The sequence below is a fragment of the Sarcophilus harrisii genome, chromosome 1, assembly GCF_902635505.1.
Source record: "Sarcophilus harrisii chromosome 1, mSarHar1.11, whole genome shotgun sequence".
In the NCBI taxonomy this organism is placed as follows: domain Eukaryota; kingdom Metazoa; phylum Chordata; class Mammalia; order Dasyuromorphia; family Dasyuridae; genus Sarcophilus; species Sarcophilus harrisii.
Window position 1 is genome coordinate 70,068,719 of NC_045426.1, and position 144,179 is coordinate 70,212,897.

Consider the following 144,179-nt stretch of genomic DNA (forward strand, 5'->3'; position numbering starts at 1 on the left):
TGGTTTTAACTAGTGCCATCAAAGAAAAAATTTTCCAGCTTTTTTCATGTGTTATGGTGGCAGGGGGTGGGAAGAGGCATGGCAGGCCATTTCCCTTTCTCAAAGTACTTTTGTTCAGGGATGATTAAGAAAGAAACAGAGCACAGCAGTATAGGAAAATCTATGGCTTGTTTTCCAAGCAATAATCACCTTCTCAAGCAACAGAAACTTCAGCTCAAGGAGGAAGGCAGTACAGATCTACTAGAAAAGAAAATAAGAAAACTCTTGACAATATGATGGTTAAAGGGTCAGCGTTTTCTGTGGATTGCTTTCCTGAATAGAAAGGAGACAATTTCTTAAATGGAAAAAAAAATCTATTCTGAAAGCAGGCAAAGAGAAGATAATAGTATGAACTATGGCATGCTATAGCACAGTATGCACTTCATATTAGAATTTTCTTCAGAATAATTATTTTTAAACTTTTATTGATGTGATTTTTTTATTGAAAATTTTTACAGATTATCCTGACTTCATAACAAGTTTTTAAAACATTAAACAAAATTGATAACATAATGATCTCATCTGAAAGTATATATGACTTTCTATATCTGTATATCACTCCTCACTATTTTTATTTTTTTAATTGAGATATAAATTATTTGTAATAAATATGCATAATCAAGAAGAATAAATTTCTTCATTGGATATAAACAAGAATGTGTGTTTCATTTTGCATCCTAAATCTATCACCAAACCTGAGGTCATTAGTATTTTTCATCATCAGTCTTCTGGAATCATGACTATTTATTGTATTAATCATAATTCTTATAGTTTTCAAAGTTGATGTGTATATGATATTATTATTCTGCTACTTTCATTTGTAATAAGTTTATCAAAGGTATCAAAATTATTCATTTTATAAAATAATTATAAGATTAACAAACCCCCACACTTAGTAATGAGACATTTATAAAGAGGTTTAAAATTTGAAAACAAAATTTTATGCATTTACATTGATAATCAATGTGTGATTGTTCACATGTTGTGAACATATTGTTCACATATTGATAAATTCTGTCAGATTCTTACAATAATCTTGAAAACTAGGTACTCTAAATATGACAATGTTGATTTTGCAAATGAAAACAAACCGGGTCAGAGAAAAAATGACTTGTCCTAGGTCATTTAAATAATGTCAGTCATAGAATTTAAACTCAGTTCTATCCTGATTTGAGATAAAACATTTTCCAATATACCAAACTTCCTGTATTTATACAATTAATATTATTCTCCACTATGGGACAAAGCAGGTTCTGATCAAAATTATTTCACCTAGCTGAATAGTCATTTCCCACCATGTAAGCATGGAGATTCCACATGTGAGATCTTCTACAAGAAACTCATCCTTATTTACAGCTAAATTTATTCATGTACATGAAGCGAAATAAAGTTACTTGCTCATTCTAGAGTATAGAATGACATTGGCTTAATCATCATGTTGTTTAGGTAAAATTTTAGTTGTAGCCTTTTTTATAAGATCAAAATCATTTTAGCCCCCAATTTGCTAAATGATCCCTTTCATTTCATTTTCTGATGAAAATGTGAATTTTCTCCTTGCCAAGAAAGACATTTGGTAATTTTGGTAAGTTTGGAGATGACAGTTTCAGTTGAATGATCAGGTCAGACATCAGACTGCAGAAGATTTAGAAAACAGTTATGACAGTAGAAGCAGTAAGTATAGATGACTTTTTATGGTGCTTAATTAAAAGTAGAAATTGAAGATAATAGCTAATAGGTTTTGTGGTTCAGATGCTAGCCTTTGTAGGCAGCAGAGAAAAAAAGGGAACTGGTAGACATGAAAAAATTGAAGATAAAAGAGTTGGAATATTCATGTTGAGGGAAGAGGAATCTTCTATAGAAGATAAATGGGGATGGGGTTGAGTGTACATATGGAGGGTCATCTCCAAACTTACCAAAGTTCTCCTAAAAACACATGGGATTTTTTTCAGTTCCCCTCAATTGTCATGCAGCACTTGAAACCATTGATCACACAATTCTCTATACTGTCTCCTCTCTAATTTTTTATAATATTTTCTCTTAATTAAATCTCATATCTTTTTAACTTGCTCTCAGTCCCTTTTGCTGGCTCTTCACCAAAGATATTATTACTAATTGTAGACATCCCACAGTGTCATAACAATGCATTTGGTTATAATATCTAGGTAGATGGTTTCTGTATCTTTATATTAAGCCTCTTCTCTTTTCCATTTATCTGTCCCACCACATTGGGGCTCAGGATCTACTGTTGTTGGCTGAAGTGGGGTTTACTGCTAGTTTGCTAGGGTATTTCTTGTACTGGACTGCACTCCCCTTTTGCTCTAATGAGACAGGCTTTCCTTGCAATCTTATAAGTTTCTTAGACTCAAAGACTGTTTTCACTCATTCTTCTTGCTAGTACTGCTATTTGATAATTTGTTTTGGAGCACTATTTTTAATTGCTTGGAGGTGAATAAAGAAGGTTATGACAATTTACTGATAACTACACCATCTTGGCTCCTAGAAGCAGTCTCCTCCAGCCACTCATTCTTACCTCAAGGATAAAATACTATCTTTTTTTTGTTAAACAAAAGAGTTTCTTTTGACACTTTAAAGCTTTTTATAATCTGACCTTCTCACATTTCCAGTCTTCTTACTTTTTGCTCACTCTATTCACCCTGTGATCTAAATACAGTGGACTTCTTTCAGTTCATCAAGTATGGCACTCTACATCCTGTCTGTAATATTCTCCCTTTTCACTTCTGCTTCATAGCTTCTGTACTTACCTTCAAAATTCAGTAAAAATTCGATCTTCTGCAGACTTTTCATATTCCCTACAACTGCTTCATACTTAACTCTTAGATTAACTTTTATCTACTACAATTATATTGGATCTGTATCTCATTATTTACATATTGATTTCTCCAGTATAATGTAAATTCATTGAGGCAGGGACCAAATTTGTATGTTATAATTTGTTTGTTTGCTTGTTTGTTTTATCTCCAGCAATCAGCAAAAAGCTAGACACACAGTGAATGTTTAATAAATGGTTATTGATTTGAGTTGTCTTGAAGGTGTATGTGGGCTCAACTGGTTAAATTTCAAATACACTGATTTTTCTTCAAGGAAAAGGAAAAATATTTATGAAATTATTATAAATAAAAGAGCATGGAAGGTACAATTGATTTTACATATGGCTTTTTAGAAACATTTCATATGTATATGGCAGTATGTACTAAAATGTTTGTAATATGGGAAATGAAATTCCTTACTGAAAACTTTGTGACAAACCATCATAATCTCTAATTCTTTCCTTTGACTAAGGGAATAAACTGATTTAAAGAATATTCAGGGTTTTGGGAGTTTATTTGTTTTTTTTTTTTTTTTTTGGTCTCTCAGTTTGAGAATGTGATCTAATCTCATTTTGGTAATACTTCCTTCCTCCTCTACTCTTGAGTCTATAAGATTTGTTGTATTTTTAATTCTTTGTCATACACACACATATACATTTACATATGTGAAGATCGTGTATTTTAAAATCAGCAGGAGTCAGGAATTCAGGTTAGGGGAAAATCGTCAGTCTTTATTCTCAGTGAAGAAGGATCAGAGGTGGAAGATAATCGGCGATAGCAATGTGTTCAGCTGAGTCAAGAAGCTAGCTAGATCAGCAACCACACAACCAGCAGCTAGGAGAATGGAACCAAGGTCAATCTCTCCCAGCTTCCCTTCCTGTCTCTCTGTCTCCACCCACCAAAATCATCATTTCCTATACAACACATCAGGACTTGCAAAGAGAGTGGGCAGGGACCATTCTTTATCCAATCATGTATATTAATAGAGTATAGTCCAATTACTATTTAGCCTCATGTACTTGGGACCTCAGTGCATCAACTCAAACCTCAGCCCATTACATACATATATTGTTGTATTATATCAATACAAAAATACATAATTGATGTATTGATACATATACATATACATATACAATTTGTATTATGTATTGATACATATACAATACATAATACAAAATACAATTTTGTATTATATCAATACAATACAATAGTATTGTTACTACATATTCATGCTACCTCAAACACCTCCACCAATACCACATACACACATACAAACATGTACACACACACACACACATTTCAGAAAAACCAACCAATAAAATAACTACATCAGACAGTACCTGATGCATTCCTTACTTATCCTTAGTGCCCACTTTTCAAGTAAGAGTAAGAATGGATCTTTCCTTAATCTGTTTTCCAGGATCAAGATATATGCATTACCATTCTTCAGTTTCATTGTTTTTGTTTCTTTTATAAAACAAAATGAGGCACTGATGAAATTTTTTGTGTGTTTTCTGAAAAAAAAAAAACTATGACAAAAATGTCTGTGAATAAGCTAGCTAAGAAAATGGAACAGGAAAAAACTTGTTTATTTTGAGTTTGGTCATCTAAACAATTGCTTTTCTGTAGGTAGCTGCACCCAATATATATCCCTATTCCTCAGTTGGGTTTTTGTTCCTAAGATAGCACTTACTAGATGGCCTAACTGAAGATGATAATTTCCTCTTTTTACATACTTTGAGTCCAGATCCTTTTGTGCCCTATGGGCAAGAAATGTCACATTCTAAAGGCTGTGTTTTGTATTTAGGAGATTATATTTGAATACTGATTTTTTATCTGAGCTGAGAGCTAACAATACATATAAAAATAGCACATTGGACTTGTTCTGAATTTAGAAAAAGTACATAATTGTGCTTCCATTTTCTGCTAGTATTATTCAAATTCATCGCTTTGAAGAGACAAAAGCAACACATTTTCAGTTGAAGTTTTCCAGGGCAGAAAATCCAAAGAATCAGTCTTAAAGAATGAGAATCTGTGATATATTCAGAATTTTTAAAATATGACCATCAGGGTAAGGCATAAAGTATTCTTCCAAAGAGTATTTTGGAAAGTCTTCATTGTTGCCTTCCATATGGTTTATTCACAATTCTAGACTAAAGCCTTATACTTTCATGGTATTATCCCTGTGTGCTCTATTATCCTTAAAATTATCCCCACATATATAAAAATGCATCTCAGTCCTGTGGGATTGTCCACTTTAAATTTGTTGTGTCCATCAATGTGCTTATGAAAGAATGCTATTGCTAAACCATGCCCTAATACTGTTGGCTACTCCAACCTTTTAGACACTCTCTCCCTGAGTTTCCACTCTACATTTTCCATGGGATTCTTAATTCCTTTGACTGGCTAGGCTCAGTATTTTAACTTGATCATTATCCTTGTGTGGATATGCTCCAAGGCTTTCTCTTAACCCTTTTCTCTTTTCTGTCTTAATTATCTCATCCAGTGAGAACCCTGCCAAGTGTTTCTTAACTGAAGTGTATAAAGTATAGAGAGTTATTCCAGAGGATTTCTTTGAAGAAATCTTGATGAGTTGACTAAAATATTAGTCCTTTTCCCAGGACTTTTAGAATCATTTATATGGTTAAAAATATTCCAACCGTTGCCTTCTTAGGAGGACAGTAAATCAATTATTATATACTCAATAACTACAAGTTAAACACCAAGCACTTTGCAAAGTACACAAAGGCATCCCTCATTTGAGTTTCTGTAACTGGTTTGGAGCTACTACTTGGCATTTCTGGGTGGATGGCTTTCACTTATGGGATGCTTACAACATGAACTAATTGGCTCAGATTCCTGAGGGACAATGAATTCTGATGAGAAGACCAATCCTTTTTTTGTTGGTTCATAAAAGGTAGCTGACAGCATATTTTAGCTCTTCCCCTTTTCCCTTCTGCATAGATTTCAGAAACACTACAGAGTCCAGTAGGTCATGAATTTGGAACTATCAATATTGTTAATTGCTACCTTGGGTTATTACCAAACAAGTGGTTACCTATTTTATTCTAAGGAAGAAACCCCTAAAAATATCATTACTGAATTCAAGTGCCATAGTTAAATGAAGGCAGATTTCCTGCTTAATGCTATTGTTTCATAGAAAGGCATTCCAAAAGTTCAGAGGATCTTTACTTTTAGGCAATAAAGGGAGATTTCCTGCGGAAATAGAAAGGTTTGACCTTCTAACATGGAAAAGGACATTTTCTTGGCAATGACAGTATTTAAAAATTATCTCACAGATCCCCAAATTCTGGTTTTCTATCAAGAGAATGGAAATAAAATAACCAGTGTCATGATTCTTACAAAGGGAAAATCACATATATTGTCCTGACGGTGCAGCAAGAAGAAATTCAATCTCCAATAAAAACGGATCAAAGGACTTCTTCTTTACACTAACTATTAAGTAAGTTAGGCATTTAACAAATATTTATCACTTGACTGATTGATTAATTGGATTGTAGTGTGGGAAAGGAGAATGGCACCTCTCAGTCAGTCAAAATTATTATTAAATTATGCACTTGGCACTATGCTAAACACATGGGAGGCAAAGGAAAAAATGAAATTGTCTCTGCCCTTCTAGAAACTTCTATTTTAAGGGGAAAGACAACATGAAGACATATAATAAAAATATAAAAACACATACTATAAACATATATATATATATGTATATTTACATGTGTATATATTGTATGTATATAACAAAATGGTTAAGGGAGAAAAAAACACTAACAGCCTAGGGAAACAAGAAAGGTTTCACCAAGGCACTGAGCTGAGTCTTGAGGAAAACAAGGGATTCTAAGAAGTGATGGTCAAGAGGCGTCGTATTCTGATGGGGACACAGTTGTCCGCACTACAAAATGTGTACAAAGTGTACACACTACAAAGTACACACACTTCTGCACAGAGGAGAGAGATGAGATATTGCTTATGTTAAAAACCAATTAGGAACATGAGACTGTATCAGAGAAAGCAAGGAGGAGATAGAATGTAATAGGAGTGGGAAGTTGGGAAAGAGCCAAATTGTGGAAAGCAGGTTTAAATGTCAAAATGGTAGCAAAGGGTGAGTTGAAGCCTTCAGAGAGTCTTTATGGTCAGAGGAATATAAAGCAGAGAGAGAGAGAGAAAGAGAGAGAGAGAGAGAGAGAGAGAGAGAGAGAGAGAGAGGTAGTATGTGTGTATTTCTCTCTGGATAATATATCAGGGTATATTGTCTAACAGCCCTAAAGTGTATTTGCCTTCTGGAAGTAGTTAAACCACAGGAGGACACAATATTACTGTGTGGAAAACTGTAAGACTTGTGGAAAACAGATAATCATCAGATGTCAAGGGCCTAGTTTATTGGCAAATCAGAGTTCAATTCCTTTCCTAGTGGGATACAAGATTTGAGGTGGCTCTGGGTATAAAAGAATTTAAAGTTATGTGGGAAAATGAGATACATTTGCTTTGTAATTTGTAATTTTTTAAAATGTTTAATTAGGTTGAGGAAAAAATAAATGCTTTTTAATTCTAAAATTAAAAGTCAAACAAAAAGGAGAAATAGGAGGAGAAAAATGTACTGACTTTATATGGTAGTATGAAGTTTTATTGTATTTTCTCTTTTGTTTATGATATTTTGTAAGTTCCTTTTAATTATTTCTCCATTGTGTGAAATAAAGTTTAATCTGTATCTATTGGTACCTTGAATGCCTCTATAGGATTAGATAACTTAATTACTTACATCTGTAAAAATGAGGTGTGAATACTTTTAGAAAGTTCTCAGAGTTGACTTTAGATAGGAATAATGAGTTAAAGATATATTGGTACCCTCTAGGCTGCATTGAAGATTGAACATGTCTATGTTAACCCAGAGCTTAAGACCCCCCCCCAGCAATTGGTTATATGTGTATAGTATAAGTGTCCCTTGAGAATTTCCATGGGATTTCTATTGATGAATAACTTAACCTATCACAAAGAAAAGAATCAATCAATAATTAATTAAATGTGCCTGTTGTTGGCATAATTTTTATGTATTAGAAGTAGGTTAGTAAAGATAAACTGTAGAAATAGCAGCCCATGCTTTTCACCAACCTAAAGATGAATCAGGGAATCACTTTATTATTAATCCTTAAAGAGATGTAATATATAATAGCATCACACAGAGAGCACCAAATGAGTGCTAAACTAAGCCATCAGACTCTTGGTCTTGTGAGGAAGCTAGTGATTCAGGGGTAGAGTTCTGAACCTAGAATTAGGAAAAATGACTGATTGAGTCCAAATCTAGCCTCAGACACTTAACTGGCTGACACTTAACTAACTAGACAAATCAATTAATTCCTCTGTGCTTCAGTTTCCTGAGCTACAAAATGGCCATGTTATTGCACTAACCTCAGGATTATTGTGAGGATCAAATGAGTTAATATTTGGAAATCAGTTTAATACAATTATTGCATATATAGTACATGTTATGTAAATGCTGGGGACAGCTAGGTGGTACAGTGGATAGAGCACTAGACCTAGATCAAGAAAATCTGAATTCAAATACAGCCTCACACACTTGATAGCTATGTGATTCTGGACAAAACACTTAACTTCTATTTGCCTCATTCCTTTAACTGTGAAAAGGGAACACATTAAAAATGAAATGGAAAATATGCCAGTATCTTTGCCAGGAAAAACACATGGACAAAGTCCATGGGGTCATGTGGATTGAACAAAACTGGAATAAACAATAATAATAACATAAAAACAGCATTATAAGAAATGATGAGTGGGATGAGTCTGGAAGAATATGCAAAGACTTCCATGAGGTTATACAAAGTGTACTGTGTAGAAAATAACAGCAATATTGGAAGATGATCAGCTATGAATGAGATAACTATTCTCAGCAATATAATGATCCAAGAAAACTTTAAGGGATTTATGATGAAAAATCTTATCCATACTCAGAGAAATAACTGATGCTATCTGAATATAGATTGAAGAATACTTTTAAAAAAATTCTTGAAGATTTGTAAAATCTGTTTTCATTAATAACAAACATTAATGGAAATGTTTTATATATATAACATATATATATATATAAAATCTCCAATGTTGAATTGCTTGTATTCTCAATGGTGGATAGGTATGGGGAGGAAAGAAGGAAATGAATCTGAAACTTAGTTTTTAAAACTAATGTTAAAATTTATTTTTATAAATAACTGAGAAAAATACAATGCTAAATTATAGAAAAATATCAAGTGCATTATTTAAATAGGACAAAATATTTGGGAAGTTTCCCATCTCATTCTTAAATATTTATATTTATATTCAAAAACAATAAAATTTCTGTGGTGAACTAATTTATTTATCTATGATTTTTTGACTGCTAGGCCTATCTAAATGCTACAAAATATTGTCTCTAAAGTACATTCATTTCCTTCTTCTAATTCCTATGATATTAACTATATGAATGTGTACAGGTTACTTTATCTCTCCTTATCTGAGGCAACTCCCTAAAATTATAAGTAATAGACAAGTTCTCTACCTAAGACAATGAAAGGAAGTAACTTGCTTATATTGATATAGTCAGTAAGTATAAGAGAACTTAGACACATCTGTGACAAATTATGGCAAAGAATGAATTGAAAGTGAAACTCAATCAATGTGAACATAAATTAACTGGTCACATCACATTGATTGAAAGTTTAATATAATTGATACACAGATGTACACACACAAACATGGTTAGTGTTATGCTCCCTAATTTTTCTAGCTGACTTCCTTAACTCAAAAGAAGTCAGAAAATGGCAATTACTACCTATGTGCCCAGTATGATGGAAAGAACCCATTTGTAGTTCTTTCAAATACTTTTACAGGCTTGAAGATTATTTTCTGATTTATAGTCATTTGAAGAGTTTAATAAGCTATCCCTGCTTAATAGGACATTAACTTAGCTAAGATTTCTGTTCAAAGACTACATCTCCATTTTCTTTTACTTTTGGTACCATCCAAGCTAACTTAACCATTCCTCTAGTTTTCTAATGGCTTTCAGCTAAACCATCTACTATAATCAGTAGTCTTCAATATATTTCTTCTTCTTTTCATACATGAAAGTATTTCACTTCATCTGCTCAATATATGATTTAAAAATGATGATCTTTTGTTCAAATATATGAAAAATAGTCATGATAATATTCAGGCACAGTGGCATATTGAACAAAATATACACATGATTAATTGTGCATAATGTTACCATACTGGTCATATCTCCATCAGTAAACAATACATGGATTCTTAGAAAATTGCAGATAAACAAATTTTGTATAAATGTAATAATTATTATAAATAGTGTGCTATTTAAAGAAATGTATTTATGAAGCCTAAAACTAACAATACAAATTTACATAATGCTTTAAGTTTACATGTACAACAGAATTTTTTACAAAATTATATCATACTAAAATACATCTGTTTCTTTAAAAAATTATATATTTTATTCTCTAACAGAGAAAAAAACTGTCAGACTATCTGAAACTAGGGTATACTTTTTGTAAGAGTATTCAGAAATGAAAATGTCAGAAGATAACTTCATGGAACATTCAAAAGTGAGGTTAATAGTAAGTATGCAAAATACAGCAAATAGAAGAACTTAAAGAAGCAGTGTCATATCATTCCAATGGGACTCCTATAAGCTGTCTGTAGTACCTTCTTACACAAGACTACTCTTATTTGTGAGACAATGGAAAGTAATGTGGCACTCAATACTTTTCTATCACTAATCTATTTATGGTTTCCATAAATGTATATTGAATATACAATATGTATATTATATGTATATGCCCTAAAAGCAGACCTTAACTTTTCTTTAAAAGTGAGTAAAAAAGTAAAGAGAACTCTGACAATATACAGGTTTTATGGTGAAAGCAAAGAACAGATATCAAACACTGAGAAGACTAAAGGTAGATTGCCTCTAGATGAAGCCCCAAAAAGTGGTATAATCTGGTCCCCATCACATAAGGCTATTCTAGAAGAATTTTAAAAGGATCGTAAAAAGAGCTAGAAGAAAAATGGGGAAAGGAAATGAAAACTTTTCAAAAGGATTTGGAAAAGTCATCTAACTCATTAAAAATAGATTTGATAAAATGGAAAAAGAAGACAGCTCCCAGAAAAACAGAATCTGTGAAACAGAAAAAGAAAACAACTCCTTAAAAAACCGAATTTGTGAAATGGAAAAAGTAAATAACTCCCTTAAAAAACAGAATTTTTGAAATGGAAAAACATTCTATGGAACAAAACAAATCATTTAAAAACTCAATTGGACAAATACAAAAAGAAGTAAAAAAGTAAATGAAGAAAATAATTTTCTAAAATTCAGAGCTGAACAAATAGAAATGAATGTCTCAATGAGACAACAAGAATCAATCAAGCAAAACCAAAAAAATGAAAAAAAATAGAAAAAAATGTGAAATACCCAATTGGAAAAACAACCAACCTGGAAGATAGATCTAGGAGAGAGAATCTAAGGATTATTTGGACTTCCTGAAATACATGATGATATAAAGAGCCTAGAGACTTCAGGAAATCATCAAAGAGAGATCCCCAGATATCATAGAATCAGAAAGTAAAATGACCATTGAAAAGATTCACTGAACACCTTCTGGAAGAGACCCCAAAATTAACATCCCAAGGAATATCCTGGCTAAATTTCAGAATTATCAGACCAAGATAAAAATACTAAAAGCAGCTAGAAAAAAATTCAAATACTGAGGAGCCACAATAAGGATCACTCAGTTTCTAGCAGCTTCCACTTTAAAGGATCAAAGGGCCTGGAATCTGATATTCCAAAAGGCAAAGGAACTTGGAATTCAGACAAGAATAAGTTATCCTGCTAAACAGAGCATTTTTTTCAGGAAATAAGATGAACATTCAATGAAATTTTGATGAAAAGACCAGAGGTAAGGGGTGGAGCCAAGATGGCAGAGAGGACACAGACTCCTTTTTAACCTCCCCTGTTACCCTCAAACCAAGTACGAAATTCAGCCTCTGAATTAGTGCTAGATTGACAGAATCCATGTATATTGGCAGTGCAGCAAATTAATAGCAGAAGATAATTCTGAAGATCACCAGGAAAGGTCAGTTTTGATGGGGTGTAGGCACAGGAGGAGGTGGCTAGGTGCAGGCAGAGAGGGGCAGAGCATGGAGGCCAGCACACACTGAGTAGACCAGGGATGGGGGCAGTCTCCATGAGGCAGAGAATCTATGGGAAAGACTCTACCACAATGTTGGCTACTCTGGCCTGGTTGCAAGCAGAGAAGTTGTAAAACATCCAACACAAAAACTAAAGGTAAAGAGTGTTCCCCAAAGTGCCAGAGTCCCACAGGACCTGGCCATTCCCACTCAACACCAGTAGTGACTCAGCACAATCTCAGCACAACCATTACAACTTCCAGGAGTCTGTAGAGGAAGCTAGGAACCTGCTTGCCCAAAAAGCAGATGCCAACTTTTTTTAAATGAGTAAAAAGGCAAAGTGAGCTCTAACTATAAATAGCTTCTATACTGAAAGAAAACAGATTTCAGACCCTGAGAAAATGAAAATCAGATTGTCTCCAGATGAAGTCCCAAAGAGGAATGTAACCTGGTCCCCACTACACAAGGCTCTCCTAGATGAAATTTAAAAAGATCTTAAAAGAGAGCTACAAGAAGAATTTGGAAAAGGAAAGGAAAACTCTGCAAGAGAGTTTGGAAATGATATATAACCATTAAAAGAAAGATTTGATAAAGTGGAAAAAGAAAACAACTCCCTGAAATGTAGAATTCCCAGGAAAACAGAATTCATGAATTGGATAAAGAAAATAACTCCTTAAAAATTGTGAAAATTCAATAGCAAGAGATATAAAGAGAAATTCCATTTAAAATAACTATCAATAATATAAAATATTTGGGAATCTATCTGCCAAGGGAAAGTCAGGAATTATATGAACAAAACTCCAAAACACTTTCCACACAAATAAAGACAGATCTAAACAATTGGAAAAATATTAAGTGCTCTTGGGTAGGTCAAGAGAATATAATAAATATGACAATACTACCTAAACTAATCTACTTATTTAGTGTTATACCAGTCAGACTCCCGAGAAACTATTTTAATGACCTAGAAAAATAACAACAAAATTCATGTGGAATAACAAAAGGAATTAATGAAGAGAAAATCAAATGAAGGTGGCCTAGCTATACCATATCTAAAACTATATTATAAAGCAGCAGTCATCAAAACCATTTGATACTAGCTAAGAAATAGAGAAGTTGATCAGTAGAATGGGTTAGGTTTACTGAACAAAATAGTTAATGACTATAGCAATCTAGTATTTGACAAACTCCTTGACCCTAACTTTTGGGATAAGAATTTACTATTTAAAAAAATCTGTTGGGAAAATTGGAAATTAGTAAGGCAGAAAGTAGGCATAGACCCACACTTAACACTGTATACCAGGATAAGAGACAACTCTGAGATACACATCTGTCAGATTGGTCAAAATGTCAGGCAAAGATAACAACAAATGTTGGAGGACATGTGAGAAAACTGGGACACTGATACATTGTTGGTGGAACTGTTCCAACCATTCTGGAGAGCAGTTTGGAACTATATTCAAAAAGTTATCAAACTGTGCATACCCTTTGATACAGCAATGTTTCTATTGGAATTATACCAAAAGAGATCTTAAAGTTGGAAAAGGGATCCACATGTGCAAAAATGTTTGTGGCAGCCCTTTTTGTAATGGCAAGAAACTGGAAACTGAGTGGATGTCCATCAATTGGAGAATGGCTGAATAAATTACAGTATATGAATGTTATGAAATACTATTATTCTGTAAGAAACGACCAGCAGGATGATTTCAGAGAGACCTGGAGAGATTTATGTGAACTGATGCTAAGTGAAATGAGCAAAACCAGGAGATCATTGTATCTCAGAGTTGTCTCAGTTTCTCTGATTAATTTCTCTGATCAAAAGTGATTTGGAGTACCTTTTAATGTGACTACAAATAGTTTCAATTTCTTCATCTGTAAATTGTCTGTTCATATCCTTTGTCCATTTATCAATTTTGGAATGGCTTGAACTATTATAAATTTGAGTCAATTCTCTATGTATTTTATAAATTAGGTCTTTATCAGTTTCTTAGGGTGTAAAAATGTTTTCCTAGTTTTTTGCTTCCCTTCTAATCTTGTCTGCATTAGTTTTATTTGTACAAAAACTTTTTAACTTAACATAATCAAAATTATTTTATCAACAATAAGAATCTCTAGTTCTTGTTTGTTCACAAATTTCTTCTTCCTGCACAAATCTGAAAGGTAAACGATCCTATGTTCTTCTAATTTCTTTTATAATATATCATTCTTTATGTCTAGATCATGAACCCATTTAGCCTTATCCTAGTATACAGTGTTAGGTATGGGTCTTTGTCTACTTTCTGCATTACTAATTTCCAATTGTCCCAGCAGTTTTTGTTAAGACCATATGAGGATCAATTCTGATGGACATGGCTCTCTTCAACAATGAGATGATTCAAACCAGTTCTACTTGTTCAGTGATAAAGAGACCCATCTAAACCCAGAGAGAGAATTGTAGGAACAGAGTGTGAAACACCATATAGAATTCTCATTCTCTCTCTTATTTGCTTACAACTTGTTTTCTTCCTCAGTTTTTCTTTTTCTTTCTTTTTGATCTGATTTTTCTTGTGCAGCAAGACAATAACTATATAAATATGTATACATATATTGGATTTAACTTGTATTTCAACATATTTATCATGTGTTGGACCACCTGCCAGCTAGGGGAGGGAATGGGAGGAAGGAGGGGAAAATTTGGAACAAAAGGTTTTGCAAGGGTCAATATTGGAAAAATTACCCATGCATACACTTTGTTAATAAAAAATAAATAAATAAATTTCTTTTTTAAAGAAGACCCATATTTTTAATATATTCTATCATTCTAGTACAACTTACTATTATGACTTTTTATGTGACTATTACTAGTGATGCTACCAATGCTGTTGCTACTACTACTACTAATAATAATAATAATAATATATTTATATAACACTATGTCCCTTGAATTGTACTAATAATTGTATAATTTTTATTTCAACGGAAAATCACAACAATTCTGGGAAGTTGATGCCATTATAATCCCCATTTTACAAATGAAGAAACTGAGGCAAGTGGAGGTGAAATGACTTACCAGAGTAACACAGTTATTAAGTGTCTGAGACTAGAATAAGACTCAGTTTTTCCTAACTCCAAGCTCAACACATTGTCTACTTTACCATTCAGCAACCCTGCCAGGTATGTTTTATATTATATAACTAGCTGTAAATCATGGGACATTCTTATTTCCAAAACATTAACATCGAATGTCCTTTACAGGGCCATCATGAGGCACATGTGACTTTGAGTAGGTTCTACCACAGAATACAAAAAGATCTGTGATGGAAAACTAAACTAAAGGATAACACCAGTAAATGTATTATTGAAAAAGATGTATTTCTTGTGTCGCAAGAAAGAAAGACAGCCAGGACGTGACATGAATTTTTCTTAATTTATAGTAGAAAACAGCAATAAATTCCCAGACTGGGAAGACATGGATAAACAATATTCTATATTATTGGTAGTAAGATCCCTATTAAAAAGATCACAAATCTATCTGAATTGCCTAATCAATTCTAACATATTTCCCTTAAAGAACTTTTCCTTTTAAGCAAAGAAGAGACATAATTAAGCAAAACACACCAACTGACCATCTCATATATCATATACCTTGTTTTCTGTAAATAGTTCACCACCTAGCTGCCAAGCAACATTTCTCTACATGTTTAATTGTATAACAATTTAATGAATGTCCAGTGGCATGCTTTTCTTTTAAGCTTTCTATCCTTTTTTTTCTTACAGAAAATAAGTAGTGGCTTTCTCTGCAATACACTTAGTAAAATAATTAAATTGAGCAAAGGCACTGCAAACATAGATAATAAATTATTTCACTTATTTGCAAGAATCATGGCTTCAACTCCTACTTTATATATTTATTATCTATCTAATTATAAGCTAGACACCTGAATGTTTATATATAAAATGAGAAAAGTAATGATAATACTACCCACCTTGAAGAACTGCAGGAGTAACATGCTTTGCAAATATTAAAGTACTTTATCATTGCAAAATTTGATTGATTGATGTAGATCGCCTTACTATCTCTTTATACCATCAATATTCTGTTCTCTTTCATTGTCTTTTTTAATTTGCCTATTTGATCTTCCCCAATAGAATAGGTGACTTTAGTGTGATATTTTCAATTTTTGCTTGAGTCCTCAGGCTAGGGAAGATAATCAAAGGAAAAGTGCTGAAAATGTGTTTCAAATTCCTGGAAAAAAATATGATATCTATTGTTACTTCTTTATGTCAAATGCAAAAAATCTAAAAACACGAACATCTAAGTAAAAACACAGTTATAATTCAAGATTTCTTACTAGGATTTATGACCTTTAAAATATTTTAATCACTATAACTCAACATAATTTATTTCCTTATTAATTAATTGTTAGTGATAATATTCTGTATATTTAAAAATATTATTCTGAAAAATGGTCCATAGACTTCATAAAAAAATCAAATGTTCAAGACACAGAAAATAATTTCTACTATGCACGGATGTGGTTGTTATTGTTGTTGTCATTTGTTTAGTCTTGAAAAGTACCATGACATCAGGGAGGATATCATGACATGCAAATGAGTTGAATTTAAGTGATGATAGACTGGACTCCTATATAGGACAGGTGAAAGTTCACCTGACTCAATTTCCCCTCCAGAGCCATATGGGTCTAGTGATCAGATATAAATTAGGATGACTGGAGATAACTCTGAATGCAATGGGGGACTTTAGCATTTTAACAAGTGTCAGTTTGACTGAGTTAATGCCCATTCAGTATTTATGGCTATGTAGCAACTAAGGCAAAAAATAGTCTGTTTCACCTAGTCAAAAAAATGAATATATAAATCTGGGAGAAGACAATTCTCAGGGTTTCTGACTAAAACAGAAGTGAGTGCTATTTACATTCACTCTGAGTCAATTTGAACCCAAACAATGACCAACTGGATCTTGGTCTGGATCTCTTAATAATTTACCAATAAATCACTCTGACTGTTGTTGAATATATACATGGAAGGTAATATAATATGATAGAATCATAGAAAAATCATGTGTTTTAATGGGAAAATGTATTATGTAATCCTGTATAATCTTTTTGAAATATATTTGAAATTCAAATGTGTAAAATGCCTACCACGAAGATGTGAAAGAGGCTGTTTCACAATATATAGAGAAAGCTAGAAAAAAAACAAGAAAATATGTTTGTCTTACTTTTGACATATAGTAGCTTCTTTTTAAGAGGCAGCAATATGTAGAATACATAGAGCCAGCTTTGAGGTAATGAAACCCAGAATTCAGATATTATCTCCAACATAAACTGGTCATCTGACTAGGGGGCAGTTCCCTTAACTTCTCAGTATACCAAATTATTTTTAAGTGTGCAAGTAACAAATAAATGATCTGATCTGCAGCAGTAAAAGCCTCACCTTAAAAATTACCCACATTAATGTTGGGGAAGAGTCCCAATCCCAACAAATAAATCAGACTTTTAACAATTTACCAATATCCTGTGTTGAATACTTATACTCTTATTATTATTTCAAAATTATATAAAATTAATTTCTGGTTGTGTTTTTAAAAAATCCTATGCTCAAAATTCCTTTAATATTGTACTTCAGAGCTATCAAATTCATAGTCTGTAGATTATAAACCATCTGCAAAACTCTGTAGTAATTCCAGAACCAGACTAAAATGTAATTGGGAAATATTTAGCAAAATAAGTAAAAGTACAACATATGTAATGTTCATTTCTGTTTGTCTTTCCATGTGTGTACATGTATATATCACAGGGATCAATTTCCATTTGAGTTTGATACCACTTCTACTTGCATGTTATTTTGCAGTGATCTTGGGACTTGAGAGACCTGAGTTCAATTCCAAATTCTTAAACTAATTAGCTGTGTGACAGTGGACAAGTCACTTAATCATTTTAGACTCAGCTGAGCTTTCTTATCTATAAAATAAAAGTCGGGAACAAATAATCTCCCCATTCACTGTCAGGTGAAACATTCTATGTGTTTGTATACCTGAAATGAAAACACTGATTATGATCTCTTGTTGAGAGTCCTATTGTTCAAGTTGTTAGTTTGATTCATCTTCAGATCATTAAAGGTCATCCCACAATCTACAAGGAGCTTAACAAACAATAAGCCTTTGTGAATGAATATCACATTTAAAGGACATTACACCATTTCCCTTCTCTGGCAAACTGCACATATTTTAGTTCATACCATGTCATTTAGGATGTGTAAGTATTGAATTATATATAGATTCTATCCAGCTATAAATAGTTTAAAATTATCTTCCATCGTAGGATTTCTTATACTATTAAAGTGCTATTTTAGTTTCAAATCAGGTATTCACCCTCCAAATAAGAAACAAAGACTGGATTTAAATGTATTGCTTATGCTGTAACTCATAACATAATGGGACAAAGGAAAATAGAAAACAAATGCTAATTATCAACATACTGAATCAGGTGCTTTAATATTTTTCTTTTGTTTTTTTTTATTCCAAGTTACATCTTTGTTTACTTCCAGAAGAAGAAAGTAAAAAAAATGCATAAGGGGAGAACTTTATTCTTCAATCACATTGGACATTTTTCCTAGAGACTCTTATGTTTTACTCATGATCTCATCCACTCCAATGGGTTCTATTATCATCTCTTTGAAGAAAATCCCCACATTTATATAAAACTATCATTACTCTGAACTTGTCTCAAATCACCAATTACTTTTTGGCAATCTCAAGCTAAACATCTAACAGATATTCTAAAACTAACATATTCAAAAGAGAACTTATTATCTTTCTCCCAAAATCTTGTTCTCCTCTCTATTTTCCTATTTTTTAAGGTACTATCCTTTTTAATCACTCAAGCTATAAATATTAGCATTGTTTTAAAACTAAAACAACAATATACTTATTGTTATCAACTTTTGATGTGTCTCCTTTCACAAAACCTCTTGAAAACGTCCACTTGTGAGGGTGCAGAGAGCCAAGATGGCAGAGAAGACACATGCCTCTTTCTGATCTCTCCCAGAACCCTCAACTAATTAGCAAATTCAGCCTCTGAATTAGGTCTGTACTGCCAGAATCCTTGAATATTGGGAGTGAAGCAAATTAATAGCAGAAGATAATTTCAAAAGATTGCCAGAAAAGGTCTGTTTCAGTCAGATGCAAAGAGAGGTGGCCAGGTGTAAACAGGCAGAGCACAGACACCAGCACATACTGTGCAGACCTGGGCCATGCAGACTTGGAGAGGGAAAGAATCAATGAGAAGGAATCTACACCAATGCTGGTCACTATGCCCTGGTTGTAATCAGTATAGAAGTTATAAAACATCCAACACAAACACAAAAGGAAAATAGTGAACCCTGAAATGTCAGAGTCTCATGGTTTCTGGCCATGCCCACCCAGCAATGCGTGAGTCAGCACTGACCCAGCAGAGCCTTAGCAGCTTTGGCACTTGTAGAGGAAGCTTGAAAAACCTCCCTTGTCCTAAAAACAAATTGTAACTTTAAAAAAAAATGAGTACAAAAGGCAAAGAGAATTCTAACCGTAGATAATTTCTATGGTGAAAGAGAACAGATTTCAAACCTTGAGGACACTAAAAGCAGTTTGTCTCCAGATGAAGCCCCAAAAGATGATATAAACTGATCCCCATCATAGAAGGCTGTCCTAGAAGAAATTAAAAAAGATCTCAAAAGAGAACTAGAAGAAAATGGGAAAGGAAAAGGAAAACTTTGCAAGAGGGTTGGAAAAAGGAATATAACTCATTAAAAGATAGATTTAACAAAATGGAAAAAGAGACAACTCCACGAAAAACAGAATTTGTGAAATGGAAAAAAATTCCGTCAAACAAAACAACTCATTTAAAAACTCAATTGGACAAATACCCAAAAAAGTAAAAAAAAAAAAAAAAAAAAAAAAAAAAGTAAATGAAGAAAAAAATTCACTAAAAATCAAAACTGAACAAATGGAAATCAATGCCTCGATGAGACATCAAAAATCAGTCAAACAAAACAAAAAATGAAATAATAGAAAACCATGTAAAATACCTACTTGGGAAAACAAGTGACCTGGAAAATAGATCTAGGAGAGATAATCTAAGGATTATTGGACTCCCTGAAAACCATGATAAAAAAGAGCTTAGACAGTATTTTTCAGAAAATCATCAAACAGAAGTGTGCTGATGTCACAGAATCAAAAGGTAAAAGAATTCACCGAACACCTCCTGAAACAGGCCCCAAAATTAAAACTCCAAGGAATATCATGACTAAATTTCAGAACTATTGGACCAAGGAAAAATATTACAAGTAGCCAAAAAGAAACAATTCAAATACCAAGGAGCCACAATAAGGCTTACTCAGAACCAAGCAGCTTCCACCTTAAATGATCAAAGGGCCTGGAATCTGATATTCCAAAAGGCAAAGGAACTTGGAATGCTTTTAGGAATAAATTATCCAGCTAAACTAAAAATTTCCTTCCAGGAAAGAAGATGGGCATTCAATGAAAGGGGTAAATTCCATTTATTTCTGATGAAAAGACCAGAGCTAAACAAAAAATTTGACCTCCAAATATAGGGCTCAAGAGAAGAATAAAAAGATAAAAAGAACTCTTGAGAACTGTATTTCTGTTATAGGTATACATAGAGAGATTTACATGAATTGATTCTAAGTGAAATGAACAGAACCAGGAGATCATTATACATGAGAAGAAAAAGATTATACAATGATCAATTCTGATAGATATGGCTCTCTTCAACAATGAGATGATTCAAACCAGATCCTATTGTTCAGTCATGAAAAGAGCCATCTACACCCAGAGAGAGGACTATGGGAACTGAGTATGGACCACAACATAGCATTTTCACTCTTTTTGTTATTGTTTGCTTACATTTTTGTTTTCCTTCTCAGGGTTTTTTTTTTCTTTCTAAATCCTATTTTTCTTGTACAGCAAGACTGTATAAATATGTATACATATATTCGATTTAATATATATTTCAACATATTTAACTTGTATTAATACTGTCCAATAGTGTACAATAGGAAGGAGGGGAAAAATTAGAGCAAAAGGTTTTGCAAGGGTCAATGTTTTGTAAATAAAAAACTATAATAAATAAAAGAAATAAATAAAAAGAAAAAAAGAAAATGTCCATTTGTCTCCTCATAGAACCTTTTCATACAACCTTTACCTAGTACAAGCTCACATCACTTCATCCCCAGGTTGTTTCATAGCTTTTGGTTTTTGATGACTGTGCCTCAGATCTCTCCCTATACCAACCTATCTTTTATTCAGCTGCTGGGATCTGGCCACATCACCCTCATACTTAATAAAATCCACTGACTCTCTATTACCTCAAGGAACACGTGTACAGTCTGGTTTATCTTTTAAACTTTTTTTATCTTTTTTAACTTCATTTTTCTTATCTTTCCATTCTTTTTTTCTCTTTACTCTCCTCCATGTAGTCTAAAATATAGCAACACTGATCTTCAGAAATCAAAATAGACACTGCCTCACTCTGCATCAATTCATACAAATATTTCTAAGTTTCTCTGACTTCTTTATATTCCTGATTTCTTACCTCAAGGAAAAAAAGTTAGAAAACTTTGGAAATATTTCAGGCAGGAAGTAATGAGGTCATGAACTAAGCTTAATAATATGACATAAGAACATCAAAAAAACTAAGACTAGATATATAACGCTGAGAGTTATATGTATTATTTAAATTTGTTTTTATAATTTTATTAAACTGAAAAATATGCAAAAATATGCTATTTTATGAGGTATGTTAGGATAGTCAAGAATAACACAAATGAGAGGGTGATGTTTTTGGTAAACAGGTGGGGCTCTTGTTTGCCAAGTTCCTTTTACTCCTTTTAATCTTTCCTTTTATGCACACCTGGGTTGGGTTAACAATGTGTGTAATAGAGTGCTAGTGTGTGGGTATAATTATTTGTTTGGTTAAGTGTAAATGGTTGTTCCAATCTGTATTTATGATTGTGCAAGGAGAATATATTCAGGTGATGCCTTTAACACTTCCTAGCTGTGTGGCTCTGGAGAAGTCACTTAACCTCAATTGCCTCAGCAAAATAAATAATTTTAAAAAAAACATAACATAAATGGGGGTAGCTAGGCAGCACAATGAATTGAATACCAGCTCTGAAGTCAGGAGGACCTTAGTCCAAATCTGGCCTCAGACACTTAACACTTGCAAGCTATGAAACCTGGTCAAGCCACTTAACCCCAATTGCCTCAGCAAAAAAAAAAGTTTATCATATATATATATATATATTAACACAAATATTTGGTAATGGTAATTTCACATATGCCAACCCTAGAAGAAACAAAGTATTGAATAAAGTCTATCATGCAATTACTGTGGAGAAGACAAAGATGTGGGTTAAACAATGGCATAGTTGAATGGAACTGGAATTGATTGAATAGTAAAACCAAAACAAAAAAAAAAATCCAAAATAGATCGATATGTGAGGAAATATCCTTAGGCTTCATTGGATCTGTCTGTGGTCCTGAATTGCTTTAATTTTTTTTTTCCTAATTAATTGAATAATTTTATAGATGATATGGTAGAAGTAAGATCCTGAAACCTCAACCCAGACAGATGAAAATATCTTTTTCTTCAAAGATTTCTTCAAAGATGTCTTTGAGACTTAATTGGATGCAGGGACCAAGGCTCCAGTCTTTAGAATAGTTTATTATCACCTGAGTTAAAAATCAGTCAAGATCAAAGAATCTTGTGCTCTTTTCTCATGCTTCAAACCACAAATCAATTGTATCACCAACAGCAGCATGGGAATTTTGTGCTAATGGGAAGCAATTCATTCCTGAATGAACAACTTTTTCCCCTTTCTTAAATGCCCTTCATTTGTTATGGCTAGAGTAAACCTCATTTTGTTAACAGTAAGCTGGATTGTGAATGAATGTCTTCTTTTACCCTGAAGTCAAAAAACCAACCAGACTAGTCAAATCTTGATTGTCCTGCTCAGCTCTAGTTTATAATAGATAGCACATGTTTAAAATTTGTAGATGACATAAAACTAGGCAAAATAGCTAAGGCATTGAATTGTGATTAGAATTCAAAATCCATGTCAGCAAGTCTTTTTTTAAAAGCTGGTAGGAGGAAGCACTTTTCCAAACATTAATCATACAAAGGGGTAAAGAAAAAAAATCACTATCCTCAGAAATATTAAATTCTCTTTGATGAAGGGAAAGAAAAAAAGAAAATCTTGACAACTTCAGATATTGCTATTATAGATAATGATGATAGGATTAAAAACAAAACTAACTTCACAAGCATAAGGTATATGGCAAGTTAATTCATATGTTTAAAAACATTTACAAGTTTTAGGGAATTGCAAAATCAATATAAATCAATAATAGAATATTGCAACCAAAAACATTAATGTGGTCATAGGCTACATTAAAAGATAATTAAGGGAAAGTGTAGTTCTACTGCACCTTTAGATCATTAGGCTTTATCTGGAATACGATCTTTTGTTCTAGGCACTATATATCAAGACTGGCATTTATAATAGGGAGAGCATCCAGGGGAAAAAAAATTAAACTGATAAAGGTTTTCAAAAATCATATCTCAATGAATAAAGGAATAAAAAGGTTATACAAAGTTCAGGTGAAGTAACATGAGGCTGAAGAAGATCCCTTATAATGGAAATTGTTTTAACCTACTGTATTTAAACATTTTTCTTTTGGAAAGAGAAACCCAATTTGGTTCTGCCCAGCTCCAGTTGGTAGAAATGGAGATTTGCAAAATAGAGGAGAGTTGCAGAAAAGTAAATTAAGGTACAATGAAACTATAAATTTCTTAATAATTATCATCATAAAAATGAGATGAGCATAAAATGCTCCAGATGGAGCAAGTTAACTCTTTTTGTAGGTATTCAAAAGAAGATTGGAGGATTACTTTCTTGAGATTATTATACTGGTAGATTTATAATGTGCAACTTATTAGCTGACTTCTGAGGTTCTTTTCAACTTCTAGATTCTGTGAGTGCTTGGAATATGTTATTAGAAATTGTGTTCACACTATAAGAAGAAAATCCTCACATACATCAAAATATTTATAGCAGCACTTTCTGTATTAGCAAAGAAGTAGAAACAAGTTAGGTATTCATTGACAGAGGAATGGCTAAATAAGTTGTGATAAAATGACATAATATTGTTTTGCTTTGCTGTAAAAAATGCTAAATGTGATAAATATGAGCAGCATGGAAGATATACATGAATAGATGCAGAGGCAAGTATACAGAACCAAGAGTATGTCTTTGTGTGTGTGTGTGTGTGTGTGTGTGTGTGTGTGTGTGCATTTACACAAAGACTAAATAATGTAAATGGAAAGAACAACCATATATATTTATAAAAAGCCTCCAATCAAACAAAAGTGAATAGAACAAATGTATGAAGATTACAAATGCCTGGAATAAAGATATACAAGCAGACATTATCAATACACTCCTTCATGGAGGTAGAACAAGTATTACACATTGTGTGTATACACACACACACACACTCATAAATATGTATATATATGTGTATATATATATATATATATAGAGAGAGAGAGAATTAATCAGTTGTGCTGATTTATTCATATTTATTTTCTTTTTATGTGCTTAAATATGTCTTTTTGGGGGAAGGCTCTCTGAAAGGATAAAAGGAGAAATTTTGGGGGAAATAAAGTGATATTAAAAAATATATCAACAAAAAGTTATAAAATAAATTGTGCTAATTTTCAAGTCAACCTCTGATCTGTGAATGCACAAATGTATATGCAAAACAATGATGCTTTAAATGTGAAGGGTCCATTGTGCAAAAACCCAATAAATTAACAGTAGCATAGAATTTCAGTTTCAGCTATTGCAGCATAATTTAAAAAAATTTTAATTTGTTTCTCTTCTACTCATTTCCTAATTTGCATTCATGCTTCATAAAACATTTGAAAATAGCAATATTAACATTGACTAATTTTAACTTTAAATATATTTCAAAAGATCATGAATTATATATGTCAGTAGGACCATAGATTAAAACTAGAAGGGACTTAAGAGGTCATCTGGACAATACAATTTAACTTAAAATAATATATAATGTCATACTAACTAGTGTTCCCATGATAAACCAAGTATTATTCATTTCATAAAGAATCACTTCATAAATAATGTTATCATTCACTCTAATATTTTATTCTACTTTACTTCAATTTAGTTGAATTCTACTGTTTTGATAAGAGGAAAGTGTGCTGGTGTTTCTTAAAACTTCAGTATCCTTAAAATATCTTTGCAGAGTCTAAAATTACATTTATTTTTCCAAGGTATTTAAGATCATTTGCATAATGTCAGGTAATATATCCCTCAAGTATTATTAAATCACAAAAAGTTATTCCATTACTTGAAGATACCACTTGTAATAAGAAAACATATGACTGTGAATGTATATATGTAAGTATATAGATGCACATGCATTTTCTTCATAGGTATCAATAAATAGATAACAGATGGTTGATAGATTTCTTCCTCAAAAATTATCATTTTTATTAATTTTTCTGGAAATTATGTAATATAAAGAATTAGCTTGCTTGAACATTTTCTACAATTACCTTTTCTCTCATATAGGTCCTAGTCCATTGACAATAACCTAGTGGATGATTGTTCTTAAACATTATTCTGCCACCTAAAATCCAACATGTGAAAAGCTAAAAAAATTATTCCCCTTACTTTCTATCTTTATCCCAAATGACTTTCAACTTCAATATTCAATGCCACTATTATTTTCCCAGTTGTACAATATAAAAACTTTGGAATAATTTTTGTCATACCTCCCCTTTATCACTGATATGCCCTCACTTAATATTTTTCACATCTATCCCTCACTATGGAGGGTCTTATTTTGGTCTCCATTTGCTCAAGGCCAGATTATTACAAAAGTCTTCTGGTTAGTCTGGTTGATTTCAAACTCTTGTCTCTCCATTCCTATGACTGACTGTTTATCATTTGTTCAACATATTTTTAATCTTGCTATCCTCTGTTAAAAAAGCCTTTTAGGGAGTTCCTGGGAATGATGTAAAAGACAGAGAGTGGTACATGAAAGGCAAAAAGAGTCATGTAATTAACAGGGAGATAGGATAGTTTTAGGATAATAGAAATTAAAGACAAAAAGGAAACATAAATGTTATATTGTACTCCAATGCATAATGGAACAGTAGCCTCCTCTTCAACATATAAAAAATTTTAAAATCTGTAATGAGTTGAAATCTGCTATGTTCTGAGGTAGCCTCTTCAATAGTTTACATTTCTAATTGGGAATTTTTCTCACTTTAAATATACCTCTCTTCAATTCTTATTCTTATTCATCTTGCTTTTTTTTTTAACTAGGATTACATTGAACAACTTTGATCTGCATTACACATAACCATTCATATACTTGAAGACAGCTATCATATCTCCCCTATCTTCTCTTCTTTTGATAAACAGTTAAATGATAGAATAGGTGCAATTGGAAATTGGTCCCTGGGTGTTTGTAAACTAAGCTGTAAGCTAAGATGCAGAGAGAGGAGAGAAAATGAAGTATTAAAATTACACTTAAAGTTGTCAATAGTGGGTGTGTCGGTGTGGGTGGGTGAGTATTTGTGTGTATGTGGGCATATGTGTGCATATATGTATATGCTTTAGAGAGAGATAGAGAGAGAGGAGAGGGAGGAAGGAGAAATGGAGAGAGACATAGACAAAAGAGAGTAAGTTCCTTGCAGTGGCATGTTTATTACATGTTATAAATTCCTTTTGATCCATTGATTGACCTCATCTCCTAATACTAATCTAATATGGAAGAGCTTGTTTCAATATTGCTAGTCCCTATAGTTAAGTCCAGATGCCTGCTCATATAGAAGGCAGTGCTCTTTCCAGATTTTCTGTTTTCATTCTTTTGTTCATATTACAATCATCTGAAATTATTTCTCTTTCTTTACCTGTCAACTTCCTATCTAGTCTTCAAAGTCTAACCTCACCATATTTATTAAGTATCTATTGGAAACTGAGCTATATGGTAAGAGAAGTGTAAAGTTTCTATAATGTCTGGTCTCTGTCCTCAAAGAATGCATTATGTAAAATTGGAGTAAGAAACAGCATAGTTAGCTGCCATAATAAAGTTTGAGGGGTAAAAGTATCATAGAGGACTTTCTGAAGAAGAAAGAATTTGAGTTGTGTTGAAATTCATCAGTAGTTCAAAAGAAGAGAGAGTATTCAAGACAAAATGAACAGCCTGATCAAAGTCATGAATCTGTGCTAGTACAATAGGTATATGAGAAACAGACAGTAGTCCTGGTAGACAAAGGGGGGAAGGCATTTAAAGAAGTAACAGAGGATGAGGCATGGTTGCATAAAAGTTCAGAATGTTTTAATCTATCATGAGGAGCTTGAACTTTACTTGATTAAGGGTAGAAAGTAAGTGGTGGTTTTTAAACAGAGTGGTGATTTTTTTAAACAGATTTTGAACAGAAATCATATAATCAGATCAATATGTAAAAGGAAATACTACACTGAGTCAATCAGAGTGAATGTACACAAAATCAATTAGAGTAGAATTAAGAATATGTTTGGGGAGACTAATGCTCAAGCCAAAGATGGCTGGGAAAGAATACCTTTACTAGGGTGGTATTGGGAGGAAGAAGAAAGAGGGAATAAAATGCAAGAGATGAAATCTAATAATGCTAGCTCTGGCATGAAACTTTACAAAACTGGGCTCTCCCCTCTTTCTTAACTTCTAAAACATGGGGATGATGATTATGATAATGGCGACTATGGTGTTGCTGACCACAATGATGATGATGATGATGATGATGAAGGATGATAACATAACTCAGTCAATGAAGAAATTTTTACTAAACATTTATTATATGCTAGACACTAAACTAAGCATTTGGGGGTATCAAGGCAAAAATATTTCTCAAGGAGTTCACATTCTGATGGGGGAGACAAGATGAAAACAGCAACATATCTTTATGGTGTATATATGGTAAAGAAGATATAACTTCCTAAGAAAGGCACTAACAAATCTCCTTTCTGCAGATGAAATTTAAGGAAAATATTGAGGTTATCCAGGGAAACTCAGAAAAAAAGAGGAAGGAAAGCATTCCAGGTAGGGAGGGGAGTGAAAAGACATCAATTTGGGAGATGGAGTATTATCAGGAACAACATGAAGGCTGACAATTACATAGCATCTTAAGTTTGAAAAATATTTTACATCTATTTTCTCATTTGATCCTCATATGAGTTTTTTGAGGTAGGTGCTATTATCCTCATTTTACAGACAAAGAATCTAAGGCTGAGAAAAAATGAAGTAATTTGCACACACAGTCCAAAAACTAGTATATGTGACAGTATTTGGACCTAGGTTTTCCTGGCCCCAAGCTCAGAACTCAAAACTCAGAACTCAAAAAATTATGGAACTCCTAAGATGTCTCATCTAACTGCCTATTAGCCTATACAATCTAGCAATTCATTATAACAACATATATTTATAATTGATTTCAAGTTTAAGAAAGTTCTGGAAATATGTAACAAACTTTTGGGAAAAACCTTCTCTCTCTCTTGTCAAATAATTAACATATGTGTAGTGAGATTTTAAGGAAACATTTTGGGGAGAGGGGAGTGTGAAGATTTTCTAGGACTAGATGAGTGAGTCACACAACATTGTTATTTTGCTTTTGTTGTTCTTGCTGCTGCTGTTGACATTGTAGGCTGTTAGTGTTTTTCCATCATGGGATAGACTAGATATGCTAGAAGGATTGGATATGCAGTCCATTGTATGGTAGAGAATGCCTAGAACACTAAGAGGTTAAATAATTTGACAAGCAATACATCGATAATGGTTATCACAAGTAGAAATTTAACCATTGTCTTCCTGTTCTCATAATATTATTTTTGGACACGAGCAGTGACTTGAATTGGAAAATAAATTTAATTCATAATTAAATCAAGTGGAATGTGGGATTATGATTATATGTGCCTTTATTACAATCTCTAAATTTTGATCAGGGAAATTGAAAAAATTAAACTTCCTCCAAAACCTAGAAATAGTCATCATGTTTTAGGAATTTGCAATCATAGCTAGAAAAAGTCCCACGTTCTATACACAGATTGCTACTTAAGACTGCTAATTATTTGCTTGACTTAATTTGCCAGACACTGATGAAAAACTAGCACATAATCAATGAAGGTCTGCCTAATTATTCTTCTCTTATTCATTATTATCCTTGTATATGGGGTTATGCAAGGCTACACTTTGATTATTCATTTGATTATACAACAAAACAGAGAACTTGTATGCCATCTTGTCCTAAGCTATAAAAATGTAAATCATGATCCTCATCTATCATATTAATGCCCCAATTAAGAGCATGCAGTATTCTGTGGCTCCCACCTGATTTACCTTCACTGGCAACCCAGTAGACAATATCCCTGATTAGATTCTCCAACTTAATAAGATTGTTCATGCATCTATGATTTAAAATGGCTGTACTACTGTTAATTATGCCAAATAAAATGTTTCTTTGTAGTGAGGCCCTTATTTCATCAAACTATTGTAGCCCTTAGATAGTAACTTGTAACATAATCTTCTTAGCTGATATGAAACTTTTTTTCTCTAATGTTAAATACAATCTATTAAGGTGTAACATTTTCTGAAGTGTCTAGACTTTTCATGTGGTTTTTGATAGTCCTTCTAAGTTAATTGATTAAAAACTCTCATTTGTCTACAGGACTCCCTTTCATTGTAAAATGTTTCACATGATTAGAGAATGGAGTAGTCTTAACTAAGCTGAAGGCTTAATCTGAGTAATGAGCAACATTAATCAAATTCCAATAGGGACAGTCAAGTTTCAGACAATGTAACCATTTTCAAATTTTTTTAATGTGTTTCAAGTGAACAGAAATAATTTTACTGTTAGGTGCAACATCACTATGCATAAGCATTCACCAGAAGCATTAAACTCTAGAAGAAAGGCCATTGTTGCAAGTCTTCCATAATTACTTGTTTAAATGGGAAAAACATCAATGACAATGGTCAGGTATGGGATATATTTGCATAATGTACAATTTTAGTACTCAGTAGTTTTTTAAGGAATGCTTCACTTTTCAAAAATGCAGTAGGATGCCTTGTGTTAATACTAGTGTCTCTAGGAACCTGCAGGGTATATACACTTGAGATGCTGATTTTTTGCATTTCTTCAGATGTTCTACTGAATAAGGAAAAGGAAAAATCTAGAGTTTACCTGAAACTGGAGTCATGGAATTTATAAGATGTCAGAGTCAGATAAAATCTTGGAACTCATATAGGTCAACACACATACTTTATAGATGAGAATATGGAGAGCAAGAAATGGGAAGTGCTGTGTCTACGATCACACAGTATTTTGGTGATAGAATTCACTAGCATCCAGATCTCCCATTTTCCATTCTAAAGCTTAACAATACATGTAATTCGGGACTTACTACAATATCATATAACTACCACTTCTGGCCAGTTGCTGTAACCCCAAAAAGAAACCTCCAAAGACAATGGCTATATAAGAATTTAGCTAGGTTAGAATAGGAAAATAAGGCTGAAAAAAGATGGGAATAATCCAATGATTAGACACAAGGCATAGAGACTTTGTTTTTGACATTTATCATAGTACTAACATGGCACTACAAAAATAGAAATAAAAGCACTCAACACTCAGAAAGAAAAGCAATAATGGATAAGATAATTGTTGCTCCTTTTTCTGTTTAGTCCCTAATCATTCACCCACACTATTTCTATTAGGACCTAGAAGGATCCACCATTAGGGATAAAAAAGGCAAAGAAAGTTTGTTGAATTGCAACTGTTTTGGGGTCGAATTTTGTGTCCTCTACAATTGAAAATTATATAGATATGTGATAGATAAATGGATAGATGGGTAAATAGATAGACAGATAGGTAGATAGATAGATAATTAGATAAGACAGATATCGAGTTATCCTATATTGGTATCAATGAATACCCATATTCTGTGATTATGTTTATGATAAGCTAAATCCTCAACTTGAGGCCCATCAAGGCTAATTCAGGAAACTAATTCTACAGTAAAGAAAGCTACTGACTATAGAAAATGCTTGGGAGTCATCTGAGAAAAGATATTTCCTAAGAATTTCTTAATTTAAAATGAAGGAGATTCTCATATCATGACATCTAGAAGGAAAATAAGAGCATTGTAATTAAAGTCAGAAGTTCTGGGTCTAAGCTCAATTCCACACTTGCTATGTCTTCTTAAACAAAACACTTTTATCTGTTTGTTATATTCAGTTTTATCATGTATTTAATGGTGCTAATACTTGTTCTTGCTATTTCACATATTATTTAAAGCACACATTGTCAACTATGAAGGGTAATAGAGATATGAACTTCTCCTACTATTTCACTAAAGTCCTCTGATACTTCATTGTACCATGAACTTTTACCACAGCTTTCAAATTCCTCCATAGTAAGAAAAGGTTCAAAGATGATGGTTTAAGGAAAGATAAAATGTACATTAGAGGAGAGGAGGACCTATATTGTTGAAATTAATACACTTTGAAACAATACTGATAAATCAATAAATAAAACAAATACTTTGCAGATAATAAATCAATTAATAGAAATAGGAATTATTATTATTTATTATTATTATTATTACCTCAAAATTGTTCTAAAAGCATTTTATTGAAGAATATATCACTGAAAGAACACTAGTTTTATGATTAAAAACCCTGGTTCTAATATTAACTACTTTTGAATTCAGTGTAAGCCTAATAGTACCACAGTTTGTTCCATCAGCAAAATGAGAATCGCAAGAGAATACTACCTAACTCAGAGGATTATTGTTAGAAAGAAAGGTATTCTAAACTTTAAAAAGGCTATAGAAATATTAGTTGTTAATTAGCTTTGTGCAAGATAGCAATTTTAATGAAGTTTCTATGACTAGATTCTTAGTTTTCAAATGAAGTTTGACCAGCATCTCTGACCCATTTCACCACTACATTTCATGTCAAAGTCCTTTCCAAATGAATGATTATATGGTAATTCAGAAAACACATTATTGAAAGGAAAAGGGATGGGAAAATAATACACATATATACACATATTTATGTGTCCAAGTAATATTTATTTCCAGATATTCTCTACAGCTTTTGATGCATTTGAAGACTTGCATATATTAAGGGATTGATGCATCATCCTAGTCTAATGTGGTGGTGATATGGTAGCTCTCAAGAAGGCCAACCCAGCATCTTCTATTTTAAAGGAAAAAAATCCCATTTCTGTTAGATATTGATGCTTTTATTTCTTTTGGTTGGGAAAGGGGATATTAACTTAAACCATTATTCTGAGAATAGATGCATAAATTTCACCAGAATGTCAAAATGGTTCAGGACACATATAAGGTTAAGTACTCCTGGATTAAGGAGTTCTACACAAGTTACATTACTGTCTATAAGAGGGATATATATTTTTCATTTCATCTACAGGATTTCATTGGTATAGGAAAACCATGGTTATCCACTTCTCTACACTGATATACATCATATATTCTACAATTTAGAAGGTTAGAGAATTATTTGGGGATTACGTGACTTGCCCAGGATCATAGTTAGTACATGCCTGATATATAATGAACCCAAGGTGCTGTGGATCCAACTAGAAAATTTCATTTGATCTCAGTTGTGTATGAAGCTATAGTTTGGGTTTACCAAACATTAAATTACTATAGTCATTGACTATTATGTATTGTGAACCAAAGCTATTCCAAAGGCCAACTACTCAATTTCTGAGCCAATACCAAATAGTTTCAATGGCCACTGTTTTATAATATAGTTTTAGGTCAGGTACAACTAGGCCACCTTCATTTGCATTTTTTCATTGATTTCCTTTAAATTCTTGGCCTTTTGTTCTTCCAGATAAACTCTGTTATTTTTTCCTAGCTCTATAAAGTAATTTCTTGGCAGTTTTATTAGCGTGGCACTGAATAAGCAGATTAATTTAGGTAGAGTTTGATTTTTATTATATTAGCTCAGGATACCCATGAGCACTTGATATTCTTCCAATTGTTTAGATCTGACTTTATTTATATGGAAAAGATTTTGTAATTGTGTTCATACAGTTTCTGGTTTTTTCTTGACAGGTAGATTACCAAATGTTTTATATTATCTACACTTATTTTAAGTGGAATTTCACTTTGTATCTTTTGTTGCTGGACTTTGTTAATGACATTATAAAAATGCTGATTATATGTGGATTTATTTTGTATACATCAATTTTGCTGAAGTTGTGAATTGTTTTTAATAGTTTATAAGATGATTCTCTAGGACTATCTAAGAATACCATTATATCATTTGCAAAGTGATAATTTTGTTTCATCATTATCAATTCTAATTTCTTTAATTTCTATTTATTTTCATTGCTAAAGTTAACATTTCTAATACAATATTGAATAGTAATGGTGACAGTGGACAACTTTGTTTCACCTTTGATCATTTTGGGGACTGGTTCTATTACATTGATGCTTGCTGATGATTTTAGATAGATACTACTGATTATTTTAAGGAAAACTCCATTTACTCCTATTCTCTCTAGTGCTTTTAATAGGAATGTGTTTTGTAAAATGATTTTTCTGCATCTATTGACATAATCATATAGTTTTTATTAGTTTGGTTATTTATATAGTCAATTATGCAAATAGTTTTTCTATCAAACTACCCTAACATTTCTGGTATAAATCCTACTTGAGGTCATGGTGTATTATCCTGGGGATAACTTGCTGTATTTTTTCAACTAATGTGTTATTCAATATTTTTGCATCAATATTCATTAGGGAAATTGGTCTAATTTTCTTTCTCTGTTTTAAAAAACTCCGTTCTCTGGTTTAGGTGTCATTAACATATCTATTTGATAAATGAAGAAGGATTCCTTCTTTTCCTATTGTTCCAAATATTTTGCATAGTGTTCTAATTATTTTTTCTTTAAATGTTTGGTAGAATTACCTTGTAACTCCATCTGGCCCTTGATATTTTTTCTTAGGGAGTTGATTAATATTTTGTTCAATTGCTTTTTCTACAATGGGACTATTTAAGTAATTTATTTCCTCCACCGTTAATCTGGAGAATCCATATCTTTAAGTATACATCCATTTCACTTAGATTATCAAACTTATTGGCATAGAGTTGGACAAAATAGCTTCTAATTTTTTATCTAATTTCCTCTTCACTGGTGGAAAGTTCATTTTTCATTTTTGATACTAGCAATCTGATTTTCTTCTTTCCTTTGTTTAAATCAAATTAACTAAAGATTTATCTATTGTGTTGCTTTGTTCATAAAACCAATTCTTAGTTTTGTTCATTAGATCAACAGTTTTCCTTTGTCCTCCAGAATATCATATTCCAGGTCCTACAATCCTTTAAAATAGAAGTTGTTATATCCTGGGTAATTCTGATTATGCCTCTTCAATATTTGAATTGTTTCTTTCTAACTGTTTGCAGTATTTTCTCCTTGATCTAATAATTCTGAAATTTAGCTATGATATTTCTTGGAGTTTTTATTTTGGGGTCTCTTTCAGAAGGGAATTGGTAGACTTTTTCAAGGCTATTTTACCCTCTTGTTCTAGGACATCAGGGCAGTTTTCCTTGAGGATTCCTTCAAGGATGTTGTCTAGGTTTTTTTTTTTCATCGTGATTTTCTGGAAGTCCAATAATTCTTAGATTGTCTCTCCTGGATCTATTTTCCACATTTACTTGTTTTTCCAAGAAGATATTTTACATTTTATTTTCTTTTCTTTTTTTTTTTTTTTTTTTTTTTTTTTTTTTTTTTTTTTTTTTTTTTTTTTGGTTTTATTTGATTGATTCTTGATGTCTCCTTCAGTTATTCATTTCCATTAGTTCAATTCTAATTGTTAGTGTATTGTTTCTTTAGCTTTTTTGTCCCCTTTTACATTTGGTCAATTGAACTTTTAAATAAGTTGCTTTTTCATTGCATTTTTGTTTCCATTTTACCAATTTTTTTTCAAGGAGTCTTTTTTTCCCATTTTGCCAAATCTGTTTTTAAGTAATGGTTTTCTACAGACAATTTCTGTGTTTCCTTTTCCAGAGCTCTCATTTCCTTTCCCCATTTTCCTTCTAATTATCTTTTAATATCCCTTTTGATTTATCCCAAGAAAACCTTTTGACTTGGAGAACAACTCATATTATCTTTTGAAGCTTCATCTGGAAATATTTTGCCTTTAGTGTCTTGAGGGTTTAAGGGGTGTTATTCCTTGTCTCCAAATAGCTATTTATGGTCAGAATTCTTTTTGTTTTTTTACTCACTTTTAAAGGTTAAGGTTTACTCTTTAGCAGAAAGGGAAGATTGTCCAAGCTTTCTCTACAGGTGACAGTGCCTGAATGCTGTTCTGGGCTGGTGATGCTGGCATCCTTCCCATGCTGACTGGGTGTGATCAAGTCCCCACTTGTTATACTGAAGTTCAGGTGTTTACTATGTGCCTTCTGTAGTTGCATAGGAGATTTCAAGCTAGTCTACTGATCCACTTCTCAACCAGGACAGAGTAGTGGATACTGCTGTATTTTGGCTAAGGGCCTCCCACTTGATTGTCCCAATATATGGAAGCCTCTCCACCTCGGACCTTCCTGCACTGAACCTGTGCTCAGGTATATACTCTGCCTGCTTGAGACAGACCTTTCCTGAAATTCTTCCAAAATACATTCTGCTGGAAATTTGTTACACCCCAAATATTTGTGGATTCTGTCATTCAAAATTCATTCAGAGGCTTGATCTGGGGAAAAGCCAGGAAGAGCTCAAAGACCTATATACTATTTGACATCCTGCTCTGCTCCCCTGTTTCTGTATAAGTAATGGAATCTTAGTATCTCCCAAAGAAAGCTATTCTATTGTAATACATCCCTCATTGCTAGAAAGTATTTCCTTGTATTGTCACTGAATCTCTGTGACTTTTATCCATACTTCTTAACTACTGACAGATTGGCCAAAAACTCTGAGGGTCTTCCCCTCCCAAACTGATTCTTTTATGAAGTCAAACAGACAATATTTTGCCTCAATTTTTAACCTGGCCTATAATCACCAAATTCGACTAAATTATATCATACAGTAGAAAAAGCATTGATTCTGGAATCAGAGGATATATATATTCACATTGTACTGTTGATTCTTATCCTTTGTATTTAATCTCTCTGGGCTTCACTTTCCTCATATATAAAAGAGTCCATACTGCTCTATAATTCTATGGAGAAGCAATATTTGAATTGAATACTGAAAATGTCATTTTAATATGGACAAATGAAAGGAACCAATGTGGGGATCCTATCTCCATATGTGGGGAATAGGGTGAGCAACTGAAGATAGAGTGAAGAGCTTTCCAGTGTGTAAAGAATGGAAGATAGCTCATGCTGGATACAAACATAATTTAGATCATATTGTGAACCTTGAAAATTAATCCACACAAGGGGTTAAATTGCGAAAGTGAAAAAAAGAGGAATCCCTTAAAGTTTTCTGAGAAGGGCAGTAACAAATTGGATTTTCCTTCCACATTATATAAAGTTACACCAAAAACTCTGAAGTGAGCATATTTCCTACTCAAAATATGAGACAACTCATATAAATTATGGAGAATCAATTGACATTTGCTTTTCTCCCTATTGTGTTCTGGAACTATTTAGTTTTCCCTTACAAAGGAGTCTTTTCAAAATCAATAGACAAAAAGGAAAAAAGCTAGATTTTTATAATTGACAAAAAAATGCTATTTTTAAAAAGGTACAAAATCATTTTATGAGTCCACAATTTGTAGAATAACATCTCGGAACTTCAGAATGAAAATATCTCTGAAGAAAAAGTAAACTAAAGTAGTTTATTTATACTGTGTTTTTCATCAAAAATTGAAAGATGATTATATAATTACACAATAGAAAAGAAACAATCAATCTGTATAAAGCAGGAGAGAAAAATAATTGCAAAACCAATCACAGATCATAAGAGAGATAACAAAATGCCCAACTTTGGGCCAGAATACATATGCGAACCATTAAAGGCTACAAAATATTTGTTGCCTAACATTCAGGTGCTTATTTGGAAGATATTACTCATGACATATGCACCAAAACACTTATGATTAATGTGTTAATTGCCCAAATAACATGATCCCAGAAAAAAAAGCATTTATAATTTGTCAACTTCAACTTCCATTTTTAAGGCACTACCAGTAGTACTATTCACTTCACAATATTTAACATATCTTAGAAGTTGGGAAACTGGGGAAGAGAGAAGAGAAAGTCTTCTTTACTTAGCATCATAGAATCTGCAAATATTCCCTCTGTCCTTCAAATTCTGAAGTACATTATAATACATTCGATCAACCAATGACATTAGAGTTTTACAATCAGCATAATTGACAGCCTGAACTAGCAAGTCTAAAACAGTAGCAAGGAAATGTTGGCCTTTCCCCTCAAGTTCTTGTCTCTTCTATTAGAAGACATTCAAGATAATTTCTGCTAACCCATCATGAAATCATTTGAAATAATTGAAATTAGATATCAGGATCAAGGTTACTATTGTCCAGCTCTAAATAGCAAGAAAGTATTTCTGAAATTCTGAACAAGGTTTCAGTTATGACTTTGAACAGGGTGTTCAGCACTAACTCAAAATACACAGCTGCTTTTATATTAAACCCTAAAACATGATATGGGGGGTGGTAGTGATAAGAGTGGGAGGATTTAAGTCTCTGACATTTTAGACAATGAAACCTAAAAGATTTGCTTCCCCCCCCCCAAGAACTCATATCCTTCTAAGTTTAACGAAGTTTAGAAGTAAACTAAAATTATAGTTTTAGAGTTAGGAGTGATCTTAGAAATAATTGATCCCAGGTAGAAACTTCCAGGAATCATGACAGAAAAGTCAACAGTCAATTGTTGTAACTGTCCTATATTAATCTTCAGGCAATTATAAAATAGTAACCCAAGAAAGGCACTAAAAAGCATCACCAGCAAGGTGATAAGTGAATCTTATCTTTTAATTTTTTTTTTTACAGTCGTTTAGGTCAGGAAGCTTGTAAGAACTGCAGGAAGGGTCCATCTCCTGTGGGTCCATCTCACTTGGTTGGGGGCCCTCAGTCCAGGTCAATAAGTTTTCCAGTGAGCCAGCAGCAAGCCTGATCTCAGCAAGCCAGCAGAAGAATCTAAACCCTAATGTGGTGGTATTAGTGAATTTCTATCACCAAAATCCTGTTATATGCCTTAGCACAGTCAGAGGAGAGGACAGACTTCAGATCTAGAAACTCACATACGCTTTAGTGTAGCCTTGAACTAGGCATGGCAAAGTCATCCTCCATCAGCCAGATGTTTCAACACAATCCCAGGCAAACAAATAGATAGCAACCCTAAGGGTGCCAAAAAAAGTCAGCCTCCAGTATGAACTTAGTTTGCTTCAGGAAATTCCAAACAGGAAACTTCTAGAGGTCAGACTACCATATGCTTCAGCATGACCCTTGAGAAATGCAGAAACACCCTTTAAGATTTCAGCACATATCAAACACTGGCACAAGGATTCCAGCTCAGTGCCAAATAAGCTGACATAACCTTACAACTTGCAATAATACCAGCCATCCTCAACTCCACACCCACGGCATAGCACCAGAAATGAAATTCATTCATGGACATCTGGGAAGCATCAGTGCAACACCAGGTAAACAGCCAAGTCCTACATTTAATAGTACAAGAAACCTGAAATAGTACTCCTTTCACACTGGACACAGAACTCAAATTTAAAATAAAAGTACTGCCCACCTCCCAAAAAGAAGCAAAAAAAAATAAAAAAAACATCTGATTATAGAAAGTTAATAGACTGACAGGGAAGACCAAGACTCAAATTCAGAAGATGACAACAATGTCAAAAGAGCAAAGACCTATGAGCAAAATACAGTACCCATTATTATTTTAAAAACACTAGAGAGCCTAGGAATAAAGGGAATCTCCCTTAAAATGATAATCAGTAGCTATCTAAAACTATCAGCAAACATCTATAAAGGAGATAAGCAATAAACATTTCCAAGAAGATCAGGGGTGAAGTAAGAATCACCACAATTATTGACATAATATTTTGATACTATTATTTGACATAGTATTATAAATATTATCTATGACAATAAGCAAAGGAAAAGAAATCAAAACAATTAGAATAGGCAATGAGGAAACAAAATTTTCACTATTTGCAGATGATATAATGGTATACCTAGAGTATCAATTAAAAATGATTGAAATAGTTAACATTTAAAATGTTGCATGATACAAGACATAAAATATTAACACTTTATATATGACCAACAAATACCAGCAGCAAGAGATAGAGAAATTCTGTTTAAACTAATTGTAAAAAATATAAAATACTTCATAGTCTATCTGCCAAGACAAACCCAGTAATTATAGGAACATAACTATAAAACACTTTTCATGCAAATAAAGTAATATCTAAACAATAGAAAACTCATTCAATGCTCACAGGCAGGCCAAGCCAATAGAATAATAACAATTTTGCCAAAAATAATTTACTTATTCAGTGCCATACCAATCAAATGACCAAAAAAATTATATAATAGAGTTAGAACAAATAACAAAATTCATTGATAAGAACAAAAGGCAAGAATATCAATACAATTAATGGGAAAAAATACAAAGGAAGGTGGTCTTACAAAACCAGATGTCAAGCTATATTGTAAAGCAGTAATCATCAAAACTATTTAATACTGGCTAAAAGATAGAGTGGTAGATAAGTAGACTAGATTAGGTACAAGACACTGTAATAAATGATCATACTAAATTAACACAATTAAATTAACACAACTGCAGCTTTTGGAATAAAAATTCACTATTTGATAAAACCTATTAGGAAAACTGGAAAAAAGTAGGACACAAAGTAGGTATAGACCTACATCTCACTGTTTACCAAGATAAGTACAGTGGGTACATTATTTATACATAAAAGTTGACAGCATAAACAAACTGGAAGAGTAAGGAAAAGCCCACTTGTCAGATTTACAGGGAATAGATGAATATTTGACCAAATAAGGAATAGAAAAATTACAAAATTCAAACAGATAATTTTGATTATATTAAATTTTTTAAAAAAGTTTTATGCAAACAAAACCAATACAACTAAGGTCGCAAAGAAAACAGAAAGCTGGGAAACATTCTTTACACATGTCTTTGAAAAAGATCTCATTTATCACATATAAAAAAAAGAATCAAATTTATAAGAATACAAACTATTCCCCACTTAATAAATGGTCAAACGATATAAACAGCCAGATTTCAGATGAGGAAATCAAAGTTTTCTATAAGCATATGAATTTCTATAAATCAATTTTGATTAGAGAAATACAAATTAAAACAACTCTGAGATACCCTTTTACAATTAACATATTGACCAATATGACAAATAAATGAAAATGATAAATATTGGAGGACATGTGAGAGAATTGGGACACTAACAAATTGCTGGTGGAGTGGTAAACTGACCCAACCATTCTAAAGAGCAATTTGGAACTATATCCAAAGGGCAACCAAACTGTACCTTCAGAAATACCACTACTAGGTCTATATCCCAAAAGGATTATAAAAAGGGATCAATATCCACAGAAATAGCAGACCTTTTTATGGTACCAAATATTGGAAAGTGAGGGGATGCCCAAAAATTGGAAAGTGACTGAACAAACTGTAATATATGAAAATAATGGAATACTAATATGTAACAAGAAATGGTGAACAGGTAGATTTCAGGGAAAAAAAAACACAAAAGAAGCCTATGAAATAATGCAAAGTAGAATAGGCAGAAGCAGGAAAATATTGTACACAGTATCAGCAACATTGTGTGATGCTCATCTATGAATGATTTGGCTCTTCTTAAAACATAATTATCCAAGACAAGTACAAAGGCCTCATGAAGAAAAATATTATCCACATGCAAAGGAAAAAATGATCAGCTCTGAATGCAAATTGACTACCCTCTTTTCCCTTTCTTCTTTCTCATTTTTTCTTTTGATTAAGTTCTTTTTTCACAACTATGATTAACATAGAAATATGTTTTACATTATACTACATATATAAATTAATCACATTTTCTTCCATCTGAATATGAAAAGGGGAGAAGGGATGAGAAAAAAATTTGGTGCTCAAAAACCTGTAAAAATGAATGCTAAAAATTTTTTTGATCTACTGTAACTGGAAGAAAAATAAAACCCTTAAAAAGTAGTGGAGTTTTTCTTAAGTTTGCTGATTAAGAACATTAAAATCCAGAGAATTTACATGACTTGCCTGGGTCACATAGCAAGTAAACATTGGTGGAAGGAAAGCAGCCTTGCTTTTTCTGACTTTAATCTAGTACTATAAACACTATGATAAAATATCTAGAAATGCTAGTATGGAGACAAGAATGATTATACATTTAAGTGAGATCCTAACTGCCAAAAGAATAATTTCCCAAACATTCTGAACATGATTCTTTAGCATCTGGACAGTCATAGGTGCAAAGTTAAAGAAAAATTGACAAGTAGTGAAGCCACACAAAAAACTTGTCTGACTTCCTGACTCCTCCTGCAACTTGATCCCAGTCGTTATCCTGAACCTACACCCAAGTGGTGATTGTAAACCCCAACTTTGTGACTTTGAGCAAACTACCTTTCTGAACCCCAGTTTTATCTATCAAATGGAGTGAAATTGGATGATTCCTAATGTCCTTTCCCAGTTTATTATCTTATGAGGTAGCCAAAACAATTATTGTTTTGGTAATAGTGCTAAATGCATTTTCAGATTATTTCACTAGCCTAAGCTTTCTCACAATTTAGTTTCTTTTTACTAACTTAAAAAATGCTGGATGGTTTTTGGTTTTATATCACTATGTGTACTATCCCTATCCCTCCTGGAGTTGAACCCCTTTTCAACAGTGATGACAAAAAAATCTTTCTTGCTTTATTTCAGCCCCTTATTCTGTGGTTTTAGTGAAAAAAATAATAATTTTAATAAACCATGGTGATAATCTAAGCTCCTTAGAAGTGAATTAAAGCATTTTTCTTTCCTCTAAAAAAAAAAGAAAAATCGACATATGAGGAATATCACCATAAACGATCCAGTGACATTTAGCTTGTGAAATATTACCACTGGAAGGGATTACATTACATCCTCACAAAGGGATTACATCCTCACAAAGAACGAAGGTATATTTCCTACAGGTGGTTCTAGGAATACTCCCTGAAAACCCAAGGGCATTTTTCTAAAACTATTACCTCAAGCTCCCTGTCCAGTGTGTTTTTTCTCTAAAATTTTCAGATGAAAATTAATTTAGCCAGCATTAAGTAATTTTTATAATGGGATAATTACTAACCTAGTACAATAGGAATAGCTGATTAAAAATATACCCTCATAAAAGTCCATGACACACTCCCTTACAAGTACACAGAGTTCCCTAGAGAAAGTGGGCTTAGGCTTCAGAATGCATGTGGCAAAGGGGAAGATTATGGATTACAGTTGTTGGAAGTCCTTTTGTCTATCTATTGAACATTCTGAAAGTTTTCCCTTAGTATTATTTAGACTTTCCTGAAGCTTCTTATAAAGCCATCAACCCACTCTATCCATTGCTTCATATGTAGACATTATCATATCCTATTCTGGGAGAAAAAAATACTAGGAGATTGATAGAAAAATGGGAAATCCAAAATTCTCTGGACTCTTTGGAACTCATCTTTGATATAAATCCTTAATCCAAAGGTGGAGGTGGAGGGCTTTTTATCCTCCATGTAGTTCATTCTGAAGAACATCAATTAATACTGTAAACTCACTCTAATTTTTGGAAGTCAATTCCTTCTCAAGTCAGTTGCTAATTCATAGAAAATATCTGAGGGAATGGCAGAGCCAATATGGCAGATATGACACATGTTTCTCTCTGACCTTCTCTACAACCCTCACACTAATTACAAAATTCAGTCTCTGAATTAGCTCTGGACTAACAGAACCCACAGATATTGGGAGTGCAACAAATCATCAGCAGAAGATCACCATAAAAGGTCTGTTTCAATTGGAAACAGGAGGAAGGAAGCCAGGGCAAGCAACTTGAGTACAAATGTCAGTGCAAACAGCTGAGTCCTAGGGAGGTGCAGTCTCCGTGTGACAGAGAATCTGGGGAGGGAATATATAGGAATCTCCAGCAATATTGGCCACTCTTCCCTGTTAGCAAGCCAATAGATCAGCAGAGAAGTTATAAAATATCTGACATAAACACAAAAGATCAATAGTGAACCCTCAAACAACAAAATTTCATGGAACCTGGTCATACCAACCCAGCACTGGGAGTGAGTCAACACTGACCCAGTACAGCTGTGGTGCCTTGGAAAACCTCCTCCACCCTAAAGGAAGACCTTAACTTTAAAAAATAAATGACTAAAATAGTAGAGGACTCTGACAATAGAGAGCTTCTATGGTGAAAGAGAAGAACAGATTTCAAACCCTGAGGAGACTAAAGGCAGATTGTCTCCAGGTGATATAACCTGGTCCCCATAACACAAGGCTATCCTAAAACAAATTGAAAAGGATCTTAAAAGAGAGCTAGAAGAAAATTGGGGTAAGGAAATGAAAAATTTGCAAGAGGGTTTGGAAAAGGCAACACAGAAACTATCTGAAGAAAATTCACTTAGTGAAATCAAAAAAGCATGTAACTCATTAAAAGATAAATTTGGTGAAATGAAAAAAGAAAGCAACATAGAAAGACAGAATTTATGAAACAGAAAAAGAAAAGACCTTTAAAGACAGAATTTGTGAAAGGGAAAAAAGTTCTATAGAACAAAACAACAAATTTAAAAATTCAACTGGACAAATACAAAAACAAGTTAAAAAAAAGTAAATCAAGAAAATAATTCACTAAGATTCAGAACTGAACAAATGGAAATGAATGACTCAATGAGATAACAAGAATCAGTTAAGCAAAATGAAAAAAAATGAAAAAATAGAAAAAAATGCAAAATACCTAAATGGGAAAATAACCAACCTGGAAACTAGATCTAGGAGAGACAATCTAAGGATTATGGGAAACCCTGAAATCTATGATGAAAAAAAGGGCCTATATACTATCTTTCAGAATATCATCAAAGAGAATTGCCCAGATATCATAGAACCAGAAGGCAAAATGATCATTGAAAGAATTCACCAACTGCCTCCTGAAAGAGACTCCAAAATTAAAAGCCCAAGGAATATCATGGCTAAATTTGAGAACTATTGAGCCAAGGAAAAAATATTACAAGGAGGCAGAAAGAAACAATTCAAATACTGAGGAGCTCCGATAAGAATTACTCAAGACATGGCAGCTTCCACTTTTAAGTATCAAAGGGCCTGGAATCTGATATTCCAAAAGGCAAAGGAACTTGGAATGCAGCCAAGAATAAATTACCCTGATAAAATGATCACTTTCTTTCAGGGAAGAAGATGGACATTCAATGGAAGTGGTGAATTCCATTTATTTTTAATGAAAAGACCAGAGCTAAACAAAAAAAAAAAATGACCTCCAAATATAGAACTCAAGAAACATAAAAAGGTAAAAAGGAAAAAAAAATCTCTTGAGAACTGTATTTCTGTTATGAGTGTACATTGAGAGTACATGTATAATCTGATTTTACAGTTATAATATAAAAAAGAAACGAGATGGAAAGGGGATTGTAACAGAAAAAGTGGAAAAGTGAAGATAAAATGAGGGAAATTACATCTCAAGAAGAGGCAAAAAACATATTATAAGTGAGGGAAAGAAGAGAGGGGGATGACAAATATTTTTTGAATCTTAATCTCATTAGATTTGGCTCAAAGAAAGAATATTAGCTATATTTGCTTTCCACAAGAAACATCTCTCATCTTATAGAAAAGTAGGAGGGTAAGGGGGAAAAGGGAAGGGGTAGGCTAAATAGAAGGGAAAAGAGAAATAATAGGGGAAAGATATAAGAAAGGGAGTGGGTCCCAAAAGGGGAAGGACTGCTTGAGTCAAGTAGTGTTCATAAATAAAATACTGAGGAGGAGGAGGAAAAGGGGAACAGGAAAGAGAAAACATTTATGGTTCAAACTACTGTATTTCCTGCCATCTTATTAACTCCAAATTATACTTTTCTCTTTCCTTTTCCCCTTTTTCTCCTCCTCCTCTTCCTCCTCCTCCTCCTCCTTTTCCTCCTCCTCTTTTTCCTCCTCCTCCTCCTCCTCCTCAGTATTTTATTTATGAGCACTATTTGCCTTGAGTGTGGAAGACAACATAGCATCCTCACACTCTTTGTTAATATTTGCTTGCATTTTGTTTTCTTTCTTAGTTTTTCTTTTTCTTGCTTTTTGATCTGAAATTTCTTGTGCAACAAGATAACTGTATAAAGATGTATACATATAATGGATCTAACATGTATTTCAACATATTTAACATGTATTAGACTACCTGCCAAGTAGGAGAGGAGGTGGGAGGAAGGAGGGGAAAATTTGGAACAGAAGGTTTTCCAAGGATCAGTGTTGGAAAAATTACACATACATATGCTTTTAAATAAAAAGATTTTATTAAAAATATGTATCTGGAGCGGTACCACATCTCCAATTTTTGTGTTCTTGTGCAATATCTCTCTAGTTAGAAGGCTTTTTAACATTTAGTATAAGTCATATGAGGAACATTCTCAATAGAAGTATATAGATTGAAATAGGATATGTTAGTTTTGGTCCCACCCTCATACCAAAAAACCTTTTTACAAATATTCTTTCTGGATGCAGATGGCTTTCTCCATCACAAGTTTATTGGAATTGGCCTGAATTACCTCATTGTTGAAAACAGTCAAGTCCATCAGAAGTGATCATCACACAATTTTGTTGTTGCAGTGTACAATAATCTCTTGGTTCTATTCACTCCACTTAGCATCATTTCATGTAAGTATCTCCAGGCCTTTCTGAAGTCACCCTTCTCATCATTTTTTTTATAGAATAACAATATTGAATAACATTCATTTACCATAACTCAGTCATCCCCCAACTGATTGGCATCCACTCAGTTAACAGTTCCTTGCCACTACAAAAAGGGTTGTACAAACAATTTGGCATATACGGGGATTTTTTTCTCCTTTATATGATATCTTTTTGATACAGGCCCAATAGAGACAATGCTGGATCAAAGAGTATGCACAGTTTGATAGCCCTTTGTATGTAATTCCAAATTGTTCTTCAAAATGTTGAGATCAGTTCACAACTCCACCAACAATATATTAGTGTTCCACTTTTCCCTCATCCCCTCCAACATTTATGAATATATTTCTGATCATCTTAGCCAATCTGTGGCATCACTAACTCAAAGCTGCCTTTTTGTGTGTATGTGTATATACATATATGCATTGTGTATATATTATTTTTCCTGAATTACATGCTTTAATATATTCCCCAAAAATTGCAAATAAAAACAATTTTAAATATTTTTAAAAGTTTTGAGTTTCAAATTCTATCCTTCCATTTTCCCTCCCTGAGATGTTGAACAATCTGATATAGATTATATATGAAGGTATACATTTCTTAAAAAAAAAAAATCTAACAAAAATCAAACCATGCAATTTAAGATCAAGAAACAAGAACTTAAATTGTATAGCTTGTTTTTTTTTGGAGTGACAAGTATAGTTATTCAGAACTTTTCCCCTGTACTATAAGAAAAAAAAATGATTCTTTTAAAAAGCTCTTACTAAAAAAATACCACTTTACACATTTGTATGAGTCGAAAATATTTTTTCAGATCCCTGTCTTGTTGTTCTGTTTTCTTTTCTTGTATCTCTAGGGCTTATCATAATGACTGACACCTAGCAAGCATTTGTTTGATGCTGAGTGATCAAATAAATATTTTTATTTTTAATACAAATTGCTTTATGAATCATGTTGGGAGAGGAAAATCAGAGGAAAGGGAACATCCATGGGAGAGAGAAAAAAAACCAGGAAAAAAAGAAGTGAGTATAACACATGTTGATTTATATATTCAGTCTTCTTAGCTCTTTTTCTGAAGTCAGATGGCATATTCTTTCCAAAAATCTATTGGAATTGCTTTAAATCACTGAACCACTGAGAAAAATCCAAGTTTTTTTCATAGTAGACCATTAGACATTCTTGTTGTTATTTTCTACAATGTATTCCTGATTCTGTTTGGTTTGCTCAGTAAATCATTCCAGGCCTTTCTGAAATTACCATGTTCATCATTTTTATAGAAAAATAGTATTACATCACCTTCATATACCAGAGTTTATTCAGCCATTCCCCAATTGATGGATGTCTACTCATTTTCTAATTCTTTGTTATCCCAAAAAGATCTGCTACAAATAGTTTTGCACATGTGGGTCCTTTTCCCTGTTTATGATTTCCTTGGGATACAGACCAATAGTAGCACTATTCAGTCAAATGATTTGCACAATATTATAGCTCTTTGGGCATAGTTCCAGATTGCTCTCCAGAATTGTTAGGTCAGTTCATAACTCCATCAACAATGCACTGGTGTCATTTCTAGCCATATGAAAAGATGCTCCAAATCATTATTAATCAGAGAAATGCAAATTAAGACAACTCTGAGCTACTATTACACACCTGTCAGATTGGCTAGGATGACAGGAAAAAATAATGCTGAATGGAAGGGATGTGGGGAAACTGGGACACTGATACATTGTTGGTGGAATTGTGAATGCATCCAACCATTCTGGAGAATGATTTGGAACTATACTCAAAAAGTTATCAAAATGTACTACTGGGCTTATATCATAAAGAGATCTTAAAGAAAGGAAAGGGATCTGTATGTGCAAAAATGTTTGTGACAGCCCTTTTTGTAGTGGCTAGAAACTGGAAATTGAGTGGATGTCCATCAATTGGAGAATGGCTAAAGTTGTGGTATATGAATGTTATGGAATATTATTGTTCTGTAAGAAATGATCATCAGGATGTTTTCAGAAAGGCCTGGAGAGACTTACATGAATTAATGCTGAGTGAAATTAGCAGGACCAAGAGATCATTGTATACTTCAACAACAATACTCTATGATGATCAATTCTGATGGACGTGGCTCTCTTCAACAATGAAATGGACCAAATCAGTTCCATTTGTTCAATAATGAAGTGAACCAGCTACACCCAATGAAAGAACTATGGGAAATGAGTATGAACCACAACATAGCATTTTCACTCCCTCTGTTTTTGTCCACTTGCATTTTTGATTTCCTTCTCAGGTTATTTTTACCTTATTTCTAAGCAGATTTTTCTTGTGCAGCAAAATAATTGTATGTATATATGCGTGTGTGTGTGTATTAGTATTTAACATATCCTTTAATATATTTAACATGTATTGGTCTATCTGCCCTGTAGGGGAGGGGGTGGAGGGAAGGAGGGGAAAAGTTGGAACAGAAGGTTTTGCAAGGGTCAATGCTTAAAAATTACTCATGCATATATCTTGTAAAAAAGTATAATAAAAAAATTTAAAAATAATACATTAGTGTCCCAGTTTTCCCACATCTCCTCCAACATTTATCATTATCTTTTCCTGTCATCTTAGCTGATTTAAGAGGTGTAAGCTGGTAGCTCAAAGTTGTTTTAATTTTCATTTCTCTACTCAATAGTTATTTAGAGCATTTTTCACATAACTATAGATGACTGTAATTTCATCATCTGAAAATTGTCTGGTCATATCTTTTTACCATTTATCAATTGGGAAGTGACTTATATTCTTATAAATTTGAAATGCTTCTTTATAAATTTTAGAAAGGAGATCTTTATCAGAAACATTGATTGTAAAGGTTTTTTCTCAGATCTATACTTCCCTTTTAATGTGTTTCTATTGGTTTTGTTTCTGCAAAAACTTTTTAATTTAATGTAAGCAAAGTTATCCATATTGCTTGCTATAATGTTTTCTAGTTCTTCTTTGTTCATAGTTCCTTCTTCAAAGATTTGATAGATAACATAACTTGTTTGTGGTATCATTATTTACGTCCAAATCATGTACCCATTATGATCTTATTTTTGTATGGAGTGTGAGATGTAGGTTTGTGCCATAGTTCTGATATATGACTTTCTAGTTTTCTCAGTAATTGTTGTCAAATATTGAGTTCTTATTCCAGAAGCTGAAGTTTGGGGATTTATCAAACACTATATTACTAAAGTTCTTAATTATTGTGACATGTGTATCTAATCTACTCCACTGCTCCATTACCCTTGTTTCTTAGTCAGTACCAAATGGTTTTGATGACTTTTGGCTTTACAATATAGCTTTAAGTTTGGACCTTTCTAAAGCAGCACACTTTATATTTTTTTCATTAATTCCCTTGATATTCTTGACCTTTTGTTCTTTCAGATATATTTTGTTATTATTTTTTTCTAGTTCTATTAAGTAATTTTGTGTAGTTTGGTTGATATGGCACTGAAAAAGTAAATGAATTTAAGCAGAATTCTCATTTTTATTGTATTAGCATGCCCTACCCATGAGTAATTGATATTTCTCCAATTATTTAGATTTTACTTTATTTGTGTGAGAAGTGTTTTGCAATTGCATTCATATAGTTCTTGGGTTTGTCTTGACCGGTAGATGTCCAAGTGTTTGATTTTGTCTATAATAATGTTAAATGAAATTTCTCTTTCTATCTCTTGCCAATTGACTTTGTCAGTAACATATAGAAATGCTGGCAGTTTATGTGGATTTATTTTATGTCCTACAACTTTGTAAAGGCTGTGAATTGTTTTTAGGTTTTTGGATGATGTTCTAGGATTCATCATATCATCTGCAAAGAATGATAATTTTATTTACTTATTGCCTATTTTAATTCCTTTAATTTCTTTTTCTTTTCTTATTGCTAGAGCCAATATTTCTAGTACAATGTTGAATAATAGTGATGATAATGAGCATCATTGTATCATGCTTGATCTTATTGGGAATGCATCCAGTTTCTTGGGTCTCTGTAGATTAAATTTTCTATTTAGTTCTGTTTTTTTTTTCAATAGAAATGATTAAAAGTTTCTTATTTCCTTGAAGCTCCATCATCTTCACTAAAATTGATGCTGAAATTTACTGGGGAGTTAATTCTTGGTTGTAACCCTAGTTTCTTTGACGTCTGGAATATGGTATTCCATATCCTCCAGTCCTTTACTGTAGAAGGCACCAGATCCTGGGTTATCATGACTGATGCTCCTTGATTTTGAATTGTTTTTCTCTGACAGCTTGCAGAATTTTTCCTTGAGATTGTAGTTCTAGAGTTTTGAAACTATGTTCCTTGGGGTTTTCCTTGTGGGATCTTTTTCTGAAGGTTTTTGATGGATTCTTTCAATGAGTATTTTCCCCTCTATTTCTAGAATATTGGGTCAGTTTATATTAATTATCTCTTGAAGAATGTCATGGCCTTCAGGGTACATTGATAATTTTTTAAATATCTCTTCTGGATCCATTTTCCACATCAGCTGTTTTTCCAATGAGGTATTTCACATTTTCTTCCATTTTTTTTCAATTTTTTTAGTTAGTTGGACTCATTCTTTCTGCCTCAAACCATCATTAGCTTCCATTTGCCCTCTTCAGTTTTCAATGTGTGATTTTCTTCAGTTAGCTTTTGTATCTCTTTTTCCATTTGGTTAATTCTACTTTTTAAAGAGTTGTTTTCTTCAGACAATTATTTTTCTTCCTTTTCCAAGCTGCTGAGATTCTCATGCATACCTCTCATTTGCTTTATCATTTTTCTTCTACCTCTCTTATTTTGTCTTTTAAAGTCTTTTATGAGCACTTCCAAAAAAGCTCTTTAGGCTTGAGACCAATGTATATCACTCTTTGGGATTTCCTCTGTGGACATATAGTCCTCATCTGAGTTGGTGTTTTGGTCTTCTCTGTCATCATAGTAGCTTCCTTTGTCAAGATTCTTTTCTGTTTCTTGCTCATTTTGTTTCCTTTTCTTTTGGTATTTCCTCTTTTATTGCTTTTATAGTTGAGCTCTGATCCTAAGATAAAGGGGGCACTGTTCCAAGCTTCCTATGTAGCTCTGAGTAATGGCTTTGAGCACAAGGGCCCCTTGTGTTTGCAGGGCATAGCTTTGCCTGTTCTTTTCAGAAAACAGCCTGGTTTCCCAGGGTTTGCCTTCTGAGCTAGGACTGGAACCTGCCCTCCCTGATCTGCTTTTCTACTGAGCCAGGACGGAGGATCTTAGTTACTGATTTCCTATGACTAAGACCCTCTTATTGTCTTTCCCAGAGTCTATCTAAGCTGGGCAGAACACTCTTTTCACCCAGTGAGAGTGACATTCCTTGAAGTTATTCCAGTCTATCTTGAGTTGTAGAGTAGTTTCACTCCTCAAAGTTGTCTTAATTTGCATTTCTCTGATCAATAGTGATTTATACCATTAGACATAGTTTTAATTCATTTGTCTAAAAATTGGTGAGACATTTTTAATGTCATATTTTAGGAAGCATGTTTAGAAGACATAGATTTGGCTGTCGATGAGTTTAAAGACCATTATATGCAATAACTTGTCCAAAAATTAGTAATTTTTCACTTTTAAAAGAAAATACTTGAGGAAACATTAAAATTGTTATGTGATTTGAAGAGTTGTCTCGGAAAAGCACTATCAAATGAGTAGGGAAAGAATTTAAAACATGGGGAACAATTGAAGAAAATGTAGTGTTAAGAGATGGAATATCATGTGAAAAATAGCTAGAAAGGTTTTTTAACTGATTTCCTTGAAAAAAAGTCCTTTGGACTTTTTCCACCCTGGATCTATGCTTATGTGATCCTTCTAGTCAGTTATGATCCTCAGAAAGTCAGTCCCAGAAAACTGATACATAAAGCAGATATACCAATTCCATGGTGATCACATTGAAATGCAATTCCACAGCAAAAGTTTTTCATATATAGAGAAATCATAGAGAACTCCTAATAATAGTCTAGTGACAATAATAGTCTGGTGTTAATTCCTAATAATAGCCTAGAGTCATTTAGAAATTTCCCTTAGTAAGATCCAGCTGTGCTAATTCATAGAAGCATAGGGAGATCAGTGAGCAGTATTCCCAAATGGCATTTAAAAATGCTTCTCATTCTATGAAATTGATGTCTAGAATAATCAACCAAAATCTGTGAGTAAAAATGTACTTCTCATCTTGATTTTCGCTTTCATTCATGCCACTTCACCAAATGTTCAAAATAGTTTTGAGAGAAAATCTAGCATAGAACATAAAGTGACTGAACTTGATGTCAAGACTAAATAAGTTTCTGCATCAACTTATACAATCACAAAAATGTTTCTGACTGCAGAGGGGCATAATAATATTTATTTTATTGGGTTGTTGTGGGGGCCAGATGAAATGATGCACATACACATCTTTCCAAACCTTATTATTTTTTTCTTCCATGCATTGGAAGTGGATTTTTTGACAATCTGTAGCATGCTTTCCATGGTTTTCTGTCTGAGAATGGAATAGGATTTTCAAAAACAAATCAGATTAGTCCAACTAAAAACAAAAATTTGCAGTTAATTATTTATCATGATCAGAAAAGAAATATATATCTATATGCATATATATCAATGTAATACAAACTGAGATTGTAAGAAATAATGAATGTAGAGAAACATAGGAAAACATAAGCTTTTCCCCTTTTTCTAAAACTATTCCTTTCTTAGAAACTTAGCTAGAGATTTCTACCCCTGAACTATATAAATCTCTTGGCTGTTCAATTGGCAATTTGAATCCTTGTTCCAAATTTTCACTTGTTTTATACAAACCCCACAGAAAATTACTAAATTCCTCAATAATTCTGAACACCTTTCCAGTTGTACCTAATTCAAATGTCCTTTATTCATTTATTCAATAGACTCCAGTGCCATTGACACTTATTCATATCTCTCTTTGATTAAAAAACTGCAATTAATTGAGACAGGATGAATGTTTGACTCTAAAGACTTTTCCATCCTAACATAAATATATACCTGATCATTTGAAGAGGGGGAATACATAAATTATGGGAATAAAGAAATCTTCTTATAGAAAATAACATTTATATTGAGTGATGAATAAAACTAGGGATTCTAAAAGACTGAGTTTTGGTGAAAATACATTCCACACAATTGGGTAAAAGGACTGGATGATGGAATGTTGAGTCTGAGAAAAAGCAAGTTAATCACATTAGTTACAATAAAGTATTCTATTCCAGAATTATTTTCCTGTTCAAAATACAATGGGGATTTTGGAGCAACCAACTATACATGCATTATTTCCCTGTACTAAATAGAATGGGGCATATGGAGCTACCAACTACACATTTCCATTGCTTCAAATATTAGGTTAGAGTTCTTAGAATAAGATAAATTTTATCTATTTTCTCCTTCTAGATTTTAAAATTCCTACTTACATTCTGAAAACATAGCTAAACATTTTTTTTATTTTTAAAAATAATCATCTTAAAGTTACCTCTTCTTTGAAAGATCAAAAATATTCATAAGAAACATTACATTTGTCCTCTAATCTATTGTGAAATGATCTAGCCAAAAATATCTCTTTCACAATGTGGTGGAAAATGGAGAGAGATAAAGTAATCTGTCCAATATCTTTCATCATCCAGGTTTTTGACCCAAATTCTTATCTTTTACTAGTCAATAAATAAATCTTTCCCCCTATTTCCCACCCCAAATCTTTCATTTTACACAAATATCACTGAATCTTCGAACCTCAGATATCATGAAATTAAACTTTTAGTTGAATACAAAACCTGTCTATAGCATCTATGAGAATAGCATTAGCATCTGCTTGAAAATATTCCCACCACTAAAATATTCTTTTCACTTTTAGACAGGAAATACCTTTTCTTCTCTTCATCATCTCTCTACCATATCCACTCAACTACTCCCAGTTTGGGGAGTCTTTTGGGTCAAGAAAAACAAGTCTCATCTATTCTACTTAACATTTCAAATACCTGACAACATCTAACATGTCTTCTCTAAATCTGCACTTAAATGTTTTCAGTTTTTTTTTTTAATTTGGCCCTAATATGATGATTTCTAATCTTCCACACACTAGCATTTGGATGTTTGCCTATTGTTCATGGAATAATTACCTTTTCACTTTTTTACAACACAAAATCCCTCTTTCTATTTAATTGTGGCTCATTGAAGCCTCCATACTGATTTCCTCCAGGATTAGCCCTCCTTATTTCAAATCTCCCAATAAAATGCATGACATAATCTTTTCTTTCCCTTCTCATTTTGATTTCCATTCTGGGTTAAATATGTAGTACTGAAGTTCAGGGATCATTGGGAACATTATTGTAACCTGAGACACAGAGTGGTAGCAAAAGAAGTTTTATTACAACAATAGAAAAGATTAATGGATGGAAGTTTAGTCTTCGAAAAATAAGAAGAGTAATATTGCTCTGTAGCAGCCTACAGAAGCTGCACTGGGAAGTGCTCAGAATCACAAGTATGATGTAGGTAGAAGCTACCTTGACCTAGGCTAGAGCAGTACTTTTAATGTGAAATGGAGTACTTTGTCTCACCACTTGGGACATGTAAAGCACGTGTCACCTAATGGTTTAATACTTATGTCATACAAAACATATTAGGACAAATAAAAATATTTTTCTGATGAGGAGATTCAGATAGAAGCCACTGAATATCTGTAACTAAGAGATGGCCTTGGTTTACCTTGTCTTCCCATAAAGAAGGTCCTCTAAAGAATATCCTATCAACTATATCATACAATCTTTATAATGGGTTTACATCTTTTCAGTTGGTTTAACATTAATATGTTACCTAACCTTTTAGAGTTTCCTTATCTGAAAAACTCATGTCTTACTTTAAAATTCTTATATGTGAGTAAATAAAGCTCTTTCCATTATATAATAATAAGCAACCACTTATTAAACACTTACTGTGTTAAGGGTTGAAGTTATAAGAATCAAAAAATGGAAGTCCTCTCATTCTAAAAGGAAAGCCTTTTCTTTTTATTATATTCATTTGGGGAAGAGTCAATCAGTTACGGGTAATTCTAAATAAGGAAAATTTCACCACTGATGGAGATCTGTAACTTACTTTAAGTCTTTTTTTTTTTTAATTTAATAGCCTTTTATTTACAGGTTATATGCATGGGTAACTTTACAGTGTTAACAATTGCCAAACCTCTTGTTCCAATTTTTCACCTCTTACCTCCCACCCCCTCCCCCAGATGGCAGGATGACCAGTAGATGTTAAATACATTAAAATATAAATTAGATACACAATAAGCATACATGACCAAAAGGCCATTTTGCTGTTTAAAAAGAATCAGACTCTGAAATATTGTACAATTAGCTTGTGAAGGAAATCAAAAATGCAGGTGGGCATAAATATAGGGATTGGGAATTCAATGTAATGGTTTTTAGTCATCTCCCAGAGTTCTTTCTCTGGGCGTAGCTGGTTCAGTTCATTACTGCTCCATTGGAAATGATTTGGTTGATCTCGTTGTTGAGGGTGGCCAGGTCCATCAGAACTGGTCATCATATAGTATTGTTGTTGAAGTATATAATGATCTCCTGGTCCTACTCATTTCACTCAGCATCAGTTCCTGTAAATCTCTCCAGGCTTTTCTGAAATCATCCTGTTGGTCATTTCTTACAGAACAGTAATATTCCATAATATTCATTATACCACAATTTATTCAGCCATTCTCCAATTGAGGGACATCCATTCAGTTTCCAGTTTCTAGCCACTACAAAAATGGCTGCCACAAACATTCGTGCACATACAGGTCCCTTTCCCTTCTTTATAATTTCTTTGGGATATAAGCCCAGTAGTAATACTGCTGGATCAAAGGGTATGCACAGTTTGATAACTTTTTTTTTTAATTTAATAGCCTTTTATTTACAGGATATATGCATGGGAAACTTTACAGCATTAACAATTGCCAAACCTCTTGTTCCAATTTTTCACCTCTTTCCCCCCCACCCCCTCCCCTAGATGGCAGGATGACCAGTAGATGTTAAATATATTAAAATATAAATTAGATACACAATAAGTATACATGACCAAAATATTATTTTGCTGTACAAAAAGAATCAGACTCTGAAATATTGTACAATTAGCTTGTGAAGGAAATCAAAAATGCAGGTGTGCATAAATATAGGGATTGGGAATTCAATGTAATGGTTTTTAGTCATCTCCCAGAGTTCTTTTTCTGGGCATAGCTGGTTCAATTCATTACTGCTCCATTGGAAATGATTTGGTTGAACTTGTTGCTGAGGATGGCCTGGTCCATCAGAACTGGTCATCATATAGTATTGTTGTTGAAGTATATAATGATCTCCTGGTCCTGCTCATTTCACTCAGCATCAGTTCGTGTAAGTCTCTCCAGGCCTTTCTGAAATCATCCTGTTGGTCATTTCTTACAGAACAGTAATATTCCATAATTTTCATATACCACAATTTATTCAGCCATTCTCCAACTGATGGACATCCATTCAGTTTCCAGTTTCTAGCCACTACAAAAAGGGCTGCCACACACATTCGTGCACATACAGGTCCCTTTCCCTTCTTTATAATCTCTTTGGGATATAATCCCAGTAGTAACACTGCTGGATCAAAGGGTATGCACAGTTTGATAACTTTTTGAGCATAGTTCCAAACTACTCTCCAAAATGGTTGGATTCATTCACAACTCCACCAATGCATCAATGTCCCAGTTTTCCCGTATCCCCTCCAACAATCATCATTATTTTTTCCTATCATCTTAGCCAATCTGACAGGTGTGTAGTGGTATCTTAGAGTTGTCTTAATTTGCATTTATCTGATTAATAATGACTTGGAGCATCTTTTCATATGACTAAAAATAGTTTCAATTTCTTCATCTGAGAATTGTCTGTTCATATCCTTTGACCATTTTTCAATTGGAGAATGGCTTAATTTTTTATAAATTAGAGTTAATTCTCTATATATTTTGGAAATGAGGCCTTATCAGAACCTTTGACTGTAAAAATATTTTCCCAGTTTATTGTTTCCCTTCTAATCTTGTCTGCATTAGTTTTGTTTGTACAAAAACTTTTCAGTTTGGTATAATCGAAATTTTCTATTTTGTGATCAGTAATGATCTCTAGTTCTGCTTTGGTCATAAAGTCCTTCCCCTTCCACAGGTCTGAGAGGTAAACTATCCTGTGTTCCTCTAATTTACTAATAATTTCATTCTTTATGCCTAGGTCATGAACACATTTTGACCTTATCTTGGTGTACAGTGTTAAGTGTGGATCAATACCTAGTTTCTGCCATATTAGTTTCCAATTTTCCCAGCAATTTTTATCAGACAGTAAGCTCTTATCCCAAAAGCTGGGGTCTTTGGGTTTGTCAAAGACTAGGTTGCTATATTTGTTGACTATTTTATCCCTTGAACCTAACTTATTCCACTGATAAACTAATCTATTCCTTAGCCAATACCAAATTGTTTTGGTAACTGCTGCTCTATAATATAATTTTAGATCTGGTACAGCTAAGCCACCTTCATTTGATTTTCTTTTCATTAATTCCCTTGAAATTCTTGACCTTTTGCCCCTCCATATGAATTTTGTTGTTATTTTTTCTAGGTAATTAAAATAGTTTTTTTGGAGTCTGATTGGTATAGCGCTAAATAAATAGATTAGTTTAGGTAATATTGTCATCTTTATTATATTTGCTCGCCCTATCCAAGAGCATTTAATATTTTTCCAATTGGTTAGATCAGACTTAATTTGTGTGAAAAGTGGTCTGTAATTTTGCTCATAAAGTTTCTGATTTTCCCTTGGCAGATAGATTCCTAAATATTTTATATTATTAGTAGTTACTTTAAATGGAATTTCTCTTTGTAACTCTGACTGTTGGATTTTGTTAGTGATATATAAGAATGCTTATGACTTATGTGGGTTTATTTTATAACCAGCAACTTTGCTAAAGTTGTGGATTATTTCTAATAACTTTTTAGTAGAATCTCTGGGGTTCTCTAAATATACCATCATGTCATCGGCAAAGAGTGATCATTTGGTTTCCTCATTGCCTATTCTTATTCCTTTAATCTCTTTCTCAGCTCTTATTGCCAAAGGTAGCGTTTCTAATACAATATTAAATAGTAACGATGATAGTGGGCAACCTTGTTTCACTCCAGATCTTATTGGGAACGGTTGCAGTTTGTCTCCATTACATATGTTGCTTACTGATGGTTTTAAATAGATGCTGCTGATTATTTTAAGGAAAAGTCCATTTATTCCTATACTCTCAAGTGTTTTTAATAGGAATGGATGTTGGATTTTATCAAATGCTTTTTCTGCATCTATTGAGATGATCATATGGTTTTGTTAATTTGGTTGTTAATATGGCCAATTATATTGATAGTTTTCCTAATATCGAACCAGCCCTGCATTCCTGGTATAAATCCTACTTGATCATAGTGTTTTATCCTGGAGATGATTTTCTGTAGTCTTTTTGCTAATATCATATTTAAGATTTTAGCATCAATATTCATTAGGGAGATTGGTCTATAATTTTCTTTCTCTGTTTTCAACCTACCTGGTTTAGGTATCAGGACCATGTCTGTGTCATAGAAGGAATTTGGTAGGACTCCTTCATTCCCTATTTTATCACATAATTTATATAGCATTGGGGCCAATTGTTCTTTAAATGTTTGGTAAAATTCGCATATAAATCCATCTGGTCCTTGGGATTTTTTCTTAGGGAGTTGTTTAATTGCCTGTTCTGTTTCTTTTTTCTGAAATGGGACTATTCAAGCAATTTACTTCCTCCTCTGTTAGTCTGGGAAGTCTATATTTTTGGAGGTGGTCATCCATTTCACTTAGGTTATCAAATTTATTGGCATAAAGTTGAGCAAAATAACTCCTTATTATTTCTCTAATTTCCTCTTCATTGGTGGAAAGTTCTCCCTTTTCATTTTTAAGACTACTAATTTCATTTTCCTCCCTCCTTTTTCTAATCAGATTTACCAAAGGCTTATCTATTTTATTGGCTTTTTCATAGAACCAACTCTTAGTTTTATTAATTAGTTCAATAGTTTTTTTACTTTCAATATTTTTAATTTCTCCTTTTAATTTTAGAATTTCAATTTAGTATTTGATTGGGGTTTTTTAATTTGGTCTTTTTTTAGTTGCAAGCCCAATTCATTAATCTTTTCTTTCTCTGTTTTATTTAAGTAAGCCTCTAGGGATATAAAATTCCCTCTTATTACCGCTTTGGCTGCATCCCATAAATTTTGGTATGACGTCTCATCATTGTCATTATCTTGGGTGAAATTATTAATTGTATCTATAATTTGCTGCTTCACCCAATCATTCTTTAAGATGAGATTGTTTAGTTTCCAATTACTTTTTGGTCTATTTCCCCCTAACTTTTTTTTGAATGTCGTTTTTATTGCATCATGATCTGAAAAGAAAGCATTTACTATTTCTGCTTTCTTGCATTTAATTTTGAGGTCTTTATGTCCTAATATATGGTCAATTTTTGAATAGGTTCCATGAACTGCTGAAAAGAAAGTAAATTCCTTTCTATCTTCATTCAATTTACTCCAAAGATCTAACATACCTAATTTTTCTAATATTTTATTTACTTCTTTAATTTCTTTCTTATTTGTTTTGTGGTTTGATTTGTCTAATTCTGAGAGTGCAAGGTTGAGATCTCCCACTATTACAGTTTTGTTGTCTATTTCTTCTTGCAACTCTCTTAACTTCTCCTTTAGGAAGTTGGATGCCATACCACTTGGTGCATATATTTTTAATATTGATAGCACTTTGTTGTTTATGCTGCCCTTTAGCAGGATGTAGTTACCTTCCTTATCTCTTTTAATTAGATCAATTTTTGCTTTTGCTTGATCTGAGATAAGGATGGCTACCCCTCCTTTTTTGACTTCACCTGAAGCATATACTTTAAGTCTTAATAGGCCAAGTGACTTGACCTTGAACATATAGCCTATATGTGTTAAAAAAGGAATTGACCTTAGCTATTCCTGACTCTAAAATAATATTTGGAATATTACAAATCATTGAAGTGACTTTAATATCTTAATGAAAATAATGAACAAAAAAAGTTATCGTTCAGGCAGCTGGGTGGCTCAGTGGATAGAGTGATAGGCCTTGAGTTAGAAAGACCTGATTTCAAATCTGGTCTCAAATACGTTATTCTTATCATAAATATTGAAAAAAGGTGTTTTTTCATTAGGAACAAGTTAAAATAGATGAATAGAAGAAAATTAATGTAATTTCTAACTCTGAGATCTTGTGATACTATTATTCATTTTCTTTACAAACCTTCAAATAAATACCCCAAAGCAATAGCATTAAGGGTTTCCTAAAATTCATATAATGGTAAATGCAATAGAAAATCATTGGGGGCAGGTCAGAGACAAGATGACAGAGAGGAGACATGTCTTTTTCTAAGCTCTCCGTGATCCTCACACAAACAGCAAACCCAGCCTCTGAACTGGTTTTTGTAGTGACAGAACCCATAAATATTAAGAGTATAACAAATTACCAGCAGAAGATAATTTTGAAGATTTCCAGAAAAAGTCTGTTTCAATTAGGCATGAGCAAGCAGGCCAAGTACAGGCTTTGACTATAGACAGCATACACTCCTGGTGTGGTGTGGGAGACCTGTGCCAGAGAATCTACAAGGAGTCTATTTTGTGTTGTCTACTGTGCCCAGGTTGCAAGCCAGTAGACCAGCAGAGAAGTTATAAAACATCCAACACAAACATAAAAGGCAAATAGTGAACCAATAAATGCCAGAATTTCACAGGACCTAGTCATACTCACACAGAACTGGCTGTCAGTAAACACTGACCCAGCGCAGCCCTTGATGCTTGTAGAAGAAGCTTGGACAATCTCCTCCTTGCCCTAAAAGCAGACATTAACTTAAAAAAAATTAGCAAAAAAGCAAAAATGAGCCTTGATCATAGATAGTTTTTATAATGAAAGAGAAGAACAGATTTCAAACTCTGAGGTCACTAAAATGAGATCATGTCCAGATGAGGTCCCAAAGAGTGATATAAATAGGTTCCCATTGCACAAGACTCTCTAGGAAGAAATTAAAAAGGATCTTAAAAGAGAGCTAGAAGAAAAATAGGGAAAGGAAATGAGAATTTTGCAAGATGGTTTGGAAAAAGAAATGCAGAAATTATCTGAAGAAAATTTATATAATAGATTTAGTAAAATGGGAAAAGCATATAACTCCTTCCAACATAAATTTGACAAAATGAAAAAAAATAAAACAATTCACCTGAAAAAGTTTGTGAAATCGAAAAAGAAAAAAAAAACTTCTTAAAAGGCAAAATTTGTGAAATGTAAAACAATCCATCATCTCATTTAAAAATTCAATTGGCAAAATACAAAAAGAACTAAAAAAGGTAAGTGAAGAAAATAATTCACTAAAAATCAGAACTGAATAAATGGAAATGAATGACTCAATGAGACATCAAGATTCAAGCAAGCAAAACCAAAAAAAAAATTTAAATAGAGGAAAATATGAAATATCTGCTTTGGAAAACAATTGACCTGGAAAATGTATCTAGGAGAGACAATCTATGAATGATTGGACTTCCTGAAAACCATGATTTAAAAAAGAGTGGGGGAGGGGGCAGGGAGGCAAAGCCAAGATAGTGGAGAGCAGACAAGACTTTTTGTGACCTCCTCTGACCTTCTCTAAAACCAACAGTAGAGTAAGCCTCTGAACACATTTTGGAGTCAAAGAACCCACAAATATTTGGAGTACAAGACATTTCTAATACAAGATACCTTAAAAGGACTATATAACAGGTGTATTTCAAATGGGCAGGAAAACAGTCTGCCTGAGGCCAGACCACAGCACAGAGAGACCAGAGCAAGGAATTGAAGTTGGGAGTTAGAGTGGTGCAGCTTCCATGCACCTGGGAATCTTCTGTGAGTCTCTTGGGCAACTCTATCCTGGTTGCAAGCAGGTGGTTTGACAGATTTGCTACAAAAGGCAAATTGTAAACCATTGAGCATGGAAGAACATGGGACCTATTCACAATTACCCAGCACAGGATGCCCCAGGGCAAACTAAAACAGCTGTCACTCCTTTGCAGACCTCAAGCCTTAAAAAAATGAGCAAAAAAAAACAAAAAGAATTCTCAACATAGCTTTTACAGAGAGAGAGAAGAACAGATCTGAAATCCTGAGGTTCCTAAAGGCAAATCAACTCCAGATGAAGCCCTAAAGGGAGATATGAGCTCGTACCTATTTCTTTAATAGGGTTTCACAAGGCTTTCTTGGAAGATTTCATAATGGACATTAAAAGAGAGTTAGAAAAAATGAGGATAAGAAATGAGATCTTTGCAAGAAGGGATGGGGAAAGCACATAACTCCCTACAAAACAGATTTGATGAAATGGGAAAAGCATATAACTGCTTAATAGATGTAAAAAAGATACCAATTTATTGAAAAAAATATGAAATGGAAAAAAATGCAATGAACAAAACAATTTGATTGGCCAAATACAAAAGAAGCTAAAAAGAAGTAACTGAAGAAAATAATACACTAAACATTAGAACTAAACAAATGGAAGTGAATGACTCAATAAGACTTCATGAGTCAGTCAAACTAAAACTAAAACTAAAAATAGAAGAAAATATGAAATACCTCCTAGGAAAAACAACTCATCTGGAAAATAGATTTAGGAGAAACAATCTAAGAAATATTGGACTTCTAAAAGCCCTGACAATTTCTAGGTCTTACAGAAAATCATAAAGAAAAACTGCCCTGATGCCTTAGAATTGAAGGTAAAATAACCATTAAAAGAATTCACTAATCACCTCTTGAAAGAGACTTCATATTAAAACCCCAAGGAATACTGTAGCTAAATTTCAGAACTATCAGACCAAGTAAAAGTTATCACAAATAGCCAGGAAGAAACAATTTAAATACTGAAGAGTTATAGTTAGGATTACCCAAGACCTAGCAGCTTTTACATTAAAGGATAGAAGGGTCTGGAATTAGATATTCTGAAAGGCAAAGGAACTTTGATTACAACCAAGTATAAGCTATCCAGATAAAATTAACATTATCTTTCATGGAAGAAGATGAACATTCAATGATATATATAAAATTCATCTATTTCTGAAGAAAAGACCACTACTGAACCAAAAATTTATCTCCAAACACAGAACTCAAGAGAACCATAAAAAGGTAAAAAGGAAAGAATTCTTAAAACTATATTTCTATTATGGGTACACTTAGAGAGTGTGGATCTTCCATTTTTTGTTATTATAATATGAAAAAAAAAAACGAGGTGTAAAAGGGATCATACGGGAAAAAGAGAAAAGAGGCAAAATAAGGGAAATAACATCTCATGAAGAGGCAAGGAAGATCTATTATAATTGAGGGAAAGAAAAGAAAGGGATGAACATTGTGTTAATCTTACTCTCATCATATTTGGCTCAAAGAGAAAATTTCAGACACAAGAAACTTGTGTCACCTTATAAGGAAGTAGAGGGAAAGGAAAAAAGAAAGAGAAAGACTAATAGAAGGAAAAAAACAGAAATATTAGGGGAAAGGAATGAAAAGGGGGGAAGGGCTCTGAAGGGGGAGGACTATTTTGGTAAGGTGGTGATCAGAAGAATGCTGGGGAGTAGGAAAGGAGGAAAGAGAAAAGCATGACTTAGGGTAATTAAGATGGAAAGAAACACAGAATTGGTTATTTTAACTGTGAATGTAAATGGGATGCAATCTCCTATATAAAGGGCTGAAGCAGAATCTATTATGCTTCAGGTAAAATTTTTTTTAAAAAAGTAGGGGTAGCAATCCTGATCTCACATCAAGTAAAAGCAAAGATAGGTTTAATTAAAAGAGGTAAGACAGGAAAGTTATGTTTTGCTAACGAGTACCATAAATAATGGAACCATAGTGGTAAGGGCATGTGAATTCCTAGAGGAGAAGTTAGTTATGAGAAAAGCAAGAAGAAATAGAAAGCAAAACTATATTAGTGGGGGATCTCAACCTGACTCTCTCAGAACTAGATAAATCAAATCACAAAATAAATAATAAAGACATTTAAGGAGGTAAACAGAATGTTTAAAAAAAAAAAACCTTAGGTATGATAGATCTTTGGAGAAAATTTAATGGCGATAGAAAGGAGTTTACTTTTTTCTCAGCTGTGCATGGAACATACACAAAAAATGACCATGTGTTAGTGCATAAAAACCTCAAAAAACAAATGTAGAAAGGAAGGAATAGTAAATGCATTTTTTCACATCATGATGCAATAAATATCACATGCATTATAACGCTAGGAGAAAATAGACCAAGAATTAATTAGAATTTAAATAATCTAATCCTAAAGAATGAATCGGTGAAACAACAAATCATAGACACAATCAATAACTTCATCCAAGAGAATGACAATAATAAGATAACATACCAGAATTTGTGGGATGTAGTCAGAGCAAAGGAATTTTATGTCTACCTGTTTACTTGCATAAAATAAAGAAAGAGAAGATCAATGAATTGGGCTTACAACTAAAAAGCTAGAAAAAGAAAAAAATTTAAAACATCAATTAAATACCAAATTACCAATATTTCAAATTCTGAGAATGAAAGGGAAGATTAATAAAATTTAAAATAAGAAAACTATTGAATTAATAAATAAAACTGAGTTGGTTTTATGAAAAAAAAACAAGATAGAAAAACCTTTAGTTAATTTGATTAGAAAAAGGAAAGATGAAAATCAAACTGTTAGTCAAAAAATGAAAAGGGAGAACTTTTTACCAATGAAGAAGAAATTAGAACAACTATATATCAGTAAATTTGATAATATAAATGAAATGGAGGGGTACCTTCAAAAATATAGATTTTCCAGATCAACAGAAGAGGAAATAAATTACTTCAATAGTCACATTGTAGAAAAAGAAATAGACCCAGCTATTAATCAACTCCCTAAGAAAAAATCTCCAGGACCCAATGGATTTACATATGAATGCTACCAAACATTTAAAGAACAATTAAATCAAATACTTATTTGAAAAAATAGGGAAATAAAGGCTCCTACCAAATTCCTTTTATGAAACACATGGTACTGATACCTAAACTAGGTAGAATGAAAACAGAGAAAGAAAATTATATACCAATTTCCCTAATGAATATTGATGCAAAAAAATTAAATTAAATATTAGCAAAGAGATTTCAGAAAGTCATCACCAGGATAATAGTCTATAACTAAGTAGGATTTATACCAGGAAAGCAGGGCATGTTCAATAATAGAAAAACTATTAGCATAATTGAACTATATTAATAAACAAACTAACAAAAACCATATGATTATCTCAATAGATGAAGAAATAGCAAGTGATAAAACCCAAAATCAATTCCTATTAAGAACACTGGAGAGTATAAGAATGAATGGATTTTTCCTTTAAAAATGATCAGTAGTATCTATTAAAACCCTTAGCAAGCATCATATGTAATGGGGACAAACTAGAACCATTCCCAATAAGCTCTGGAGTGAAATAACGTTGCCCACTATCACCATTACTATTCAATATTGCATTAGAAATGCTAGCTTTGGCAATAAGGGAAGAAAAAGAGATTAAAGGAATTACAGTAGGTAATGAGGAAACCAAATTATCACTCTTTGCAGATGATTTGATGATATACTTAGAGAACCCTAGAGAATCAACTAAAAAACTACTAGAAACAATCCATAACTTTAGCAAAGTTACAGGATACAAAATAAATCCACAGAAATCATCAGCAATTTTATATATTACTAACAAACTCCAGCAGCAAGAGATTCAAAAAAAATTCCATTTAAAATAACTATTGATAATATAAAATATTTGGAGTCTACCTGCCAAGGCAAAGTCAAGAACTATATGAACAAATCACTTTCTACACGAATAAAGTCATATCTAAATAACTGGAAAAATATCAAGTGCTCTTGGCTAAACTGAGAGAATATTTTTAAAAAATACAATACTACTTAGATTGATCTACTTATTTGGTGTTACACCAATCAAACTTCCAAGATATTATTTTACATATCTACATAAAATAATAGCAGAGTTCATCTGGAAGAACAAAAACTTAAGAATTTTAAGGGAATTAATTTTAAAAATGCAAATGAAGGTGGCCTAGCTGTACCAGATCTACAACTATATTATAAAGCAGCAGTCATCAAAACCATTTGGTATGGGCTAAGAAATAGAGTAGTCGATCAGTGAAATAGGTTAGGTTCACAGGACAAAATAGTTAATGACTATAGTAATCTAGTGTTTGCCAAATCCAAAGCTTTGGAAATAAGGACTCACTATTGGATAAAAACTGCTGGGAAAATTGCAAAGTGGTATGGCAGAAACTAGGCATTGACCCACACCTAATACCACATACCAAGATAAAGTCAAAATGGGTTTATAATCTAGACACACAGAGTGATTTTTTTTTTTTTTTTAAATTTTTAATAACTTTTTATTTACAAATTATATGCATGGGTAATTTATAGCATTGACAATTGCCAAAACTTTTGTTCCAATTTTTTCCCTCCTTTCCCCTCCCCTATATGGTAGGATGACCAATACATGTTAAATATATTAAAGTATATATTAAATACAAAATAAGTATACATGTCCAAACCATTATTTTGCTGTACAAAAAAAATCAGACTCTGAAATATTGTACAATTAGCCTGTGAAGGAAATCAAAAAAATGCAGGCGGGCAAAAATATAGGGATTGGGAATTCAATGTAATGGTTCTTAGTCATCTCCCAGAGTTCTTTCACTGGGTGTAGCTGGTTCAGTTCATTACTGCTCCATTAGAATTGATTTGGTTCATCTAATTGCAGAAGATGGCCAGGTCCATCAGAATTGATCATTATATAGTATTGTTGTTGAGGTATATAATGATTTCCTGATCCTGCTCATTTCACTCAGCATCAGTTCATGTAAGTCTCTCCAGGCCTTGCTGAAATCATCCTGTTGGTCATTTCTTACCGAACAATAATATTCCATAATATTCATATACCACAATTTATTCAGCTATTCTCCAATTGATGGGCATCTACTCAGTTTCCAGTTTCTGGCCACTAAAAAGAGGGCTGCCACAAACATTCTTGCACATACAGGTCCCTTTCCCTTCTTTAAAATCTCTTTGGGATATAAGCCCAGTAGTAACAAAGGGTCAAAGGGTATACACATTTGATAATTTTTTAAGCATAGTTCCAAATTGCTCTCCAGAATGATTGGATGTTGGAGTGATAATTTGATTTCCTCATTACTTACTCTAATTCCTTTAATCTCTTTTTCAACTCTTATTGCCACAGCTAGCATTTCTAATACAATATTGAATATTAATGTTGATAGTGAACAACCTTGTTTCACTCCTGATCTTATTGGGAATGATTGCAGTTTGTCCCCATTACATATGATGCTTACTGATGATTTTAAATAGATGGTACTAATTATTTTAAGGAAAAGTCCATTTATTCCTATACTTTCAAGTGTTTTTAATAGGAATGGATGTTCGATTTTATCAAATGTCTTTTCTGCATCTATTGAGATGACATATGGTTTTTGTTAATTTGGTTATTAATATGGCCAATTATACTGATAGTTTTCCTAATATTGGACCAGCCCTGCATTCCTGGTATAAATCCTACTTGATCATAACATATTATCCTGGGGATGAATTTCTGTAGTCTTTTTGCTAATATCTTATTTAAGATTTTAGCATCAATATTCATTAGGGAAATTGATCTGTAATTTTCTTTCTCTGTTTTCAACCTACCTGGTTTAAATATCAGTACCACGTCTGTGTCATAAAAGGAATTTGGTAGGACTCCTTCATTCCCTATTTTATCAAATAATTTATATAGAATTGGGGCTAATTGTTCTTTAAATGTTTGGTAGAATTCACATGTAAATCCATCTGGTCCTGGGGATTTTTTCTTAGGGAGTTGATTAATAGCTTGTTCTATTTCTTTTTCAGAAATGGCACTATTTAAGCAATTTACTTCCTCCTCTGTTAATCTGAGAAGCCTATATTTTTGGAGGTAGTCATCCATTTCACTTAGGTTACCAAATTTATTGGCATAAAGTTGGGCAAAATAATTCCTTATTATTTCTCTAATTTTTCTTCATTGATGGAAAGTTCTACCTCTTCATTTTTAAGACTACTAATTTGATTTTTCTTCTCTCCTTTTTCCAATCAGATTTACCAAAGGTTTATCAATTTTATTGTTTTTTTTATTCATTAGTTTTATTTATTAATTCAATAGTTTTTTTACTTTCAATATTATTAATTTCTCCTTTTAATTTTAGAATTTCAAATTTAGTATTTGATTGGGGATTTTTAATTTGCTCTTTCTCTAGCTTTTTAAGTTGCAAGCCCAATTCATTGATCTTCTCTTTCTCTATTTTATTCAAGTAAGCCTCTAAGGATATAAAATTTCCTCTTATTTCCGCTTTGGCTGCATCCCACAGATTTTGGTATGATGTCTCATCGTTGCCATTATCTTGAATAAAATTGTTAATTGTATCTATAATTTGCTGTTTTACCCAATCATTCTTTAAAATGAGATTATTTAGTTTCCAATTACTTTTTGGTCTATTTACCCCTAACTTTTTGTTGAATGTAGTTTTTATTGCATTGTGATCTGAAAAGAAAGCATTTACTATTTCTGCCTTCCTGCATTTAATTTTGAGGTCTTTATGTCCTAATATATGGTCAATTTTTGTATAGGTTCCATGGACTGCTGAGAAGAAATATATTCCTTTCTGTCTCCATTCAGTTTTCTCCAAATATCTATCATACCAAATTTTTCTAATATTCTATTTACCTCTTTAATTTCTTTCTTATTTGTTTTGTCATTTGATTTATCTAATTCTGAGTGCAAGGTTGACATCTCCCACTATTACAGTTTTGCTGTCTATTTCTTCTTGCAACTCTCTTAACTTCTTCTTTAGGAAGTTAGATGCTATACCACTTGGTGTATATATGTTTAGTATTGGTATTGCTTCATTGCCTATGCTACCCTTTAGCAAGATATAGTTACCTTCCTTATCTCTTTTAATTAGATCAATTTTTGCTTTTGCTTGATCTGAGATAAGGATGGCTACCCCTGCTTTTTTGATTTCACCTGAACCATAATAGATTCTGTTCTAGCCTTTTATCTTTACTCTGTATGCATCTCCCTGCTTTAAATGTGTTTCCTGTAAACAACATATAATAGGGTTCTGACTTTTGATTCAGTCTGCTATCCCATCCACTTAATGGAAGAGTTCATCCCATTCACATTTACAGTTAAAATGATTAATTCTCTATTTCCTGCCATCTTATTATCCCCAGATTATGTTTTTCTTTTACTTGGCTCCCCAACCCTCTTTCCCAGTTTTGAATTTATGTGCCCCACTTGTATCACACTGCTCACCCTCTTTAGCATCCCTCCCTCCCCACTTTGAGTCTCTTCCCCTTTCTTGTACCCTTCCCTTATTACTCTTTTCCCTTTCCCTTTTCCTCTCCCCCTTTTTAATGAGGTGAGAGATTTTCTGTAAAACAAGTATGTCAATTATTTTTTCTTTAAGCCAACTCTGATGAGAGTAAGATTCACACAATGTTCCTCCCCCTTTCTAAATTCCCTCAGATATGATGTTTCCTTTGCCTCTTCATGTGATGTAGTTTCCTTCTTTTTATCCCCCTTTTCTGACATTATCCCTTTTCCATTTCTACTTCCCTTATTTATGTTATATATCAGTAAAATCAAATTATACATGTAGTGTTTTTGTATATCCACAACGGAAATACAATTCTCAAGAGTTCCTTTTACCTTTTCTGCTTCTCTTGAGTTCTATGGTTGGAGATCAAATTTTTTGTTTAGTTCTGGTTTTTTCCTTAGAAACAAATGGAATTCGTCTGTTTCATTAAATGACCATCTACTTCCCTGGAAGAAAATGTTCTGGGTTGTTTATTCTTGGCTGCATTCCAAGTTCAAAGAGCGATATTTTAAACACATTAGAAGAACATAGGATAGTTTACCTGTCAGATCTGTGGAAGAAGAAGGAATGTGTGATCAAAGAAAGACTGGAGATCATTATTGATCATAAAATAGATAATTTTGATTTTATTACGTTAAAAAAGATTTTGTATTGGGTCAGCTTGGTGGTGCAGTGGATAAAGCAATAACCCAGAAATCAAGACCACCTGAGTTGAAATCTGGTCTCAGATACTAAACACTTCTAGCATTGTTACTCTGGGGAAGTCACTTAATCCCAATAACCTCAGGGGGAAAAAGTTTTTGTACAAATAAAATTAATGCAGACAAGATTAGAAGAGAAAAAAGTAAACTAGGAAAACATTTTTACATTCAAAGGTATTGATAAAGACCTCACGTCTAAAATATGTAGAGAATTGATTCAAATTTAAAAGAATTCAAGCCATTCCCCAGTTGATAAATCATCAGAGGTTATGAACAGACAATTTTCAGATGAAGAAATTGAAACCATTTCTAGTCATGTAAAAAGGTGTTCCAGATCCCTATTGATCAGAGAAATGCAAATTGACACAACTCTGAGATAAAACTACACACCTCTTTTATTAGCCAAGATGATAAGAAAAGATAATGATGAATGTTGGGGGAGATGTTGGAATACTGGAATACTAATATATTTTTGGTGGAATTGTGAATGTATCCAACTATTCTCAAGAGCAATTTGGAACTATGCTGAAAGAGTAATCAAACTTTGATCCTGCAATATTATTACTGGGCTTATATCCCAAGGAAACCTTAAAGGAGGGAAAGAGATTCACAAGAAAAAAATGTTTTTGGCAGCCCTTTTTGTAGTGGCAAGAAACTGGAAACTGAGTGGATGCTCTTCAATTGGAGAATGGCTGAATAAGTTATGGCATATAAATGTTATTATTGTTCTGTAAGAAACAATAAGCAGGATGATTTTAGGGAGGTCTGGAGACACTAACATGAACTGATGCTAAATGAAATGAGCAGAACCAGGAGATCATTACACACAGCAACAACATTATACAATGATCAATTCAGATGAAAGTGGCTCTCTTCAACAATGAGATGATTTAGACCACTTCCAATAATCTTGTGATGAAGAGAGCCATCTACACCCAGAGTGAGGACTGTGGGAATTGAGTGTGGTTCACAACATAGCATTTTCACTCTTTTTTATCATTTGCTTGCATTTTATTTTCTTTCTCATTTTTCCAGTTAGATTTGATTTTTCTTGGATAGCAAGATAATTGTATAAATAAGTGTGCATGTATTGAATTTAACAAATATTTCTACCACGTTTAACATATATTGGACTACTTGACATCTAGGAGAAGGGGTGGAGGAAGGAGGGAAAATTAGAACAAAAGGTTTTGCAAGAGTTAATGCTGAAGAATTATCCATGCATCTGTTTTTAAAAATAAAAACCTTCAATAAAAAAAAGAAAAGAAAATCATTGAGGGAAGGAAGAAGGATAATGATGGCCAAAGCAAAAAGTTATGTGGTAAGAAATCTTGTCAATTTCACAAGTTTCCTACTTCATCTGTACTGCTTACATGCACTATCTTCCTCCTCTCAAGAAATAGGGACTACATTGGAGCCAAGATAGTGGAGAGGACATATGCTTCTTTCTGAGTTCTCCTACTCTCCTATGAAATTCAACCTTTGAAATAGTGCTATTCACAAATATTGGGAGTGCAGCAAATTACCAACAAAAGATAATTTCAAAGATCACCAGAAAAGGTCTGTTTTGATTGGTTGTGGGCACAGGAGGAGGCCAAGCACAGACGTGGAGGCCACTGCACACAACTGACCAGGCAAATAGATCTAGGAGAGATAATCTAAGGATTATTGGACTCCCTGAAAATCATGATTAAAAAAAAAGAGTCTAGACACTCTTTTTCAGGAAATCATCAAAGAGAACTTCCCAGATATCATAGAATCAAAAGGTCAAATAGCCATTGAAAGAATTTATTGAACACCTACTGAAATAGACCCCAAAATTAAATCTCTGAGGAATATTGTGGCTAAATTTTAAGACTATCAGACCAAGGAAAAAATATTACAAGCAGCCAGAAAAAAATTCAAATACCTAGGAGCCACAATAAGGATCACTCAGGATCTAGCAGCTTCCACATTAAAGGATCAAAGGGCCTGGAATCTGATATTCCTAAAGGTAAAGGAACTTGGAATGCAGCCAAGAATAAACTACCCAGCTAAACTGAGCATTTTCTTCCAGGAAAGAGGATGGACATTCAATGAAAATGAATTCCATTTAATTCTGATGAAAAAAACAGAACTAAACAAAAAAATTTAATCTCCAAATATAAGATTCAAGATAAGCACAAAAAGGTAAAGAGAAGTCTTAGAACTGTATTTCTGTTATTGGCACATATAAAGAGTATATGTATAATTTGATTTTACTGTTATCATATAAAAAAGGACTAGAGGTGGAAAGGGGAGTGTACCAGAGAAAGGGAAAAGTGGAGGTAAAAAGAGGGAAATTACATCTCACAAAGAGGCCAAGGAAACCTGTTGTGTCTGAGGGAAAGAAGGGAGGGAGATGAAGAGTGTGTGAATCTTACTCTCATCAGATTTGGCTCAAAGAGAAAATATTAGACATATTTGGTTTACAGAGAAACTTCTCTCACCTCATTGAAAAGTGAGAGGAGAAAAGTGAAAAGGGAAGGTATGGGCTAAATAGAAGCAAATAGAGAAATAGTAGGGAAAAAAGTATAAGGGGGGACTCTAATGGGATGGGTTTCTAAAAAGGGAGGACTGCTTGAGGCAAGTGGTGCCCATAGGTTTATTACTAGGGAAGGGGCAAAGCAGAAAAGGAAAGAGAAAAGTATAATTTGGGGATAATAAGATTTCAGGAAATACAGAATTAGTAGTTTTAATGACAAAGGTAAATGGGGTGAACTCTGCCATAAAGCAGAGGTGGATAGCTGACTGGATTAAGTCAGAATCCTACAATATGTTGTCTACAGGAAACACATTTAAAGTAGGATGAAACCTACAGAGTAAAGGTAAAAGTCTGGAACAGAATCTATTATGCTTCAGGTGAGGTTAAAAAAAAAAAAAAAAGCAGGGGTAACCTTCCTGATCTCAGATCAAGCAGAAGCAAAAATTGAATTAATTAAAAGAGATAAGGAATGAAACTGTATCTTGCTAAAGTGTAGTATAGACAATGAAGTAATCAATACTAAACATATACACACTAAATTCCTAAAGGAGAAGTTAAGAGAGCTGCAAGAAGAAATAGCAAAACTATGATGGTGGGAGATCTCAACCTTGCACTCTAAGAACCACAAAATAAATAAGAAAGAAGTTAAAGAGGTAAATAAAACACTAGAAAAAATAGGTATGATGGATCTTTGGAGAAAATTGAATGGAGACAGAATGGATTGTGCTTTCTTCTTGGTAAGTCATGGAACCTATACAAAAATTGACTACATATTAGGACATAAGGACCTCAAAATCAAATGCAGAAAGGAAGAAATAGTAAATGTTTTCTTTTCAGATCACGGTACAATAAAAACTACATTCACTAAAAAGCCAGGGGAAAATAGACCATAAAGTATTTGGACACTAAATAATCTCTTCCTAAAGAATAAATAGGTGAAACAGATAATCATAGACAAAATTCAAAATTTCAAACAAGAGAATGACAATAATGAGATAACATACCAAAATGTGTGGGATGCAGCCAAAGCAGTAATAAGGGCAAATTTTATATCTGCATAGGCTTATTTGCATAAAATAGAGAAAGAAAAGATCAATGAATTGGGCTTGCAATTCAAAAAGCTAGAAAAAGAGTTAGTTAAAACCCCCAATCAAATACTAAACTTGAAATTCTAAAAATAAAAGGAGTGATTAATAAAATTGGAAAAAATTATTGAATTAATAAATAAAACTAAGTTGGTTTCATGAAAAAAATAGATAAATTTGATTAAAAAAGGAAAGAGGAAAATCAAATTGTTAGTCATAAAAATGAAAAGGAGAACTATCCACTAATGAAGAAGAAATTAGAGTAATAACTAGGAATTACTTTGCCCAACTATATGCCAGTAAATTCAATAACCTAAGTGAAATGGCTGAATACCTACAAAAATATAGGTTGCCCAGATTAACAGAGGAGGAAGTAAATTGCTTAAATAGTTCCATCTTAGAAAAAGAAATAAAACAAACTATTAATCAACTTGCTAAGAAGAAATCCCCAGGACCAGATGCATTTACATGTGAATTGTACCAAATATTTAAAGGACAATTAACCCCAATACTTTATAAATTTTGGAAAAAATAGGGAATGAAGGAGTCCTACCAAATTCCTTTTATAAAACAGACATGATACTGATACTTAAACCAAGTAGGATGAAAACAAAAAAAGAAAATTATAGACCAATCTCCCTAATGAATATTGATGCAAAAATCTTACATAAAATATTAACAAAGAGATTACAGAAAATCATCCCCAGGATAATACACCATGGCCAATTAGGATTTATACCAGGAATGTAGGGCTGGTAATATTCAGAAAACTATTAGCATAATTGACTATATCAATAGCCAAATTAACAAAAATCATATGATCATCTTAAAAGATGCAGAAAAAGCACTTGATAATATCCAACACCCATTCTTATAAAAAACACTAGAAAGTATAGGAATAAATGGACTTTTCCTTAAAAATAGTCAGTAGCTTCTATTCAAAACCATCTGGAAGCATCATATGTAACAGGGATAAATTGGAACCATTCCCAATAACATCAGGAATGAATAACAGTTTGGTCATGTATACTTATTGTGTATCTAATTTATATTTTAATATATTTAACATCTATTGGTCATCCTGCCATCTGGGGGAGAAGGTGGGGGGAAGGAGAGGAAAAATTGGAACAAGAGGTTTGGCAGTTGTCAATGCTGTAAAGTTACCCATGCATATAACCTGTAAATAAAAGGCTATTTAAAAAAAAAGGAGCAAAACAAGGTTGCTCATTATCACCATTACTATTCAATATTGTATTAGAAATGCTAGCTTTGGCAATAAGAGATGAAAAAGAGATTAAAGAATTAGAGTAGGTAATGAGAAAACCAAATTATGATTATGATATCTTTGCAGATGATATGATGGTATATTTAGAGAACCTCAAGAATCTGCTAAAAATCCCTTAGAAATAATCCACAACTTTAGAAAAGTTACAGGATACAAAATAAATCCACAAAAATTATCAGTATTTTTATACATCATTACCAAAATCCAACAACAAAAAGATGCAAAGAGAAATTCCATTTAAAATAACTGTCAATAGTATAAAATACTTGGGAATCTATCTGCCAAGGGAAAGTCAGGAACTATGTGAGCAAAACTGCAAAATATTTTCCATGCAAATAAAGTTCAGATCTAAACAACTGGAAAAATATTAAGTGCTCTTGGATAGATAGGTCAGGTGAATATAATAAAGATGACAATACTTCCAAAACTAATCCATTCATTTAGTGTTATACCAATCAAATTCCCAAGAAACTATCTTACTGACCTAGAAAAATAACAACAAAATTCATCTGGAGGAACAAAAGGTCAAGAATTTCAAGGGAATTAATGAAAAAAATCTAATTAAGGTGGCCTAGCTGTATCAATCTAAAACAAAAGCAGCAGTTATCAAAACCATTTGTACTGGCTAAGAAATAGACTAGTTGATCAGTAGAATAGGTTAGGTTCACAGGATAAAATAGTTAATAACTATAGCAATCTAGTGTTTAACAAACCCGAAGATCCTGGCTTTTGGGTTAAGCATTCACTATTTGACAAAAACTGCTGGAGAAATTGGACATTAGTATAGCAGAAAGTAAGCACTGATCCACACTTAACACCATATGTCAAGATAAGGTCAAATGTGGTTCAAATAGATTCAAGATCATGGAAAATGAGATTATAAATAAATTAGAAGAACATAGGATAGTTTCTCTCTCAGACTAGAAGAGGAAGGAATTTGTGAACAAAGAACTACAGATCATTACTGATCACAAAATAGAAATTTCAATTATATTAAGTTAAAAAGTTTTTTTGTACAAACAAAACTAATGCAGACAAAATTAGAAGGGAAGCAATAAACTGGGAAAACATTTTTACATTCAAAGGTTTCTGATAAATGCCTTGTTTCCAAAATAGAGAATATTGACTCAAATTTATAAGAAATCAAGCCATTCTTTAATTGATAAATAGTCAAAGGATATGAACAGACAATTGTCAGAAGAAGTAATTGAAACTATGTCTAGTCATATGAAAAGATACTCCAAATCATTATTGATCAGAAAAATGCAAATGACAACTCAGAGATAAAACCACACACCTGTCAGTTGGCTAAGATGATAGGAAAAGATAATGATGCATGTTGGACGATATGTGGGAAAACTGGGACACCGATACATTTTTGGTGGAATTGTGAACGAATCCAACCATTCTAGAGACCATTTGGGAACTATGTTCAAAAAGTTATCAAACTGTGCATACCCTTTGAACTACTGGGCTTATATCCCCAAGAGATCTTAAAGAAGGTAAAGGATCCCATATGTGCAAAAATGTTTGCAGCAGTCCTCTTTGTAGTGGCTAGAAACTGAAAATTCATTGGATGCCCATCAATTGGAGAATGGCTGAATAAATTGTGGTATATGAATGTTATGGAATATTATTGTTCTTTAAGAAATGATCAGCAGGAGTGAAATGAGCAGGACCAGGAGATCATTATATACTTCAACAACAATACTAGATGATGACCAGTTCTGATGGATCAGGCCATCCTCAGCAACGAGATCAACCAAATCATTTCGAATGGAGCAGTAATGAACTGAACTAGCTATACCCAGAAAAAGAACTCTGGGAGATGACTAAAAACCATTACATTGAATTCCCAATCCCTATATTTATGCACACCTGCATTTTTGATTTCCTTCACAAGCTAATTGTACAATAATTCAGAGTCTGATTCTTTTTGTACAGCAAAATAATGTTTTGGTCATGTATACTTATTATGTATCTAAGTTATATTTTAATATATTTAACATCTACTGGTCATCCTGCCATTTAGGGGAGGGGGTGGGGGTAAGAGGTGAAAAATTGGAACAAGAGGTTTGGCAATTGTTAATGCTGTAAAGTTACCCATGTATATATCCTGTAAATAAAAGGCTATTAAATTAAATTAAATTAAAAAAAAAAAAAAAAAAAAAAAAAGAAATGATCAGCAGGATGATTTCAGGGAGGCCTGGAGAGACTTACATCAATTGATGCTAAATGAAATAAGCAGAACCAGGAGATCATTATACACAGTAACAAGAAGATTATAAGATGATCAGCTCTTATGGCCATAGCTCTCTTCTGCAATGAGATGATTCAAACCAGTTCCAAGTATTCAGTAAAGAGAATTAGCTACACCCAGAGAAAGGAGTATAGGAACTGAGTGTGGACCACAACATACCATTTCTACTCTTTCTGTAATTGTTTGCTTGCATTTTGTTTTCCTTCTCAGATTTTTTTCTTTCTTTTCTAGATCTGATTTTCCTTATACAGCAAGATAACTGTTTTGCAAGTCAATGTTGAAAAATTACCCATGCATATGCTTTGTAAATAAAAAGCTATAATAATAAAAAAAATTTTTAAAGAAATAGGGACCAGACTTTTTCAGTACATAAGAAAGGAAAATGCTATATTTTTCAATTCTTTGGCTATCAAGAAACCTTGGACTTGAAATAAAAAGTCATTTCATGAAACTAATAGATGCTAGTTACATTTTCTTTCCTATTATTTTTGACCTATCGTTTCTCTGTCATTGACTGACTCTTTGATATGTGTACATATTCAGCCACCTCTGTGAGGAACATAATTACTGTCATTCTGCAATCTGTGTGACTTTTCCCCTCAAACATCTACAATCTATTAGTATTCAGAGGGAAGAATGAAAAGGATTTGTCACTTAAGACTATTACTCTATTATGGCACAATTACCTGAAAAAAAAAAAGTTTAGTGGTCACTGAATTACTTCACTATGTATCTATCACCAAGTTGATAATTATTCAGCATAATTAAAAATATACTTTTCCATTTGGAGGTGACATGAAAGGCTTTTTTAAAATTTTCTCTTGTGTGTGTTTTAAGTAGGAGTAGATCTCAAGGAAAACTATGAACCTGTTATATTTACAAGTGAAAATATTATTAGTTGTTTAAAAGAAAACACCTGAGTTTGAGTAAAAGACTGAGAGCCAATGCAATGGAAACTATTTTAAATTTTTTCATACATTATCTATAGCAAATAGATAGATAGGGTGAAGAGGTTTCCTTCTATATACATTGTTAATGATTGAAGACCTAAAATAGCTATTAGAGTCAGTCATTGGCCTCAAGATAAACAATAATAATGGAAATAAATAAATGCATTACTCTCAGGGTAATGTGTCCCAGAAAGAAACTGGAATATAAGGGAGTACTGAATTTAAATAGATTTCATTACATTTATTTCACAAAGTGTTTTCATTTGTGGCAGGTGGTCACAAAACCCTGATCAACAGTGAATGTTGCATTTATTTCCATTATTAGTGTGTATCCAGAATGACCAAAATAGAATTTCTCTGAAACTGTTTACAAAATATGGCTGTCATAGCAATAAATACTGTGTTAAGAATGAAAGTTAAAATGATCAACTATTAAACTTTATCTTGTCAAATCAAAGTAGAAATAAAGGAAGTACATTTGTAAAAAAATATTTTGTGTTAACTTATATGTAGTAGGACTTCAATCTTTTTAAAATATATATGCATAGAATGAAGATATAGAATATTACACAAAGACAACTTAGGATAGTAAATGAACATTAACACAGGCTGGAAGTCAACATACTTGAATTCTAATTCTACTCAATAACAAATTAGAATGTGACATTGGGTTTTTTTTTATTATGGTGGCTGCTACATAGTAGTTGCTTAATAAACATGCATCCACTGATTTTATGTCTCTATAATATTTGAATATTATCAGCTAGGTTCTGTCAACATTAAAGTATATCACAAGTGTTTTATATTTTCCCTTTTAATGATAATTATCCCAAAATCCAAATCACCTAACTTTTGATTACTTAGGCCTATCTATATTCTAAGATAAGGAGTTGAAGAAGGATTTTGTGTGGAAAATACCTAACTTCCACTTTCACTGGCTGATAGCCCAATGAATAATGGGCAATGGCTTTGGAGTCAAGAAGATCTGAGTAAAAATTTAACTTTATTTACTAGCTGTATGATCCTAGAGAAATCTTTGCTTGTTTCTACCATGAGTCTTCACTCTGCTGATTGATGATTATACATAACTATTTCAGAATAGACACCAGACAATGCTTCACTTCACACCTGAGCCAATTCTCTGTCCTTTTCTTTTTCCTCATCAGTTAGCTCCCTTCCCCTAAGACAGGTACTCTCTCCTCTTTTCCCACCCAGTTCCTCTTTATGCTTTTGTTCCCCCTCCCCCCCCATTAAAATATAAAATCCTTGTGGATAGTGACCATCTTGCTTGAATTTTTACTCCTAGTGTTTATCATAGTTCCTGGTATATAGTAAATATATACTTTCCTGATCTCTAGAGTTATAACCAATTATAATGCAAAAATAATATTATAATGATGATGCAAAGGAATTGGTTAATTAATAATCAATACATTGAGTTTATTGATTTAAGGAAGTTGATAATAAATTTGTCAATGGAAGGATGGGTAGGAATTCAATTTGGTTATTTCATATTTTTAGCAAAAAGTTATGAACGGTCATTGAAAATCAAAATTGAGTAAGGTCAGATCTGGTGGTAGTACTACTATTACTCCTACTCCTAATAATAATGTCCTTATTGTTGGGGGGATTTAGTCGTTTTATCAGCTATTTTTATGCCATTATATTTTAAATAATAGCTTTATAGTTTTATTTATATTTATATTTGTATTTTCTAAATATATGCAGTTTTCAACATTGATGTTCTAAATTTTTCTCCCTCCTTTTCCCTCACCCCCTCCCCTAAGCAGCAAGTCATCCAATATATGTTAAATATGTGCAATTATGCTATACCTATTTCACAATTATCATGCTGCAAAAGAAAAATCAGATCAAAAAGGAAAAAAAAATAGAAAGAAAAAAAAAGAAAACAAAGACAAAAAAGGTGAAAATCCTATGTGGTGACCACATTTAGTCCCCATAATCCTCTCTGTGGGTGCAGATGGCTCTCTCCTTCACAAATCTATTGGAATTGGCCAGAATCACCTCACTGTTGAAAAGAGCCATGTCCATCAGAATTGATTATCATATCATCTTGCTATTGCTGTGTACTATGATTTCCTGGTTCTGCTCATTTCACTTAGTATCACTTCAGGTAAATCTCTCCAGGCCTTTCTGAAATTATCTTGCTGATCATTTCTTACAGAACAATAATATTTCTTAATATCATGTAACTTGTTCAGCCATTCTCCAACTGATGGGCATCCACTCAGTTTCCAGTTCCTTGTCATTACAAAAAAGGCTGCTGCAAACATTTTTGCACATGGCTGGTCCAGGTCTCTTTTTTATGATCTCTTTGAGATACATGCCCAGTAGAGACACTGCTAGATCAAAGGGTATGCACAGTATGATAGCCCTTTGGACATTAGTAAGCTATTTTGCAAAAGAGGTTATCATTTATAAAGATAAAATTGGAACGAATGGGTTCTATGATAACTACCAGGTTTGAGATTCTGTGATGCTAAAGATCCAAATAATTTCACCCACATCCCCCCCAAAAAAACTTTTCAACATTCAAAGGGTTAAATTATTGTTTTCCTGAGGAAATGCCAGACATTTAAAATTTGCTGAACTTATTTTTAGGTTCCTAAGTAATTGTTAGAGGTGTATGTATCAGCACAAGTGAATAAAGACCTTGTCTCAGAGTTAGGAAGACCTAGGTTAAAGTTCCACCTTTGACATTTAATGTTTATGTGATCATGGGAAAGTCACTTAACTTCTCAGGGTCCCAATCACAAATCTGTTTATCTTTATCTCCCCTCCCTTCATTAAAAAGAAAACATAGCTTTTGTAGGAAACAAGTTCCTACAATAACTGCGCTTTCTTTTCCTATCATTCTTTATATTAGTATCTGGTTATATGAAGTATCATGGTTAGCCTGTATATCTCTGCTAGGAACATGATCATTCAATTGTATTATTATGTGCCAGGTTTATTGTTGTTGTTGTAACTATCACTATTATTAATATTGTCATTACCCATTGAAAATGCATCTCTCAAATAAGTCTTCAGCCTGACTTTATTATGTTGAAAGTGACTTTTTTCTTCAAAAACAACTGTATGTAGCTATATTCTCACTGCCTCCTCTTTGTGATAATATAGTTTTTAACACCCTCACTTGACCCTCCTCCTTCCATTCCCAGGGATTCCTTATATTAATCACAAATGGCTCAAAAATATAGGCTGTGCAAGTTTCCTAATAGCTTAATCTCAAAACTCTTCTTTTTTGGCAGATTGTTTGACTAAGCCTTAGACAAACATATTTCATTCTTGAATTCAACACTGAAAAAAAATGACTTACTGTCAATTATATTTTGCAATAGAAAAATTCCTAAACCTTGTGGTAGTATGAAGTAGATAAACAATAGCATCTATTTTAAAAGTAACACTCATGTTCACAATTTCTTTTTGTGCTTAGGATACTTTATGGAGAAGATGCATTAATTTATTCTGGAAAAAGTTTTTTCAACATATTTGAAGAACTAACACAGAATGAACATATAGTTCTAACAATGTCTTTCTTCCTCTTAATATAATTAATATAATACTAATAGGAATAATGTTTTAGACCAGGTAGAAGAATAAAACAGTTAAAATAGTAACCCACACAGTATCTGTAAGTCAATGTCAACTATTATAAATAATTTAGGTGATCTATTATTTGAAAATTTATGATAATAATAGCTGAAATATAGAGCTTTGTTTTTACTAAGCACTTTGCAGTAATTTATGAAATTAATAGCATTCTGAATTTTTTATTTAAAAGAAAGAATCATTCTTTTGCAAAAATGAAAGCAATTTGTACTATTTCTATTTTTGAGCCAGAACTAGGACTTAAGATGAATGACTTCCAATTTTAAAAATAGATATATGTTTTGGGAGATGATATTAAAAGGAAGTGAAGTGATTATGATTCCCTAAAAATGTCTCAGATGGCTCTTTTCTTATATTCAAATCTTCTATAAAACAGTTAATTTATAACACCAGTTTAGAAGTACTGAATAATCCTGTTTTTACATATTGGTTATTATCGATTGCAACAAGAATTGCACAAGTAGCACCTTCTTTGAAGATATTGATGATAGCTGTTCCCTTCCTTTTCTGTGATTCTTTTTCCCCCTCTCTTGACTGTTATAACAGTGCTAATCCAGGAAAGACTCAGGGATAGATCATTTACTTTTATTTTCCAAATCAGTTCTATACTTCAATTTGTTCTCAGAACGAAAAAAGAGAGAGAGGAAGGAGGAAAGAGAGAAAAGTGACAGGAACAAAGAGAAAGAGCTAGAGGCAGAGATATCAAGCAAAAAAGCTATTCTTTGCTTTGCTCTTGGGAGATTTTATTTTCTGCTTTTAACAAAAGCAATATTCAAATTATTATGTTACTTTGCTCTAATTTCTTCTTCAAATTATGCATAAACTAACTTAAAATATGAGGAGAGCTAAACAGTAAACTTTGCCCTATTATAAAACTGACAGATACTTTTACAAAACTGTTGTACATGCCTAATACATTGGGAAAGAAACATTATTTTGTACAGTTAAAAATGTTAACTTTAACAGTAATTTACAACTTGAATTAGAATTGAAAAAAGAATCATGCAGGTTTGGAAAACAAATCTTTGTGAGTTCAAATATGGCCTCAGACACTTAATGACTGTGTGACACTGGACAAGTCATTCAAGTCATTTAACCCTGTTTGCTACAGTTCCTCATCTACAAAATGAGATGAAAAAGGAAATGACAAGTCACTTCAGTATCTTTGGCAAAAAAAAACAAAAACAAAAAACTGGGATTATAAAATTCAAACCTGACTGAAACAACACAATAAGCAAGGAAATTATTTTAGGCTCTTCATAATTTAAATACTTAATTATCTTTTCCATTTTTCATTAGTATGCAATTAGTTGCAGTTCATACTTTCTTTTCTTTAAAATGACTTATTTATATTAAGAACTTCACACAAATCCTAGCAGTTGGAAGATTCACATTAAACATATATTGTCTCTTTTCCTTAATGATCATGGGTTAGGAGTTCAAAGACCAATTGGTGAACTACTTTATTTTAAGTTGTGGAATATGAATGTCTCAGTGAGGATTTTAACACAAGTCTGGCTTGAGGTCCAGTGAATTTTGGCTTATTTTGTCTTTTAACACTATAATATCTTTCTGCAGAAGATGAATAAGCTATGTATAAATTGATATCTTTACATTAAAGTTTTTCTCATTCATTTTTGACTTCTGTCTGTCATTTGCTGGGGGCATATAAACAACATTTATTTTCAGTTGCCAGATATGGTTCATGATTATATAAATGAAGACACACTTCTAATGTTTCTATCAATGATGATAAACATTACATTTTAAAAAACACTCAAAAAGGAAGGGTGCTATGCCTTTGGAACTAATTGCTTATTATTTTATTGTTATTAGAATACAAATGCAATACAAATCATATAAATAAAGAAATCTTAAGAATGGTGTATAGTTATGGATATGCATGTGGGAGGAACAATTGGTAAACCAGAGGGAGAAAGGTTTAAATAATTTTACACATTGAATTCATAATAATAACAATCAATTAAGTTGTATTAATAATAGAATTTTCATGGATACCAAGCATTTTCAGATAAATATAATAAATCCATTAGCCAGCATTATTGTTTGTGATAGAACAGAAACTGTAAATATGAGAGAGAAAAATTTAATGAATAAGAAACTGCACCTGATCTTACATTCTAATAGGAAAGACAGAAAGACTGTGTGTGTGTGTGTGTGTGTGTGTGTGTGTGTGTGTGTATGTGTGTGTGTGAGGGTCATGATTACCCACCCTCAAATCAATTGATGTAGCCAAAATATTTTGTATATATAGCATCAAAATAACTGTAAAATTGTAGCATCACATGACTTTATAAATTAAGACCAATTTTCTTGAGAAAAATTGAGAATGGAACAATTGGACTGGTAATTTTTTTAAATGAACATACTCCTGGGGAATTTATGTAACTAAACAATGGAATATTAGGGGGAAGTTTATGAAGTATAATGATCATTCTTTATGTTCAATAGAACAGACTTTTAAATTAATCTGTTTGAGTTCTTCCCCAAACTCCAACACTACCACCATCAAATACAAATATACACACACACATGCACACATGCACACATAGGAACTCATATACTTGTTATTTGAGAGTTGATTTGTGACTTGTTTAATTTTTCAGAGTAATTTTTTTATATTTTCTATAAACAGCTTCATTAATTATGGTATTTCATAATGTTGGAAATATATATTTATTTTATGTAAGCCTTCATTCCTAGTGGCATAGAAAAAGTTGTCTTCTATTTTCATTGTAAATAGTTCTCCATTTTTATTTTAGCAATTTGTTTTTCTTTTTAAAAGATCCACTCAATTAACATTATAGTTAACATATTGATATTTATTTTATTTGCATTGATCTTCTATTTAATGCTATTAACTTTGTTTTCAGATTTCTACCTTTTGTACAAGCTTGAGAATTATTAATTGGCAGATTTTATACTTTTTAAACACTGTATTTTTGATTCACTAATCTTTATGACTAATAAAAATATGAATTTTCTTCTGAGATCTATTTCATAATAATTTATAAGTATGAGTATGTTGATAATTAATTTAATGTCAATATCACTTTTTCTGCCACATTCTAAGATTCCAACAAGATTCTTCCATTCATTTTCACTGTCTTTCCTCATAAGATTATAGTTTGTAAGTATTCACTTTATTCTTCTGAATCTATTTTTTCCCACTTGGAATTAGTTCACAGAAATGTTATCAATTCTTTTATATTTATCATACTTGCTCATCTAAATCATATTTTAACATTTCATCAATGAACTACAATGTATTTAGCAATTCCTCTATTTTTAAATATTTTGTTCCTTAAAGTTTTTATTTTTGCTATTCAATATAATGCTTCTATGAAAATCTTTGAACATGGGCTACTTAAAATTTCATTTTTAAGACATTAAAACATTGAAATAATTTTTTCTGAAAATTTTAGAAGACTTTTGGGAAAAGCCATTAGAACTAAGATGGGAGGCAGATTAGGACAAGATAACAACAACAAAAAAAAAAACTTTCCTTGAAGAAATTGATTAGGGATGACAAAAAACCAAATTTTAACTCATCTTATATCATTGCCTCCCCACCTACTTGAAATGATTGGCATTAATATGAACCTTTCTCCATTAAGAAACTTGATTCTTTAGTTCTGGAATGTTAACCTAAGTCTATTTTAAGATAATATTTCCTAATTCATGATTCCAATGAATATTAACTGAAATTTTCTTGGCTCAAGAGTCATATCAAAGATATAGTAAATTATGTCAGTTTGGATATCTCTCCATGTTAGAAATAGCTTGGATATAAATTAATGATAAATTAAACAAAATTATTTCTGAGAGATTTGATCTTGAGTAACAATATGTTATTAATATTGATATTTTCTTCTTCAACCCACATTTGAAAAACTAAGAGTAATATTCCCAAACACAGGATTATTTTGTTAAAAGATAAGCTTTCATAAAGACTTCAACTGTAAATGGCCTAATTTCTGTCCAAAGGGATTCTTCATGTTTACACTTCCAGAAAGCAATCAGTCTATTTCTCCAAAACCCAGTCAATATTGAGTTAATTTTGTTTATGCTTCCTATTCAAAATCATTTTATTTTAGATTTCTGTGATTAGTGAGCTGGAGAATTTTTTCAAGTGATTATCAACAATTTCCGTTTCTTCTATAAATTGTCTGCTGATGTTATTTGACCATTTAGGCAACAGAAATGGGGATTTGATTCAGATAACTGCTTTAGAATTCCCTTAATATAGTTTAGATGTTATATATTTTTCTGTTATATCTATTATGAATAGTTTTCCCCAATATGTTTTATTTTTTAATTACACTGCTTTTGTTACATAGAAATTGTTTTAATGTAATTTAGTACTGCTATACTTTTTCAATCATTCCTTCAATTTGCTAAATTGAAGTGTCCCCTCTACAATCAAGATAAATACTTACTGTCCTTTTTCCTTCACTTTAAGACTATTCTGTTTTCATTTTAATAAAGTAATATTTACAGTATGCTGGTCCAGCATGAAATCAATTGGTTATATGAGACAAGAAGTGTATCCAACCACTTTTTCCCATCAAGCTGCCAATCAAGTTTTCCAAGTATATTCACTGAATAATGAATTCTTTCCCCAGTGTTTATTTTCTAACAGTTTATCAAGACTAATATTTTATAAACATTTTGGGTGCCTATTTTATCTATTCTCTTTGATCTTTTCCTCTCTATTTTTGATCTAGTGACAGTTTTGATAACTATTTAAAATAAACTAAAAGTCTGGGACCCTTTTCATCATCTTTCGTCATCTGCTTGCCTAGCAGATAGTGGATACTTAACACAGGCTTATTGACTTGACTAAAAACAAAGATTTGAAGTGAAAGATCATAGGAAAAGGGAAAGGCAAGCAAATACTAAGGTGGGACACAAAGATGCTTTCATTGTAGTCTGAAAGAACAGAAATGACTTTTTATAGGTTATCCTGAGGAGTGGTTAGAAATAAGAAGATAAAAATTCGTAGTTCAGTTTGTAGAAAGCACTGACTAGCAGATTAAAGAATAGAACAAAAATTAATTACTAAAGGGATTTTAAGCAATCATGAACATATCATGGACAAAGTGATAGTTTAATATTAACCCTGCAACTTTCAAAGTTGATTTGGTGAAAATCTAGAATTAGACCACTAAGAGATATTTTTCTATTGTCTACCAGTGTTGATGAAAGTAGGGGAGACTGGGGAAAGAGACAGATTAGGGAGAGGTACAAAGTAAGGATTTAAATGGCTTTACATTTTATTTGATATGGGGCACAAACAGGAAATGACAAAATAAAAACAATTCAGAATCTCACTGATAGTTTCATCTAAGTCTCAAAATAAGCACAAAAAAGTGATGGACTCTTTAAGGTCCATTTCATAAAGAATGAAAGAAAGAGACAGAAACAGACAGACAGACAGACAGAGGCAAAGAGAGAAAGGCATTTGTTTAAAAATAAAACAAAGATTTGTCTATGTTACTTTTTGTTGTGGATGGACATTTTGATTTCTAATATGACTAGAAAAAGAATGTTATTCTAATATTTGTTTGAAGTAATACAGTTTTTGGGTGGTAATTAGCCAGTTTGGCAAAAAAAAAATAATTATAACAAAGGATTCAGGACTTCCCTGCAACACTATGCATTGATGCCTCACTTATTTAGTAATATCTTAATATTATCAAAAGGTAGAGAATGATTTTTATTTATTAAAAACTAGACTAGTTAAAAAATTTCATTAGTGAATGTGAAGAAACTATAGACTATTATTTTGAGAATTTCAGAAGTTGCAAAGCATGATAGTTTGTCAGCTATTTTGCATAAATATGCTTTATAATGAACTAAGAAAGAACTAAGAAAATGACAAATCAAATAAATATTAAACTTTGAAATATAATTAATAAAAAAGATCTATGAGTTTTATAGGGGAAATTTAGGAAGTTGTAACTTTTTAAGCACAAAGTGAGTTGCTAAGATTTGGAAGATATCATTTAAGTCATTGAAGAGAAGAACAAGATAGACATCAATGAAGTCAGTAGAACCAGAGAATGAGGATCCAAATAAAGAGTTGGGGTGGAGGAGAATACTAAAAAATTGCTCAATTGAAGCTATGGGTAAGGAAAATAGAAAGGGAAATAGTTGAAAATAGTGCATAATTCGGTTATTAGAAGGAATTGCTAAGAAAAACCTTTATAGGAGTAATTTTATTGACTGGAGAAAATTTATTTCATTATCCAAGAGTTTGAGTGATAGATACTGTTCTTCAGCAGCACTAAGAATTGGAAAAGGGTATTTTTCCTTAGAGTTGGTTCATCTTTTCTGGCACCTCTGGCTTGAGGAGGAAATGTAGAGATGTCTCTGCAACTTCTTTATTTTTTATGAGAGGGGAACTGTTTCTGTGAGCTCCATATTATTGGGCAGCTCAGTATCTAAATGAATGAATAACTGTCTGGGAAAATAGATGAGAGAGAGACAGAGAGAAAGAATGAGAGAGATAGATAGAGACAAAGACAGACAGACAGAAACACAGAGAGAGAGAGACAGAGAGAGGAATGGAGGCATGGAGAGAGAGAGGAAAAGGGAAGAAGGGGAAGAAAAAAGGCATAAAAAGAAGGGGGAGAAGTGAAGGAAGAGACAAACAGTCTCACACACACACACATGTGTCTGTGTGTGTGATCCCAGGGATAGACAGGCAGTTTGAGGAACATTATAGTTCTTTGGTTTATAGAGTAATAACTTTAACATCAATAACTAACACTTTCTAAAGACCAGTGGGTCATGGAAACAATATACAAAAGCTAATTCAAAAAGAAAAGATTTCTCCAGCTGAAGAGTGGTAAGGACCAACAATCAAGCAGTGGACCAAAAAAACAAAACAAAACAAAACAAAGAAAACAACATTGCATTTGCTGCAGACATTACTGAATAGAAGAGTAATATTTGTGCCTGTTGCAAAGAATTGTGAGTTAATAAAAACAAGAGCTTTCCTCATTGATGTGTTTTTAAGTTCCTATAGTATATCCCAGTATCCCATAATTTAACATAATTAATTGAATGTATTGGTAAGAGAATGTGATCTGGATTTGCAAATACATTTTATTATTTCTATATGTGCTTTCCTATATTACAGTCCATTTGTCTTATGTAATCATTTTGAATGGCTATTTGTATAAATGTCAAGCTCTATGTGGAAGCTTTGTCTTGTGAGTAATTGGAAGGAGGGACATAAGGGAAAGAGGGTGAGAAGGAGGAAAGAGAAGGGAAAAAGAGAGGAGACTAAGTTCCAAGCACTATGCTAAGGTCTTTGTAAATATTATTTCACATGTGAACTTTCTCAGATAGGAGTATATATAGATAAAGGGCACAGGTGTGAGTTGAATATGAATAGAAGATATATTTTTTAAAATAAAATTAAGGAATAAGAGAGAAGTGTAATGAGAGAATGGTAAAGGCAGAGGTAGAACTGGGTAAGTTATTTCACATACATTGTTTAACAAAAGAAACAAGTAAAAGGTTTAACAGTGGGGGGAGGAAGAGAGGGAAAGTAAGTAGGAATAAGTGAAATTTTACTCATCTGAATTGATTCAGAGGGGAAAATACACATTCAGGTGGGAATAGAAATCTATCTTACCTGACAGGAAAGTAGGAGGGAAGATGATAAAAGGGGAGAAGTGAAAGAAGAGAGTACCAATTAGGGGAGGGGATAATAGGAAACAAAACATTTTTGAGAGAGACATGGTAAAAGACAGAAAATAGAATAAACAGGGGAAAACATGATGGAGGGAAATACAGTTAGCAATAGTAACTGTTTAAAAAAAAAAAAGGTTTGAAGCAAGTTTCTCTGATAATGGACTCATTTCTCAAAAATACAGAGAATTGAGTTAAATTTATTTTTTAAAAAAGAAAGTCATTTCCCAACTGATAATCAAAAGATATGAATAATTTTAATATGAAGAAATCAAGGCCACCTACAATCATATAAATAAATTCTCTAATTTGATATGGATAGGAAAAATGCACATCTAAACAATTCTAAAGTAATACCTCATACCTATTAGATTAACTAATTGGATAGGAAAGAAAAAAATGACAAAGAACAGAAATGTGGGTAAAATGAGACATTAATGCACTGTTGGTGAAGTTGTAAAGTGATCCAGCCATTTTGTAAAGCAATTTGGAACTATACCCAAAGTGTTTCAAAAATATGTATATCCTTTGACCTAGCAATAGTACTAGTAGGTCTGTATAGCAAAAGAAATTAAAAAAAAAGAAAAAGGACTTATATTACAAAAATATTTAAAGCAACTTCTTTTCTGGAGGCAACTGGAAATTGTGAGGATGCTCATCAACTGGGAAATGGCTGAATATGTTATGGAATGTGATTATGATGGAATATTATTAAGCTATTAGAAATGATGATCAGGATGTTGTCAGAAAAATATGGAAAGACTTTCAGCACTACAATGATCCAATGCAACTCTGAAGAAAATTAAATTCCTTCCCAGAGAAAGAACTGGTGGTAGCCGAATATTAAATGAAGCATAATTTTTTAAGCTTTTGATTTTCAAAATACATGGATAGAAAATTTGCAGCTTTCATCCCTGCAGATCGAAGTATTCCAAATTTTCCCTCCCTCCCCCTCAACCTCTCCCCCAGATAGCAAGTAATCCAATATATGTTTAAAATATGAAATTATATATACATATATCTGTGTGCATGTGTGTATAAATATGTTTTTTTTCCCACAATTATCATGCTGCACAAGAAAAATCAGATCTGTAGAGAGCCAGAATTCTGGACAAGTATACTTGAAACAAGGTGTTAACTCAGTGGATTGATAAAATGGATTGTTCTCTAGTTCACATATATAGTTAGAACTTAGCATGGTAATGTAATGGTTCTCTAAATTCATACATAATCAGTATGCTGTAATGATGTAATTACAATAAGGTATATAAAGGCTAAGAAGGATTGGAAGAAAGACATCCTGTCTTTGACCAGCCTCACGGTGACTCTCATGCCTCCTGCACTAAAATCAAGATTGGCCCAGAAAAAAGATTCTAAACTCTATTCTTGACCATTCTCATAGTGTCTATCCTGCTGAGACCAAGGCCCTTCCAGATGACCTCCAAAAAGCTAGCCCGAACATTACACAGATCAAAATGGAAAAAAATGAGAAAAAAAAAACGCAAGGAAACAACAACAAAAGAATTAAAAATATTATGTTGTGATCCACACTCAGTTCTCACAGTCTTCTCGATGGATGCATGAGCATTGGAATTAGCCTGAATCATCTCTCTATTAAAAAGAGCCATGTCCATCAGAATTTATCATTGTATAATCTTGCTGTTGCTGTATACAACATTCTTCTGGTTTTACTCACTTCACTTAGCATCAGTTTGTATAAGTCACTCCAAACCTCTCTGAAATGATAACAATGGTGATTAGGACAACTTTGTTTCACCTCTGACTTTATTGGGAATGATTCTATTTATCCCAATTACATATAATGCTTACTTATGGTTTTTAAATAGATACTACTGATCATTTCAAGGAGAACTCCATTTATTCCTTTATCTTCTAGCATTTTTAATAGAAATGGGTGTTGGATTTTGTCAAATGTTTTTTCTGCATCTGTTAAGATAATTATATGATTTCTATTAGTTTGGTTATTGATATAGTGAATTATGTTCATAGTTCTTCTAATATTTAACAAGCCCTGAATTCATGGTATAAATCCTACCTGTTCATGGTATATGATCCTGTGGATAACTTTCTGTAATCTCTTTGCTAATACTTTATTTAAGATTTTTGCACCAATATTCATTAGGAAAATTGGTCTATAATTTTCTTTCTCTGTTTTGACCCTACTTAGCCACAGTGGAACCTTGAAACTTAACTAGTGAGTAGGGATAATTAACAAGATTAGTTTAACAGGGCTAACTAACCCTTTGACTCCGAGGAAATTTGAATATAACTATGCAATAATGACTTACATCTGAGAAGGAAGAATTGTTCTGTAAGAGCGGGTTGAAGTAGCAATCCAAAACCAGAAATTAGTGCATTGTCTAAAATGCCTAGATGAGATACAGGGTCACTGATGGGACACATATTAAAACTTCACTGAAACCAAAATGGTGGAGAGAAGCCAGGAAGCTGCTTGAACTATCCCCAGTTTTTCTCAGAAACAAAGCTAAATCAAGCCTCCAAAGGAATTCTGAAGTAACAGAATCCAAAAAAAAACAAAAAAAGATATTGGAAAGTGATTTTCCAGCCCAAGAAAACCTTCAGGAAAGATCTATCGCTTGTGGGTAAAAGGAAAGGGCAGCCCAGAATAGGTTCAGTGTGGGCAATCTAGCAGGAGGCACTTGTTTGTACAAACAAGAATGGATCTCCCTGGGTCCTGGTTCAGAATGCCAATGGCATAGTAGAGCAAGTTGGAGGCCTTCACTTTATTACAGAAGACACATTGAGACACAACTCTGACACAACAAATACAACTAGGCTGAACAACTGTAGCTCACTGGAAAAGCTTCTAGAATCTCAGGCAGAAACATAGAAAACCAATGAACAATTCCCTGTCCCCCAGAAAAAGAAGCTCAGAACAATGTCCTCTGTGTCTTAGAAACAGCTCAACTTTAAAAAAAAGACTCCTGACAATAGAAAGCTACTATGACAACAGGGAAAAGTAAAATACAAATTCAGAAGACAAAAGTGGCAAAATGCGTACAAGTGAAGCTTCAAAGGATAACATCAATTGGACTTGAGTGCAAAAAGTTTTCTTAAAAAAGCTCTAAAAAGATTTTGAAAATCAAGTAAGAGATGTAGGAGAGAAAAAGGAGGATAAATGGGAGTTATGCAGGATTATGAAAAGAAAAATGTCAACACTATCAAAAAGAAAACACAAAAATTGACTGAAGAAAATAAGTCCTTAGAAAATAGAATTGGCCAAATGGGGGGAGGGGATGGGGAGAGAATCCACTGAAGAAAGCAGCTCCTTTAAAAGTAGAATTGACAAAAATGGTTAAAAAAAGCTAATTGAAGAAAATAATTCAGGGGCGGAGCCAAGATGGCAGAGAAGGCACACACGACTTTCTAAGCTCTTCTCTTACCCTCTTTATCAATATTATATCAAGCCTCAAAAATAGTCTTGACTGCTACAATTCATAAAGATAAGAAGTATAACAACTCACCAGCCGAAAAATCCAGTCTTGCCAAAAAGGTTTGTTCCCCAAAGGGGTGGAGACAGCATAAAAAGAACTCTTTGAGAATTTATTTCTGGTAATATAAAAAACATGTGTAATTTGATTTTACTTATAACATAAAAAAAGGGAAGAGATATGGAAAAAGGATGATGGCAAAATAAGGTGGGAAGGAGGGAAAAAAGAGGGAAACCACATCCCATGAAGAGGCAAAAAACTTATCATATCTGGGGAATTTAGAGGGGGGAGGAACATTGTGTGAATCTTACTCCCATCAGAGTTGGCCAAAAAAAATAATTGATATTTGTTTTAGAGAAAATTCTTCCTGCCTCATTAAAAAGGGGAGAGGAAAAGGAAAAGAAAAAGAGTAATAAGGGAAGGAAGGGGAAAAGATTAAAGGGGAGGGAGGGTTCCAGAGGGTAAGATCGGGATACAAGGGGGCATTGTTCAAAAAGGGGAAAGGGTTGGGGAGGCAAAAAGAAACCAAATCTGGGGTTATTAGGATGGCGGAAAACAGAATTAATAATTTAACTGAAATGTGAATGGGATGAACTCCCCCTAAAGAGGAGACAGATAGCAGACTGGATAAAAGTCAGAATCCTACAAATGTTGTTTACAAGAAACAAAAGCAGGGGCATATAGAGTAAAGGTGGCAGAGCAAAATCATTATGTTCAGGTGAAATCGAGGGGGCCATCCCATCTCAGATCAAAAAAAGCAAAAATTGATTTAATTAAAAGAGATAAAGGAAACCACATCCCAAAGGGTAGATAAAAATGAAGCAATATCAAATTAAAATATATGCACCAATGGTATGGCATCCAACTTCCTAAAGGAGAAGTTAAGAGAGTTGCAAGAAGAAAAGACAAAAAACTGTAAAGTGGGAGATCTCAACCCTTGAATTCTCAGAATTAGACAAATCAAACCACAAAACAAATAAGAAAGAAATTAAAGAATAAATATTAGAAAATTAGGTTGTTAGATCTTTTGAGAAATTGAATGGAGATAAAAGGAAATATTTCTTCACAGAGTTCAGGAACCTATTCAAAATTACCATATTTAGAAATAAAGACCTAAAATTAAATGCAAGAAAGAGAAATAGTAAATGCCTTTTTTCAGATCATGATGCAAAAAATGAACAAAAAAGTTAAGGGTAAATAGACCAAAAAGTAATTGAAACAAACAACTATCTTAAAGAATGATTATAAAAAATTATAGAACAAATTAATAATTTATAAGATAATGACAAAAGACATCATATCAAAATTTATGGATGCAGCCAAAGCGGTATTAAGAGGGAATTTTTATACCCTTAGAGGCTTACTTGAATAAAACAGAAAAGAAAAGATTAATGAATTTTGGGCAACTAAAAAAAACTAAAAAGACCAAATTAAAAAACCCCCAATCAAAACTAAATTTGAAATTTAAAATTAAAAGGAGAAATTAAAATATTGAAAGTAAAAAACTATTGAACTAATTAATAAAACTAAGAGTTGGTTCTATGAAAAAGCCAACAAAATAGATAAGCCTTTGGTAAATCTGATTAGAAAAGTAGGAGGAAAATGAAATTATAGTCTTAAAATGAAAAGGGAGAACCTTTTCCACCAATGAAGAGGGAAATTAGGAAATAATAAGAGTTATTTTTTCCCAACTTTATGCCAATAAATTTGATAACCAATGAAATGGATGACCACCTAAAAAATATAGACTTCCCAGATAACAGAGGAGGAAGTAAATTTTTAAATACTCTTTAGAAAAAAGAAATAGAACAGGCAATTAATCAACTCCCCAAGAAAAATCTCCAGGACCAGATGGATTTAATGGAATTCTACCAAACATTTAAAGAACAATTTCCCCAATGCTGTTAAAATTATTTGATAAAATAGGAAGAAATCCTACCAAATTCCTTTTAGGAACAGAATGGTCCTGATTAAAACCAGGTAGGTTGAAAAAGAGAAAAAAAATTATAGACCAATCTCCTAATGAATATTGACACTAAAATCTTAAAAAGATATTTGCAAAAGACTACAGAAAAATCATCTACAGGATAATACACTATGATCAAGGGATTTATAGAAAATGCAGGCTGGTTCAATATTAGGAAAACATCAATAATTCCATGTTAATAACCAAATTAATAAAAACCATATGATCCCCCAATAGATGAAAAATATTGACAAAATCCAACATCCATTCCATTAAAAAAATTTGAGGTTACGAATAAATGGACTTTTCCTTAAAATAATAAGCACATTTAAAACCACTGCAATAGAAATGGAGACAAAACCATTCCCAATAAGATCTGGAGGAAAAAGGTTCCCACATCACCATTACATTTAATATTGTATTAAAAACCTACCTTGGCAATAAGAGCGAGAAAGAGATTAAAGGAATGAATAGGCAATGAGGAAACCAAATTATCACCTTTTGCCGACGATATGATGGTAATTTAGAGAACCCCAAGATTCTACTTAAAAAGTTATTAGAAATAACCACAACTTCAGCAAAGTTGTGGTTATAAAATAAAACCCCATAAGTCACCAAAGATTAACAAAATCCAACAGTCAGAGTTACAAAGAGAAATTCCATTTAAAGTTACTACTGATAATATAAAATATTTAGAATCATTGCCAAGGGAAAATCAGAAACTTTATGAGCAAAAATTACAGACCACTTTTCACAAAATTAAGTCTGATCTTTAAAATTGAAAAAATATTAAATAGTCTTGAAGAGGAGCAAAATAATAAAGATGACAATATTACCTAAACTAATCTATTTATTTAGTGCTATACCAATCAGACCCCAAAAAACTATTTAATGACCTAGAAAAATAACAGCAAAATTCATATGGAAAACAAAAGGTCAAGAATTTCAAGGAATTAATGAAAAAAAAATCAAATGAAGGTGGTTTTGTAAGATTAAAATTTTAATATAGAGGCAACCAAAAACCATTTGGATTGGCTGGAATAGATTAGTTGATCAGTGGAATAGGTTAGGGTTAAGGACAAAACAGTCAAAACTATAGAACATGGTCTTTGACGAACCCAAAGACCCCAGCTTTTGGTAAGAACTTACTGTTTGATAAAAATTTTGGAAAATTGGAAACTAATATCAGAAACTAGGCATTGATCCAATTAACGCCGTACCCAAGATAAGGTCAAATGGGTTCAGACCAGGCATAAAGAATAAATTATTAATAAATTAGAGGAACACAATAGTTTACCCTCAGACCTGTGGAAGGGGAAGGACTTTATGACCAAAGAAGACCTAGAGACCATTACTGATCACAAAATAGAAAAAATTCGATTTACCAAACTGAAAAGTCTTTGTACAAACAAAAACTAATGCAGACAAGATTAGAAGGGAAGAATAAACTGAAAATATTTTACAGTCAAAGGTTCTGATAAAGGCTTCATTTCCAAAAATATAGAGAATTAACTCAATTTATAAAAATCCCATTCTCCAATTGAAAATGGTCAAAGGAATGAAAGACAATTCTCAGAGAAGAAATGGAAACATTTTAGTCATATGAAAGATGCTCCAAGTCATTATTAATCAGAGAAAATGCAAATTAAGAAACCTAAGATTTTTTCACACACCTGTCAGATTGGCTAAGATGAAGGAAAAATAATGATGATTTTGGGGGATGGGGGAAAACTGGGACAGATGCATTGTTGGTGGAGTTTGGGAACGAACCAACCATTTTGAGAGAGTTTGAACATGTCAAAAAGTTATTAAAGTCAACCCTTTGATCCAGAGTGTTACTACCGGGATTATATCCCAAAGAGATAAAAGAAGGGAAAGGGACCATGTGCACGAATGTTTGTGGCAGCCCTCTTGTAGGGCTAGAAACTGGAAACGAGGGATGCCCATCAGTTGAGAACAAAAAAATTGTGGTTATGAATATTTGGAAATTATTGTTCTTAAGAAATGACCAAAGATGATTTGAAAGGCCTGGAGAGATTTACACGAATGTGCTGGAGGAAATGAGGGACCAGGAGACTTATATACTTCAACAAAATACTATATGAGACCAGTTCTGATGGACCTGGGCATCCCCAGCAATGAGATCAACCAAACATTTCCAATGGAGCAGTAATGAACTAACAGCAACCCAGAAAAAGAACTTGGGAGATGACTAAAAACCATTACATTGAAACCCCAACCCCATTTTTGCCCAGCTGCATTTTGATTTCCCTTCACAAACTAATTGACAATTTTCAGAGTTGATTTTTTTTTGTACAGCAAAATAACGTTTTGGTCATGTATACTTATTTTGTACAATTTTATATTTTAATATATTTAACATCTACTGGTCATCCTGCCATCTGGGGGAGGGGATGGGGGGTAAGAGGTGAAAAATTGGAACAAAAGGTTTGTCAATTGTTAATGCTGTAATGTTACTCATACATATAACCTGTAAATAAAAGGCTATTAAATAAAAAAAAAGAAAATAATTCATTAAAAATTAGGGCAAATGAAACATAATTACTCTATGAGATATCAAGGATCAATCAAACAAAACAAAAGGAATGAAAAGATAGAAGAAAACATAAAATACTTCATTGGGAAAAAACTGATTTTTGGAAAGTATGTTCAGGGGAGATAATTTAATAATTATTGGATTACCTGAAAACCAAGTATCCCCAAAAAAGAATCTGGGCAACATCTTTCAAGTAATTATCAAAGAAAATACCTTAATATACTAAAAATAGAAAGCAAAATAATAATTGAAATAATCTTTCAATCCCCTCCTAAAAGAGATCCTCAAATGAAAACTCCAATGAGTATTGTAGCCAGAATTATCAGGTTAAGGAGAAAATAATGTTGGCAGTAAGAAAGAAATAATTCAAATACCAACAAGACACATTCAGGATTGCACAGGATTTAGCACTTTCTCTTTTAAAGGATGAGAAAACATGAAATATAATATTCCAGAGGCAAAGGAGCTTGGATTAAACAAAAATTAACTATCTAGCAAAACTGAACATCTTTCAGGGGAAAAGATGGACATTCAATAGAAATTTCCTCATGAAACTTTCCTGAGGAAAAGACTAGAGCTCAAAAGAAAATTGATCTACAAATCCAAGAAAAAAGAGAAGTATAAAAAGGGAAACATACTAGGAAAAAAGCATGCTATTCAATACGAAAAAACTGTTTATTAAAATAAAAAGATGATGCTTGTAATTCTTGATAACTACATCTCTATTAGGGCAGTTAGAAGGAGTATACATAGATAGAGGATGTGGAGAAATTAATATTAAGGTGAAAAAATTAAAGAACAAAAAAAAGGATTTTACTGTGAGAGGAGAAAAAGTAAAGGCAGAATAAGGTAAATATCAAATAAAGAAGTGGAAAAGACCTATGACAGTAGAGGGAAAAGAAGGGGAAGGAGTTGGCATTGTTTGATCCTTGTTCTCATTTGATTTGGATCACATAGGGATAGTAGTATAGAAATTTATCTTACTCTTTAGGAAAGCAGGAGGAGAAAGAGGAAAGAAAAGGGGAGAGCTGATAGAAAGGAGGAAGGATTGAGGGAAGTGGGGGTCAGAAGCAAAACACTGGTGAGAAGGAAAAGGAGAGAAAAAAGCATAAATGGGAGGAAATAGGATGGAAAGAAATACACAATATGTAATCATAATTAAAAATGTGAATGGGATGACCTCTGTCATAAAACAGAAGCAGAGAACAAATTGGATTTAAAACCAGAAGCATTTTGTTTAAATGCATTTGAATACAGAGAAATATACACAGACTAAAGTAAAAGAATACAGAATATAGTATGCTTCAGCTGAAATTACACCCCAAAAAAGTGTAGCAAACCTGATAAAAGACAAAGGAAAATCAAAATTGGATCTAATTAAAAGATATAAGGAAGAAAATATTTTCTAATGAGTACCACAAACCAGGGCTTATTAAACTTTTTTTAATTTGTGACCACTTTTTCCCCAAGAAATTCTTCATGATAAAAGGGACATAAGTATATAAAATAAGTATAAAAATCAAAACTATTGATAATAAATAATAAATTTATAACTCCCACATTCAGTTATGAGACACCCATATGGGTCACAAACCAAAATTTAAGAAGCTGGGCCATGAAGTAATAACATTACTAAATATATATGTGCCTGACTATTATAGTATTCATATTCTTAGCAGAGAAGTTACATGTTACAGGAAGAAAATTATATATATATTAGTGAGGAAGCTCAATACCCCCCTTTCAGAATTAGATAAATCTAACCACAAAATAAATAAGAAGTTAAAGAGGTGAATTGAATTTCAGAAAATTCAAATACAATAGTCCTCAGGAGAAAACTGAATTGAGCTGGAAATATACATTTTTTTCCAGTGATACATAACACTGACACAAAAATTCAAAATATATTAGGACATTAAAACCCCAGAAATACAGAAAGGTGAAATATTAAATGCAACTCTTTCAGGTCATGATGTAATAAAAATTATATAATAAAAAGCCATGGAAAGGTAGGGCAAAGATTAATTTGAAACTAAATAATTTAATCTTAAAAAAAAAAAAAGACTCAATAGAATGACAAAAATGAAACAACATACCAAAACTTATAGGATTCAGCCAATGTAGTTCTTAGGGGAAGTTTTCTATCTCTGAGTGCTAACATAAATAAAATACCAACATAAAAAGCTAAAAAAAAAGAACAAATTAAAATTTTCCAATAAAATTTCAATTTAGAAATTATGAAAATCAAAGAAGAGATTAATGAAATAGAAAGTAAGAAAATAAAAATAAAAGTTGGTTTTATTTTAAAAAAAGAATAAAATAGACAAATCTTTGGTTAATTTAATTAGAAAAAAGAAAGCAAATCACCACTATCAAAAATTAAAAGGCTGAATTCACATCCGCTGAAGAGCAAATTAAAGCGATAATAAGGAGCCATTTTCCCCAGCTAAATGCCAGTAAATCTAATAATCTAAGTAAAATGAATAAGTAGTTACAAAAATATTAATTGTCTAAATTAACAAAAGAGGAAATACAATACTTAAATAACCCCATTTTAGGGGGAAAAGAGGAAATTGAACATGCCATAAATGCATTCTTTAAGAAAAAATCCCCAGAACCAGAAGAATTTACAGATGAATTTTACCACACTTGTAAGGAATATCAATTCCAATATTATATAAACTATTTAGAAAAATACAATTAAGAAAAAATGTATTTAGAAAAATACAAGAAGAAGAAATGCTATCAAATATCCTTTTGGGCACAAATATGGTGCAGATACCTAAACCAGGAAGAGTCATAACAGAGAAAGAAAGATGTAGATCAATTTCCCTTATGAATAGTGATGCAAAAAATTTAAATAAAAGATAAGCAAAGTGATTACAGCATTTTATCACAGGATAATGCATTATGATGAAACAGGATTTATAGTAGGAATACAGAACTGCTTCAATATTAAAAACAATCAATCAGTATAATTGATCACATCAATAACAAAACCAATAGAAATCATATGATTATCTCAATAGATGAAAAAAAAAACTTTGGACAAAATACGGTACCTATTTCCATTTAAAAACACCAAAGAGCATATTAATAAGTAGTTTTCCTTAAAATGATAAATATCATTTTTCTAAGTCCATCAGAAAAAATTAAATGTGCTAAGGATAAGCTTGGGATAAGCTTCCCAATAAGATCAGATATAAAATAAGTGTATCCTTGATCACCACTATTATTTTTTTAAGTACTAGAAATTTCACTTTAGCAATAGAAGGAGAAAAATATCAAGTGCTCATGGGTTGACTGAGTTAATATAATAGAAATGACAATACTATCTAAATTTATTTATTTAAAAGGCATAATTTCTAAAATATATAGAGAATTGATTCAACTTTATAAGAATTCAAGCCATTCTCCTTTTTGATAAATGGTCAAAGGATTTTAACAGACAATTTTCAAATGAAGAAATTGAAACTATTTCTAGTCATATGAAAATAGGTTCCAAATCATTACCGATCAGAGAAATGCAAATTAAGACAACTCTGAGATACCACTACACATCTCTCAGAATGGCTAAGATGACAGGAAAAGGTAAGGACAAATACTGGAGGAGATGTGGGAAAACTGGGACACTGATACATTGTTGGTGGAACTGTGAATGGATCCAACCATTCTGGAGAGCAGTTTGAAACTATGCTCAAAAAGTTATCAAACTGTGTGTACCCTTTGATCCAGCAGTATTACTACTTTGCTTATATCCCAAAGAGATCTTAAAGAAGGGAAAGGGACCCATATGTACAAAAATGTTTGTGGCAGCCCTTTTTGTAATAGCTAGAAACTGGAAACTGAGTGGATGCTCATCAGTTGGAGAATGGCTGAATAAGATATGGTATCTGAATGTTATAGAATATTATTGTTCTATAAGAAATTATCAGGAGGATGATTTCAGAGAGGCCTGGAGAGACTGACATGAACTGATGCTGAGTGAAATGAGCAGAACCAGGAGATCATTATACATGGCAATAACAAGACTATATAGTATTCAATTCTGATGGGTGTGGCTCTCTTCAACAATGAAATGATTCAAACCAGTTCCAATTGTTCATGATGAAGAGAGCCACCTACACCCAGAGAGAGGACTATGGGAACTGAATGTAGAACAAAACATAGCATTCTCACTCTTTCTGTTGTTTGCTTGCATTTTGTTTTATTTCCCAGGGTTTTTCTTTCCTTATTGATCCAATTTTTTCCCGTGCAGCAAGATAACTGTATAAATATGTATACATATATTGGATTTAATATATATTTTTAACACATTTAACATGTATTGAACTACCTGTCATCTAGGGGAGGGGGTGTGGGGGAAGGAAGCAATAATTTGAAATAGAAGGTTTTGCAAGAGTCAATGCTGAAAAATTACCCATGCATATGTTTTGCAAATAAATTAAGAGAACAAAGAATAGTTTACTTTCAGATCTGTAAAAAAGGAAGGAATTTGTGGCCGAAGAAGAATTGGAATATATTATTAAATACACAATAGATAATTTTGATTATATTAAATTTAAAAAGGTTTTGTACCAACAACACCAATGCAGACAAGATTAGAAGGAAAGCAATAAACTGGAAAAAACTTACATTTAAGGATTCGGATAAAGATCTAATTTCTAAAATATATAGTGAATTGACTCAAGTTTATAAAAATTTAAGCCATTCTGCAACTGATAAATGGTCAAAGGATATGAACAATTTTGAACTGAAGAAATTGAAATTATTTTGCATCATAAGAAAAGCTACTCTAAATCAGTATTGATCAGAGAAATGCAAATTAAGTTAACTCTGAAGTACCAATACACACCTCTCCAACTGGCTAAAATGACAGGAAAAGATAATGACAAATGTTGGAAAGGATGTGGGGAAACTGGGACATTAATACATTGTTGGTGGAGCTGTAAACTGATTCAGCTTTTCTAACATTTAATTAGTAGTTTAGGATGCTAGATAAATGTGCTTTACAAACATAATCTCCATTGATTTTTGCATAGACCCTAGGAGTTGGGTATTATTATTATCCTCCATTTATTTGGGAGGCAATTAGAATTAAGAGTTGTTAAGTCAAGATCACATTGTTGATAAATATCCGTGGCATAAATTGAATGAACATTTTTCTGACTCCAAGTCTATCACTCTATCCATTCTCCATCTCACTGCCTCAATCAAAAAGAGTTGAAGATCAGATTTAATGATAGTGAATGGATACTCTAGGTGGAGGGAAGGAAGATTGTAGTAAACAGAAAGAATTCCTGCTCTTAGAAGTGGAATAGTACTAACTAGCACCAAGATCAAGGATAGGAGACTAATTATAGGTAAAATAAGTAAAAAATAAAGGATTGCCATTGAAGATGAAAAAATCTTGGAAATATTGGCCAGTGTGTTAGGGAAATCATCATTATAGAGTTGAAATAAGGAGTAGGATGGAAAGGACTAAGTCCTAGAATGTAATAGATGACCATAGTATGCTGTCCTTCATTCTCAGAGGACCAAAATGACAACACTATGTCAGAGTCAAGTCACAGTGTGTACAACTGTGGCTGGATCAGACTAGTGTGATCGTGGAATGCTTTGCCATAGTCTGGGCAGAAATAGTATCTATGAATGTTTGGAGTGACCACTAAGAGTATATTATAAGAGAATATCACATTTCTAAAAAGAAGAAAAGTTATTGAGAGACTATAGTGGAGATGGGAGAGTGTGAAAGGACAGAGTCAATATGGCAGAGTATAAGTCAGGTTTAACAATCCTTTCTAAATAAATTTTAAAATGTGCCTCAACTCAAATCTTGGAGCATCAGGGTCATCAAAATGTAAGAGGGAATCATTTATCTAGTATAAGACAACTTAGAAGTTATACAGGAGAAGTCTGTTACACAGAGCTGGAACAGGATCAAAGTGCAGCAGGAGCACCAAGTGTAGACCTTAGAGGCAGCCATAATGGAACCAGCAGCAGAGGTAGTTTCAGCAGCTCTCAGTCAATGGTAAGAAAGTTGAACAATTAGCAAAAAAAAAAAAAAAAAAAAAAAAAAAAAAAAGATGAAATTGGATCTTCTATTGATACTAAGTACAACTGGCATTGATTGGCAATTCTATTGCTCATGATCAATTCTGTCTTCTAATTCCAGGGCAGAAGGAAGTACTTATAAAAAGTCACAAAAGAGCAAGAGTCCTAGTCCCAATTCTAAAGCCAAGACAAGTGCCAATGTCTGCAACTGAAGGGAACCAGTGGAAGTTCCTGGATAAAACCCAAAGTAGAGACCAGGAGATCAATGATTGCACCTCTCACAGAATAACATCACTTTGAAAGCACTAAAAACTTATAGATCCCTAGAATTATCTCTGAAACAACAGAGTAAAAAAGACTAAAGATTGTTACAGTGCCTCCCTACCTTCAGATATATAACCCAACTGTAATAAAAATTAAAAAAAACATACTGAGGAAATAAAGAGGGACCAAAAAAAAAAAAAAAAAAAAACATGATGGCATGGAGGAAAATGAAATAAGCTTAGTAGATGACAACAATGTGAAAGCAACTACAAGCAAAATCACCCAAAAAATGCTAATTGGACCCAAGGTCAGAAAAATTCCTGGAAGAGTTCAAGAAAAAGATAAAAAAGGGGTAGGAAAAAATGGGGGGGGGGATTAGAGTAATGCAAGAAAATTGTGAAAAAAAAAGAATTAAGTTTGGCATATAAATACATAAAATAATGTATTTAAAAGCAGAATAGGTCAAATGCAAAAGGAGATACCAAAGCTTAATGAAGAAAAGAATTCCTTAAAAATTAGAATGGGGAAAGTAGCAATTAATGACTCAACGAGACTTCAAGAAACAATAAAACAAATCAAAAAAGGACGAAAAAAGGTTCTTTCAGAATCAGAAGATCTACAAAGTCATAGACACACTCACTAGTCAGTCAATAACCATGTGCTAAGTGCCTACTGTGTTCAAGGGATTATATTAAACTTATTCAATTGAGATCAGGAAAGGACAAACACAGAGGCAGATATGATCGTGTATTCACGGTTTTATTGAGGCCATGAGTAGGACAAAAGAATTGCCTCCTATTCTACCTGATTCTCAGGACAAGTGTTAAGTAGTCCTCATACTTCACAATCACATAAGCCCCATGGCCTGTTTTTTTTTTTTTTTTTTTTTTTTTTTTTTTTTTTAATTAACTCTAAGTCATCAATTGCTTTAGCCTAGAAGATTTAGTCATCACACACACTAAGACCCTATCGATGGCCAGAAGGAGGAACTCCTTAAATTTCCACATGATGGACTAAAATAAGATGAGGAATATCTGTGCGTGTTCCAGAGAATTGTTCTTAAATGAAATAATTGATATTACATTAGAATTTTACAACTTTCCCTGGAAACCCTGGGGTCAAAACTATGAAATGCCTTGTATATAGTGGGTATTCAATAAATATTACTGAAATTTAGTATAAGGTGGACAATATTGCTGTCCCTGATTCAAATATCCCAGAGATCCCAGAGCCATGGTACAGTCCTGGACAAGCCAATTATTACCTGGCTGTGAAAAGAGATAGACCTCCAATTAATGGCTAATATAATGGGCATATTTATTGTGTACATATTTATGTGTATATGTACATGTTTGTATGTGTATGTATGCAAGTTTGTAAGTGTGTGTGTGTGTGTGTGTGTGTATCAAAGAAGTCCCCGTAGGATTACCCTACATATTATCAAATAATATGAGAAATTATATAGTCAATAGAAGTGCTGAATAAGCTTCCAGTGACCTAGCTCTATGGCTCTTCTGAAATACTTGCCCTTTGTGAAAGCCTTCACTTTTTATATCAACCTACTTTTATAAAGGAATGGAGAATTGTGTAGTGTCTTGAAAAGACAAACATTCCCCAGGGCCTGTAGGGTTAGTGACCGGAATCATTTTAATTTGCAAGCTGAACTTGATTTAAATACTACTCCCCTATAGGGACTGACATGTCAATTGTTGGGCCAAGACCTTTATCATCCTCTCTGACTTCATATTTCTGACCCCAGGTAATCTTATCTCTATAAAGATGAAAGAAAACAGGAGAAACTAAAAAGCCCAGAGTTAATGTTTCTTCTTTTTTTAGCTAAATAAGCTCTTCTTAGATTGGTTGGAAAAACTATATACAAAAAAGAATGTACTGATTTCAGGCTCCAGATCAAGGAGTTAAAATAGCTGACAATGAATTCTAGCATATCCACACAGATCTGATTGAGAATAGATCATATTCAGAGCTGGCACAGACCTTATAGTTCAGTTGGTCCAATTTAGCCTATTTCTCTCAATCTTTTCCACAAGATTTGCATGAAAGTTACATGAAACATTTAACCCTATAAAAATGTAAGTAAAGTTCTCAAAAGATTGCTTGTATTTTATATTCATCTATTTGCTATTTAGGCTTAATCACACATTTAGGTTCAAATGTTTGAAATGTTGGTATAGAATATCATTAAAAACCAAAATAGATATTATCATAAACCAACTTAAGTAAAACTATTTGATAAAATTGAATGTAAATGACTCCTGCCCCCTCCCAATCTTTTTTTTTCTTTTATGAGATCAGTTGGGTTTTTAGTAGAAATCAAAAATAGTAAGGAAAACTCAATATCAAACAATAAAACTTATCTCATGATACCTAAATAGTACTATGGAGACTTTGTAAAATCAAAAAAAGAAAATTTGTCCACAATTTTCTGAAAATATCTTAAGCAATTTTCTATAAAAGGTAAATATATTTTAATTATTTTCCAATTATTTTGTGCGGGGGGAATCTTTACACCATTGAAAATCTGGTAATTTACTTATTACAAAGATTGCCCCCCCCCAAAAAAAAAACTCAGTCAGTCTATTGATATAATGCGCTATAAGATAAGATATATATTAGAATTTAGGATCATCCAGGGTCTAGTAGAAAAGTGATTTAGTAGTCCGTGTAGCCAAGATAACCAAAAAAGCAACATCTCCACATTTTTCTGAATATAATATCCAAATATAGACCACATAACTCATAGAATACATTCAGATATGACTTCAGCAGGAAATTGGAATGTTAATTTCTATCTGAACATCAGTCAAAAGTTTGAGCCATTGGGGAGTTCATATTTTCCCACTAACTGCCTTGGCACATTAAAGATTTTGTGAATCAAGGACAAAAAAGGCTTATTATGCCCCTTGCCTTTTACCTCAGTTATCTTTACATATCTCAGGATATCTTGCTGCTGATTGATGACAGTAAGAATGCATTAGAGTTCATTAAACAGTACAGGCAGATGGATGATCATCCATTCTTCCTTATTATCATGTATGAGTAAGTTCCCATAGCATTTTAACAGGTAACTCTCAGACCTTTTGACAAATAAAAGAAGGTATCTTTAATCGTTCATCTCTAGCAGTGACCAAAATATTAAATAAATATGATATATAGGATAAAAGGAAAGCTGTCATTTATCAAGAATGCTTCATTCATACTCCCTTTATCCTTTTCCATAATCCTGAATGATAAAAACAACACTAAAAAGAAAAAATGAGTGGATTAATCATGCAATAGTGTACCTACCTTAGTCTTATGTCAGCTATGATTTAGTGAATAAGCAATTTATCATAGGCATTCTATATAAAAATGAAAGATATAGTTAAAAGGCATCATATTATGGCTCCCTGAATAGAACTCTCACTGATTTCTATGACAGAATATGTTAGATACTAAAGCAAATACACAATAATACAATTGTAACTGGGATGTATTTGTGTGATCATTGTGATTTTTAAATTATATTTCTTGATATAATTTAAAATGATAGAATTCTAAAATGATAGGATCCATAGGATATGGAGTCACTTAAGCTAACTTGTCTTTATGATCACAAACATATAAGCATTGACAGATGGCCTATAATATACATTTCCACTGAAGTAACTCATTCTAACCATCTGGGTTCCTGACTAAACAAGACTCCCAAATGATTTCAGTCTGCATACCAACACCCATTCCTGGGGTCAAAAATTACCCATTCAAACCCTCACTGAGTTTTCCCCACCAGAATCTGAAAATAACAAGTGAGTTGGGAAATTCTCCCTTCACATCTGGATCTGATTAGCAATGTCCTTTCACATATCTGATATCTTTGGAGAATAAAAGTCCATTTTGAAGGTATAAAACTTTCCTACTCAGATACCACTCTGAGCATCTACTCCTATAGTAGATGCCTAAAAAGCACTTTTTTGATTAACTCACAGATGTAATTGTAGAGCAATCAATGGTTGTATAAATTATACTAAAAAGAAATTCTGCACTAGTGTCAAGATCAAGCAGTAAGATCAACTGGCAAATAAAGCATTTCACAATCTTCAGAGAAATAGTGAGAAGTTGAAAAATTAAATGGCACTACTTTCTCTTACAACACTACCCCTTACCAAGAAAAAAAGAGAAAAAATAACATTTGGCAAAGAATTTGGCAAAAGTTATGATGAATTAATTACTGGAAGGGGACATCAAGTAAAGCAATGATAGTTCCTTTCGAGTTACCTAAAAAGTAAAACAGAAAATATCTTATTTAGCTTCATCATTTTTTTTCAATGATTTAATTTTTTGAAAGTTAACCTTAGGTAATCATGGATCTCTTTGCTTGCTGATGGCAAGATTGTTATCATGCTTCCATTTAAGTTATTTAAAATATTTCATTCTTCTGATCATTGATTTTTATAGTAAGAAATGCTTTTAATTAAGAAAAACATTCTATAGTGCATCCTGTCAAAAGTAAGTATTTTCACTGACTGGCAGAAGCAGTGGAAAGCATGAAAACTAAATTCTTTATTTTGCATGGACTCAACAATTCCTAAAAATGGAGATTTGCTATTTAAGTTCTCTGAATTTATATTCCTTCTTAGTTGTGCCAGTTAAACAAAGACATAACAACTGAAAAAAAGTTGTTATGGATACTAAAAGGTTTTTAAACCTTTTCTTTCATCCATGAGCAATGTTATTTTAGAAGATGTTGAATGTTATTGCTAAAAAAGAGATCAAGTTAATATTTTAGTTATTCAACTCATTGTTAAGAATGTATGTTGTACATAGAAGCTACAATCATTTTTAGATTAAACATGCAATTCTTCTTAACATATCTCCATATTCATCAGTTGCACAAGAAAAACCTGATCAAAGAGGTAAATAACATAAGAAAGAAAAGAAAAATAAAAAAAACAAAGCAACAACAATAAAAATGATGAAAATATTATGCTTTGATTCACATTCAGTCTCCATAGTCCTCTCTCTGGATGCAGATGGCTCTCTCTGTCACAAGTCTATTGGAATTGGCCTGAATCACCTCATTGTTGAAAAGAGCTACGTCCATAACAGTTGATCATCATATAATCTTATTGTTACTGTGTACAATGTTCTCTTGGTTCTATTCACTTCACCTAGTATCAATTCATGTAAGTCTCTCCAGGCTCTTCTGAAATCATCCCTTTTGTAGTTTCTTATACAATAATAATATTCCATAACATTCATATACCATAACTTATTCAGCCATTTCCCAATTGATAGGCAGTCACTCAATTTCCAGTTCTTTCCCACAACAAAGAGAACTGCTACAAACATTTTTGCACATGTGAGTCCTTTTCCCTCTTTCATGAACTCTTTGGAATACAGACCTAGTAGAGACACTGCTGGATCAAAGGGTATGCATAGTTTTGGAGTCCCTTGGAAATAATTCCAAATTGCTTTTCAGAATAGTTGAGTCATTTCACAACTTCAACTACAATGCATTAGTGTCCCAGTTTTCTCATATCTTCTTCCACATTTATCATTTTTTCTAAAGTCAAATTTTTACCACAAAAAATAAATGTTATTTTACAACTAATATCTAATTAGAAAGGAGAGAATTAAATATGAAATAACTAATCTATACTTTGTGACATATTATATTCAAATTTATATTACATTAGCATTTTGTCATTTTTTTTCAGCAGTTTAATTATAGAATAAGTAATATAGTATGGCATACTCTAAAATGAATCAAAATTCACCAGAATTATTTGCTGTACTTAATAAGTTACAAGTAAAAGACAAAGAAAAAAAGAAAGGTTTCATGAACAGCAACCAATGTATGGTTATGATTTACATAATGAAACTGATGTTTTATATGAATGATCTTCAATATGTGTTTAATCAATTTTGAAGATATTTAACATTATGTTCATTGCAACTTTTTTTTAAAGAAAATAGCTTAAAATGCAGAGGAGAAAAAACTCACATACCTCAAGTCTGGCTAGCACACCAGCTTGTCAGTAAAGGTAATTTGGGAGAAGAAAAAGAAATGCAAACAAATAATAAGCAGACTGTAGTAAACCCTGGTGGACAATTAAGAGAGAAAACCAACTACATATTGAAGAAAATACAAGATGACAAAGTACCCTATTAGCTTTACATTCATGCTGTGCACCTGACGACAAAATTTAATTAAAAGTAGACACAACGATATTTTATAAAGTATGTAATGAATCCTCAGTGACAAAAAATGTCTATAAAGTCCTGTAGAAATGAGTTGGGAGATGGACACCTATGGTGCCCAATAAAAACCTGCCTATATTCCCTATCTATGGAATGTGGTACCTCCTGAGGCAGCAAAAGAAAAATAAAAACACATTTAAGTGAAATAAATTTAAATTGGATAAACACTATGTTTAAGATGGGAAATACAGGACAAATTGGGGAGGGGGGTCATTCTTCTCATTCATAATGATTTGGCTATTTTCCAAACAAAAAATCATGAAAAATTTTTAGGTATCTTATTGAATGCTATTATTCTTATTTATATAACACAGCATCTAAATGCTTCCCCATTTGGTGGCTAGTTTCTACTTAATTAAAAAATAATAATTCAACCAAAATTTCAATTTTGCTATATTTGTTTGGGGCATAATTTCATTTTGTCCATTTCCTTCTTGATTCTTTATCTTCCCAAATAAAACTGTTTTGTGCTTTTTAATTACTTTTTTTAAATTTTAAGTGCTTAAATTTTGTGTATCCTAAGCTTATATATACTTCCCTCTGCAAGATTCTCTCTTTCAATGTTCCTTGAGCCACAGAACTAAGAATTTTCAAATAAAACATGTTTTATCCCCTAATATATTTAATTTCAAGAGTTTAATCTTTATGAGGTATATTGCTATACTGTCAGTAATAGTGTTTTTAAAGGATCTTCAGTTTGTTTCATTGAGAGTTTTTTTTTTTCCTTTCTTCCCAATTTTACTTTGTTTATTTAAGGAAAATAAAATGAAATATTATCATGTGCCCAGCAGAACATCAGGGAGGATTCAAGATATATAGCAAAATTCCAGTTCAAGAAAGCATATATAATAACCGAAGAAATTATATTCATGAGTGTCCATCTTTTCTTTGTTTCTTTGTAGGTTATTCTTTTGTTCATCTTATGTACTTTTTATTTTAATTTTTTCTACTTGCATCCCCTCCACACCTCCAGGCATGTTACAATTAAGCACAGATATATTTATACACACACGTGTAATATATCTACATACATATATTTTTTCTTGGATTGTTCTTATTTTACTTTTTTAAATTTTTTTCCTCAGTCTCTCTCAAGTGATTTTCTTTATGAGTTCTATAAATGCTCTCTGGCCAAAGAGGCATTTCAAGTTACTTTTTGGGCTAGAAGCTTTTTTTTTCTTCCCTGTCCTCTGCAAATGAACCCTAGTCTTCCCTATTCTCATAATAAGGTTCCATGGTTGAGTTCTTTCTTCTTTGTTCATTTTTTTAATGAGAAATATTAATGTTAGCACCTCCAATCCGGGGAGGGATGATGCCTCTAATTTCACTTCAGCTCTATCTCTCTGACCTGGAACCCCAAACTAAAAGTTTCCCTCTCCTGAAATTGCCCTCAGCCAACAGTGTCCTTGCCCTGCTGCTTCTGCACTCATCAGGTACTGTTTATTCTCAGCCCTTGTGTCCCTGCAGCACAGCTGAGCCTAGCATTATTAATTAGTTGAGGTTCCTTCAGTCTTCCCAGACTCAGACCCCAAACTTCCTCTGGTTATCCAGGAAGTGAAAGTCCCTGTTGTTCTTGCTGAGTCCTTGCTTAGGACTGCCAACTTGCTGTTTCTGCAGACCTATTCTGTAGGTGATTGCACTTCACACTGATTAATACCCAGCCTGGGACCTTTCCCAGTTCTGTCCCAAATTTTCTTTGTTTTTTACCAGTCTTTGTTCTCCGAGAGACTCAGTTTTGTTCTATGTGGGGGGAAATCTGGAGGGCTTAAAATTTACTGACCTACTCTGTCATCTTGGCAGAATCCTTCTCCACTCATTGAATGTTTTTATTTTATTTTATTTCACAACTGATGTTGACCATCAAACTTTTTTGTACCACAATGTTGGTAGAGAATATGTTCAAAAATTATTGAGAGCAAGTATATCACACAACTGGTCAAACAGCCATGTTGCTCCAAATGAACAAAAACAAATATCAAATAAAAGCTACAATGAGGCATTACCTTTGAAAATGTGGAATTGTTTGCATCAAACTACACATGAATCCACAAAAATTAAAGACTTGAGTTTTCTTTTGCAACATGGTTAGTATAAAAATGTTTTGTATGACTGTGTATATATAATCAATATCATATTGCTTACCTTCTCAAGGGAGGGGAAAATTGGCAGGAAGGAAAGAATTTAAAACTCAAAATTTTTTAAATGAATGTAAAATATGCATAAAATATAATTAAAACATACATGAACATTACTAATATTTTATTATTGTTTATATATATGTATATATTTAATATATGATAAAGAAAATAAATATGGCACATTTGGTCATCAATCCCTCTGGAGTCCATTTTCCCTTACATCTTAAATATGAATGTAAGATTCTTTATCATCTTCATTCCACAGGCACTCTGATGTAGTGGATATGACACTGAATGTGAAGTCAACACTAAGATCTGGATTTTTAAGCTGTTCAACCCAGAGTGAGCCAATTAACCTTGCTAGTTCTAAGTTTAATCATCTATAAAATGAGAAAGATGGTCCTAGGATTTCTAAAGCATCTTCAAACTCTAAAATCATGAGCTTATAACCTGTTTTAACTTGCTATATTTTTCCTTCACTACTAGCACCTGAACCTTTATGCAGTGCCTCTTGTGTTTTCCCTATCTAATGTCATGACTTGAACTCTTTACATATATTCTCCACTAACATTTTTTTCTTCCAGATTCTGGTCTTTTCCTCTTACTAGAACCAGTTCTCTGGGGAGGATGAGATACCAATCATTTGTACTTTAGTGAAAACTGTAAACAACAAAAGCCTCCAAGGATAATTAAACTTAATTCTATATTGTGGGAAATGAAAGAGATTTTAAATATGTACAAATAATTGGCAGGTTAATTAGAGAAAGGAGGAGATTCTTTCTCTGCCCATTACCTGAATGTTTTTATTTTCTACCCACACAGAGGACTAGTACTGCTCTAAAGAATAGGTTGAATATCTTGTACCCATTCATGTATCCATATCCATACTAATAAATCATGCTTATACTTGTTGGCAGATTTTAATACCCACTAGTATTTTATTCTTATTGAGAGAAATTATTTTATTATATTCATAATGAATTTTTAAATTAGGATCCAGACATTTTTCCTTCATGTCTCCAATTAGCACCTAGCTTCTATAAAAGGTCAATCAGTCTCTGAAAGTTATGAATAATTGACAAGATTGACCTGTCACGAAACATAATCCTCCATGTTGGGCTAGAGTCCACCAACAAGGAGACCTTACTTCTGTCTAGAGTATAAACAGAATCTAATATGAACAAGTTCATGCCCCAAGGAGAACAGCTCTTCTACTTCTACTTCTCTGTTAGAATTTAAGGTGACCCATCTCATGCAGGAGAAAACCAGTCAGAATGATTTGGATGGAGATAGGTTCCCCTGTCCAGAGTGCTTGAGATGCTTGATTATCATGATCAAGCCACATTTTTGGCAAGAAGAAGTAAGGGCTCCACCTCCACTACTGAGGGTTGATTTTCACTTTTCAGAGACATTCCCTTTAAAAAAAATATATTACATATATATATATATATATATATATATATATATATATATATATTTAAGACTTTCAGGGTCTCCAAGTTTTTGTCTTTTGATTTATGAAAGCACTATCAATTTATTGGCTATTAGCTATCCTAATTAATAAATTGATTATTACTTACCTAAAAATTCTCTGTAAAGTTTTTCATTCATTGCACTATACTGCACAAGTTTTATTAATCAACTTTTGTTCTCATTATATCTGCCACTTCTGTTTTCTGACTATTCTAGTTTCTGTTTAAAGCACAGTTACCCTATTTTATATAAGAAAAACAATCATACTAAAAATACTTTTCCATATATAATAGCAGTTCACTTCAAATTAATTTTAATATTTATTTATTAAGCTCATACTTTGGGTAAGATATAAGTATTAGGGAAACAGAGTACTAAATAGTAGAAAGGTAATATAACTAGATTAATAAAAAGTAATAAGTATTTGCAATACAAAGGTGAAAAGGGAAAAAGGTCTAAAAGTTTTAAAGTCCTAAAGGTACTGATCTTCTTATGGATAAGTAAAAATAGCTTATGTACCAGAAAATTTCAAGTGGGAGAGAACTTTAACTGAAAGGAGATAAGGAAAAAATTCTTGTAATTGTAAGAGATAGCATCTCTGTTACACTTTGAAGAACTATAGGAATTACCAATATATTAAGGGGAGTCATGAAATCATACTGAAAAAGTTAAGTGAGTAAGCTATAATCATATTATGGAGGTGTTTGAATGATAGTTTTAGGATTTTGTTTATCTTTAAAACAAGAGGGTGCCCCTGAAGATTTTAAGTAGGAAAGTGACAGATTTGTATTTCGGTTTGACAACTAATGGACAATTGAATTGACTACAGAAATGAACAATGAGATAAATGAGCATGCTACTGCAATAGTCCAGGTAAATTATTTGTTATATTTGAAGACTTTCGTCATCTTGTTTAGCTTATGCTAGAGTATGCATGGTGGATAGAAAACTGAACTTAGAATCAATAAATGAAGGTTCACTTCCTACTTCTGACATATAAAATCTGTGTGACCATGTCCAAGTCACTTAATCTCGGTTTCCATCTCAGTAAAATGAGGATGAACTCTAAGATCACTTTCATCTCTAAATCAAAACCCCCACAATTGTTTGACACTGACAAGAGTAACACGGATGATACAGTAGCATTGTTCTTAAGGAATCAGTGATAAATTCTACTTTGGAAAATCTATCAGCGAAAAATCATGTTAATAAGAGAAAACTTAGTTATAAAGAATAACTCTATCTGTAAAACTTTTCACTCTCCTTAATTCTTCAGATCCTTGCAGTTCAAATGAATACATTTATACAAATTAGCATAAACCTGAAGTAGAAAAAAAAAGGTTTTTCAGCATTATAGTTCATCTTATCCCAAACTTTAAACTGAACCCTGCTTTGCTGTATGCTTGGAAGTCATGTGAAATGGTGATATAACTTAGTCAAGGCATTTAAATAACCTACTACAGTAATGTTATTGTGCAGGTTATTATATTATAAAAGACAGCATGAAATTTTTTCTTAAAGAAGAAAGAAGTTATTTGTTCTATTGTACCTAAGGGCAAACTTTAAAGACTTTAAAAGGCTCTCAATTCTTATTACTGATAGAAGCATTAATAATGTTAATATACCACCAGTACATAAAAGATATTTCACATTTTTAAAATATATACCATATACCATTTTCAAATTAAATGTAATGCAAATTTGTCAACACAGCATTAAGAAGGTTTAAGTTACAAAGTTTCAATTGTTTCCTAAACTCTTATGGAACTGTTTTTTAAATAAATGGAGTTTTCTTGGCAGAGATAGTAAGAGTGGTTTGCCATTTTCTTTTACAGCTCATTTTACAGATGAGGAAACTGAGGTAAACAGTTAAATGACTTATCCAGGGACACAGAAGTAGTAAGGGTCTGAGGCCAGACTTGAACTCCAGAAGATGACACCAGTACTCTATCTACTACAGCATTTTGCTGCCCATGCTATTATATATACTGTAATAGATGCATACTATTTCTATCCTGGAGATGTTGAGATTTATTTAGAATGTAAATTCCTTGAGGTCAAGGGCTATCTATTTTCTAGTTTGTATCCCTAGCATTTAGCACAGTGACTTGTGCATTAATGAACTTAATAAATACTTATAGATTGATGGTGTAAAATACCAGCTAGACTATTAAAAATATATTGTTTAGACTTCTGAACTCTAATTTTTTTACATTAATTATCATACTAAATATTTTGATCAGAGAAAAAGAAGGGTCCTATTAACAAGTTGCATAGTTTATTATGACCAAAAGGTTTATTTTCAGTGATGAGGATGAGGATGATGATACCTTATGTCTCTTTAAAACTTAAAAAGCTTCTTATAAACTATTCCTTATGACCCACATAATAGCTCCATGAGATAGATACTTCAGGTATTATTTTCTCCATATTACAGATAAAGAAACTGAGTTTGAGAGGTTGATTTGTTGACAGTTCCATAACTATCACAACCAGGATTTAATCTTAATATTTTTCTTGACTCCAAAATCAAAATGTTCTCCATTATAACATGCTGTCACTTTCTCTATAATAATTCTTCATTATTGTAATATAAGGAATTCATCCAGTTTAAGACAAGCACATTGCCTTAATTTTTCTTAAGCTGGTGCTTGGTAATTGATTGTTTTATGGTTAAAACTAAATTGATTTAGGGGTATTAAATACTATGTAAGTGATAATGGTCATAAAACATTGCACAAAGTATTTAATTCTCATAATTTATTCAATGTCCAAGAAGGTAGAAACATTTACTCAACCAGTTTCAGTAGTTAAAAGCTCTTTGCTTGTACTTTAAACAAAAGCTTTTGGCAGTGAGAAACTGTAGCGAGGGTAGTTGCTAGGAAAACATACATACCTACATAAAGTTTTGGACTAAAATGTTTGCTTCAGTAACCAGGCAGCCTTACCTGCAAAAAAAAAAAAAAAAAAAAAAAAAAAAACAGGTGAGCCAGATTTCCAGATTCTGCGTTGAAAGCACAGGAAAGAACAATGATTAAGATAATTTATGATTTATGATTAAGATAATCATATTACTGAAGATATACTACTTACCATTTGCCAACAGACTTCACTCTGTATTGCTCTATTTCTGGCAACGTTATTTGCGGCTTTATATGTGAGAGGAATTCTCAAATGTTCAGTTTCCTCTCAAGTTAAAGAATATCAGGAAATTGGTACTCAGAAGACTTTTTTTTAGCATACCAATAATGTCTGCAACTCTAAACTACTTCATATTCTTATGGATAGCTTATATTCTGCTTGTTACTTCAATAGGTCAACAATCTGTATTTTTGTAAGGTAATTTCTCCCAGTGCTGGTGCAGCTTAAAACAACTTTATGCTCAGATAGTATTCATAAGTTATTTAGGTCTCCAATATAATCACCATGTGATCAATTTTCAGAATTTAGCTAGACTGATATTTAGAAAATAGACTCACAATGCACTGTGGAGGTCATCCTCAAAGTCTTTCCAACTTCACTTATCATCCAAAATTTAAGTTTAATGGGCAAAACCTTCAGAAAAGCAGCATCATTTGCACCTCACAATGAGATATCTGAAAAGAATTCTAATGATTACAATCTATAGAGATAAATATACAGCATAAGCAAATGGATTTTATATAACACTTTTTGTCTTTTTCTGGGTGTGGAAAAGGGTTAATAAACTGACATATACTAAATAGAAAGGTTCTTTAGACAAGTCCCTTAATATCTCAGAGTTTAGGGCAATTCTATAAGACAACATTTCAGGTAAATTATTGATATTCATCAGTGATAGGAGTTTTCTGATAGCAGGAGTTGTCTGCTTTGATGAAATCAATGATCTTGGGTATATATATGGCAGCGTATGCTACACGGCATTTGCCAAATGCCAATAAATAACAAGAGAGTTTCAGAAATTCCCTACACCAATGAAATCATAGGGCATATGTGTATATGTATCTGTATGTACATATGTATACATTTCCATATGTGTTTCTGCATATGTATTAGATATGTTGTCTGTGTATATGTCTATATGCATAAATACATACATATATACATACATGCATATATGTTTGTGTATCTGTTTGTCTAGACAGAGGAAGATATTCCCATGTAACACTGTAAGGTCATAAATTGCAAATCAGGTGCTCATTTGCATTTGAAGAGAATGTCCTCCTGTTGGAGAGCCCTATATTAATGAGATCACAAGTCTTGGAAATATAAGTATTTATAGAGTTCACAAGTTGAATAAATAGAGATATCCATAGTTATAGAAAGATCTAAATATCTCTATTTCTATCAATGAAATCATAAATCTAACAAATAGAAATATAAACATATATATTAGGTATTTTAAGATAAGCAAATTTACTTGATTTTTCTTAAACTAGTCCTTAGGAATTGGCTCATGCTTATTGCTTATTGACAGGGGTCAAAATTAACAAAGAAATATCTGATGGTTTTGTGATTTCATCTCTCTACATATGTGTTTTATTCACATATATATCTATATCTGTATACGTATACAGATATATACATATATATTTATATATCTGTGTATGTATACATGCATTTATGTTTATGATGAAGTCTTTATTTCATTACAATATAGTGTTCTTTATTAATGCAAGGTGGCATTAGCCATGAAACTTAAAATTGTAAAGAATTTCTTGGATCACTGAGAAGATGACGGATTTGTATATACTCAAATAGCCATTATGTGTTCTACCAAGAATTCAAAGGCAAGACTTCTTTATTCTGAGGCCAGTTCTCTGTCCACTATATCCTATTGCCTAATAAGATCTTGAAAGGATCTCTTGAGACCTGAATGACTCTCTTATGAGCATTTTCTTAATGGCATTTTTATGTAATTTCATTTAATGAATAAAATTCCATAACCCCACTGCCCATTACATATTTTTAGACAACAGAGAGAATGAATTCATATAATTAAATTGTAGTTGTTAAGCTTCAGACCCAAATATATTTTTGAGCTGAATTAATTGTTTATAATAATAAAGAAAAAAACTAAAAGCAACTAAAATATAGATGAGTTAATGTCTTTAATTTCACTTGCATAATTATATGTTAGCTACATCAGGACCATGTCATTGTAAGCCATTTATATACAGGATTTTGCATTTCTTAAGGATTCAATTACAAGATAAGGCCAACATATTTATTTATTTTTTTATTTTATTTAATAGCCTTTTATTTACAGGTTATATGTATGGGTAACTTTACAGCATTAACAATTGCCAAACCTCTTGTTCCAATTTTTCACCTCTTACCCCCCCACCCCCTCCCCCAGATGGCAGGATGACCAGTAGATGTTAAATATATTAAAATATAAATTAGATACACAATAAGTATACATGACCAAACTGTTATTTTGCTGTAGAAAAAGAATCAGACTCTGAAATATTGTACAATTAGCTTGTGAAGGAAATCAAAAATACAGGTGAAGGCCAACATATTTAAATGACTCTATATGAAGAGCTGCCTAATACCCCATTAGTCTTGCCTCTTGAGAAACTATAGTGGCTGGGAAACAGGAGTGACAGGATTTAAGTAATGAGTTTGTCACACAGATATGCTGCTTTACTGTCCCATATTCAGGGCAAAGAATGATAGAGAAAACTAGACTCATCTAAACGAAGCACACCAATCAGATCGATTTAACAAATAAACAAATGTCACTCTGTCTTATTTTATTATTTCAAATTATTTGTGAGGATGAGAGAAGGAAAGGTTCCAAGCAATTGGGAAATGGCTAAGCAAATGGGGTATTTAAATGTAATTGAATTATATTGTACAAAATTCATTTCTTTTTTTAATATTTAATTTTTGTAAAAAATTTTAACATTAATTTAAAAAGAATATTTCACTTACAAATTCTCTCCCCTCTCATTGAGAAATCAAGCAATTTGACATGGATTATACATGTAAAATCTTGCAAAACATTTCCATATAGTCAAATTGTGAAAGAAAACAGAGCAAAAAAAAGTTTTTTAAAAAATGCTTTCATCTAAATTCAGATTCCTTCAGTTCTTTCTCTAAAGATGAATAGTCATGAGAATTGTTTTAGATCCTTGTATTGTTGAAAATAGCTTTCATTCACAGATAATTATCACATAATATTGCTGTTACTCTATACAGCCCTGCATTCTTGGTATGAATCCCAACTGATCATAGTATATGATCTTTGCAATAAATTACTATAATCTCTTTGGTAGTGTTTCATTTAAAACATCAGTATCAGTATTGATTAGGAAAATGTAATCTATTTTATATTGGTTTTGCTTTTTCTGATTCAGATATTTGTGTGATATTTGTGTCATAAAAGGAATTTAGGAGGATTCCTTCTTTGCCTCTCAAAAATAGTTTGCATAATATTTTAATTAGTTGTTCTTTAAATGTTTGGTAAAAATCATTCACAAGTCCATTTGAGCACAGTGATCTTTTTTTTTCTTTTTTGATCTCTTCCAGAGCCTTAGACTAGGTAAAAAAAAATTTTGAGCCTTTGCATATAACTTTTTTGAATTCATTTTCTTTTTCTGAGTTTGTGTTTTGATCTTTCCTTTCAGCACATTAAATTTCTGTAGTCAGTTTCTTTTGTTGTTATTGTTTTTCTTATTGTTCCAATCTGTTTCTTGATTTTCAACTTCAAATTTGGGCTCTCTTCTTATAGTTGAAGGAGCACTACCCTAAGCTTCAGGATTTTGGTATTGGTGTTTTTAGAGATAGTTCTAGGGTTCTATAACTTTTCAGTCTTTCCAACATAGTAAGATATAAGGAGATATTTGGTCACTTTTCTCCTGGACTGTGCTCTGTTCTGTAAGCAAACACAAGTATTCTTTTTCATCCTATAATTGTGACCAGGGTCTCTGCTCCTTTTAATGCACCTCTTTGCTCTAGTACTGTGACCCTGAATTGTGTATGGGCAATGCAACAGAGTACTGCTTCTGATGCCAGCAAAGAGTCTCTTATAATCTTTTTGTTACTGATCACTTGCCTGCCCCCATACCATGTGTGGGCTGAGAATTATGGAAACCTCTGCTATATCTGATTTAGTCATCCCTAATTATGAAGCTAAGATTATGAAACTAACTCCTTTACTTCTTTATTCATCCCTGAATAAAAATTCAGTAAATACTCATAAGCACAAGGTAAACAAAAAAAAAAAAAATAGAAGATATGGATGCTGCTATCAAAGATTTTCTAATCTACAGGAGAAAGGAGAAATAAATCCACATGAAATAGGGGCAAGAACAAGACCTGTGCTCTCATTGGTATAGTAACTTTTAGTTGGAGAAAATTATTCTATGAATGAATGTTAGCGCCTTTTCTTGTAAGTTTTAATTTGAAAGAATTACCTAGAAAACTGAAAGGTTAAGTGATTTGTTAAATGTCACACACAATGAGTATTTATCAGGAGTGAGATATAAATCAAGGTTATTTGGGGTTTTCTAGTTATTCTTCCTTGCTTTTTCTTGAACATGAAACAATTAAACAATATTATATATATATATATATATATATATATATATATATGTATATATATATATATATATATTATATGTAATATATAAATATATATTATATTACACTAAATGGGAAAAGACAATAAATATATATTATCCAGCAGTGTTACATACACAGGTGTTTAAAAAACTGTTGCCTAAGTAAATTAATTCCTAAAGACAAAATAGATGAAGAAAAATAAATGAGTTGGTTTTTTAACAGATAAATATGATTTCTCTTTCCCTGTACTCCCAACTTTCTTCACTGAAGTACAATTGCCCTTTAATATCATAATGAATTATACTGATTTATATTAAAAAATCTTTCATCTTTGTAAGATCACTAACGTCATAGTCTTTGCAAAACCAATCTTCATTTACCTGTTATTAGGAAATACTTGAAGAGGGTGTTAGTGGAGGGTAATAATTTGATTTAATTTCATGTAAATTAAAGTCACAGACCAGAAATAATTGTTGCCGAATGGAGTCCAAGCTACACTCCAACTGAAATTTAAGGAAGCATGCTTGCGGAAACATTCTAGAAACCTAATAGCTATCACTTATCTGCATAGAGACTGATTCACTTATACACATGTGTCAGACTGTGTCAAATGGCTTTGCCTAAACAGGAAAAAAAGGAAGGAACATGACCAAAAGATAGGGAGACAGAGACAGAAATAAAGATATTTTATGGGTGAATGTTTTATATGATGGATAAAGACGTGTAAGCATGATAACTTCTTTTAAAGAATTTCAGAGAGAAATTGCATTCATACTAAATGGGAAAATAATCAATATTGAGTTTTGTGTAATGTAAACTCAAAATAGTAATTTTATGCCTTAATCTTTTTATTAAAATTATTAATAGAGTATATGGGGATGAAATCAACTGTATTATCAATCATCTAACCATATAATTTTTTTTAAAAACAAGTATTAGTCACGAATTATCATTTTAAATTTTATTATCTACTGAGTTATTGTTGGAATCATTAGGCATAGGTCATTGCAATGTCTATATTGATTTATTTAAATAGATAATTTGATTGCTGAATTTAAGGGGGGATCTATAGCTATAGAAATTTTAAAAATGCATTTTCATTCAGAGCCAGGAAACGATGAAGAATGGGAAATGTAAAACTATCACCACTTTACCACCTCCATTAGTTATTGTACAGAAGCTGGTGAAGAAGCAACTCAGTGCTCCACAGGTATAATTGAGGTATCCAGAGATTTTGTTCTTTCTATCATCATCTATATTATCTACTTTTCCAAAAATGTTTGAGAATAATTGGTATACTCCATAAAACTCACAGTACAGAAATGCATTTCAAAAATTTCAACAATAGTAATCAGATTTCATTTAACAGATGGTTTTTAGATATAACCAAATTCTCTGAATTTTATCATCTTAATTTCATTCATTATATTCTACTATTTTGACAAAATTGGTTGATTGAAAACAGATGCATAAAAGGTTACTTAAATGAATAGTATATGTATGTATATTCAATTAACTCAATCGAAAATATTTATTCTGTATCCAAGTAAGCAATGTAAGAGATTTGCAAGATTGTTTTGAGAATCAAAAGAAATATTTATAAAATACTTATCATAGTTCCTGAGACATAGTAAAATTCCCATATCAGTATACAGAATTCTAGATTCCAACCCTTATCTCCCATTCCAAATGTAATGTTTAGCATTTATATATATTTAAATTATAAATATCTGTTGATATAAATGAACTGTATATAATATATAAAACACAATACTATTGTCTCGCCTTATCAAGTTATAGACACATAGAGATACAAGTGCTTTTTTAAAGATATGCAAAAAGAGTTCAAGCCCAGCAAGTCCTAATCTTATATTCAAGAATTGGCTCAATTATAATGTATCTATTGTTTGAGAACAGATTTAATTATATTCAAAGAAGCTAATAATAATAATTAGTAATTATATAATACTTTAAAGTGTTCAAATATGTTACATTTGCTACGTTAATTTATTTGCTACAAATAGAAAGTTAGTTCCCAAGTGATCTTCTGCATCAACAAAAGTATAGAAATTGTATGTGTGTACAAGTATAAGTGTGGGTGTGGGTAAATATAAAATATCATACAAGTTAAAGAAATAGCATTGAAGTCAAGAAGACTAGGATGAAGTCCTAGTCCTGACACCTGACAGGTGAAGACCTGACACCTACTTACAACATGACTCTCAGCAAGTTATTTAACTTATTAATTTTCTAGACAATATTTCAACAAGCATTTATTAAGCCCTTGCTAAGTACTGGGCACTAAGATTAAAAAGAAAGGGGGAAAATAAGTGAAAAGGACAAAATATAATCAATTAGGTGTTTATAAAATTAATAGAACAATTGCAAGAAAATATACAAGAGGAAGACCTCTTATCATGCGTGAGATTAAATCAAGTCTCAAAAGAAGCCAGTGAAAGTAAGAAGTAGCGATGGAAAGATACAGACAGAGAACTGTGATGGACAGTCAGTGAAAAAACACAGATGAAGAAGAGAAATAGAATGCAAGGCTTCAGCAACTCACTATTTGCCTTCTGTAGTTGTGTTGGATATCTCACAAATAGTCTGCTGATCCACTGGCTTCTGAACTAGGACAGAGTAGCCAACAACACTGTATTTTGGCTATGAGCCTCCCATTTGATCTGCCTCTTTGCCTTGGGTCTCCCTGCACTGCACTGTGCTGTGCCTTCCCTAGGCTGCAAAAGCCCCCTGGCTCAATTGACACAGACCTTCCCTGAAGTTCTTCCAAAATATCCTCTGCTGGAAATTTGTTACACTCCAAATATTTGTGGCTTCTGTTGCTCCAAAATCTATTCAGAGGCTTGATTTCATGTGGATCTCAGGGAAGCCAGGAAGAGTTCAGACAAAGGCCTGTCTATTCTCCGATAGGAACAATAATTTCCTATTGGTAAGAGAAGAGAAAATATGAATTATTTAGTACCAATAGGAAAAACTAGATACAATAGATTGAATTTGCTGAAAGGCAGAATAATCCAATCTAATACAAGAAGCTAAACTCAACCTTTCAAATTCTACTGCCTTCCTTCTATTATTTCTTATTTATTCTGTATATAGCTTATTTGCATATTTCTGACTGCTTGCTTTTTTCCCAATTAGATTATAAACTCCTTGAGAAAGAAGCTGTCCTTTGCTTTGTTTTGTATCCTCACTTTTTAGCAAAGTATCTGGCACAGAGAAGCTGCTTAATAATTCTTTAATGAATGATTGATTAGAGCTATGCAAAAGTGAAATGGACAGACTTGGGAGGTAATGGATTCTCTTTCACAGATTATCTTCACATTAAATTTGAATGGCCATTTGCTAGATGCTTTTGTTGTCCTTGTTTTCTTTTGGTTTTGTGTTTTGTTTTATGTTTTTTTAATTGGACAATCTTGTTTGTATTTGATTTAGATTAGATGGTTGCTAAGGTTCCTTCAAAACTGAAAATTCTGTGATTCTCCTATTTCTGACCCAAACTAAAACAATAGAGGCATTGTTTTATTTTTCCTTATTTTTTTCCTTATTCAAATTTAGAAGCTATTTCTATCAAAGAGTTAAATTTTTACCTTTTTCTACAGAAGAGTACTTAGAGCTAAGTAACAGAGGGATAGAAAATCCATATACTATCATACATCAAGGTGCTTTGCTTGCTTCTGGATAAAGTAGGCAGATAAACAACAAACATAATACCCAAGGAAAACATACTTCCCAACTAGGAGAGTTAGAATTATCTTGAACTAGCAGATAAGCCACATGAATACAAATAATTATCAGCAAGGATATTTTACTAGGAGATAGAGGATTCAGATAGCTTCCTAAGGTTCTTTTTATGAATAGTGGTAATCTGAAAGATAATACCTGATTAACTATAATACTTAAATGCCTTTATGGTGGGTTAAACACTAAAAGGAATACATTTAATATTCAAATTTCATTGTGTACATTCCCCCTGCAATGACCTAAGAAGTGAGTATGCTGCCAAATAGGCCCATGGATAAAAACAGATTAAGATTCATAATAGAATTCTCCTTTTGGAAAAGAATTTAGAGCTGAGCTATAACTAGGAATTTTTGTGCCTAGGGCAAATTTTATAAAATCTACCAAAGAAACTGAAATATGTCCTTAATTACAAGGAACTAGAAAATTATAACCCTTTAAAAATTATGGAGGAAATAGAAGCTCCAGAGCAACTATGGTAAGTTAACTGAACAAAATAATAATTTCAGATTTAAACTAATTTTCTTTAAATTACTGTTTCTCTGTTTCTGCCAAATTCCAAGTGCCATAAGTATTTCTAAAATTTGGTGTCCAATGACAAAGTCCTAGTCTCCCCACCTTAGGTAAAACTCTGTGTTAGAGATCACTTAGATCAGTCTAAATGTTTTGCAGATTTAGGGAATTGAAATACTATGTGATTGCTCTGAAGTCCGGCAGCTTGTTGTTGATCATGTAACAAATATTATGACTAAGAAAATGAGAAATGTAATAAAAATGAGCATAAAATATCTGTCCAAAAGCAGTGTGGCATAATAGAAAGTATATTGAATTTCACTCCGAAGATTGGGTTTGATTTCCAGATCTGACATTTTCTAACTATGTGACTGTGATCCTGCCTTTCTATTGAATTCAATACAATAAACTTTGACATAAAACTTTCTAAGGGCAAACCACTATAATAGGCAATACTGGCCTTGCTCTCAAAGAGCTTATAATGTTATCTACCCTGTTCAGGTAACATTCATCTTTTGACAAAAGTCTTTATTATCTTAGTCCAACAAGTATAATTAATGTGGCAACTGAAGTACCATGGCAGGCTAGCCGGGGAAATATTGACAATGGAGCTTTTGGGGAGTCTCAGGATCATGGTGTTTAATTAGCTGCCATATTGGGTGGAAGTATAGGAATGTCTTTTTTCCCCCCTAGATCTGTTATTTCATTGGTATAGGAAATTCTCTATAAGGCTCTTCTTCAAACAAAGCAGATTAGCAGTGTGTCTGCAGTTTATAGTCTCAGTTGCCCAGGATAACTTTCCTAGCTGCCTAGCTAGTATGCATCAGAGTCTGTTACAGCATGTAAATAAAAATTATATGCAAGACAGAGAGCCATCCCCTCATTAAGCCTTTAGTTAGCCAGGAACTATGCTAAGAGCTAGGGATACAAATAAAGAAAACACGCAGTAGATGATAAGTAATACTAAAGGCAACAACCAGCAGTTAAGAATAGGGGTGTGGAAGGTGTCCTGTAGAAGACAGGATTGGAACTGTTCTGAATCTTAAAGAAAGACAAGAAACTAAAAAGTAGATTGAGAAGGGAGAACATGGGAACCAGTCAATTCAATAAAAACAGGAATTAGAGAGCTGTATATGACAAGTATCAAATAAGCCCATGCAGCTGGATTGTAGCATGTATGAAAGGATGCAGAGTAAAAATACTGGGGATTTAGTAAAAAGTTTTAAACATGAAATAGGGTTTACAGTAACAAGCAACCACTGAAATTGAATAGGGCAATGACATAGTTAGGCCTACAAAATGAATTGGAATAGAGAGAAAATTAATTGAGACAGAAAAAACAATTTTAGAAATCTATTGTAAAAGTCCAAGTGAGTGGTAATACAGACCTAAATTAGTGTGGTGATGGTGACAATGGAAAGAGGAATGTATACTAGACATAGTGTGGAAGAAGAAGTGATCACATTTGATAAAATATTTAGATCTGTATTATAAAAGTGAAGAGTTAGGGTGAAAGGAGAGAGAGTAAACAGGGAGAAATACAATTAGTATAGTAATTATAAAAAATCTTCAAAGCAAGTTTCTCTGATGGAATATCATTGTTCTCTGGAAAATAATGAGCAGGAAGATTCTCAGGGGAAAAAAAAAAACACCTGGAAACCCCTCCATGTACAAAGTGAATATACTCTTTACAAAGTAACAACATTGTTCTGGGATGACCAGCTATAGATGACTTTGTTATTCTCAGTAATATAATCATCCACAACTACTTTGAAGGACTTATGAAAAATTCTGTTTATACCCAGAGAAGGAAGAAATTGTGTCTAAATGCATTCTCTCTCTCTCTCTCTCTCTCTCTCTCTCTCTCTCTCTCTCCCCTCTCTCTCTCTCTCTCTCTCCTTATTTTTAAATTAGTTTTTCTTGAAAGTTTTTATTTTCATTAATTTGAGAAATCTGTTTTCTTTCACAATTTGATTTTTATGAAAATGTTTTACATAACTTCATGTGTGATTTCTAAATGTTGGTGAGGATAAGGGAAAAAACCTAGAACTCAAAATATTAAAAAGAAATGTAAAAAATTGTTTTGAATGTAACTGGGGGAAAACAGTAAATAAATACACTCAAGGTGGGGGGGGGGGAAGAGTGAGGATTTGAAGATAACTGAGATTGCAGGTCCAGGTTTTTAGTCACCTATAATAATAGTGCCACTGACAGTTAAAAGGAAATTCAGAATAATGAAAGGTTTTGGGGGGAAAGACATTGAGTTCAGTTTTGAATTTGAGACACCAATGTGATATCTAGTTCAGGATGGACAAAAGGAAATTGTTAATGCAGGACTGTTGATCTGGAGAGAAAATATAACTAGCTGTATAGATGTGCGAAGCATATGTATGGAAATAATCATTGAATCAATGAAAGGTAATGAAATCAAGTAAGATATTGTAAAACAAAAAGAGAGAGGACTCATATCAAAGGTTTGGAGGACACCAGCAGTTAATGGTATGGCTTGTATTATTACAACATCCTGTTATTTGATTTGCCTCCTTACCATAAGTCTTTTTTCCCCTCTAGTAAATTCTTTATTAGTTGTGAAAGTGTTTGGGTTTTGTTGTTGTTGTTGTTGTTGTTTTTTGTTTTCCTAAAGCAGAGGTCTGAATATTGCATGAGTCTCACTCCCTATACAGAAAATGTTAGTGGTTTCTCATCATCTCCTGAATAAAATATAACATTTTGTTTGGCTTCAAACTCCTTCCTAAAAGTGCCTAATAAAGGATGAAGTTCCAGCAAAAGAGACTGAGAAGGATTGACAGATATAAGGAGAACTAGGAGAAAATAGTACCATAAAAGTATAAAGCATAGAGAATATTCCAGAAGAGAGGTGATCGACAATGTCAAATATAATAGGGAAGTTGGGATGAAGAATTAGGAAAGGTTGTTAGACTTGGTAATTGAGATATCCTTGGTAAATTGAAAAGAGCAATTTCCCTTACATTATGAGATTGGAAGCCAGATTTTTAAGGATTTGGTTTGGTTGGGTTTTGTTTTGTTTTGTTTTTGTGAGGCAATTGGGTGATTCAGTTAGTGAGTATTAAGTGTCTGAAGATGGATTTGAACTCAAGTCTTCCTGACTTTAGGACCCGTGCTCTATTCACTACAGCATCTAGCTGACCCCTTGCAGAAAATTTGAAAGGATGAGAAAGGAATTAGAAATTTTCTCGTTACATAACAAAAATGGGAGAAGAACTAGAAGATAATACCTAGCAAGAAAGATAGGCTAAAGTGAGACCTTTTTTATGGGTGACATGGAAAATAATAGCTAGCAATAATAGTGCAATTTGACATTTGCAAAGCATTTTACACACACTAACTCATTTGATGTTTTTGGATAGCAGGACATGAACCAGTAGACAGGAAAAGATTGAAAATGATAGAAAATAGTGATAATGGCAACAAACTACTGGAAAAATTGGGAGGAGTAAAAGAAAGATAGAATTAGAAGGTTGAGGTGGGGTTGATCTTGGTAAGGAGCAAGTCCAACTCTTTGTCAGAGAGAAGAAATAATGGAGACAAGAGGATATCTGATAAATGTGAGGTGAAAAGGGGGAAATAGGGAACCCTTGGCAAATTGCTTACTTTTTGCAATGAAGTAATTCCCACATATGCTCAAAAGAGAGGATAAAGAAATGGTGTGCAGTAGGAGTGTTGAGGGGAAATGAGGTTTGGCCCAGCTACTCTCAACTTTGGAGAATGGTACAGTTAATCGATTAGGAGGAAGTAGAATGATTGCCTTGATACAGTGAGGGCACATTTGAGATTAGAAATTGGATAGTAGAAATTTGTAATGGATCCAATCAACAAGGTTGGTGATGTTTTTTTCCTAGCTCAGTTCAACAGCCCAGTCAGGGAAGAAACAGACACTAAGAGCAAAATAAAGTTGAGGTTAGGCAAGGTGTGAAAAGCATATGACAAGGCAAAAAGTAGAGGGCACTGGAGAGTTGAACTGTTAAATCAAGGGGCTGATATATGGAAGGCAAAGGAAAGTGTTGGCAATGCAGGGGTGATTCCTATCCAAAGTATATAAAGTACAATATCATCAGACACAGCTTTTACCCAGGGAAAAGTATAAATTGCCCAATAAATTGCACAAAAACAAAGTAAGGGAACTTGGTAGCAAATAGCCTTTTCTGATAAGAGGTCCTTCATTCTTTGTTGTTGACATGAAGCCAATGAAACCATTTGTAAAATCAATAGGGGTGGAGGCTATGGATGGTAAATATTGATATGCTGTTAACTAAACAAAGTTGTTAACTCTTTTAGAGTCTTGTCAGTGAAGTTAAATTCACTCTGGCCTGACATCTCTTCCATAATACTGCTCATTGATCACAAAAGATCTTAACACACTATGATGAATTTGATTGTGAAATTGCTTTTACAAGTTCAAGATGTGGGATGCATTACAACATGACAGTTATTTTAAAAACATTCTGATTAACAGTATATTGTAACTTTAATATTAATCAAATCAATAATGTGATAGAGAAATTCAGAGAACAAATTCAGTCTTCGACTAAATTAAAAGAGATAATGTCCAGGGCTAGGAAGGTGATGGTCCCCCTGTGCCTTGCCTGATTAGACCATAAATGGAAATCCATAAGTGATTTTTTTTAATAAAAGACATATTTTAGGAAGGATAATGATAAGCTAGAGAAAAAAAAAAGAGTATGAGTTAAAAAAAAAGAAGTAGGAGGAGTTATAACTTTTCTTCAAATATTTGAAAAATTATTATTTAGAAAGCAAAGTTGACATTGTCAGTTTGACCTACAGAGACAGAATTATAAGTGGAATGTAAAAGTTTCAAAAATATAAATTAAGCTTAATATAAGGATGATTTTTTTAACAATTGTCCATTTGTTTCAGTCACATTCATCTCTTCATGACCTCATTTGAGGTTTTCTTGGTAGAGATACCATTTCCTTCTCCAGTTCATTTTACAGATGATAAAACCGAGGCAAACAGGGTTAAATGATTTGTCAAAGATCACAGAACTGGTAAGTGCATGAGGCTGGATTTAATTCTAGTTTTCTTCTCTCTAGGTGCAATGCTCTATTCATTATGCTGCCCAGCTGTGCTTAACAATTGGACCTGCTTAAAAGTGAAATGGGCTATGGGTTCATGTGAACTGACGGTATTCATGCAAACACAAATGACTACTAGTTGAATGCTATATAGAAGTAATTCTTGATTAGGTGTTTGGTCTAGATGATATCTCAGGTCCTTTCCAATAGTGAGATACTAATTGACAGTAGGTATGACATCATGCATCATGATCAAAAAATGACATTTTCTTCTTTTTATTATACTTTCAATAGATCTTGGTTATGTGGGGCTATTGAGAGGAAAAAAGCTAAAGAATTATAGTGATAAAATAACTAATATATATATATACATATATATTTGTATATACATCTAATGTATAATATAGAGGCATCATTTATGAAATGCACATTTGTGATTTTCCTATAACTTTGTGCATTTTTAACTTGTTTGCTTATTTAAAATGAATAACTAAATAGGATTTTAATTTCACTGGACTGGATTTAGCAGTCAGGTAGAGATGTTCTGTTTGATTTTTGACACTATACTACTCAAAGGACTTGCTGACTTTGGGAGAAAATATCTGGGATTCTAAAGTTCCTCCTTAATCAAGCAGTCTTTTGTCCATCTCAACTGAATTATCTCTTTAACGTTGGCTAGTACCTTTGTTGAAAATCATCTACTCTTAATGGTTATTACTACTATATTTTATAAAATGTACACTGTTTATAATCCCATGTGCATTTTGAAGAATTATTCTTTAAAATGTCCACATAATTACAAATTGTGTATACTTATGTGTGTTATGTGTGTAAAACTATTTCTTACATATAGGAGATATAGATAATATACATATAAATTGGTAATTCAGCAATGAACATTAGGGGAATGAAACCATCACTGCATCCTAAGAGTTAGATATGAAGATAGCAAAATGAATTTTTTAACCCACAGGGAAGAGTATTTTTTAGGGAGAACAGGCAGTATGAAAACAATGGGATAAAAAAACAGAAGACTAAATGAAAAAGGGTAGACCACTAAGCTAAAACAACCTTCCTTGAGTGCCTGATATTGATAATCAAATTGGAAGAACTCTCTAAGATAACATAAGTTTTATGAATTAAATCTACCATAGAACTTTCAGAGGGAAAGGAGAACAGTGGTTTTTACTGCTGCTCATAGAATTTCAACTCACTGACATGTCTCTGAAATGTTCTCCCCCCAACCCCCTATTCTCAAGTGATTCATTCCTAAAAACAAACCAATCTTCTCTTTTTTTCCACTGGGAAAATTGTAAAGTGTTTTTAATGACCTCAAGGATTGCTATGACACAAAAGTACATTTTTAAAAAGAAACAACAGCATTTTTCTGACAGTACTGTGTGGCTGCAAAGCAGTCTCTGAAGAATTGGAGTTACAGTTCACCAAAGTTCAGTGGAAAGATTCATTGTGAACGTGACCAAGATGCAACACATTATAAATGAGGAATTATACAGAAGTGGTGTAAAAGGTGTCAGAGAAATGGGTTAGAGAGAGTTCTTACAGCTGTGTGACAAGAAAAGATGGTGGGGGGAGAGAGAATAAAGGGTTAGTGATGCATAATCTATAGATTCCATTGGCATCCCCATCATGCCATATTCTAAAGGATTAAAAAAACAACATGGAATGAGAGTGTGGCTTTTAAAAGAAATTTTACAGTGAAATATATCAGGTTATAGATATAACAAGAGAAAGATGAAGATTTGAAACAGGTATTGTGGAGACTGTGATATGGAATTATATTTGAATAAAAGGATTATGAGTAGCAGTAAGGGTACAGTTAAAAACAGGTATGACTTTGTAATAAACCAAGGAAGCACTGTTTTATGAATTTCTATAGCAATGTCAAGGATCTCAGGCATAGGAGCAGAAAAGGAAAGTACTAGTGTGACCTTGGATTGATGATTACTGTAGCATGAACAGCAATAGTATTAGGGAGTAAAATATTTAAGGATAAAGGAAAGTGTCTTATTGAACTGGTTAATGGTGTCAGGACTACAAATAGAGAAAAGTAAAGACAAAGCAGGGGACAAGTATTTGATAAAAAAGGAAATGAGAAATGCAAAGTTCTGTCCGGTTAAACTGCTAGGAGATATATACACTAAAAATTCATAGCAGCATTTTAGTGATAGCAATTGAACTGGAAATAAATTAAATGCCCTTTCCTTAGGCCTGTATGAAATGGCTACACAAATTTTGATACATTTAATGTAATATTACAACCCATATGAAATTATTTTGAAGAATTCAATGACTTAAGAGATAAAGAATGAAGTAAAAAAAAAAAAAAACCAGGAAAATATATACAATGAATGAAAATGTAAACAATAAAAGCAAAATTGAATATTGTGTAATTGTAATTACTAAGCTTGTCCATGAAGATCAGGGAAAATACATTTCCTCCTCGCTTCTTTGCCGATGTGAGAAACTATAAATGTGGAATACTAAATATACTTTTAGATTCTATTTATTTGTTAACTAGTTATCTTTAATTGATATTTTTCTACTCTTTTTTATTCTTTATGACAAGGAATGAGTCATTAAATTTGGATATATGTATAAATGAAAATGATTTTAAATCAAAATATAGCAATGGAATTTTAAAAATAAAAACTACAAAATTATATGAAATTAGAAGCAATTGTTTTCATTTTAAGGGAAAAGAAACAGAGAGCTTTGTGGAGAAGATAACCACTGTTAGATTCTGAAGACACAGAGAGCATTAACAGAGAGAAATGAGAAGGTAAAAAAAAAAAATATGCATTTTATTTTTAAGAGCTATAAGAGATCAAAAGTGATCTTTAAGCTTAAGGGAGGATTTTCAAAGGGACCCTCATGCATGTAACAACTAAATTTCATCTTGAAGAGGAAGGTTTTGATGGAGATATAGTAATAAGAAATGAGATGAGATGAGATAAGCAAAGGTATGGAGAGAGAAGAGAATGGAACTAGAACTGAACAAAACTCTGTTTTGACTGAAACAAAGAGTAAGTGAAGGGAAATGAAAAATGATTTTGAACAGTTAGCTTTAAACCAGATTTTTGAGAACACTGAGTGTGAGAGTCAAGAGTTTATTTTATCTTCAATAAGCAAGAGAATTTCCTGATCTTTTTTGAGCCAAGAAATGATATATGAGCAATAAGCCTCAGACTTCAGCAAGGAGTAATATTTGGAGAGGGTAGAATAGAAGTAGAATAGAAATAGAATAGAACAAGGTCAGAGGTTATTACAATAGCCTCAGTGAAATAAAATTAGTACCTGGACTAGCATGATGGAAACAGAAATGAAGAGAAGAGGAGTGGGTGTGACTCCATAGAAGTAAACACATATTACAAGATTTATCTTAGTTCACTAAGTTAAAATCACAGAGTCATGGCATACCAGAGCTAGAAATGACACGTGTTTTTAAATATTATTTTGACCAAGAATCATCTCTATCTATAATATCAACAAAAAGCCTTCTCACCTTTTTTGAAAACTTCCATTAGAAAGAAATCTGCTCTGTTTTCTTTCACAAAATGACTAATATGGAAATATTTTGTATAACCATACATGCATAACTGTAACAAATTAGTTGCTTTCTCAATGATGACGTAGGGGAGTGAGAGAAGAAGGGAGAGAATTTGGAAGTCAAAAATTTTTTTAATGTTAAAAATAGTTTTTACATGTAATTGGGAGAAAATAAATTGCTAAATGAAAAAAGAAAAGGAGAAAAACATTCTATCCTGAGTAGCCCATTCTACTTTTAGACAATTTAGATTATTAGGAATTGTTTTGTTGTTTTATTTTCTCTCTCACATCACGCCAAAATATGTTTCATTTTCAGCTTCTAGATTCAAGTCATATAGAACCAGATTAAGCCCTCCTCCACCTGACAATATTTCAAGTACTAGAAGACAATTATTTTACCTCTAAACATACTCTTCCCTAGGCTACTGATGCCCAATCCTTTCAATCAATTTTCATATGCTGAAGACTCAATTCACTGTCTTCATTGCCCTCCTCTGGCCATTGCTCCCCTTTTTATCTTTTTTTTTAATTTTATTTTTTCCCTAACTACATGTCAAGACAATTTGTAGCATTTGGTTATACAAGATTTGGAGTTTCAAATTTTTTTTCCTCTCTCCCTTCACTCCCTTCTTTTGAAAATGATAGACAATTTCATATAGGTTACACATGTACTATCATATAAAACATATTTCCACCTAAGTCATAGTAGTCAAGGAAGAAACTGATCAAATGGAAAAAAATACATGAAAAAGAATAAAGTGAAAAAGTACACTTTGATCTTCATTCAGAGTCTATCAATTCTTTCTCTGGATGAGAATAGCATTTTCCTTCTTTATTCCCTTGTAAGTACACAGTGTCTTGGATTGTTGTGTTGCTTAGAAGAGCTGAGTCATTCTTAGGTGAACATCTCACAATGTTGCTGACACTCTGTTATGCTGGTTCTGCTCATTTTACTTAGCACCAATTCAAACAAATCTTTCTAATTTATCTGATACCTGTCTGTTCATCATTTCTTATTGCACAATGGAATTCAATTACATTCATAAATCACAGCTTGTTTAGCCATTCTTCAACTGATGGGCATCCCTTAAATTTCTAGTGTTTTGCCACTGAAAAAAGAGCACCTATTAATATTTTTACACAAGTAGATCCTTCTGTCTTTTTCATAATTTATTTGGGATACAGACCTGGTACTTCTATTAATTGATCAAAGAGTATGAACAGTTTTATAGAACTTTAGGCATAGTTACAAATGGTTGGATTAGGTCACAACTCCATCAAAAGTGGATTAATGTCCCAACTGTCTGTATCTCAGAAAATCTCAGCCATTTCTTTAAATAAATAAATATAAATATATATATATATATATATATATATATATATATATATATATATATATGGGGCGTACATATATATATGTATATATGTATATATATATATATATATCCAAAGCTGTCAGCTGCAGGTACTAAGTTCATTCACTTAACTATAGGAAGCTCATTAAACACCCTTCACTTTTGTTTTTCTTTGTGATGGTGACCAAGCCTAGTAGGTCAGAGATCACAGAAAATCCCTCAAAATATTTTTGTACCTCCAGACTAATCTCTTGTCCAATAGAGGCAGATAACCATTTTATGACTATTGACCATCTTATGAATACTTAAGTCACTGACTGAGATAACTTCACCCAATTTGTGATCCTGCAGGCATTTATATTTTAACTTATTATATATTAACCAATGGACTCACTGTTCTATATTTAGCATAACCAGAACTTAATAAAACTATAGCCCTGAGGGGATGTAGCATCTCAGATAGTGAGAACAATCTAAGGTCCACTTCATTAGAGGGAACCAGGGACCCTTTAATAAAGTGCCTTTGGCAATGAGGAAACCAAATTATCACTCTTTGCTGATGATATCATTGTATACTTAGAGAACCCCAGAGATTCTACTAAAAAGTTATTAGAAATAATCCACAACTTTAGCAAAGTTACTGGTTATAAAATAAACCCACATAAGTCATCAGCATTCTTATATATCACTAACAAAATCCAACAGTCAGAGTTACAAAGAGAAATTCCATTTAAAGTAACTACTGATAATATACAATATTTAGGAATCTATTTGCCAAGGGAAAATCAGAAACTTTATGAGCAAAATTACAGACCATTTTTCACACAAATTAAGTCTGATCTAACCAACTGGAAAAATATTAAATGCTCTTGGATAGGGCGAGCAAATATAATAAAGATGACAATACTACCTAAACTAATCCGTTTATTTAGCACTATACCAATCAGACTTCCAAAAAACTATTTTAATGACCTAGAAAAAATAACAACAAAATTCATATGGAAAAACAAAAGGTCAAGAATTTCAAGGGAATTAATGAAAAAAAAAATCAAATGAAGGTGGCTTAGCTGTACCAGATCTAAAATTTTATTATAGAGCAGCAGTTACCAAAACATTTAGTATTGGCTAAGGAATAGATTAGTTGATCAATGGAATAGGTTAGGTTCAAGGGACAAAACAGTCAACAACTATAGCAACATAGTGTTTGACAAACCCAAAGACCCCAGCTTTGGGGATAAGAACTTACTGTTTGACAAAAATTGCTGGGAAAATTGAAAACTAATATGGCAGAAACTAGGCATTGATCCACACTTAACACCGTACACCAAGATAAGGTCCAAATGGATTTATGACCTAGGCATAAAGAATGAGATTATAAATAGATTAGAGGAACACAGGATAGTTTACCTCTCAGACCTGTGGAAGGGGAAGGAATTTATGACCAAAGAAGAACTAGAGATCATTATTGATCACAAAATAGAAAATTTGGACTATACCAAACTGAAAAGTTTTTGTACAAACAAAACTAATGTAGACAAGATTAGAAGGGAAGCAATAAACTGGGAAAATATTTTTACAGTCAAAGGTTCTGATAAAGGCCTCATTTCCAAAATATATAGAGAATTGACTCTAATTTATAAAAAAATCAAGCCATTCTCCAATTGATAAATGGTCAAAGGATATGAACAGACAATTCTCAGATGAAGAAATTGAAACTATTTCTAGTCATATGAAAAGATGCTCCAAGTCATTATTAATCAGAGAAATGCAAATTAAGACAACTCTGAGATACCACTGCACACCTGTCAGACTGGCTAGAATGACAGGGAAAGATAATGCAGAATGTTGGAAAGGATGTGGAAAAACAGGGACACTAATACATTGTTGGTGAAATTGTGAATATATCCAACGATTCTGGAGAGCAATTTGGAACTATGCTCAAAAAGTTATCAAACTGTGCATACCCTTTGATCCAGCAGTGTTACTACTGGGCTTATATCCCAAAGAGATCATAAAGAAGGGAAAGGGACCTGTATGTGCACGAATGTTTGTGGCAGCCCTCTTTGTAGTGGCCAGAAACTGGAAAATGAGTGGATGCCCATCAGTTGGAGAATGGCTGAATAAATTGTGGTATATGAATATTATGGAATATTATTGTTCTGTAAGAAATGACCAACAGGAAGATTTCAGAAAGGCCTGGAGAGACTCACATGAATTGATGCTGAGTGAAATAAGCAGGGCCAAGAGATCATTATATACTTCAGCAACAATACTATATCATGACCAATTCTGATGGACTTGGCCATCCTCAGCAATAAGATCAACCAAATCATTTCCAATGGAGCAGTAATGAACTGAACCAGCTACGCCCAGCGAAAGAACCCTGGGAGATGACTAAGAACTATTACATTGAATTCCCAATCCCCATATTTTTGCCCACCTGCATTTTTGATTTCCTTCACAGGCTAATTGTACAATATTTCAGAGTCTGATTCTTTTTGTATGGCAAAATAACGATTTGGTCATGTATACTTATTGTGTATCTAATTTATATTTTAATATATTTAACATCTACTGGTCATCCTGCCATCTGAGGGAGGGGGTGGGGAAAAGAGGGGAAAAATTGGAACAAGAGGTTTGGTAATTGTCAATGCTGTAAAGTTATCCATACATATAACCTGTAAATAAAAGGCTATTAAATAAAAAAAAATAATAAAAACAAGAACAGACAATAGTTTTATGCCTATTGACCATAATTATCCTGTTCTGTCTTTTGTTACAATTCCACTCTATAATTCAAATAAGTTTTGTAATATAATCTTGTAAACTTAGAATTTACAAGTGGAAAATTTTATTCATTTAAAAAGAAAGTTATTTTATTTAAGAGAAATTTCTCTGCCAGTTTTGGGTCTCAAATTACAGAATATGTGTGGTATCTCCTTTCACAAGTAACTTATAAAAATTTCTAGTTTTCTTTTGTGTTTGCATGGGTACATATTTAAAGTGTCATTTTGAACTGTGCAGATCAAATTTTTAAACACTATAATGCAGTATGACTAAAACACCAAAATTGTAAAAAATAAATAAATAAATAAATAAATAAAATAAAGTGCCTTTGACTCAGATTATAGGTGAACTAATTTATATCCCCACAATGTTGGTGATTCCAAATGGAACAGGGATGTATGAACCTCAGCTTCTTTTGGTCTATCCCTATAAGAGACCCAAAAAGAAAGTGTACACCAGGTCAAATTTTCACTAATGTCTACTGCAATGGAGCCCTGAGAGGTTAGACTTCACTCACAGTCTTCACCTAAATTCTCTGAGTCTTAAATTAAGACTTGTTCAAGACTGGTGAGTCTGCCTTGTTGCATCCTACATTTGTTTTCATTAACAAGGGTTCTCGATTGGGCTAAGAGGCACTTCTTGAATTTATGATCAATTTATCTAAATTTATAAGTTCCAGAGCACTCAAATACTATTTCATATGGCCTTAATTTAACTTTTTAGACATAAATTATTTGTTTTTCTCCTTTTTTCTTATTTTCATTTTGTTAAGATGAGGGAGATTCAGCAGTGAAATTGCTAGTTCCTCATTTTCAGTCATACAGCCACAATAATTTCCTGTTAGTTAAAATAGATTTTTTTTGCCTTTAAATCTTTTAAGAAGGAATAATTAAATCATTTTTGTCATCAGTAGAAATCTCTTAAATTGGTTGAGGGATAACTTTCAGTAGCTCACAGTCTGGCAAGGAACCCATTCTATGATGAGTCCTTTGATGAGTAGGGTTTAGGGGAGAGATTTCTCACTCCATTGCTCTTATAACACCTTGAAAGAACAATCATTTGGGCTAGAATCAACAGCTTTAAGAGGAGAGATTCCCCAACACAACTATAAGCTGCCAAGATACGTGACAATTTTCAGGATGTGTTAAAGGGATGTATGTATAAATTTTGCTGAATGTTTTCTTATAAAGGATCTTTAAGCCCTAATTTTTTAGTTTTAAGATCCTACATAAAAGCTAATAATTGGAAGTATTAGAAAATTTGCCAAAAACATCCCTGAATATTATAGTCTATAGAATATGGGCATAGATACCCATGTAGGTGTCTAAATGGTTGTAGATACCCAATAGATGACTCTCTCAGGTAAATAGGAAATTGCCCCCCTTGTTTCATTTTCAGAGAGATAATCTCCAGTGCCTTCAATTGGAGAACTTCTCAGAAGGAATAGCCAATAAAGCAAGTCCCTCAGGAAGTTAGTCCAATTCTCTGAGGAAAAATTCCTCTAAAGAAGTACAACTCCTGGTTGGGAATGCCCAAAGGAGAGATTGGGTCAAGGAGAGATGTGCAACCTACAGGATTCCTATTAGGACAGGGATGGACTACCTATAAGGGGATGACTAAAACAAGAGCTATTAAACTGTGAAGAGTTTGGTTAGAGAATACAAAAGGTTTAGGGGATTGTTTTGACAAAAGCATAGAATTTTTGATTACTCAGAAATGCATGGAATTTTATTGAACAACATCCCCAAATTAGCTTGGAACAAATGAACTATTAATACTGCTAAATTCTTCATCATTCTCAGTTTTTCTGCCTGTGCTTAAAATTTTTTTTAAGAGTCTAGAGAAATGGGACTTTAACCAGCTCTTCTATTAGGGACTAATATTAGGGACTAAATAAAAAAGTATATTTAAAATGGGTGAATCCAATGGGCAAATTAAATTAAAGCAATTTTGCATTGTTACTAAATTACATTTTATAAGATTTTAAAAGCATTAACATAATTAGGAAACTACACAGTTCAGGCCTGCTTTAATGTTGTGTCTTGTTATATATTCTTTATGTATCTGTTTTGTAAATGATGAAATAAAGTTTAGGAATAGTGGATTCTATACTTCAGATAGAAAGAGACCTTATATAGTCAGGAAAATCTCCAAGACAATGAGAAATATATCTATTTTATCTATCCTGTTTGTGCTTTGTACTAACTTATGTTTAATAGGCATTTTGCTTATGCCTTTTCTTTTGGTGTGATCAACCATAAGAAAGAGGCTATAAAAATAACGAACTTTCAAAAAAGGCTTAAAAGAGGAAAAAATCTCTTTCTCTTCTCATTTTTAATACTAGCCATCTTGGAGATTGTGAGAAGAAAGGCAGATACAGAAATTAACCAAAATACAAAAAAAAGACTGGAAACCAAATTTGTGAGAAAGGAATAATCAAATTTAATTCACTTCTAACTTATAATTTGGATAACTTTATAAAGTTGCTTGATGAGTTTATGGGATACTACCAAACTCTAATTTAAAAAAAAAACATCAAAAATCATAGATCACTTATTCCTTAAAGAAAAAATTTTAATGTCTAGGTATTGGCTTAAAGTTGAAGTTTGCATTTAAGAAATATCTTTTTAAACATGAGATATATTTGGAAGAGATTTAATGAAAAAGGAATTCAGGGAAGTGTTTTTTTTTAAAAGAAAATCCTAGGAAATATTATAGAAGAAATTATATTGAAAGTTTTGCAAGCTTAATTCAAAATACAAATTTTAAATACAATACAATACAAAATATAAAATTTTAAAAAGAAAACACATTTGCTAAGCCTAGAGACTCAGCTTGCTAAGTCTGAAGTTTTGAGGTATCAATCTGTGAAATTAATTTTAATTTTATTGTAGAATAAAGTGTACTTAAAATGTACTTATAGTTGGGATAACTTTATCAAAGGAAGTAATTTTTTATATATATTTATATAATATGGCAGAATAAGAGAGTTTTAGACCATCTTCATAAAAAGATAAAAATTGGTTCAATTGGAGTTCATTTAACCTCTCAGTGTTTACTACTTTTAAACAACCTTTCTGGTGGCACCAAACATGTCCTGATTGGGATTATGATTGATTAAAAAAAAAACTTGTTTTGAACTCAGAAATCAACTGAAGATAGGGGAAACTCAATGATCCTATTGCAGTTTAAATCAATAGTTTAGATAAATTAGAAACACAGTAAAACTTGTTTTGTGATGGTTAGTGAAAATAAGTCCAAATTGTATAATAAACTTATAGTTAGTTAGAAAAAGAATTGTCAAAGATAGAATTGAAGATATGCATCAAAAAGATAGATATAGAAATAAATTAATTGAATGCAAAATTAATAGGAATTAGAAAAGATCTATTTGCTCATCACAACAAAACAAAATTATGTGATTGCAGCTAATTCTGATAGCTTAAAAATCCTTACAGAAATTGGTATAAATTGTGTATTTGTAATAAAGAACCAAAATTTACTATAGAAATTAAGTAGAGGGAAAAAGGAGTAAGGTCACTTAAGGAAATAAGAAAAGTTAAAGATTCATGGATGGGTAAAGAAATTTTGTGCTAAGAGCTGCAGGTGCTGACTTATCTGATTCTGCACTGATATTGCCCTGAGGCTCAGTTGGATCCCTGTATGGTGCTGTGCAGGGGAGAAGGAACTGTTGCTGCTGAAGGTTATAGGGGTCTGACAGCTGACTTGATCCTGGGGGTGATGTTTGCTGAGGCTGCTGCACTGTTTCTATGCTTTCTGGGGTCTACACTGAGGTATGTGGTAGTCTGGGTGCTGGAGGCTCCCTGTTTGTTCAGGTGTCTGCTGAAGCATGTGGAGTCTAACCTCTAGAGAATACCTTTTTTTGTGCAGAGCTTTGCTGACTGAGCATGAGGTGTTCCTGGTATTGCTGTTTGCCTGCTCAGTATACTGGGACTCAGGATCTCCTGCTCATTTTCTGAGGTGGGCTTGTGGCTGGCTTATTAGGACACTTTCTGTCCTTGACAGTATTTCCTTTTTGTCCAAGTAAGACAGACATTCCCTATCTTTCAAGTTTGGGAGACTAAAAAATTATTTCACTCTGTCTTTTTACTGCTTTTGCTAGTTCTAGGATTATTTAGGAGTACTATTTTATGGTCAATGGAGATGAATATGGAAGAATTGTAGTGAGTTACTGCTTACTGTACCATCTTCCCTCCCAGAAGTCCAGTCCCCAATCACCTTTTTAAAAGACAGTTAACTTCCTTGGTCCTGAGGTTCCTGTGAAAGTATAATTCCATTTATGCGATTTACAACTTTTTTCTATGGCCTCCATCTCATTAGATAAAGATTCTAATGCTCTCAAGAACAGAGCTTATGGATTCTCTATATTCTAGTACATGTTCTGTAAGTGCTAAAATATAACACTGACATTTTCTACAGAACACATGTAATAAAAGAGCTCAAAAGACATCACCTCATATTCTCAAAGTACCCCAGTAAAGCAGAAATGAAGAATGTATAGCCAAAAGGTTAAATACCAACTTCAACTCTCTTTCACTAAGGCCACAAATCAAAAACTGTAGAATGCCATCATTAAAAGAAACCTGTAAGGTGATCTAATCCAATCTTGTCATTTAAAGTGAGAAAGGTGATGTTCAAATCAATTACAGAACATTTATTAAGTGACTCCTATACACCAGGAATTGGACTAGGTGCTAGAGATACAAAATTGAAAATGAAATAAATTTGCCTTCAAGTAGTTTACTTCCATTACTCAAAGAAGTGATACCCAAGGTCACATTGCAAATCATTTGCAATGGAAGGACTAAAATCCAGTACTCCTGATGCTTAATATGGTATAGACATTGAAATTTTCAGGCATTCTGGAGTAAGCCATACTGTTGATTCTATACAAATATAGAATGGGTCAGACAGTGGTTGAATTTTAAGCATATGTTCAGACTGCTAGCTATTTGTATTAACCTACCACAACAACAAATAGATTTGAAGAAAACAGAACTAGATTCAGATCCTGGCTCTAAAACTTTATATATATATATATATATATATATATATATATATATATACACATATACATACATACACAAGCATATAAGATCACTTATCTTTATAGAAACACATTTTCTTTATTTTTCAAATGAGAGCAATACTATTTTACTATTTGCCTCAAGGAGTTGATGTGAAGAAAGTGTTGTGCTTGAATGTATTAATGGTGTTATTTTCTTTTTCATTATTTTCTTACATCACTCTCAATTCTCTTCCCAATTGTTTTCTCTTCCTCTCTTGTTTGATTTTTAAAATCCTTTTTGAACTCTTCCATGGATTATTTTTGTTATTGTCTACCCATTCTGCTGGGATATATTTTCACCTGGTTAGGGAAGAAACCCTTCTAACTCATCAATGGGTTTAAAGCCTGTTGTTTACCATCAACCTGGTTTAACGTGTCTTGTAAGGCAATTTTACCATAGTAAAGTCACTGCACATGCTACAGCTTCTTGGAGCCATAGGTGAGAGTTGGATGAAAGGTGGAAACCAAAGATAGATGAATAGTTCTGAAAGGGGCTCAACGAGAGCAAGTTAGAACTATGTCCAAAGGGTTATA